The sequence below is a fragment of the Neopsephotus bourkii genome, unplaced genomic scaffold, assembly GCF_033783945.1.
Source record: "Neopsephotus bourkii isolate Nb327-2 ecotype Australia unplaced genomic scaffold, CSIRO-AGI_Nbou_v1 NB_745, whole genome shotgun sequence".
NCBI classification, from domain to species: Eukaryota; Metazoa; Chordata; class Aves; order Psittaciformes; family Psittacidae; genus Neopsephotus; species Neopsephotus bourkii.
The window spans coordinates 1,957,181-2,101,359 of NW_026901243.1; the positions used below are offsets into that span (position 1 = coordinate 1,957,181).

The following is a 144,179-nucleotide window of genomic DNA, read 5'->3' on the forward strand; positions in this document are numbered from 1 at the left end:
CATCTTTACAGTTATGTATGTGTTAAAGGACATAAAACCTGTGCAAGACTTTTGATGATTGTGGACCACTGCCCACACTGATGATCTCTGAGAATTAGATAATTCTGTAGGTCAAGAGTAAAGCAAAATATTAAACACAGTTATCATTGTAATATTATTATAAAATAAAACAAAGAAGCCCTCTGCATCAGTCATTGTGAGGTAATCCCATTTTAAGTGGACATGGGGATAGAAAATACTGGTGGATTAGCAGGTTTATATCAGGAGTTCACTGCACTGAAACTTTATATTGTCCAATGAATTTAGACAGCATAATAAGTGGACTCTGGGGAGTCAGTCAGCTCACCAGTATATGGTGTAATTACTTCTGCCTAAACATAAATATTTGGCACCACTTTATGCATTGCAGCCTCTTGTCTGGCCTCTGGTAGCTATGCTGTCAGCTATCCTTGTGCTGCCTCTCTGTCATATTTGCCAGCCTTATGTGAATATCTCAGGTAGCCAATGGTACAGAGTTTTTTATCTGTAATTAATGATATGTGGGAATTTAAAATCAATGCTCAGGTGTACAAAAGTTGTGTGGGCCTTCTTTATTGTCAATAGATAAAGATCAACATGGTCAGATGGTAATGCACCCTGTCCTACTACAGTGCCCAAAAGAGGTGACGCAAACCGTTCCCTGGAAGTACCAGCTTCTCCCTAGAGAAACCTGCTCCTTCATTTTCAGATGGCTAAAGGTGACATGGTTCCCAAGCTTTACATCACACTCAGTGAACATTTGTCCAATAATGTTTCTCTTACCAGGAGAGGATTAAATGTAACTCACCCATAAAGAATCACGTCAGTCTCTCCTAATTCCCTTTGGAAGCTTCTCTGACACACATGCAGGCTTGTGCTAGCACTTTTCCACCTTGACAAATATACAGGACTGACACAGTCTCATTCCAGGGTTGGAAACATAATTAATGGTGTGTCAAAATGACTCACATCACCACTTACCTCATCTTTCCCCTTCTACATCTTAACTCTGCATTTTCCAACTGCCACCCCTATGAAGGTGGCATACAGACCTGTCCAGTCTGAATTGTCATCCTGATCAGTATGGCTTCTTCTCTTCACCTCTCTCTGAAGAACTAGAGATAAGGTGCAAAGTTGCAGAGTTTTCAAAGTTTTCATGTTATTGAGAAAGACTCATGTCATTAGCCATCCTATCTTACTCCAACTGATGCATTATTGGAAATTACTTTTTCTGTCAATCCACAGAAGGGCAGATCTCATTTTGGCTCTTATCACCTTGTATCTTTGCCTCAGATCTTAACCTTACCTTGCTAAATTTTTCTCCACCTTTCCTTAACTGTGAATTATTGATAAGTCATCTTTCCCTTCTGATATCTTGTCTCTCTCTTTTTCTATCATATGAAACAAACTGTTTGCTTTAAATCTCAAAGCCTTTCACAGAGGATATTTAACTTCTTTTCATTCAGTTTTAACAATCTAATACAAGCTTCTAAGAAGGCAGTGAAGACAAACCTCTTTATCTATTTGTTTCATTTTTACATGATTTCAGACCTCTTTGTAGGTCATGTTTTACACACCAAAATATTTCTATGTGTGCTCAGAATACTTTTGTTGTTCTTTACTCAGCTTTTCACATAATCTTAGAATTGTTGAGGTTTGTATGGACCTCTGAAGTTCATGTGGTCGAACCCCCTGCTCAAATGGGGCCACCAAGAGCTGGTAGCTCAGGACCATCTCCAGATGGCTTGAATATCTCCAAAGACAGAGACTCTACAAAATCTCTTCTCTCTCCTGATGGCATTCAAAAAAAGTCAGAAATCTCAGTGTTCACATCCACACGTAAACGAGATGCCTCGTATCCTCTTATATTTAGTTGAGATATGGGATTTAATTCAGCTATCTTAATATAAGCATCAAAGTGTCATAATTTTGTGTCAAGGGCATTTGAGATTCCTTCTTCCATCTGATAACCTGTAGCTAGTCCATAAATCTGCAGGTCCTCTGTAATGGCTACCATTTCTGTGTAGATTTATCCCAAATTCCTATCTTCAGGCAACTGAATTAATTGGTAAAACCAATGGACTCCAGGGAATTTCGAAGCCTACATTGTAGAAAATATGTACATTTGACTATGCAACTAGTTGAATTATTCTCTAGAATACAGTGATTCTACTTACTGGATATCCACCAATTGCAATGGGGGATGAGACAGCTCCATGTAAATGTCTAAACATAAACATCTAAATATGTGTCTTAATCACAGAGGGGAAACACAGAACACATTCCTAAACAACCTGCTTTCACAGTTTGCTGTCTGCATCCCACTGTATTTCTTGAGAAGGCACAGTTTTAAGTAATAGTGAGAAAAATGTACGTAGAAGGAAAATAACAAATATTTGTCGTGTATTCACTTCTTTTTTTCTGGAGGGATTTTTTTTTTTTTTTTTAAGCAGAAGGTTTGGAGACCTTCCAAGGAAATTGTAAGCAGTATTTATTAGATTTTATTCAACAGCCAAATGTTATGAACAATTCCAATTATATATGGAACTGAAAGAGTCATATTTAAAAGGTCAGATTATTTCTTATTCCAAGAAAATTCTCAAAAATAAATGAGTGCAAATATTGAGAAGCATTCACTTCAGACCATTATGAGTCTCTTTTAATTGTAATGTTTATTTACCAATCAATTGTATGCTTGCTTACTACAGTATTTTTAAACTTCTCTATCCAACCTGAATTTAGATCTTTTAATTGTGAAAAGTTATTTACTACACTTGGGGAACCATTCCAGGACTTGATAGATCTCACATTATAAAGTGGTTTATTGCATTACATTATATTACTTTTTTGTTCCATTTTGGTCCATGTCCCGGTTATATTCCACTTCATTAAAAGCTCTGAGTCCATTTTTGTCTGTTGCTTTTATCCTTATTATTTTAAGATTGCTTTTAGACCCCTCAATCATTGTTGGATTAGGTTATTCATAAAATTTTATTTTATTATTTTTTTAAATCTCAGCCCTTTCTTGTTTTTCTAAATTAATTCCATTTTTTCTCCATATAGATGTTTTACATTCAGAATAATGTACTTCCCAACAGTTTTTCCAGCCACAGTAAGTCATATGCAAGTATTAAATATAAAAATAAAATTAAAAAAAATAATCTTTCTGTGGATTGTCATCTGCATTTTAGGATTATGATGTTGCTATTTCCTGCACACTTAGCATCTTTCATTATTGGACTACTATGGCAAGTCTAAGTGCCTAAGTTTTGTGTTGCATCAGTTTTAAATCAAGTGCTCTCTTCCTTAAGGAGCTGTATCTATTCTGAAGAGAAATGAGAGGTTCTGTATAACGTTTTCCATAATGGATTTACAGTGCCATTTGGCAAAGTAATATGCCAGTTATTCATAAGAACAAAAACAAAGTGAACTCAAAATACCCAGTCTATTTTTTTTTTCTTACCACAGGTTAAAATTAGAATAAAATAATCGGCTAGATATAAACTTGGTGAACTTGCAGTTTCCAGCTGCATTTTTCCTTTACCATCTTAAAATGTGAAGCTAACTGTCCTGACTCCAATTTTGAACCTGTTTACCCAAATGTAAATAAGCAATGTTCTCTGTTGAAACAGAGAACACACAGAATGTAAGAATAGTAATTTAGGACCCCTATGTGATGTTATTTGCCAAAACAGATTTTCCCAGTACAATAAATGGAAATGATCCAAGAGAAGAAAACAATTAAGCTATCTATGGTGGTGTACTGTGAAAGAATAACAGAGAAAAAGCATTGTTGTCGTAGAAAGCAGCTGGAATTGTAAGGCTGCCCTTCTTGCAATGTATTTGTGATACCATAACCAATTCTCTAAAAACAAGAACATTAATGAATGGGCTATTATACAATGACTTACTCCAAGGCCTGGTTCTTTTCCAAGTGATTGTCAGCTTCACCCTGCCTGCAGTGTGGATATGTTGGCCCTAAGCCTTTGGCTCAAGCCTAATAGTATTATTGAAAGATGCTCCTTCCCAATGCAATTCCCCCATTCAGTGCAAACTGCAGATTCATGTTTAGTTATGCTGCCACTAACTGCAGCAGGTCATGCTCTACAACACAGCCTATATTCAGAGAGATTAAACATATAACTTTCTTCAGGGCAACACTACACCATGCAGATAAAATACTGAAAACTTCCTTTCTATTTGGCAAGCCCACCCTCTGCTTTATGTCCTAGCATAGCAGAACTCCTGTTTTCTAGGGTAACGAGAAAATGGGCTTAGGAAGACAAACTTTGATTTTCAGGCCACATAATTTTTTAAGATCATTACTATAACAACCGTGACACAGGTTGAAAAACAATCTTTGATTTTACTGTAGTTTTTGCAAAGTACCCATAAAAGGTTAAGTTACACCAAAATAATCTCAGCAGCAATTTCTATAATGACAATGCATGGATACAGATTATGAGATAGGCAGGGAAAAAGCTCTAGAAAATGAGAAACAGAAATTAATCTGTGATATATGGCCCTGTTGAGTACACAGAGTGAAGGCAGATTTCTTGTTTTTTTTATTTTTTGAGGTTTCAAAGAAAGAAAAAACAATATTTCAGGCTGGGATTTAACTGGAATTTGGAGGACTTGCAGTGGTCACTGACTGATTGAGCCTTGTGCTTTAAAATAAAATACAAATGGCTTGACAAGCCACTGGGAATTTGTGTGGCCAAGGAAAAGAAGGGCAGTGGGCAGAGGCACATTCCTCACACTCATCTGGAAGGGATGTTAGAGTGTACCAGTACTTGTTTTGTGCCAAGAATTCCTTGTAAAAGCAAGTCTGGGTATATAAAGGACATAGGGACCACAGAGCTCTTAGAGCATGTCCTGGGTGATCCAACAGCCATGGCCTCAGCGTTTGCTGCTCTGCATACCCTCTTTCTCTGTAAAAAAACATTCAGAAATTCTGCCTACATTTTGAGCATGTTAAGTAATGAATATAAGAGACAGATCTGCTTAAATAAGAATTCAAGCACTGTTTTCTAAGATTCCTAAAGGCATATATTTTGCATAGAAAATTAACTCCTGAAAATTGCTCCTAAAAAGAAAACCACTTAAAGTAACTTATTTAAAAACCTGATGCAGATACTGATCATTGGTTATCAGTGCCAACGGACAGATGGTATGCAACGGTACATGCTAGCACTCATACAGATCAGCTTTTAATAGACTAATTGTCAGCACATAAAGACAAACAGATAATCTATTGTTATTTTATATTATTTTCATTCACTGCTGCTGGTAAACATATTAGTGGGGCTGTGCTACATGACAGCAGCTATGAGTGTTCAACTGAGTATGACCCAATGTGATGACAGAAAGTACATTTTTAGATTTCTGCTTCATACTTTTCTTTATTCTCTTCCATATTCAAAAGTGACTTTGAGTCTATAGGGCCACACTGAAATCAAGTGTCTATACAAGCATCCACAGCACTTGAAGACTGCGTGGCGTTCAACTTCCCTTTACATTCAGTGGGGAAAACAAGACCAAGATATCAATAGAAATATAGGTAGATGCCTTCCACAAACACAGGTGAGAAACCAGTGAATTACAACATCCCATTCTCACAGCTATGGAGTGTCTGCAATGGTTTCAGCATTTGAGCCAAGAAGTTTGGTGGGTTGAAATCCTTCTCTGGTGTTTCTCAACAGTTGTTAGGCTATATCTCCCAGCAGAAACTCTGGAGAGCCAGATACAGCATGTTAGAGATTATATTAACTGGTATAAATGGTATAAATGGTTGTCTGCTGGAGATATACCCCAGGCCCTGCAAGACATTCAGTTTGCTAGTACAAACACAGGCAACCTTGGTCACTTGGATCCACAAGGTATTGATATAGGCCATGAGGTACTGTGATCTGTAGCTTCAGCTTCTCTGTGGACTTTCAACAGGAACACTTTCAGTTCATCTGGTCAGGCATTGGGATGGCAGGTAATATTCCCCATTGTGCCACAGCAAGACCAAGATGCAGCAAAAGAAATTATGGATGAACATCTTGAGGACAGACATTTAATTTGGAAGATTCTTGTTACTTCTGCAGTTGAGGGTAGATTTTATAGTTCCTGCCTCAAAGGCTTGCTCCTAACTACTCCAGGGAAGAGGCTATGTTGTACTGCACGGTAATAATCTCTTATCTTTCTAAGTAGGCTGCCGTGGTTTTCCACTTCCATTAGCTGGCTTGGCCACAGGGGTTCTGCATATTTTTCATTTACTTTTATGTAATAAGAATATCAGGTAGTAAGACCAAGTGGCTTGATGTCTGGCTGATTCATCCCTTAGGTTTAAAAACCAAGATAGTAGGGAGCATTACAGGGAGATGGGTAAAGAGGAAGTGGGATGGGCATAAGGTATGATTTCCAGATTCTTTATTTTCCTATTGTGTTCAGTGTTCAAAAGCAACAAACATCGGAGTCTCTCTGCAAAATGCAGAAAAAATTTCTCTACTTTTGACTTTTTTTAATATAGCAGTAGTAGTATACTAGCAATACACTAGTAGTATCCTACTAGCAAAAGATAGAAATATAATCAGCAAGAACTAGAAAGAGTTTGCACAGCACAGCAGATAGGGATAAATGAACTTCAGGTCTTTTCTGGCTTTGAAAGCCAATGAAGTTTAATGCAGCTTGAAATCCCTCAAGCACACCAAAGAAAGGACCTAAGAAGAACAGCTTATTAAATTGAATGTAAAAGCCCCATCCTTGGCACTGGCCAGTAGACTATGCGTAATGTGATTTTCCAATGGGATAAATTATAACCTGCTTCCAGTTTTGATTCCTCTATTTCAAATTCAGGAGCTGATTGAAAATAAGAACTCTGATATTGCGCAATGCAATAAATTGGGCCATGAAGGAACAGACTTAGGCATGCATCCCCATAAATTAGACTGATATAGCTACAGAATTTTATTGAACGTAAACCAGCCTCTTCATTTGCCAAGAACTGAAATCTCTTGCCTCTGCTGAAATCCTCCATATCCTGTCCCTAATCTCCTAAACCATCTCAACCCTGGAGCATAAATATTAAAGAAAAACAGGGAGATAGATTTTCATTCCCTGTGATTCCTCTGCTTGGATGAGAACAGCATTTACAATATCTTAGCTAGCCCTTGTCGAAGAGGACAGCTGGTTTTGTCAGCATCTGTTTCTTGGGAGTGAAGTGAGCTGCGTGACTTGCTTCATCATCAAATTCAATTCAATTCAAATTCAATAATAGCATATTATTGCCTCATTAGATACATAAAACTCCGTCCTACAAGCACTTAGCTCTTTCTCTCCTTCCACTGTTTCTCCTGTTACAACACTGTTCCCAAACTTCAGTGGAAGCATAACTAGGAAAGTTTACTTTCGAAATACGCACATATTACATTTCAGATAATCTCCTCAGTTCCTGTTTCATGCTTTGCCCTAAACAATTCTTCTCTTTCTCTCCTTCATCTTCCCTCAAAATGATTACAGAGAAGAGCCAAACCCTTTCTCAGTCATTGCTTTTAGCCAGCTTCTTATACTCTCTGCTCTGAAGCCAAAATGACCAATTTAAAACAGACATAGAAACACTCCAAAGAGGAGTCTTCTAAATTTCCAAGATTTTGAAAGTTTGCGATGGTGAGTTTTGACTCAGATTAAATTGTATTTCTATTAAAGTTCATCCTGTCTGCTCACATATCTATTCAAACTGTCTATAAATTCTAGGGTCCTATGGCTACCAAGTATTTCAGTACAGAACTTAAGCAGCCAGTCTGGTTTCTCAGGCTTGTCCGGACTGCTTTCACATGGAGCATCTTTTGGTATTGTGAGAGAAGCCTGACAATATGTTATGCAGTTTGGATTACACTTTATATGAAATAAAATTATACTCCAGGGAAAATCAAAATATCTTTCCTTGGTTAATATGCTTATCAGAAAATACTTTCTTCTTTTTTTCCATACTTCTGGTTACATTAGGAGGCAACTGTTTCAGTCAATCCCCTTTTTGCTGGCTGATTAATGACATATTTCTGATGTATTTCTCTCTCTTGCTTTTTAGGCAATTGAACTAAATTATAAAAAATGCCTTTTCTGGCCCCAGACTGAGAAAACTAGATTGTCTGCATCAGGTCTAACCATGTGCTGCTTATTGAGATGAATTTCATTTGTCTAATATGCATGAGACAGGTGGATGCAGGACCAGATTTCCCCTGGCTGGTTTGAGCCAGCTGTAAGTTTTGGTGCCTGCACCATCTAGGCCAGGATATCCCATTTCAGTGTGGTTTAGATAGCTGAAAAGTGCAAAACCTCTGCAGCTACAACTTTCAGACCTTTCTCTTCTTGGCTTTCAGATGTAGAATGCAAAATTTAGATAGACTCTGGGCACCGTGCTTGGATGCTAACCAGGACTGTCAAGCACTTTGCTGCTCTCAGAGACTTTTAACTGGAGCAAGTGTTTTCCACTGAGCAGAGAAGCAGAGCATTGCAGTCAAGATTAAGTTCCCCCCATCTGCAATCACTGAATCAAATAAAACCTTCTTCCACCCACGTATTGCTATCTCAGCTTAACAACAAAAACAACCTGCCAATCTCTCCCCACACAGAAACCTTCAGAGTTTTCATCAAAAATAATGGAAAGGTACTGCAAAATTTCTCTAGCACAGCAGGCAGAAATTGCCATAATTCCTTCCAAATTATTTGCTGTTGTTTTCTTTGAAACCACTGTATGAATCAGATCAGGAGCAAACAAGTGGGGTATTTCCTGTACCAAAAACATGCTACAAATAAAGAAAGTTTTGCTCCCCTCTAGAGGAGCACTTGTTGGCCAGAAATGTCAATGTTTGCTGAGCAAAACCTTCCATCCAGAAAGCCAAAAAGGCAAAAGCAGATAGGAATCTAAATTCAATTGTAGGTATGGGAGAGATTAATTGTAAAAAAAAAAATAAATTGAAGAAGGACCTACTCCAAACAGGGATAAGAAAAGAGACAGGGAAATAACATAGATTCAGTCTTGAAAATTTGAGACAGCTCACGAAAAGAAAAACATCCACAACATTTGCACTGACAAGGAACGAAAAGAACTAAAGATGAATAGTCAGAATCTGATTGAACGACTATGGCAGAGCAAGGCACTGAATTTAGGTCTTTCCTGACCTGGTTATTACTGCAGCCATGGGGCTGTGGTGACTTACTTGAAGCAAGATGGAGAAGTTAATGAATATTAATGAGGGACTCATAAGAGTCAATTTTTTATCCAAGCTGGGTTTGGGGTATCATATTGCTTAATGATGTATTAAAAAACACAATCAAGAACTTATTAACTCAGATACATAAACAGAGAGACAGAGAGACAGATGAAAGATAGATGATAGATAGATGATAGGTAGGTAAATAGATAGATAGGTAGATAGATAGGTAGATAGATAGATAGATGATAGATAGATAGATAGATAACCTTGGGAAGAGAAAAACCAGGAAAAATTATCAAGGTGGAGGGGAAATCTTCCCAGCAACTGATGAGCACATAATTTCTTGAAATACTGAATGTGAACTTTTTCAAAACCAAGTGTGCACTGGAGATAAAACCCCTACTGGGAAGGAACTGGATCATTTAGCAGTCCTTTCCTGTCTCTACAGCTTGTGATTCTGTGAAGTTCTCTAGGGTCTAGATGAGCCACAGAGATTTCAACAATGTTTTCTAGTAGTTTGTTTGTTATCAGTCACAAGTAAGAAAACAGCCAGGGAGTTACTAGAGCAATTAATTCAATTTCCCAAACCAGGTCAGACTAAACAAACTGCCACCTTGGTACATGATGGATTTATTATAGCCAGATATTACTATGCAACATCTGACTATGCCATTCATAGTGGTCTGCTGTAAAGACCTATGCCTTATCATTAGCCAAGACAGTGTTCATTAATTCCTTGTTAGTTTCATGAGGAAAATTCAGAAAAACAAGGATGAGTACAATCAAAACTGATGAGGGAGGTCCTTTTTTTCCAAGCTTTCTTTCCAGTGAACCCCTGTTGACCCACCTATTTCCAGGCCCTGGTCTGCAACCAGATAGCCAAGGGCAGTGGCTTTGTTCAGCACATAAGCTTGTGCACCTACTGCATATGGGTTTTGCCTATGAATCAATCACTTTCTGATGTTGTTCCAGTCCTTTTCTGTATTTATTAAAAACCATTCCAAGAGTGGGACAGACATCAGACAAAAGATGGCTCAGTAGAAGGAACTGCAATTTCATATGGAATTGCTTCAGGATTTATCAGTATGAGGAAACTGCACAGATGTTGCATTTCTAAGCATTAACTTATCACTGAATAGGCAGTGTTTCAACATAAATTATATTTCAGTCTTGGGATTTCCCTGACAACCTCCTCCAAATCATTTCTAGCTGTTAATGTCCTGTCAAATTTAATGATTCTTTCTTCTCTGACAGTTTTATCTTTAATGTGAAACAAATGCTTTCCTGATGCTTAACTCCGTGTTGCTAGCAATGTGGTAGTTTAGCATTCTTATTCACGTTTGTCTTCTAGTCTTCGGAGGCTAATCAAAGCTAGCTGCTGAAGGCCAAGAAATGGATCCTGCTGGCTTCACTTAAGGTTAGACGAGACTCCTGGCCAGGTGTGACTGCAACGGTCACTGAGGCAGATGTGGAGAGGGATAAATCTCAAAGGAAGCCACTCCTACTTGATAACTGAAGACAAGCAAGTTACTTGAGGGACAAAATGTTTTTGCCAGAGGAAAGAAAAAGAAGGGAAAATATTGAGGCTCTTAGGACATCATCACAGACACAGGATCAGCTGCATTAAGCACAGGCCAGAGGAAGGAAAGCTTTTGCTCACTAAAATTTCTTTAATTCTGTACAACCAAATATCCAGGTTTCACAGTGCACACAGTATAGTCACAGCAGCACAATCTGAATAATCAGTACTCATTTATCAACCACAAGGATTTACTCCTTGTGCAGAGAGGCCTGTCATTTCCTTACTCAGCCCTGGTAAGTAAGAAGTAACATCCTTGACAGAGGTCAGAAATCCTCCATAAGACTGTACCGATTCCCTCTGCTCCTGTAAAGTAGGAGAAAACGAGATGTTTGTTCAAACCCACCTTTGAACTACAGTTCCCTGTTTTAATAAATGCTTGATCCAGTGAGACTGGGTCCAGTCTAACATGAGCAGGATAAACGGTCCTTCCTGAGAAGTTATCTTCTTTGCAAAGACTAAATCTGTTCCTCAGGATTTGCCTTTGTTCTGCTGCAAAACTCTATGCCATAAACCCTAGGGAATCATTACTACTAGAAGAAGATAATAGTTATGTGATTTGTCTCCTAGAAAGTTGTAAAGAGAGACTCCTTCCAAGGCTGTCAACAAACACTCATCCTTCTCTGAACAGGAAGTAGTACGTGGAGCCTAAACTGCTTTTTGACAAGCTTTGATGCTTGAAGTTAGGTGATGTGAGTATCTCCCTCCTCATAGTGTCTCTGCTACAATCAACTTTCATAAGGATCCAGGAAATATGATGTCCTTGGCCACAGAAGTGAAAGAGTGTGTTTCCATCAAGAAAATGCTGATCCAGACGACACAGCTGTATGGAATACTTGAAACACTGGCAACACATTCTAATACTGCTAAAAGATAAAAATTTCCAACCCAGACTTCAAGGAATACAAATTTTCTTCACCTGTATCGTACAGAATACTGAGAGGTGCACATTGTTCTACAAACATGATGACAGAAAAGCAAGACACTCAAAGAAACATTTTCCCCATGGCAAGACATGATTCTGCCTTATTTGGGTGATTTTTCCATCGGCTTAATGTGACTGAGGTGTCTTCAGAACAAGACAATGCAAGAAAACAACCTGGCCCAGAAGCACAAAAGGAGAGATGGAGAAGGGACTCTTGTCTCTGATAGTAAATATTTAACAGAACCTCATTTTTCATACTTTCCGTTTCCTTCTCTAATTGTTTAATGGCTTTTTTTTTTTTTTTCACGGTACAAGCCAGATCAAAAGAAAAAAAACAAACCAAAACAAAACAAACTCCCAAAAACCAACCCTTCGCAAAAGGTCAGAATGAAGAATAATATTTCATACTGCAGGTTGTGGAGCCATCACTGCATTCCTTTTCAACAACACCAGAACCACATGAGAAAGTTTGCAAATACCATTTAAGATAGCAGGGAATGAGTTGCCTTATATGGGAACTCACTGTTCTATTTAGGTAATACTTGGCCTAGCTAAAATTGTAATTACTAGTACCAGCTATCACTGTTAGTAAAAATTACTCTATAGGCAAATTATATCTTAATCTTCCACCATTTAATTGATATGCTTAAAAGCCTGATGCTGTCTCAGTAGGATAAAGGAATGTTTTGCCATTTATGTAGAGCTAAAACTGAGCCCAATTGCCATTTTTAGCCATTTGAACACTGATTTTCCAAATGGTTGAAACATCATTCGTTTCAACAGCACAGCTGCTAGATGATTTCTAAACAGATCTAGAAGCCTAATTTCTGAGCTATCTTTTTTCTAATATCTGTAATGTTTAAATACCTGGTACTCCAATGATCTTTGGACATCATTATTTTCCTTCATCCTGTAAATGAATATTCATTAAATTCAGCACAACAACAGAGGGATAAACCACTTGCGTTTCGCATGCAGTTCATGTATGTGAGAAACTCCAGGTTTACAAGTTTCCCTTCCACTTCTTTTCCAATTCAAACAACCTACTGGAAGGGACATTTGTTCCAGAAATCAGTCTGGTATGAAACCTATTCAACTCATAAGCTGTGAATGGAAAAATGCTTTCATCTATATGAAGTGCTCATATGGTGTGTCCTTATGTGTTGGCCCATTTAATCTTCAAATGTAAAAGACACCACTGAATGTGTAGTGACTGTTTTGTAATAGAAATAACTTTTTTTGTTTGTTTGTGGTATCACCAGCACTTTCAACAATCATTTTTACAAAGTAAATTATGGCCACATACACATGCTTTCTCCAATTAATTTCTGAATGTTAAAAATTTCTTTCACCAACAACAAAAGTTATTATATTCTTGGGATTCTCCAACAATCAGTAATGCAATGACACAGGAAATAATAACAAAATTGCTTTTTAAAAAGCACATAAACTTGAGAACTCCCCCCGTTGACCAATGACCACACGCAGCACAACCTGGAGTTCACCCTGTATTCATTTGTTGAAACAACTCAAGAACAATGAAACATTTCTGGACATTCCTGCAATTGCCTTCTATCCATCAGCTCTTGTCAGCCCCTTGGCAACTTTTACTTGGCCTCCAAAGTAGACCCACCCTCTATGAACCTCTACAGCCAGCCTGTTTGCCTGCAAAGTGATTAATTTGGAGCGTCTTGAAACCAAAGCTAGTGTGCTAACATGAAGCAAGCAGAGGAAGCAGTGTGCGGAACAGCTTGGAACAAACTGTTCCTGCTTTGCAAGCCAGGCTGATACGCTCACTACGCACTAAGTTTTTCGAGGGATGGAGTGCCTTGGGCAAGTTCGAAAAGCTTGAGTGGAGATCTTCCTCATTATCCATCCCCTCATCTCTGTGATTGTGGAGAAACCCTTTGATAAACATACCTTAAAGATCTTCATGTTGCTCAGGTCTGAGATCAATCTCCTGGCTGAAAATCAGGGATTCCTGCTTTGAGACATCCCTGAAAATTCCTTCCACTATTCTATTGATAAAAAAGAAATATTTCATATAATAACATATACTGATAAGACAAGAAGGATGAGATGAAAAGGCCTCTTACGAAAACCAGTGAAGAAACACTTCGGTTATCTCAACCAGATGTTACTGAACTCAGGAATTACTGGCTTAAGAAATGCTAGCCTGAGTTGAGATTCAATCCAGCCACATGATTAAAACAGTCTCTTCTAGCTTTAAAATCTACATATCCTTGAAGCTATTGAACTTGCTAACTCCTCTGGCATTCATGGGACAACATCAGTTTATACTGTCTTTTCAGAAAATTGTTTGCAAAGAAAAGCTTAAAAGCACCAAGAGAATAAAAGATTCCCTTTTCCTTTCAAGTCAGTATTATGAACTGAAGGGATCTACCTCAGGATTTATGAGTTACAAGAAAATGTAGCCTACTTGCCTACCGTCTACACATTTATCTCATACTCATCCCATAGTTTCTGGACATGCCCAGTTGTAGCCAAGGAAAACTTAATTAATTTTGACCTAAGTCAAAATAAACAAGTTAAAGCATTTTAAAATGCTCTCTGGGGCTCAAAAAAAACCCACCAAAAAACAAAACGCAAAGAAGACTCCCTAATGGAATACATTATTTCATTTCACATTCAGCAATAGCTCTTCTCTAGGTTGAGCAACTATCATGATTTTCCAAAAAGAATACAATAACTATTGTTTGCAGCTAGAGGCCTTGATTTCATCTGATTTTTCATGACAGTCCTTGAGATGGTCCTAGGAATGCCTTGGCCTTTTTTATTTTTTTTCTCACCCACCCTTTCATTCATGTAAGGCAAAGCATCCTGAGAAATCATGACAGACTGGGAATGGAGGTATTGCCCATTTGTTCACTTTAACAAAGAGTGCACTCACAGCATGTTATACGTGACATCAGAAGCACACATGAAGATGGTATATTTAGGGTCCCTCTAAAGCGCTGAGTTCCTCTCACCTAAGAATTTTTGGAAGGAAACCAAGATGCTGTATTGTTGCAACCACCTTCCAGCATGCACCTGTGTTTTCTTAACTTTAAGTCTGTGCTGGACATGGCTGGATAAGGTGTTACCCTCTAAAAGGTGGTTAAACTCTTTATTGTCCTTAGAAAAACACTGACACTAAGTTATTAAAGCCAAATCCTGAATACATTTCAGAGTATACTGAAGGTAATCTAAGTGGGTGGCTTGCAGTTCGCTGAACATCAAGCATTCACTGTTCCCATAGCCTAGAATGATTTCCAAGAGATACAAACCAGGGAGGGAGGACCAGGTAAGAAGATCTCAGAAAGCCCAAGAGGACTGCTCACATTGCTGCCAAGACCCAGGCATGACTAAAGACAAGACAGTGACCCAAGAAAGGCATTCATATTAAGATTAATGAGCTAGGGCCAGAGACCAGCTATGAAAAGCAACTTTAAAAGCCTCCAAGGACATTTGGAAACATTTAGTGATGCCACTGGGAATCCAGTCATGGCTCAGAACTTCATCTTTCCTATGTAGATAACAACAGCAATGTGTTTCTGTTTTGTCTTGAACCTCAGAAGCACAAGATTTACCACATTAAATTACCAGTATATGGCCATGACTCTAAGAGACCAGAAAATACAGCTTCTGAGGGACTTTTAGGAAAAAGTATTGCCTGCTGGTCTGTCTTGGGCCTTGGCATCCTGAAAGGAAAAAGGTAATGGAAACTGTACCCTCAGCAAAATTTGAAATAAGAGTTGATTTTCATTTGTTTATTTGCTTGTTTGCTTGTTTCCAAATATGAAATTAAAGGAACTCCCTGTTATACAGAGCTGTACAGTTCTGGGCAGCAAAAGTTAGTGACACTAAATTTCAGTGCTCAGGAAACTGTATCTTTAAAAGCTGAGAAAAATTCCCTTTGAAATTCCTAAATAGTCTTAATATTTACCATGCACAAGATCATCAGAGTAATAGCTGCAAACTGCTTTGCCGTGTAAAATCTGTTGAGGGAAAAAACCCACTGAAATATGGCTTGCTCTTTTCCTACCAGATATGGGAAATAGAAGAAGAAATATTTCAGAGTAGAGTTAAATTTTCTTTTGGATAAAAAGTCTGTGTTCTCTTAGTCATCACAATGGAAATATGGTGTAAATCAGCCATAGTTAGTCAAGTTGTACATTTCTTTACTCTGCCTGAATCTGCCTTGTTATTCACACAAATATAGAAGTTTATAAAGGTCACTCAAAACCAAGCATGAGTGATATATTAGTATATCCACATCACTGGAGGGTCTCTGTCTATGAAACTTCTTGGTTTTCTTCTGTATGTTCATTCACCTGTTTGGTTACTTTATAGTGATGATCCTTTACTTCTTCATTATTCTTTCATTTCAGGCATGATTTCCTATTAATTTCTCTTCTTCATATTTGATTGATGTTCTGAAATGCTAAAGTTGTAATTTTTTATTTTTTTTTTTTAGAAGTGAAGCCATTAAAAATAAATCAGAAAATGCTGTCCTGGTGGCGAACACATGCTCCACATCTGAACACTGTTATTCATTCATTTTAATAATATTTTTATTTTAAAAAATTGCTTATCATCACAATTCTGACAAGCGACATCTACCCCTTTTTTTTTCATCTGGGGATTATATTTTTTTGTAAATTAACTTATTGATGCTTTAAAAATATATATGAAAATATAAGATGAAAACGTACTGTGAAATGTCCTGATTCTGTGCCATTGCTTTATTCTGGGCAAAGTATCAGACCTACCATTGATTTTGGGTTTCTTTTGCTTCATGTTAACTGTGTCCAGGCCATAAAAACAGTTTTAAAACATCAAGAAAATATCCATTCTTAGCTTAAGAAAATTTTCTGTTTGGTGGGGCGGGAAGCAGAGCAGAATGAGAGGTAAGATATGTCTTTTTACAGTGCCCAGCAAGACTGAAGAATTAAATACCCATTTACTCATCACAAACAAGTGTTTACTAATGTAAGGCTTGCTGTAATACAAGCTGTTTGGAAGAAAATTTAAGCAACCAACATTTCACGGCAAGTACTGAAGTACTTTGACTGCATCATTAGAAAGGTGAGGTTTGGGGTTTCTAAAATCTGAAGTCTGATCTACATCTAAGTGGAAAGTAGGAAAAGAAAGGAATGGGAGAAAAGTTTATCTTCCAAGCTGCCTTCGTGTCACCCCGTCTTATTCACTGATGCAGGTTTTTTTTCCTCTGCTCTCAAAGAAATGTCAGAATCATAGAATAGTTAGGGTTGGAAAGGACCTTAAGATCATCAAGTTCTAATCCCCCTGCCATGGGCAGGGGCACCTCGCTCTAAACCATATCATCCAAGGCCTTGTTCAGCCTGGCCTTGAACACTGCCAGGGACAGAGTAATCACAACCTCCCTGGGCAATCTATTCCAGTGCCTCACCACCCTCACAATAAAGAATTTCCTCCTTATATCCAACCTAAACTTCCCCTGTTTAAATTTTAACCCATTACCCCTTGTCCTGTCACTACAGTCCCTAATGGAGAGTCCATCACCAGCATCCCTACAGGCCCCCTTCAGATACTGGAAGGCTGCTATGAGGTCTCCACGCAGCCTTCTCTTCTCCAGGCTGAACAGCCCCAACTTTCTCAGCCTATCTTCATATGCGAGATGCTCCAGTCCCCTGATCATTCTCATGGCCCTCCTCTGGACTTGTTCCAAAAGTTCCATATCCTTTTTATGTTGAGGACACCAGAACTGCACACAATACTCCAAGTGACGTCTCACGAGAGCAGAATAAAGGGGCAGGATCATCTCCTTCAATCTGCTGGTCACGCTCCTTTTTATGCAGCCCAGGGTACGGTTGGCTTTCTGGGCTGCAAGCGCACACTGAAGATGGCTCATGTTCATTTTCTCATCGACCAGCACCCCCAAGTCCTTCCCCACAAGGCTGCTCTGAATCTCTTCTCTGCCCAGCCTCTAGCTGTGCCTGGGATTGCTCCCACCCAGGTGCAGGACCTTGCACTTGGCATGGTTAAACTTCATGAGGTTGGCATCAGCTCACCTCACAAGCGTGTCAAGGTCCCTCTGGATGGCATTCCTTCCCTCCAGCGTATCAACCGAACCACACAGCTTGGTGTCATCGGCAAACTTGCTGAGGGCGCACTCAATCCCACTGTCCATGTCAGCGATGAAGATGTTAAACAAGACCGGTCCCAACACTGATCGCTGAGGGACACCACTTGTTACTGGTCTCCAGCCGGACACTGAGCCATTGACCACAATTCTTTGTGTGCGGCCATCCAGCCAGTTCTTTATCCACAGTGTGGTCCATTCATCAAATTGATGTCTCTCCAATTTAGAGACAAGAATGTCCTGTGGTACAGTGTCGAACGCTTTACAAAAATCCAGGTAGATGATATCAAGTGCTCTACCCGTGTCCATCAGTTCTGTAGCCCCATCATAGAAGGCCACCAAATTGGTCAGGCAGGATTTCCCCTTAGTGAAGCCATGCTGGTTGTCACCAAGCACCTTGTTGTTTTTCATGTGCCTTAGCATGCCTTCCAGGAGAATCTGCTCCAAGAAGCTGCTATAAACCTTCCACTTGGCAGAACCCTTGAAACAGGCTGCTATCATTTGTCATCCTCCTCCTCGTGCAAAACAAACCCTCCATCCGTGTGTTCCACTGTACATCAACAAAACAGATAATAAAGATGCCAAGAAATTTTGTTTTCAGGTTTGGGGATTTTTTTTTTCTTTCTGTTTCACACAGCTTCTGTGAAAAAGCATGGCAGGTGCTTTGAATAAAACATCCTACATGCTTTCTTATTTTCATCAAAAAGCTGACAAAGAATGGCATGTCTGCCACATCCCTTCTGCAATGGATTTACAGGGACAGGCTGAGACAGAGGCATTTTTGGAAGCAACATTGCTCCCAGGCATTTCTGGGTGGCTGGGGTGAACAGTATGTGTGTGCAGACAGATGTATCAGACTGTTCTGATGCAAGCCGATACCTTCTGTACAAGCCAACCAGGGCTACCAACGATGTATTACTGTTGAACCTTGGCCAGTTGGTGTCACTAAAAATTAGCTGTGAGGGAAATTTAAAAAAAAAAAAAAAAAAGGCAAGGCATTAGGGCAAGAGAACCTGAATATTTAAAACGCATTTCAGAACTTATTTTTGGCCTCAAGCCTTGCTTTGAATCCTTCCTTTGGTCAAACAATGGCAATGAGATCAGAGCCAGGCATCTAGTGCCCACTAATTACTATCTCTATCTGGACTGACGCTTGCAGTGAATGGCTGGTAGGTGGCCCGGATAGGATGGGAAATGCTAAAGTATCCCGTATGGATTCCCTGATGGTGGTGGCATGTTTCTGTATGGACTTCCTATGCTGCTCTCCCTCATGCAGTAGAGAAACATCAGCCAGGTGACTCACTGAGATTCTGCCCAGTGTTTACCGCAACAGACTTCTCCACAGGGACTTACTCACTGTGTGGAGCCCGATTTTCCCAAGAACATCTCAAAGGGCTAATTTTAAATTAACAAAAGCTTTGGAAGGCAGGGAGAAGGGAAGGGGGAGGGAGATTTCTTGCAGGAGGAAAGAGATGGCAGAAATAGACTTCTTCCTTTTTCCTTTCTCTTGTCCAAGATAAGGAAACATCACACACTAACGGCAATTTAAAAACAACTTAAAAGGCAGATAAATTTAGTCATAAGTGTTCCACTGGGTGGACAATTGAGATATAGAACAAGTCTTCAGTCAGAATGTTTTTATTAAAAACTACAAGTGGTCAAGGCAAAGTGGCAAAAATGAAGGAAATACTGATGTATCAAAACTACCATAGGACCAGGTCAGAAACAGCTTTATAGGAAAGGTGGTCCTGTAGTTACCACAATGAGCTTTAACCTGTGCATTCCACCCAGCTCTCCTGGTCCAGTTTAGACTTCCTCTGTAACTTCAACAAAGTCACTACAGCTTTTCTGTGTCTGGTTTTTTCACTCATAATAACATGATGATGACTAGAACCAGTGTGAACAGCTATAAGCTCTGCTAAAATTATCATTATATTAAGGAAAAGTTGCACCCAGCTCTAAAAATGCCTATTTCACCCTGTGAAAAACAAGGCTGGAGGATTTCATTGTGGAACTCAGATACTCCTGTTAAGTTCCAGCTCATGGTCCAAGTTTCTAACTGATTGATAAAGACTAAAGCATGTGAGGCCTGCAAACTGGTCCTGTAGATTATGTGATTTGCTCCCTGAGCACGTGAAGCCAATGGCATACTTTCATTGTATATATCCTGGAAAGGTGGAAGCCAATTTATCCGCACACAGAAAGGGAAGCTGAATTTGGATGCCTCAATATACTCTGGTTGGATGTGACCCTCTATAGAAGGGACAGAAGACTGGCACATGACAAACATAAACATGCAATCTTCAGAAATCCTAAAAGGAAGTGTCTTCTATGATATTAGAATTCATGTTTCAGTTCTGTGAGGGCTCAGACTCTTTCAAATCTTTGTAAGGGTGAAGAAACTCACAGTTCGGTGAACTAAAAACTGAAGGCGATGAATGGATCTTGCTGGCACTGCAACAGCCTGATGATCCTTTTGTCAAAAATTGAAGGGACTTTTAGCAGGGGGATGCCATCAGAAAATGCTATTGGCAACTACTTAGTAGAAGCCAAGGTTTTGCATGGAACCAGACTTAATATTTAGCCATTTAACCAGACCCAGATTTAACAAAAGGATTATAGTAGGGCCCCCTCCTTTTGTGTCCCCCCTCCTTTTGTGTCTCCTGTCAACTGCTTTTTTGCAACTCACTGGCTTTTCTCAGTGATTTTTGGATTATATGGAATTTGAACAAACTTCTAAAGCTTGACTGACCAACAAAGATATACTATCCGTTATTGTGGTGAACATGGATCAGCCAGAGGTCAGCACTAGCTTGAGGATGTCTGTATAATGCTCTGTTGCACTAAGTAAACATGCCTTTAATCTCTCTGTACCATCTGGAAAATAATATTTGATTTTTCCCTTTTGATTTTATTTTCTGTTGAGATTACAAGTATTAAAAGGCAAACCCTTTCTCTTATTACAAAAAGATACATCAACACAAGTATGACAAACAGGCCAGGACCTTTTCCTTGGCTCTGAAGGCAAGTGGTATGATTCATCTTATGGCCATATGGCTAAACTTTCATGTGAAAAAAAGTGTGGCCTCACCCATACTGACTACTGGGAGCCGTCTCAGACCTGTGATATTACTTGAACCATCTCTGAACATTGCCTGGGAAAGTGAAAAATGACATGGAGCAAAACTGTTTCAGGGAGGGTGCTAAGAGTTGATCGCTATGAAAGACTGCAACTCCAGCCATGGTCACTTCTAATTTAATAGACCCAGTTTAAGTGTACAGTGCCCAAGACAAAAGGTTTCAAGGTTGACTGAGACCTGTAGGTATTGCCATAAAACAAACAAACTCCTCCCTCCCCCGTATTTTTCCAATTCACTTTTTGATTTGGCTTCTATTATTTCAAATTGCTAGTCATGAGCACAACCCTGAAGAAAAACACTGACTCAAAGGCAGCATGCAGCCTCTACACAACCACTTCTCCAGCAGATGCTCTTGTGCACTCCCAGCCATTCTTTCCTGGTTTTCCAGCTCTGGAAAATCAGCACAATATGTTACACTAGTACAGAGAGGAAAATGCCACTAAAGAACATGACTGTCTTGACAGAGCAGTGGAAGTGTATATTGCTTGCCTTGGCTATTGTGCACTTCACTGACATCTTCTTTGAAACATGCAACAGTGAAAGCAACATTACTCTGATAATCCTTCCCAAGTGTAGTGAGAAGGAACTGCTGATGCCACAGAGCAAAAAAGATTTCCAAAGCTTGATTCTAATTTCCTGAGTTTTAATAACAAATCGTTCATCTGCAGCTAATCAAGTTTGTGCCTTTAATTGTCTCCAAGAGAAACATTTTCCAAGGTGCTTTTGATGAACTGAACTGATTCTTAAAAGTTCATGAGAGACAGAGTGTCAGAAACAAATTACTTTATTTGATTATGCTTCAGAAGATCTTGGTGCATTCTTAGTGGAAAAGCACACAACAAAGATTGAGCCTCCTCCCACTTAAATCAGTTGGACTTTTTCTCTAAGGTAGGACCATATCCAGAACGTATTAATTAGAAATGTGTTTTGATGAAATGTTGTTATGCACCGTGAGGTGTGTCACAGGAAAAGCAGTTTAAGTTACAGGAGACACATATCTGGAGGTGCCTTCCAAAGGCAAAAAGGCCAGGGTAGGTCAAGGTGGTAGGTTTGGCAATGGAGGCCTCACCAAGGTACAAGAAAGGGCATCCACACAACCTCAGCCTTACATCTTGCGGGGGCTCGTACCCTTCTTGTAGGACATAGTGCTGTAACTCCACCTACATTCTCAATAGCTTTGCCAATAGATAAAGACATTTATTTATAATGAACTATTCCATGTACCTTGGCAGAAAAGCACATAGTTGCTGAACAGTTGGGAAAGTGTTTTGTCAGAGGCAGTCTGGCTGAAGGCTTGCTTATAACACTGTTTTGATAGAGTTCTGTTGGGCTACATCTCTCGTTTACAATCTGCTCTGGTTTTGCTATTTTATTTTTTTAATTATTATCTCTGATCTGTCTAAAAGAGCTCTTGTCCCCAATCTCATATGAAATTTTCAAAAATCCTTAATTTAGTAATTCAGCAGCAAATTCTTGCAATTACCCACAAGTAAATAGCAGGAAATTTCATTAACTCCTTTGACAGAAATCACAAGATGAAATCTTCCACACCATAGGTGCAGTCTATGGTTTGTCTGTCAACATATCTCCCAATTTCACTCTTTCTTTCTAGAAGCCAAATATTACATAGAATTTGAGTATAGAATATGAATCACTTTAACACAAACTGAAATACTGTCAACGGCTTTTTCACAAAGTATAGATCCAGTCCCAGAGAAAAAAAGCCTTTCCTTTCTGCTCTGTTGTTTTGATGATAAAATGTTTTTGAACAAATGAAAACCCATTTAAGTCTTCATCTGTACCTTTCCTGTCAAGTGAAAAATTGGTGTACTCCATAAAATAATGTTTTTTCTTACATGCTTTCTTTCTTTGGTACAACTGAGATTTGGCTAGGACAGAACATCAATCTGCCAGAATTATGCGGAAGGCGTAGGATTCATGGTATTTCAGACCCAGTCAACACAATTAAGCAAGCTTTGTTCTATTTTAAATTCACAGAACATGTCAATCACCTTAGAAGTAACTTCCAGAAAGTTCTGTTTTGTTTGTTTTTGTTCTTAAACCATGCAAGTTCCAGGCTGATTTCCAGAACACTGAAGTTTCAAACCTTAGTAAGAGCTTGTGAGAAATCATCTGAGGTGAACCTCCAGGTCCTTGACAAGACTTACCAGTTGAGAATAGACAGATGTTCTCCAGACATAGAGTTCTGTTTAGCTTCAGGTGTCCCCGTAAGTTCTTCTGTCACTGCAAAACAAATATTTTCAGCAGTATCTAGCTTTTCCATGAATAAAAACCAGAGCTAAAAGCTTCAAAAGTGACCAAGCTTGTTAGGCAAATGAAAATATAAAATAATCTAAAAAGCCCTCGATGTTCCAACAGTGCTGATCTAAGCTGATGCAAAAATATCTCAGATGCCTACATTAAAAAAAGTGAGCCATTACACTATCTTTGGTTTTGTGTTTGATTCTAAACTCATTCAAACAATACCAGGTTAAATCTAACTTAGCCCTTTCAGAGCTATAATAACCCCAAAGCAAATTACAACTTCAGTTTGCTGACAGGAGTCTTAAGGGTCAGAACTCTAAATTCCATCCCTTTCGTGTAGTGCCAGGGATTTTTGAAAGAAAAAAAGAAAACCCAAAACAATAAAAAAACAAGTAAATTTCATATACATCTTAAGAGATTCAAATAATTTCAATAAAACTAAACTGTTGCCTGGGCCTATGTGCACCCTAGAGTCTCATCCACATTTTATTCTGACACGTAAAATGAAACCTAATAAGAAGTTACCAGTCATGAGAATAGAAAGGAGAATATTATTTTTATTTCATTTCCAAACTGTTGTGAAGCCAGTAAGGGACAAGAGTGATTTGTGCCAGATACTGTGATATACATTTTAGACTGTGGTTTCTGAGTATAGGCTATTATATAGTATCAGCAGAAAGACATGGAAAAGGAACAATTGCAAGATATCTTCTGGACCTGTTGCACCCTGAGTTACCAGAAATTTTTCTGTATCCATTATGAATTTAACCATTATTTGTCTACTAACCCTTAATGCTTCAAAATTACAAAGCAGGGTTCCGTATTTTCAGTACCGTACATCTCAAGTGATATGCTTGTATATACATGGATAAATGTGCAAGAGGAAAAACTTCTGAAAATCAGATTACTCTTCTTGAAATGTTTGAGCTTGCAATAAAGCATTAAACTCAAAAAGTCCAATTTTAGTTTTTTTTCTTGCTGGTGATTTAACCCTGCCATGAACTCTTCTATGATATTTGTCATGCAGCAGAAACATGCTTTCCCTTACAGCCTGGAACTGAATGTTTACAATTTATCTTGCAAGATTCCCTCAGATATTAGTGATCTTTAAGGAAGTTGTTTAGGCAGCACCGGCACAATTTGCTGAAACAACTGAATCTGTGAATCATTTTGCTCACCTAGGTTGTTAGTAGAGGAAAACCTGGAACATCAGGTTTCAACTAGCTGGCAGCAAGCTATTATTGCATACATGACCCAATCATTAGAGAAGAATGTGAAATCTGAGTAATTTCTTGGAAATAATATCTCTCTGGATATTACTGAAAGTATAAGGCAATTACACAATAACTTGGATATCTTAATCAGATGTTTAAATGGAAATGAAATCAACCCGGTCTACTGCTTTTAAGCACAAAGGTAGAAAGCAAGGGAGTCCTGTCAGTATAGAAACATTCCCTATAGCTCTCACTGTCTTGACAGCTCAAAATTTGTGAAATCCATTTTAAAATGTTATTAATTTTCAAGAAATGTCTTTAAAATGGGACGAGCTGAGTTGTCTTGGAGATTCTAGTATTAAAGTGAAGTGTGTGTGACAGATTTCTGTTGTCTTCTTACTTCTCATTCTTACAGAATAAGCCTAAGGAGAGGTTGATTAAATACAGCAGAGACAGAGTAATGATTCTTTTTGCTCCTTGGCAGGAGAAGGCTCCAGGATTATTCACTCCACACAGCTTCCCTAAAAGGAGAGGAGGAGAGCATGCACTGTTCTCTATAAATTGCTTCTTAGGGAATGTTAAGTGAGTGCTTAGACAGTAATGATTCTCTTGTGCCTCCTTGGGCAGGGAAAGGTCCTGTTCGTTCTGGCCCAGACTCATTTTTCAGCACGTTTGCCGTGGTAGCAACACTGCTTTTCTCACATCGCTATTTTCTGTTGAATCAGTGATTTGGTTGTTTTGGTTCCAAGTTTTCTTAATGTTTTCTTTTTTCCTACAAACGATGGTAAACAGTCCTTCATCTGTCAGGTCCTGATTATTTTCATCTGTCTGATAACTGCATTTTTCCTTCTTTAGTAAAAACTGCATGGATGCATTAATTTATTCCCTATTGCAAATGTTTTCACTCTAACCAACTGATAAAAAGAATACCTTGGTCTAGCTTATTTTTTAGTCAAATGGGCAAAGTTTTTCTTACAGCAAATGAACATGATTTTTCTGTTTAAATCCAGGCTATATTTTATCTAAGAATATGTAACTATTCATTCAATTAATCCTTCTGAAAGTGGCCGTATGATCATTTTTTGTGGGGAACCATGCATCATGGACCATGGTCCTCTACATAGCACTGGCAGTACACCATGGCTATAAAACTGAATGGATCTGAACTAGGCTAGCCCAATGGACAGATCTTTCTTTGACTTCCATTGGTTTATACACTATTTTATTTATTTTAAACTTTGGGAGCTACACAATTAAGTATCTATTGTCAGCTATAGAGTTTTATTTGATTTCATATTCCTCAAGGCAGATTTTTTGGTGTGTGAAATCCTATTCATTTTGAAATTAAGTCATATTGATTTCAACAGAAACAGAATTTCACCTTTAAAGCTTTTTAATTGAATACTGAACTTTTAAATGGAGTTAGTTTCCTTCATTCCTTGTCACAATTGGTTTTTTTTTCTCAAAGAAGCATATGGGTAGAGATGCAGTCAGCCTTTTTACTTGGTTATCAGAAAGGTATAGGACTGTAAGTCTCTACTATGAACTTCTCTATGTAGCTTATACCCATATTAACAGGGGATATTTATGACACCATAATACTGATGAATAGTGAGAAGTATTTAAAGGCAAGTCAGATGTTCTGAGATTAAATTTTCATAGAAATGTTCATATTTCTAATTTTACAACATCTACACAGAAAAAACCCATGGGAAATTTTTTTGTTTGTGTACAAAGGTGTCAATTTTATTCTTAAACTCCATGTTGTTGAGAAATAGGAAAGGAAAAATAAAACTCAGTCAACAAAGATTTTCCCAAATATCCTTATGTATATGAGGACAGAAATACACATAAGACAATTGTACTCTACATGTCCTTGATATGAAGTTATGTTCTTTCTTCTCTTAATTTCCCTCTACCTTTCTGCAATCAAGTTGTAATGACATTTTTTCTTTCATTTTCAAATTACAGAAGTGCAAACAAGAAGTTTTGATTATTCAGTTCAAATTAAGGTTGGTTGGAGCTGCTCTGCTTTGTAACTTTCTGTGCTCAGGGATGATTGATTAAGAGAGTTCGTCCTTCCTGAGCTTCTGAGACACAGAAGGCCAGATGAGTAAAATTATTATTTTTGTGTGCTGTGACTCTATCCTAGTACAACTGCTTGCTGCTTTCTACTTATGTCTTAATATTGGGACTCTATTAATTTCAGATATATTTTATTTCTCGCTTCCCCAAGCTTAAAAGACTGCGCCTTTCCAACAAATATCAACAATTACTAATAAATTGTATGTCCTTTACAACATGGGTGCATTCACAAAAATATGCATAATCTTAAGTGGGATGCTGCATGTTGTTGATTTTAGATAAAACAGTTTTCTACTTTAGCTTTGGAGAATGGCAGAGGCATTCACAGCTCTCACTCCTAATTTACACAAAGGGCTACTGCAGCATGGCTTACTTTATTTGCTATAGTAGCAATCATTTTGGCACAGACTGGCACTGGCACTGAGAGCAGAATAATGTCACCAGAGGCCGTTTCCTACACACTGCACTGGAGTTGCTCAAAAATCTCATCTGGAAAACAGCCTGCTGAGGCTTGAGATCGTAAAGGGCTTCTCGTGCTTAAACAACACTGATCCTGATGCTAGAACAAGTACTTAAACCCTTTGCAAGCTCAGAAAGAGCATGGAGAAAAAGCCCACAAAAATTAGAATTTATTTTGTAATTTATTTTTCCACCAGCCTATGGTCTCCACAATATGCCACTGGCTATGATTCATGTACAGACAGCAACTAAAAAAACCCCTCTGTACCATTACAGCTGCCAGCAAAGGGTCCCTTGAAGCATTCTCTGAAGCCATGATTTGTCTTTTATGCTGTGCTCTGTTTTCAGAAGTGTATCTGTGTTTTCCTAAAGTAGCTGTAGAAGATAGGCTAGGAGAAGGTATCTGATCATCTGTCCTTAGAAGGTGGGTTAATGATGAGTTCAGACAAAACATTTAAATAGAATAAAGAATAAAATTTAAATTGACAGATTCCATTTCAAGAAGAAAATAGCATTTAACAAAACTATGTTACTGAGATATCAGTTCATGTTGGAGGTGCTTCAGACCTGACCACCACTTCACACACACACTCACAGCCAGGATAACCTCCATGTCTTTCATAAGGAGATGAAAAAGCGAAGCTCTTCCCCTCATTTTGCTCCAGTTTTGGTGCAAAATGAACACAGACTAGAGCTTAAGTAAACAAAATGCAATTTTACTTTAATCTGAAGAGACACTTGTTTTTAAACATAGCAGTGATTACAAAGAAACCTGATAGCCATGTTTTTGACACAGAAAGTGATAAAATCTGCTGGATAGCTATCACTTTCCCTATTTGTATGGTTTGTTTCTCCAGTTGTTCTCTGTTTTCACACAGAAAATGTTGTGTGATTTGCAGACATACATAGCACAACAATTGGCCATGAGTATAGAGCTTTCCTAGGAAACCGTGATCGAGATGTGATTATTAGCTTATTCATTCAAATAAAAAAGTTTTTATTTTCAAAATCCTTAGCAATAAACAGAAACTCACAGACCACAGGTGAAACTAAAGGTCATGTAACAGTAAACAAGAGGTAAGCACATCTAAGCCTTAAATATTTCTGAACAGGAAGAAGAGCGAGTAGATGTGCGTTTTCTGTAAGACTGTGGGTGGTGGCTTGACTTTGGATTTTGATCACAGACTAAATGTATCAATCATATAAATTCTTCGCTTGAATTTGTGTAGACTTGGAATGTTTTATGATAGGGATAATCCTTTTATATTATATGCCATTAAAAAGCACAGCAAAAGGAACTGGGTATTAGTCAGAGTTTCACTGCGGTGCCATGGAGTTAAGAATCAATAATACAACTCTGGTTCAGGCACTTGACATTTAATTTTGGATCTGTGATTAATATTGGATGTGAGGCCCAACATACTGGTGTGGCATTTCATACCCGTCCACCTTTATTACAGAAAAGATGCTAGGAAATATTAAATCATAAACCCATTGGTCTATTGCACACAAGTCAGATCTGTAGAGAGATGGAGAAAAAAATCATCTGAATCATTTAGCAAGCAAGAAGTCAGAGAGATGACCTTATGAAGGGAGAAATTTGAAAACTCCTCAGACCAAGAGTGGTGGTGATGTGACTTTCATGTATGGCTACAGTGGAAGGAAGGACAGAACTGGATGTCCCCAGTTGCTGAACTCAACACACTATGTCCTATGACCCCTTTCAGGAGCTGTTGTTGATGGAGGAACAAGTTCCCATCCCACAGATTCAGAGAACAGAAAGGCCCCAGAGTTTTCATTTATCCAGTACTGCTGGACAAGTGCAAGCCCCCAGAAGTATTAACATCAGAATTATTACTTTTTTTGATAGCTTAAAATACTTATCCAAAAGTTTGCTCTCTTCCTTAGTGGCTTACATTGCATTGTGTGATTAAAAGCTAGTCACTGTAAACAAGGTTCAGTGAGGGTGAGATGAGCGATGACTGGGGAGACTCAAGAGAGTGGATGTTAGGGACAGCTGGATCCAAGAACTCAGTGGATGTGAGGCCGCCACAATTTCACATCCTTTGCCAGTGTTTGCAGCAGGCGTGCACAAACACAATCTCTCCAATAGATGATACAGACCTACAGGCCCCCTAACTTGCTGACTCTGGTCTCCCTGCTGTTTGGCCCCAGGGGCATGATCTCTTTCCTACCCAGCTCCCAGACCTCTTGCCCTTCTTGCCAGCTAGTCTGGCTTGAAGTTCACTAACAAATCATGTAATACGCACGTGCACACACACAGAGGACTGCAGTTCCTTAGGAAAAAACTCACATACCCTGGTCTCCTTGGTTCTTGTCAGTGCAGACACATGATCTCGGTAAGCCATGGCCCCTTCTCCAGCTGCTGGCACTCAGACCATGTGCATGCAGCATAGGGAGCCCCTTGACTGGGACAATATTTGGAAATGGATTTTAATATAGATACAGGACAGACTGAGCTGAGCAACCACAGTGCATGGCCAGCCCTTGTTTGCACATGTTCAACTGCTTTTACCTCCTTATCTCTCAGTTTTCCCACACTAGCTCCTCCCCAAGACACACTGATTCATCCTTCCCCCAAATATCCTAAAATAAGTTTCACACACTCTCACAATTTCAGTAAAAACATTCCACAATAAGTTTTACACAATCCAATGTTTCTCTCTTGCATCCCACTATGAGTCCTCTTTCTGAGGTTTCAAGGCAGCCTGGGAATGGTTTCTTCAACCAAGCCAAGCCAAGCCAGGCCAAGCCAAGCCATCTCAGTGAGTCTCAGTCCTGACCATGGTCTGATCACCCTTCCTGAGTAGCCCCAGGAGCGGCTGAGTTGGAGTGCTCAGCACTAATTATGTTATGGGGGTGCCCTCTTGACCAACATTTGTGTTTATGGTGATTAGCTCTTCATCACATATTGAAATGGATTAGGGAAGCCTCCTGCCTTCTGCCTGGTTTATTACTCTTCTTCACAGCCCTTATGTGACACTTAGCATGATTTGCAGATATGAAAATATCATGCTCCTCTGCTTCCCATTGCCCAGGTTGCATTAAGCTCCCAAGATCTGGAGAACTGTCTGGCCAACATCTCATTGTACTTTCTTGCTTTCACTCACCCTACGTCAATCACCAGCATATCTTCACCCATATCTGTGAAGGTTTTGAGATCCTATAAAACTCTTCCTGATAATAGAGCTTCTGTCTCGCTTATTATGTGTCTTTCACTTTGGCTTCTTCCCTCCAATTAAGACACCAGCTTTTCCTCCGGGTTTCCTTCTCTTTCACAGTCTGAGTCAAATATACATGATGCCTGCAACACTGCCCCGTTCATGTCCCTTCTCACAACTTCTTTTTCCTGGAAGACTCACCAAATCAGATAGTGAAACATCTTCCCCACCCCACTGTGAGATGCAAGGGCAAGAACAAAGTGATCAGTGAAAACCAGCAGTAATTCTGCTTTATCAAGCAAATTCTAGATTTTGCAGACTGCTTTTAAAGCAAAGAAATCAACATTGAAGCAATTTCCCTTCCTCAAACCTAATAACAAATGTGAGGGTTCATAATCTTTTCCTTCAAGACTCATTCCAGCAGCCACAGAAGCTGCACAACCCCTTCTGCTGCCCCCAAAACTGACTACCATTGAGGAAAGCCAAAAAAAAAAAAAAAGCTCTGCCTACCAGAGCTTTGTATCATGAAATTTAACAGCACCCCAACATACATTCTCCAAAGCTAATACTTTGAAGACACCAATTTCGAACAGATTATTCAGTTTCTAGCCATTTTAGGGCATAGTTTTTCTATACTCGTTGGTGCTTACTAACACCGGGACTATGCTCTGAAGATGTGGCCATGGTACAACTCAACTGAAGTCAGAGGATTTACGCAGTCTGAAGACCTGGCCCTACATTTCACCTTGGCCTTTCCAGCGTGCTGATTTAATTTAACCCAAGGCCAGGAATTAATATAAAAAACAACAATTCATGCCTGCTTACATTTGTGCTTGTGACCTACGCCTGCCCGAACAGGAGTTGGACAGGACAAAGCACAATGCACTTCCTTGCTTTTATTGCTTTCATTCACTTCATGTCATGCCAAAGAAGGTTGATTTAGGAAATTCTAGTAATTAACTGCTGATGTTTTTGACTGCTGTTCCCAAGAGACTTACAATGACTTGTAATTGTTGTTCTGTAGGAAACTCTTTCTGGAGTGATTGTAGATAACATATATTCTCCGTATGGCTTTACTTTTACTTGATTATTTTTTTAAGCAAGGAACATAATTGTTCCTTTAAGCAAATGTCACCAGCTTCTGGCATCCTGGAAACCTCATATATCACCCTTCTCTCAGAGCACACTGACATTTTGCTGTCAGAGTCCATCAAAGAAAGAGGCTTCTTGATTACGTTAGATATAGGATATGTAAAGTGGACAAAACAAGGACAGAATAAAATTTAATGCTGTCTTTATACTGTAAGTTACAGAGTGCCTTTCATTATTCTTAGCAGCTGAGAAAACTCAAAAGGAGAAAGCACAGGAGCAATGTGCATTTGGGGAGCACAAGCTGTTAGAATTTAAATCCAGGCTGATGCACTTAAAGGAGACTCTATCAGCTCCTAACATGGGTCTCACAGCTGCTTAGTCTTCAGGATTCTTCCTTGTATCTGTAAGTCACTGTTCTGTTAAAAATTAGCGAACTCCTTATTGCTGTTGCATAAAGCCTAACAAAATCCACCCAAAATTAGAATAAATGTAATAATTATAATTCTAATTCCTCTTTCTGTGTCCTCTGCTACTCACGCATGTATGCATTTCTCAACGCACATGGCATGCAGCCATTAGGCACTTGTTTTCTCTCTTAGATGACTAAGCAGTTGGGCATCTATAACTATACTTCATAACGTAAAAAAAAAAAGTCCAATTTTCAGATTTTCATCTACAATGTTCATCTACTACTCACTTTGAAAACTCCTATAAAAGTACTACCAATAAAAGCAGAGCAGATTCTAATGCGGGTGTTGTAGTTGTCAGGTTTGCAAATTGGAATCATAACTTTAATAAAACTGGATTGTTTCTTACAGAACAAACTTGACCAAGGGGGACTCAGGAAGGATATTGTGCGTGATAGGAATTCAGGCCTGAGAAGGATGTCACTCATAATAAAACTGTTCTGTGTTGAAGTGCTCGTAAAAGACCGGTTTTCTTCACACGCCACTGCAAAGCATTACTCATTTGTCACATTATCTAGGACTGACATTTACTATCGCAATTTGCTATTGTGATATTTTTCCCCTTTACTTCTATTATCCAAACACAAAGAACATATGACAGCAGAATGTGAAATCATATCAACAACGTATTATAGCCATTTAAAAACAGGATTATGGATACGTATCAGAGACATGAAGACACAAATCATGAACCTTTTCCTCAACCAAAATGTAATAGCATACCAGACAGCTACCTTTCACTAGAGATAAATAAAAATATGGAAAAATACTGAAAATAGGATTTTTTCAGCGAAACAATGATAAAACAGATTTGCATTTGGCATGAGTTTGGCCTTTAGTATGAGTTTCTCCTGAATTTAATGGTCAATCAAATAAGTGAAGTATAAGCCTGAAACTGTACCACAAATAGAAAAAAATCTAAGTGACCTCTAAGGTAAAATAATTTATAGCCTTTTCCATGTTCAGTGTTTCAGGTGGACCTTTTCTTTTTACTTTGATTATTAAAATTTACTGTTGCACCTTCTGCCCCTGCTTATGATAACACCATTTTTATGTTTAAGATTTATTCCTTATCAAAACTTCAGTAATGTGACCCCTGTCATATGCACCAGCTGACTGAGTGGCTCCTCAGTAACTTTCATCTTCAGCTGAGGTTTTTACTTCTTTTTGGAAATAACCTTGCAGAAGCCCAGACATCCTCAGGGGAATTGTGCTGCTCAGATCTGCACAGGTGGAGATCAGTGGACCACTCCCTTCCCTTAGTCACAAAGCTATATTTTTCCATGCTCCCTGCAACAATGATCCAGAACTCAAGGTCTGGAGACTTTGGCTCATATCCACAACACTTAGCAAACCAAGTACGTCTCAGCAAAAGGTATGTTTGTGGAACGTAACTTTTAACCTCATGTTCTTAGCATGTCATACAGAGAGGAGGTGAAGAGTTTTATTCTTTTTTTTGGTTACACATTCTTTGCTAGTGTTTTGTCAATTAATAAATGTTTGCTGAATTCCAGTGTGCAGAATATTTTTAAAAATGCCCAGAATATTTCTTAGATTAATTTGGAAGTCCTTGCCAAATGATAAGATGATGATAAGAAAATAAGCGGAACACCCACACAAGGGCATTTTATCAGGATTTAGGATTGTGACACAGTCCTAGTGCTGTTATACAAGCAATCAACACTTACTTACAAAATCTCATGTCCAGGACACCTTCCAGGTCTCAACTCTGATATGCCTTCTTTTGTGCCCACATGAGCACTTAAATTTTATCAGCAGCTCCTTCTCCAAACACTGGCAAATTTCTGCTGCTCAATACTATGAGTTCTTTCACAAAGGGGGAAATAGGGAAGTAGAAATAGAAAGAGAGAAATGTAGATGTTTCTCTATGTTACAGCTGACAGCTGTTTGTGGAAGACAGTGGTAAGAACGATACAAGAGCCAGGAAGACTCTCTAATCCTTTATCTCATTCACATCTTTTGTCAAGTATATGGGTCTATAAATACATTCTTCTTTTCCCGCTTCATCATTCACACAAAGTAGGATTCATCTGAACTATTCATCCTAGCCTCCTGATAGTATAATCATGGGAGATCCACACAGCAGCAGACAGGGGAGTGAAAAATGTAATTGACTTAGCAGGCATCTAAAACAGATTAGAAGGCTCATGCCCACATGACTTAAAGATAGAGCTGGGTCACTGATTTACATGGAGATATCTACCCTATAGATACCTCTGACTAGATCAGATGGATCCTGTCTAAGAGTCACAGATGAGACTGAACTTCCTACAGCGGGAAGCCAAATGAGCAGAATAACTATTGCCAAAACTACTCGACAATGTGAGAAGCTTTTGATTTGGGATGATCACTTTCAGACACATGAAAGGCCTTTATTTTGGGATTGTGAATGCTCACTACTTTCGAGTGCCTTTATAGGCATTGATACATTAAGCAAACAGATTGTGTTGCAAACATCTCCTAGCAAGCAACACATGAAGCAGCTGCAAAATCAAAATGTCTTGTTGCATCTCAATTAAACTCCATAAAATAATGAGGGTTTATAAGTTCAGCTACAGAGCCGCATTAATGTCACAGTGCTGCTTCAATTTACCACCTCTGAGTATCTGAATCTAGCATTTGCAGATGATCACCTCATCTCAAACTGCATACAGCCATCTCATTATTCTCTGTTTTTTCACAAATGATCTCAGGTTTCTCAAATAGGCTTTGAATAGCATGTAATGTGTACAGCATCATGGAAATCACACAGAACTTCCATGAAGTGTCAGCTGTTGCAGTTCCTTCAAGAAAAAGAAAAATTAAAAAAACACATAAAAAATGAAACTTGAAATCTTAGACTACTGGTACTTATCCTAGAAAAAGTCACTGCATACTTGAGAGTTTTTCTTTTTAAAATCGCTGTTTGTTTCCATGTTGATACAGTCAACAAGCCTTGTTAGTGAGGTATATCACAAAAGGTGATTGCTTTCCACTGTAGCAACAATCTCTCCCCACCCTGGTTGAAATGTCAAATAAAATATCCAATTGAAAATGCCCTTTTTCCTTCTCTAGCTTTATAAACAAAGCTGCTAAAGAGAAAATGCTTCCTTATTTCAGGGCTAATGTTAGGTTTATTATCTTCTAGCCAATGAAAACAAATGAAAAGCACTAGTGTATACAAAGTGTTCTTAATGGAATGAGTTTTCCTTAGGTTATGCTGTAGACTGAGTCCTGGATCATACAGACATGCAGGAGCAATTGTTTGCTTTCCATGAAGAAACCTTTCTGTTTCCTATGTGATTTTAACTAACAAACAGAAAATAAAATAATGAACATCATAGAATCATAGAATCATAGAATAGTTAGGGTTGGAAAGAACCTTAAGATCATCAAGTTCCAAACCACCTGCCATGAGCAGGGACACCTCACTAAACCACGTCACCCAAGTCTCTGTCCAACTTGGCCTTGAGCACCACCAGTGATGGAGCATTCACAACCTCCCTGGGCAACCCATTCCAGTGCCTCACTACCCTAACAGCAAAGAATTTCTTCCTTATATCCAGTCTAAACTTCCCCTGCTTAAGTTTTAACCCATTACCTCTTGTCCTGTCACTATAGTGATATCAGCCATGAAGACTTTGGTGCTTGATTCTTAAGTTTTACATTTCTGCAAACACAAACTGAAAAGACAAATTATTACAAGACAAACTTTAATATGGTTTAACTATTTATCACCTACCCAACAATGACTGTCCCTATGCAAGGTATGGTCAATTTCAGTCCTGAATTATTACTTAGTAATTACTCCATAGTAAACTTACCCTGGGACTGGAAAATGAGACAGGGTTACCAAAATAATATAAGCCTATAATTTGTATCACGTTATGTTTTTGTAATCTACCCAAAATCATGTAGCACACTGAAGAACTATTTTACTCCTTCAAAAAAAGGGTATCATAATTTTCAGAAACAACCAGTGATTTGAGGTGCTTGTGGTTTAATGGAGCCACCACCAGAACATAGTGCCTCCTTCAAGTACTTCAGTTTCAGCAATTGGAGCTTTAGTGCCCCTAAGTAACTTATCAGTTCTGAAGGATCTGTTTTATGGCTCTGTCATTTTCCCAAGCTCTTCAGCTTTCCTCTGATTTCTAAAGTGACCATTTCCTGTCACTTTAGATTAGTCCATTAGATACATCAGGAGCAAAACCTAAAAAGAAATCTGCCTCAGAAAAGTGAAGACTTGGAAACAACAGACTAACTGGCAACAAAACACATGGTGACAGAAGAGATTCACTCATGACAACAGTCATCCTACCTCAAAGTTTTCTCAGATTGGACAAGTATAAGGGCAGATACGTAGAAAAACAACCACCAGCAGGTTCATCAAATTAAGCCTGAGTTTTACCCACAATGATGTTTTTTTACTAGTGTTTGATGGTATAATGTTAAATATTTTTTTTTTTTCTGCTGTCGATAAGACCTGCAGATGGGTAAGAAACCTACTCAGTGTATGTACTCACAGCCATCCTGCCCAGACTCCCAGTAAAATTCTGCAGTATGGCTTCCTCTGCTCTGATTTTGACCAGGATGATGCAAGTCAGAGACCAAAGAAGAAATAAGATCTTTACAGTTTTCACTACTGTTTGGGTAGGCTTCAGTCAGAACACATTAGACTTGTGCACATAAGAGTCAAATAGTACCTCGCAGTTTAAACTAGCTTCAGATTAGTTGGTTTAAGCATCTGTAGTCACCTAGGTGTAACACCACCAAGGTCAGTATGGGCTACTTTATCCCACTCCAACTGCATTATGGCTCCTTTCACAGAAAAAGAGACCTAACTTATTATTCCACTGACCTGATGAGGGCCATCAAACATTTATATCTAATCTACCTGATTATTTTCTACTAGCAAATGAACTATAAAAAAAAAAGAAAAGGAAAAAAAGAGGAGGAAATTGAGCTTTTACTATTACTGTTGCTTTAACTGTTTTATTTGTATGGGACATTCTGTACAAGACAACATTAAATATACATTTTGTACATGACACCTTATCAAAATAGTACCTCTGTTCACATATTCATCTACATACACAATATGTCATGTCTGTTGTTAGCTAAGGGGTCAATTTTCAGCAAAGGGTGTATTTCTTTATGCAACAGAAAAAAAAAAAAAAAGAGAATGAAATTAAGACATCGTGCAGATCAAGTGTCAATGTCATAGGTGTCTTTTAATGCTCAGTTGTCAAACAGTTGCTGTTTTGTTCATTTCAGGAAGTCACATTCATTGGTCAATGAAAAAGAAAATGAGAAACAATGCAGAGGAAAACATAATTAAAGAAAATAGATGCATACTGCATACTACTTTAGAAAGAGGGACAGAGCTCAGGGCTTCCTCTCATCTTCATTTACCCTCTAGGATTAGCCAGAAACCACAGTTTATTTCCAAGCTCTATTCACTAATCTATACTCTTTCTGTACTCCAAAAAATCCTTACGTCTTCATGGGTGAAATCCATTTGGAGCAGTCTTCTTGGGCTCTCTTTATACTCATCATCCTACAGTCTGGACTATAGTTCTTCTCATCCTAAAGCAAAGATACATCACACCCTGATATCTCCCCTCCTCTGAATAAAGAACAGCTACTCTGAACACAACTGCACTGTAGACATATTTCAGTCAGATGAAATCTGGCCTGTCACAAGGCAGCTCCCTCCTTCCTCAGATGAATATTTATCTTCTATCAGGGAGTGGAATATTATCTCCAAACTGACATAGTTTAAAGCAATGTTTTAAATTAAATGGTGTAGGTTTACAAGACTGGAAAATTCAGAAAGGAATTTTTTGTTAAAGCTGGTTCCAAAAATTTTCCATTATTCATGTCTACACTATTTCCTGTCCAAATGCACTCTTTAAAAGATCTTATTTTACATTATAGATGCCCTGTGAGGTAGGTGAGAAAATCATACTGAAGTGTGGACTACAGTTCATAGAAATTTCAAGAGCAACAAAGGCTTTGGATTTGGGATCTTCGACTGTTTGGGATTTCCGCTCCCAGAAACATTGAAGCTTGCACTGAGGCAAGCTCTTTCTGATAAAAGACAGCTTTAAGTATGGATGATGAGTGTATCTTAAAGGCAGTATTGAGTCTACCTATAGCTGACAGTACAAACATATCCCTATATATACAAAGATGAAAGGGTTTACTAAATGCAAAGTAACACCCATATAGTACAGTCAGGAATGAGCTCACATCCAATGCTGCCTATGCTGCAAAGGCTGAATGGCAGATCTTAATTCCACAAAATTTAAAATTTGCCTATCTGACCTAAACCAATTACATTACACTGAATTAAATACAACTAAAATAACTGAAAGTCTGAGGTGCTTTACTGCATATAGGCAGTTTGGTATAAATGGTAAGCCAAAGGGAAGACCAGTATTCTTTCAAAGGCTACCTAAACCTCTTTGGTATTCTGTTACGTCTTATATTCATGTTGGTTTCCAAATCTAGCTCAAATGCTAATTCTCCAAGATCTGTATTTGCAAAGTCAGTTTGGTATTTCCATACTGCACACAGTAGGACATTGCATTTTTGTTGGAAATTGATTTTAGGAAGAGCAACTAGTTTATCAGGTCTCAGAGAAGTCTGAATGCTTACTAGGAAAAAGGTGCTATCATAAATATCTGAAAGCAAAAGTTCTTTATTAAACTGTCATGAAATACTGACTCTCAAGAGAAAGGAATAATTCTAGAAAAATCATCTATCTGCCTGTTTTTCCAAGGCATTTTTTCCAGTCTTCAGTTCAGTAACTTGTTCCAATTTTGGCAAAGTGTTGTCAAAATATGTTGCTTAAAGAATTCAAGTCAGAATACAAACTGCTGATTCAGTACCTCATGATACATCTCCACAGTACATCAGTTCAGTACATGCACTTTAGTTAATCATGAAAACTGGTATCTATCACAGGTAGGCACCATTTAAGTTTCAAACCTAACAGCTCTTCTGGGGTTTTTTGTACTTATGAAGAAACAAACCACAGATCTTTTCTATTTGGTGTTAATAAAGCCTGGTGTATAATTACAATGGTATAAATATAAAGACACTGATACAGCTGTCTCTCATCCAGAAAGAAAAATAAGCTACATCAGTGTGAGGCACTGTTACACACCGATTCCACACAGTGTAAGCAACGTAATAGTGTTACTATTCTGGAAACACAAAACCGTAATCCTCACTGCAAATTTTATGACACAACAAGAACTTTGTATACGTCAGGCTTTATCTGAAAAGCCCACACGGTTATCAATGTGTTTAGTGCAAAAGGAAGTTTACTATTATCAGGTAAAGAAGCAAGTACATGTTTCTTGGATACTTTATACTTGCACTGGAGTTTTGTAGGTGAGAAGGCATGTAGACTGACAGAAATCTGGGTTCAGCATCTTCCATCAGATGCTTTGAAACAATTGCAGGATACAGAGTGGATCCAGAAAGAGACCTCAAGGGGACATTGACTTCACTGCTTCATCTGTAACCTTGACTTTGTGGTGGAAACAGTCTACTCTCAGAAGCTGTACGTTAAAAAGACAGTGACAAGGAATTTACGTAAGTGTTGTTTATATTATAAGAAAATATCTGAAGCATGAGGTGACTGAGGTGAAACTCTTCCAGCCTTCAAACCATGTCATTCTTCCTCATCATAAACTGCACAAGTCTTGTCCTATTTCCTGTAGGTAGGTGCTAATTCAGTCATTTCCTTTCTGTCTTTACAAATACAGTGCAGGTCAGGTCAGTCACAAGATTGGTTCTGTGCCATTCCAGTCAATAACAGCTCCTTGCCACCTAGAAATGAAAGCAGTAATTTTACATCTGTCAGTTAATGAGATCATTACAATACCCAACACCCCTCTAACACCCAACGAACCTTAGAGAGATTAGGATAGACTCATTTGGAATAACTAATCACATCTTCTCAATGGGAAATGAAGAGAAGTGAGGTGCTTGTGCCCACGTTTGGAGGTAAGTCTCCTAACCCTTCCTCCATTTTTTTTTCTGTGCAATAGAGTGCTCAGCAGTGAGTCAAAATGTGTACCTTTGTGTTGAAAAGACTGTAGAGAATCCCCAAGATGGGTACAAGAGTTAACCCTATATAACCAGAATGCTCAGCTCAGTTGTTACTAAGTAATCTGCACAGGTAATTTGCACACTCCCATACAGGCAGGCCTCTAGTTAGGAACTTCATGACTCTGAGACCCTGAGACCAGATCATTTCATTTAGCAGCTTTTTTTTTTTTTTTAATATTTTACCTGTATCAGCTGCTGCTGTTCAGCTGCCTACTCCAGGACTATGACCAACACTGAATACAAAGCAGGTATCAATCCTGCATTTGTCACCAAATGTGTCTTCATATCATGGCAGAAGACAAAGATCTGAACATAGGTGAAGGCAGGATGATGCTCCAATGACCTCACTGGGTTAAAGCGAGTCAACCTACTGTACACTCAGAGTCACTCGTTGCATGAATTGCACCTTGTCTGTGTCAGTTCTCATGTTTGCAAGTTTCTGATCCACATCTGAGAACTAAACTATTGCATCCAAAGTGTCAAGTATTTACATTTGGTTTTAGTATCTGTCTCAGAGTGCATGTGCACAGTAGTAAGACACTGGTGAGGGGGTGGAGAGAGCACTGAGTTGCCAGAGTGCTACATTCTTTTTGTCACTGAAGAAAGGATGTGTCAGTAAGGGTATGGCAGCTCAGTCCTTTCATTGATCAAGGTCAATTAAATGTAAAACAAAACCAAAAGCTGAATTAATGCAGTATTCAGTGCAAAGTCTCAAAGGAAGTGTCCAACTGAGTACTGTTGTGAAATTCTTCCACTTTTTTTATTTTGCTGAGAAAATAAAAATTGAAAAATTGCAGAAAGACTGTCCTTATCCCAGGATTTGGTAGGAACACACGATGGTGATGCCTCACATCTTAAGCTAACAGAGTATGTTCTAGCTAGGGATACTTGGCTTAGTCTGGCATTCACCAGTGGTGAGACCTGTCCCTGTCAGAATATTAGCCGTCAGAACAACCAAATGCAAGTGGGAAGTACAATCACCACCTCCTCTCCTCACTGAATTTTTCAGGTAATGCCATCAGATCATCCCTTATCTTCGTTTACAATCTTCCCAAAGCTCCGCCTTATATCCAGGGTGATTAAAGCTTTGAGAAGGATCCCCACAGATCCCACAAAGGCCATTCCCACACTGAATGAAATCTGCTCTGAGACTATACCGTCCTTGGAAAATACTAATGTGCTGATACCATTTTTGTTGTTATGGATTGAGATGTTGCTAATTGCTATGCAGTAAGGAACTGACTTTTTTAAAGATCTTAACCAGAAAACTGTATTCGAAGCAGGACTCAAGGTAAGTTTCATAACAAGCCTCATCTCCTGTGCTTGTTTTCAAACCATTTTTGATGAGCCATCTGTAGACTGAAAAGCAGTCTTTCTTTGCTTCTGTGGAGACAGATTCAAAACCTTTTTCACCTATTGAATCTGCATAAGAAAAGGTGTCAAATAGTGACAGTGATGGTACTGAACAACTCTTTTCTTTACAGACAGAAACAGAGCTGTCTACGCAATACAGTGTTCATTTCTCCAAACTATCCTGCCACAATATAATTCAAATGGAGACAGATTCTACTGCTGATTCAATCATAATTTATCAGATTAACAACCTGAAAACTGTATTTGACACATCTGGTTCAACTACCACCTCACTCAAGGGTCATGGAGTTAACGGGAACACAAATGGAACTGGTTCAGGCCTGGAACAATGCTCAGTCTGAAATAACATTCAGATAATACCTCCTGTATTAATAATTTGGTATTGTTTTAGAGAACACCAATAATTCAGGATGAAATGCCTATGCTCTTCTCATATCCACTAAGTTTCCATTGGATATCTCACTTCAAAGCCAAACAGATGAACTAATGTATCACACAACCTCACTATCACAGAGGAAAACTGATGCTAGAGGGTTAACAAAATATACCACAGAATTCAGATTATAATATCAGATCAAAGTTTTACTCCCCTCAGGCAGAGCTAACAGATGTTATTTCCGTCAGCGCAGAGATGCCAAGGATCATGTCTGTAATATAAGTGTATACTTCAGGGAAGAATGGGATAAGATGTCTGCACGGCATCTCCCAAACAACCCAAGGATGCACATTCCAGACGTCTCTTGGTCAAAATCTAACTGCTTCTACAGATGTCTAGGGCTGAAAGCCACAATAAAAGCACATGTACTGGCTCTGGTTGGGAACCTGCAGGTTAAAGTGACGACTGCCAGAGACTAGTGATTCTAGCCATCTGATGAGTTACCTCCTTTCAACTAAAATCTTGCTCTTTTGACATTTTGTAGAATAATGACTAAAAACATGAGTCTCCGCTTTCTGCAGAATCAAACCAACCTTTCTCCTCTAATAATAATAACAATAACTTCAATCTATTAAATATGCATTTTCCCTTTGGGATATGATAAGAGAACAAACAGCAGGCAGATGTTAGGCATATAACTCAATGCATTACAGGATGATGGTGCTGATTACAGCAGGGTGGTGATGTTCAAGTATTGGGGTAAACAATGGGAAGGCTTTTCATGGATTAAAACATAAATGAGTCCTTGAATGAAAGGAAACCCCCAGTAAATATTTCAAAACAACAGTTAATCTCCTCAGCTGATTGTTCAGACTGTGAAATTCTCCACACTGCCTGAGAAATTATCCTGCATTTTTTTATGAGAAAGGTTTGATAAGAAGCTACATCAAAAATGCTTAATGAAAATAAATAACAGCTCTTTGCTTCCTTGCTTGCCTGACTAAAAATTAGTTAAGGAGTGTTTTCCATGGTTGCATAATATAAAACATTCCTTACTTCTCTTCCAATTTGTTAAAATATTGGTTAGTTGGGTTTGGTTTTGCTTTTCCTTATATATTGTTTCATAGTTGGAATAAAAAGTTCTTAAAACAAAGAGGGAAAATATAACATGAAAAACCTTTAGCAGCAAGGCCATGCTTAAATAAATACTCTCAAAGCAAAAGGAGAACACTGAAAACAAGGAGCCAGGCTCATCAGGGTAAATCAGACAGTCCTGAGAATGGTACAAACAAAATAAATTTACACTGGAATTTGCTGGTAATTTACTCCTCCAGTAGATTAAAGCAGGGAACTTAAAATAAACAAATACCACCATTACAAAAACTGTGTAACTTTGATGGAATGCCAAGAATGAAAGATGTTCTAACAGCAACTTCAAGTAGTTGAATGTATTATTCACCCCACTGTGTGGATTTCTGAGGCTATATATTATTTATTTTAGTTTTTAGTCATGCTTATGTGTCACTGGAACAGAGTAATCAATACAATACAGTGCAGGGAGCCTCGACTAATACCAGTGCTGTCATGTTACAGGATGCCTCTTCTACTTTTCTGTAACTTTATAATGGCAGCCCTGCATGAACACACTCTTTGGCAGCCACTGTCCTTATTTTTTTTGGTGTTTTTTGACAGGACAAATTGTGGCAAGGAGAAGAGGGAAATTACAAGAGAAATCTGAAGCTGTCTGGCTTGCTGATTTAGCAAATGTGATGGTCTTTGACAATGAGGCTTTTACTTCTTGCTCCAAAGATATTCAGATAGCAGTTTTCAAAGTCATGCTGCTGGTGTTGATATAAAGCTGATTTTTATAGCCAGCTAAATTTCTCCATTTTGCTTCTTTCATGTCTCATTAAACTGAAAATATTCTCATCAACTTGAGTATGTCTTGGATAAATTACTTCAAAATCTGTAATTTAATATCATATAGACCTCACTATGGCCATGAAAATCCTAACATGACAGGAACTAGCTTTGTATTTAAGAAAATATGACCTAAGAACTGTCAAGAATGACTTCACAAAATACAGTGCCCTGTGATCTTGAGAAACTCTGTGCTGCCCAGAGACATATGGAAACTAACAAAACTGAGATCACTGAGCACACGGCTTTGTGCATCAATAATCATACCCAGGTCCTCCAGTGCAATTATATTTTTCAGAAAAGACTGATGAAGATTGAAGAAATTTTCTCCTTTTCTCATTATACTCGTATAACGGGAATCAATCACTTTCAGGAATATAAATTTAGATCTATTGAAATAAAATTGTGCTCCCAAACTGAATTTGGCTCAGTCAGTTCTTGGTGATGTATGAATTGTACATCCTAGCCAGCTTGATGTTAACTACAACAATACTCAATTAAATGTGTAGTGCATATTAACATAGCCTGGCCTATCAGATCTTTTCTGATTTTTTTAAGCAGTAATTTTGCAAGGTTACTTTCTGCAATGTTTTTTATCACACTCGAGCCTTACATCTATTATTTATCTCAATAACTGAATATATATGTATTAAAACCTTAGTTTCACTTACTTTGTCCTAATGCAGTGCTCAAGTGGAGGAGTAAGATCATTTTCTTTATCTTCAGCACACATCTGAGTTGTGTCTGCAGAGACATATCAGACATTATTAGTGCCTGGAGCATATTTCTGTTCATATAGAATACCACAGTAGCTTCTAGGACTCCACCCATGGAAGTGATAAAATACCACTCACACTGTATATTTCCTAGTGCACAACAGGCATGTATCCGCTTTGGATTGAAATACCCTGGAAAGTGAGCACTGCTGGCACTGAAATAACACCTCATGTTCACAACACTTGAACAGAGAGGACACAGACAGGGCCAGGAATGCTCAAGAGTGTGAACCATGATTCTGGAACTTTGCAAATAGCAGGGGCTTTATAGCTGACCTTACAGTGAATGTTCTGGCAGTCACTGCTTTGCTTCTGGAACCCTTTCAGCTAATGGTCTACTGCATGTTCAAGTGGTGGAAGTCTAAAGGCTGAAAGGGGGAGACTGAATGCCAACATTGTTAGGAATGATCCCAGATTGTGCCCAGTATTACTTGTTTGGGGCTAGAAACATACCCAGAACTGCGCTGACAACTTAACAATAAGGATGATCATGGGACAGTGCTCAGACTGATGCCCTGACCAAAGTTAGTTTACTAACACAGAGACAATTCCAAGGAAAATCTCAGATTAGAAACTGAAAAAACATGGTGGAGGGCTGTAATGAGTTTTTTATTTTGCAGCTGATGTCATAATTACAAAGAAAGCAATTTTTATTACTCTAATACTAAAGACAGCGGAAGTCCTACACTTGAATAGGAAATCCTAAGTCCAGTTGAAACCAGGTTAAGATTCTTTCACCTTGGAAAAAAAGACTGTCCCTTGACTGTTGAGAAAGCAATGCACAGATGGGAGAAGATGATTTTGGGTTGGACGTAAGAGAGCTACCACAGGCTGTGAGCATTCTTTTGGGACAGAGAGGCAATTGCAGTGTTTCGGGGAAAACAGAGAGGTCAGTGTCTCAGACACTGGATCTGTCAGCAGTGAAAGTAGTTGCTGAACTTCCCAGGGAGAAAACATCCTGCGACCAGCTTGGATGTCAGTCTGCTCAGCTGTTTCCTGTTTTGGAGTAAAACATTTTAAATTGAAGCAGACAACATATTTTTCTTTTTTTTCTTTTCTGTCTGTCACCCAGCCAATGGGTGGTTTGTGCGCAACAAACACTGCCAAGACGGGGTGTAGGATATGGGTCTGCTTCTGTGAGACTGATCTAGACAGGATGGGAGGCAATTGCTCTTATATTCACAGCTGCCAATCTCAGATATATCTGGCTTCCTCATGTCAAAGACAGAACCTGGCTCTCCCTTGCTTGTTGATTTTGTTGATATAAATACATGCAGAAAAATCTGATTGACTGTAAGGGCAGGAGTAGTAGGAAATGGACAATATTCAAAAGTACATAAAGTTCTGGCAGTTTTCTCCTAGATCCTCAGAAACTTAGAGATACACAGGAATCTGTAAAGTTTCAAAGGGCTGAAGAGTTGAAGAGTTTAAAAAGGTTCGTTAAATGTCTCCAAAAGTATTTGGACCCCTCTAGGAATTCCTGATACTAATATTCTGGATCTTCTCATAGTGAGAAGCAACAGCCACTGTCCTGACTACAGTATTGGTAGCAGGATAGGCAAATGGCATGGCTGCCTTTTCCTGTCATTGTCAACTTGCTGATTTTTGTCATTTTTATACTTGAGTTTTTCCAACCAAGAGATCTGAATGGAGGTTTCTCATGCAAAGGAATAAGGAAAAAAGTATCACTAAAGGTGTATCTTACAGGAGTAGGCAAAGAACATTTAGCTAAGTTAATTAGCTTACAAATTGTGATAAAGTGTTTCAGACAACTCATTTACAGCAAGCAATACTTAAGTTACACTGTTCCATCTTGGAGTCAACAAGAAGGATACAAATATGATCTATTATATTTTCACTTATATCCTAAACTAAGGATAGTGAGAAATTAAGTGCAAGCACAGTTACAGACAAACTTGCTGTTCAGGACATATAATGAGCACAGGTTCAGAAAAGTGGAAACTGAACAGAGAAGAAACCTAGAGAAGAAACATTGCTCATAATTTTAACGGCAAACCTAGGAAGTTACGGTTTATTAACTACCTTTCCAGAAGACTTTTTTTGCACATTGGAGCAATTTTACCTTAACTTGCAAAAAAGGTATTCTGAAAGAAAGTGTCATATTTAATATACCAGTGTTCCCTAGAAGCTGCCTCCAGTATCTGAACATGGGCTAATTTCCCTGCTTGTTCTACCTTCCGTGCGATCTGCAAAGGGGCTGAGGATGGTGTCTATGACTCTGGAAGTATCTTCTGAGAAACTCAGCTATATACATTTTAGCAATTGTTCAGCTCCTTTTTGAAAACACCTTTAAAAGGATACCCAGTCGAAAATATGCACCAGTGAGATATAAGAATGATTTATTAAAACCAATTGTATAAAAATTCCCTATGTCTTTAATTGGAGACACCATATTGTAAATGTTAACATAGGTAGGGGCTATGTGTATATATTAGAAAGGAAGATCAGTATCTCTCTGAAGTGTACAACACTGTTTGTTATGTTATCATAAATGTTAACGTAGGTAGAAGCTATGTGTATATATTAGAAAGGAAGATCAGTATCTCTCTGAACAGTATAACACACTTTTATACAAGTGGTCTCTGTGACATAGAAAAAATCCCAGAATCTCTACTCAGTCCCTAAACAGCCAACAAAAGAAGATGAACAAAATGCAGAGGGTTATTGATTTTGATACACTGGCATGTTGTCCTTCCCTGCCTGTCAGAAATAATAAAGAACCTTCACCTATTTAGGGTATTATGTCGAATTCACTAGCAGGCATTGCCTGCTTTTAGGAAGAAACTTCATATTTCTCATCTTCACAGATTATGAGAAACAGGGCAAATTCTCAGTATTAAGTGGCAATTGCCATTACCTGTAAAATGTAATCTTACTCTTTCTTGATTTCTTGCCCAGTGTAATTTCTTCAAGGTTTTCTGAAATGTGACCTTGATTGTAATCTTCCTAATTATAAAAAAATATTCCCATTTCAAGGAATTTACCTTCTTGCTAGTGAAAAGCAAATGACTTTGCTAACCTGCACCAGTGAGATGCGGCTGTGCAGCACCCAGGACCTCCAGTTAGGTAACACTGCCTAACCATCACAGCTTGCTGATATTTCCACAATGGAAATACCAGTAATACTTAGCATTTTGAGATATCCATCTGGTACTGGATGCATGGTTTAAATGTATAATCAATGCTACCTTTGGATGTAAAGTAGTTTCAGTATATCTCCAGACCTAGCAAAGGATTACTGTACAGCCAGGAAAGCATTTCCCTGGAATGATGAAACTATTTGCATTTTACAGCCTTTTGCAGAATTTCATAGATAGCAAAAGATTTACTAAGATACGTTCCTGGAAGAGCTAACAGCCACAACAGAAAGATATCTACCTCTCAATACAAGTTTTTGTGGAGAAATGTACAAATATGCCGTGACAGGTTGAACAGTAACGAAAAATTTTCACATACTCTGAGTACTTGCTTATCCAGGGATCTCAGAGTGCTTGGTAGATCTGGATTTTGGAAACATTCCTTACTTACTAATGACGTGAAGACAGATAAGGGCATTCTTTTTGGACCATATGTTACATTGTACAACACAATAGAAAAAATGTTAATCTCTGTATTCTTATGCTGAACTGTATCATCTGTGTCACAAAAAAATCTTTTATCTCGGACAGACCATGTGGGAACCAATTGGCAACTCTAGATGTGTAAAAGTTAAGCATTTTTTGCGATAATATATAATGTGAACACTGCAATAGAATGACAGGGATTTTAATTAAAATAAGATGATAAATAACAGGCAGAAAGACAAGTAAGTTTACTACTGAATCTTATGAGATGCTAAAGCCCCCAGCACTCCCACCATGCAAACAACTTTGCCACTTGGACTCAATTAGAACATACAACACCCATGTATAAGTCATTCTGTCCAAGAACCAGAATGTAGGTGCAAACAAGCAATACAACTTATTTTTAAAGAGTGGACTACAACAGAGTGGCTCCTTAAGATTGAGAAGGAATTTGATTAGATTGTGTAAATATATTGAAGGAAAGAAAACAAAAGATAAGTAGGATATTATTAGCAAATAGAAATGTAGTGGTCAAGAATGTCTTAATATGGCAATAAGTAGGAGCTTTCTAAGCATCAGAATACTTCTTGTCCAAATGCCTTCCAGGTGGAGAAACACACAATTACTATAAAAGCAGCTGCATAATTTGGCATGGTTTCCTGAAAGAATGAGTGTAACAAGTCAGAAGATCTTTTGCATGTTTCCAGGTATGCTTACAAGCAGGTAAGAGGCTAGGCTTTCTTAGCAGATTACTGTCATATTCTGAAGTAGCTGTTGTTGGAGGCAAGGATTTCATGCTTCCTCACCATTTCTGCTCATTTTATTACAGGCGTGTAGGGCTGAGGAACAGAAGACTTGCACTTTCTGCCTACAGAAATTATGTGAGAAGATGTGAGGAAGAATGGGAATAGCTAAATATGGCTTATAGCTGAATAGACCAGACCACAATCTTCTTCTTGGAAATCAGTGTCACTGAAAGATTTACCAGTCTCTATAAGGTAGCACATGCTCACATTTAACCATTTGAGGAGCTTATCCTCAAAATTTCCTTGTGAAATCTAATTTCCAATTAATCATCAAAACTACTTATTAAAATTATGAAGCAGGCATACAACTAATCTTTAATGCCTGAAACCATAATTTGTATTAGTGGATTCTTCTGTTGCCACCATCAGAGATTAAATGCAGATTTACCGAGTTGTACATACCAACTGTTAACCGTATTTCTTCTTCCTGGTTGGCCAAACCATCATAATAATATAGATCAAATTTCCGCTCTGTTTTCCAGTCACCTAGTAAATCCTTTTCCAAACAAAAAAGCACACTGAAGTGGCTTTCACTGCACACCAACCAAATTGGGTATTTAGGGGTCTTCAAGTAACAACCAACCTAAAGGGAAGATACAAAACATTAGAAAATCATGGGGAGCAGGGGGGGAAACAATTCATTTATTACCATACACAAACACTAATGAATACTCATTATACACTGCTGATGAAACAGATCAGGATAGGTCTGGTAAATCATGGAACATAGGAAGCAAGCATCTAGCCCTGAGTTGTAGGCAGTTAATGAAATCCAGCTGTAGTAACCTTACAGTGAAAAGATCATATCCCTGATTATCAGAACCAAAAGGAATCCTGTCCTCTGCAATAGCTATAAAACCACAGGGAGTTTAGGTCAGGAATATTACATGAGATCAATGGTGGACCATGTTTTTATGCAACAGTACCTGGAAGCCAGGCAGGAGACTTCATAGGATCTCAGATGACATGAGACACCCCTGTGTGAGCAACTGAACTGAACTCAGAATCTTTTATTGGATTAAGAATGTCACTGAAGATGTATAAGTTCAAAATAATACTGTTTTTTTTTCTCCTGTTTGCTTTCAGTGGAATGTTTCTGCTTATTATTCATATAATAGACAGAATCACTAATGTGCAGGATGCTGTGTATAACCATCTTTATCATCAGTTCTGCATATCCTTTGCTAAACAGATATTGCACTGCTGGTATGCTACTAATCTGAAAAACAACGAATGGCAGCCAAGTGTGCAAATATAAGCACAGAGAAATATGAGATCAGTTTCTGCCTCCATAATACAGACACATGGATCAAAGAAACTTTGCTAGTTTAGAGGCTCAGGTAGTTTTGAAGGGGTTTGCATAGTAATATGGTGATATAATCTACAGGAATCATCTACTCTATTGCAACTTCTGCCTTTACCACAATGGGATTTAAATAATGTCTCAGCATATGCCACGGGTACTAGTGGAAACTGGAAGATTTTTAACGGAAAAAATCTTGTACATGCTTTCTAGATATAGATCACAGATACAGCTTCCGCAGTCCATTCCTCAGTTCTTCATTTTGGGCACACAAGTGAATCAAATATATTGCTAAAATGCAAGAAGCCAACACATATGCTATTTTAATTAAAAATCTAAACAGCATCAAAACTAAGTGATAAGTAGTGTGTGGGATTTTTATTCTTGAGATTTAGAATTTATATCTGAAGTGTTACATAAGTACAAATTCAATTATATTCCCCAATGAGAATTTCTGCTTATATAACAAGTCTCTAGCTAATTAAGTAACTGTTCCCTGACTCATTACTTCACTAATATCTATTTATAACAGCCTTTTATAAAACAGTTTTGGGTTTTTATGTAAATTCTTGTCTTAGGAGTAAAGAATTTTTTTAGAAGCTCACAAAAATACTCATAACAGGAGTTATCACAAAGGGAAACACACAGATGCAATAAAAGATGGCAAATTAGAGGGATATGGATGAAAAGATTCAGTCTCACAAACATGCATATTTTAATATGCAGATATATCAAAGCCAGAAAGGAACATCCAGTCTTCTAAAAATGTGTTCTTCCTACGTATGTCTGCTAAAGTAATTTTCAAGCTTCATCAAACAATGTTTGACAAAACAAGATTAGAGAGATATAACTGTGTTTCAAAGCACACATCCACTCCAGTTCTTACACACATGAACAGTCTCATTGAAGTCAGGACAAACAGTTCAGATGAGTAAGGTCTGCAGGAACTTCTCTAAACATACACAGTTTTCAACTACAATGCTTGTAGAAGAAGGTGAGGACATGAACTTTAAGACAATAATGAGAATCTAAAAACATTTCAGTTCAAATCTTCATATTCTATAAAAAGCGGGAAGTCTTTGTTTCAGTTACATCAATTATTATAGTTGAGGATTGGCTGCTGCGTTTAACATCAAGTTGTGCTCCAGCTTTTGGCTGGTCACTGCAGGTCTGCTTCTCAAAACAACTGGCCACTCTGTCCTATTACCATCACCTTTCAGAGGCTTGTGGCTTTCCAGAAACCTCAGATTATTCCTGCACTCTTGGTGGGAATAGAATGGAATGGGAAACGGTCAAGCAGCATGGAATGGGGTTTATCCATAAGGTTAAAATGCATATCTCCATATTTCTTTGTCTAGACTTCCTATAAGGAAATTCTCCCATTGCATTTCCCAAATCATGTCTAAATTTTTTCTACAAAATAGAATATGGAACCATGCTACTGCAAAGTAAGAATAATCCTCATTGTGAGGATTCGTTTGCCACCTTCTTGAAGCATTGGTTATTGATAGACTGAAAGCACGCTCTCATTTAACTGGTCCAGCTGGTGAGTGGTGAGCGCTTCTTCAGTTGACGGGCCAGGTTGGCTAGTGTTAGTGATCCTGGAATATAACACGACCTTGAAGCAGAACAGGGAAGAACAAGTACGAACACCAGTTCTGACTTCTCATGAAACCCTTCAAACTCAGAGTGTGTGTTATCCAGCAAGTGTTTGGCAGAGAATGGGGCCCTTCCTTCCAGCTGTTGTATGCTGCCCTGTGAGTGTAATGCTGTCTCCGACTTCCAAAAGCAAATCAGGGATATGTAACTTGAATCTATTCTATTAAATATTATTTTTGTAAAGGGCTCAACAGCTGTATTTCTTCTTTGCAAACCAAAAATAGAAAGCGTTTTGTTTTTTGAGGGTTTGTAACACAATGCATTAAAAAGTAATAATGCATTGCTATTCAAATATTTGTTTTCAAACATAATCATTAACCTTCAGAAAAAAAAAGTAAGGAGGGGGAGAATGAATTAGGTGTCTTTTGTACTGCATGTTTTTAATTCCTATGGAGACTTCACTAACCCTGATTCTCTCCCTTACAAATCTCTTAAGAATGCTCACAAATATCAGGGTGACAATTCTCAACTTCGGAAAATGTCAACCTTTCAAAAGCAAGCACCTTTAAATGGCTCATTTTCAACATTCCGGGTGGTCTTTTTCCACATCTGACTTCACTGTGTATTTCCACAATAGTGAAATTAAATCTACAGACAAATATTTATTACTGGAGAATTATTCTAACGTATCTGCCAGAACGAGTTTATGGTACTTCACCATTTGGCTTTTATTTTGTCATTCAACAGGCTATTTTTTTGCCTTGTGTATACCAAAGGAAACAAAAAAGAAATATAATGTAGATACTGTGTTTCTTCGTCTCCATTACCTTGAACAGAAACAAACATCAGATTATCACTTCTATACAGTGGCTATGATTTAAAGAAGAAAAGATTATATCAAAGCCAGGGGGGATCACTTTATATGGCTAGTGTGATGCCATTTTTCTCCAGGAGTTTTATTATTACTTAGTGTAATTTCACTTCCTTGCTTGTTGGACTTGGATTATAAATTAGATTCAGTTATTATGTTTGCTTGCATGAATACAACAGATGCTTATTTTCCATACTAATCATACAATACAGTACTGAGACCCATGTGATTCCACAAAGGTCTGGGTTCTGCCAAACTGTGCAATTTCTAATTGTACTGAATCCAGTAGGATTGATAGACAAGAGGATAATTACAAAGCTTTCACAGTTAAAGGCCACAACCTATTGCTTATTCTGTCAATGTTTTTTCCCCATAATTGCAATGACCTTTACTGAATTAATATTAAACAATGTTCCAACAGTGAACATTGACACTGAAGTGTCAATGGTGTAAAAACAGACATACTTGGATGGTCAAGAACACCACTGACTCAGTTCACCTATTTGACCAGCAGTATTAAAATACCAGCTCAGCCACAATACTATTACATTTGCATCTAATTAAGGGACACTGTGAGGGTAAAGTTAATGCTATTGACATGTACTTGATTTCAATCGGATTAAGAAAAATAAAACTAACGTTCACAAAAGTTATTATTCAGACTATGCATAACTTAATGACTTAATGCTGTGTGACAGCCTTAGATAATTTCTCTGCAGCTTTGAATCCTTGTTGTAGAAAAGGAAATCTTTCTGATAATGAATGTGGGGGCAGGGGAAGACAGGAGAGAGAAGGGCAACGTTCATGAAGAAGAATAGAAAAAAGTGTGCGTTCAACCCTAAGACTCCGGGAAAGCACTGGCTATTGACTAACGTTCTTTTATGCTGCTGTGGCAAGGCAAAAGTAGCCTCAGGATCTTTTATTGAGCCATGTCCCATTCTGCTGCTATTGTGGTACATCCCATCAAGTTGGAGAAATGCTGAGAGAGATTCAGACCCTCATTCAGACTTCAGCACTTTGCCATTCCCCTAACAAACATGAAGGACTTTATAATTCACTTCAGTAAATTGCTTCACTGCAGTGACAAAGGTGGTCAAGATTCAGTACACTTAACTCTTCAGCACCTGTTTCTAGGCCCTCTCACTTAGGTTGGCCCCTAGGCTTTGGCTGTCTATAAATCAAACAAGGAAAAGATAGGTCTTGTAAAAAACTTAGACGCCCCCATGTTCATAAGCTATAAAGGGAGTTGGCTGGACTGAACTAAGCATTTCCAACCTATAAAAGAACTAAAATTAGATGGGATAAATCTGGATCTCCATGTAGGTATTTGTAATCTAGAGAGACGTGGAAAAATTTGACTTTTAATTTTCTATTTTGTCTGTTTGCAAAGCATGCAGAACTCTTTTAAACATGTGGGGTTTGTTATTCTTATTGTCTTGAATAAAATCTTTGTGATTCTATTTTATTTGTAAGGATGTTGACAAGAAATCAATGCCAATATTCCAGCAACAGTGGCTGGCCTCTGGGAAAATAACTGTCCACAGATGACTAGGAGGACAATAGGACTTCATTAAAATTTTGGTTTCAGGCTAGAAAGGGAGATGTAAAAACAAGGGATGAAGAACAGACTTTTTAAATGGGCAATGCTTTGCCAGCCTTGTTTCAGTCAAATTTGCATGTATCACGTATTTTTGCCCACAGTGGTGATCAAAAATGTCTTGCGTAAACAGCAGGGTCCCTTGCCGAATGCATCTACACAGCACAGTATCCACCACACACCCATTATTGAAAAATAAGTGGAAAATTAAAACCAACCATCAATTTCCATTTTGCATATGCATATTTTTGTTGTTGATTCCTTAAGCGAGTTGGTTAAAACCCTCATTCTAAACCTCTCCCTTCTGCAACCCCACCAATGACCTGGCTTGAATGCAGTCCATTTGACTGAGAAAGATGCCTGTTTAGCAGACATATTTCCCAGCAAAAAAGGTTATAGAAAAGACGTTCTACAGGGCAAATAAACAGGTGAGGTGCCAGAAGACAGAGCATGTGTGCTGCATTTAATAATTGAAGTAGGGCTTGTAATAGCACAGAGTGTGCTGGTTGCATCAAAAGGACCAAAGATAATATTTCCCATCTGTGGAATTTTAATGCATAAATTCTGCTTATTTATGTTTGTCCCTCTTTTTGAAAACAAATTGGAAAAATGAGGATAATTTCTTTGCCAATGGCACATTCTTTCTCCATCTTCAGAACTGCAAAAACTATAAAGCATCAGTCTCTTGAAATGCTGACAGCTCAGGCAGAAACTTGGACATTGTCAGGAATCAGAGTAGGCTGAGTTTGGGAGGTCAGATAATAGTAGGTTTAACTACCACAGCAGGCCAGGTTGAAAGGAGGAGAGAATCAGTGAAGACAAAGAAGAATCAGTGATAAGGTTCAAAAGTAACCACTACTTCATGTACAACAGCACGTATCTGAAGTGATTTCAAGCATTTCAGAAGGATGGCCAAATTCATCAGCTGGTACCCTACTTACTTCAGAACAACAGATTCAGAAGACCTGTATTCTCTTCCCAGTTTAGCCACTAGCTTATTGGATGACTTGCTGGGATGACACTTTGACTTTTGTTTGTCAGTTAGCCCCTTGGAAAATGCTAATGATACTTGCCTCTTTTGTGAAGCACAGATCTATTCACAGGAAATGACACACAAATGTTAGATATTATTATCATTAAAAATATATTAAAAAATAGTATCTTCTAAATTTTTTGGATGTGAATGCATATCATTTTTCTCTTTTGTCACTGTTAGTGTCTTAAGTGATCTGGTATAAATACAAGTAGCATGTGTTTCCATCTGTTTCTGTTTTTAACATCACAGTAAGTTTTGAAAATTTTCATCATTCCAGGTTTTTTCACCTGCAGTTTTAATGTGACATATAAGTCAAAGACTCTGACCCAAATGCAGGGACTTTCTTACTCGCAACTGCTATAATTGGCCCTGCCCACTTCTCTGCCTCACTCCTTTCTCTGAGGTCTTGCCTCTGCTGCAGAAATGACTCCACCACCCTGAAGCTACTGCTGAACTGCTGTATGCTGCATGCCAGCAAACAGAGTAAAACCTCTGGAAAACCAATTTTATGTGGACTGACCAGATTTTGAAAATGTTGCTATTTCTTTAGGAGCTCTAAAGAGATCCCAGGAAACATAAAATATGAATTTAAATATCTTAGTTAAATATGTAAAATCAGATGGAAATAATATAGCTTAAATATGGGCTTAGCACAAACAAAAAAAATCCAAAGATGTGTAACTTGCCTACCAAAAAGCAGCAGAATTGAAGTGCTAGGGTTTTTGCATTCAAATACAGAACTAAATGTTTCCATATGGAACAGATTGAATAAATCCATTTGTCATTGTGACAAAATTTGCAACAAGTAATTACATTACCAAAAACATACTGAGTATGGTGATATGTTAGGAGTGATGATTGGACGTAACAGTTCCAGACAAATTACATGAAACACACATTTTTCTAATCAGCAAAGATAACACATTCAGCATGATCCAGTGAAAGGGATTAATAGATCAGCAAAAGAGTTCTTCAGGCAATCACTGGAGAAAAAGGGTTGATCATATTGTTTTGACTTGTGCTACTGCCAAAGTTTCACATAAGGATTAATTCTCTCATGCCCTCATGATATTTTCAACTCAGAAGACATACCAAGGAAATTGTGGAATATATACAAATACTCCACATAATTAGACAAGAGAGATAACATGATATAGAAATCTTTCTCTATGTGGATTTACTGAATCTAGCCTGTAACCTTCCATATCTCTTCCTAAATGCATTTGTAAGTTGGAAGAAATCTAGAGCAGAGCAATAAAAATAAGCGGTGGACAGGATGTGCTGATGAAAAAGGGAGGAACTGTTACATCAGCTTGTAAATGTCTAGCGGATGGGTATGAATTGTTTAGGGGGCAAGCTGGATTAGAAGTAAGAATGATAATCAGAGGAAACTAAGTAAATGAGCAGTCAGATTTAATATTAGTATATTTAAAGCATAAATTATATAGTAGATATTAAAATCTCCATATTTGCAGGTGCCTAAAAATCTGTATTTGCACTTTCTCATATTTTAGAGATATGTAAGAAAAAAGGTAAGATCACAGTTATATGTACAACAATCACCTAATAAACGGACAGCTAAATAGAAAGGCAGGAACTTCATGGATACATATTTTTTAAAGACAGCTTGCTATATAACAGGACATAAAAATATCCTGAATTATCCCCTGAGAGGTTGGCTGGATATGACCTAAAGGGAATTTTCCAACTCTAATGTCTATGATTCACCATATATCATTCTCAGGGTTTTCTTACTCCTGGAAACAAAAAACCCAAACCAAAACACAAAAAAAAAAAAACCCCACCAACAATGACAACCCTTTTCCATTACTGGTTTCTGTTACCATCCTCAGAGCCACAATGTAACTGGATGCTGAAACAACCCACGGAAACACTGAGAGGAAGAAAAGAGTCAGTTTCAAAGACTTACAGCCAAACGCTATACTCAGTTTCGTTACCACAAACTATCGGTGACATTTATTCTAAATTGTTCTGAACTTATATCTTTGTAACAGAAAGCAGAATCTGTCCACTCATGCTAAAAAACCACTGTGGAGACTCCAATCGCTTGAGACCAAAGGCCACCAGAATCTGACTTCCACCCTATTCCTAAGGCAGCACTGCAGCAGGAGCTGAGACATACAAACTGAAATGCAGAGAACTTGCAGATGTTCTTAATAAAAAGCAAGACAATTTGCAGCAGATGCTTAACTAATGTAGACTGAGGGAAAAAAAAAAAAAGGAAACTACATCTACTGGAGTTTCTGTAACAGATCAAGTCACTGGCTTGGAAAACAGATCACTGCCTGTGAGCCCAGCTCATGCAAGAGCACAGCAGTAGAAGAAGCAGACCCCCCTCACTGTATAGTTTGCAGAATAAGTGGATGGAAGATGGTGTCTGATTCTCTGAGTAACTTTTTATTTTATTTTTAGAGGGAAAATGGGAAAGAAATAGCTCCTGCCTGCACTGACCTAACTTACCATTTTGCTACCTAGATGTCATTTTCCTCACAAGAAAATGAAAAAAATGCTATCATGGTGCAAAACCTTTTTTTTTTTTTTTAATGCTTTAAATGTTACATTGCTCATAGAAAAGAACAAGGAACTTGAACTAGACACAGAAGCTAATGTATTTTTATTCCGGTTTGTTCCAAATTAATCTGATTTGGATACACTGATACGCTGCCTTGACTGAACTTAAGCCTTATTATAATCTTGTGAATAAAGGACTGCATTAGTTAAGAATAACAAAAATCATAAATTGTCAGTAGCAGAAAAACATAACTGACTTTAGCCATATGGAAAACAGTTAAAAATCAAGCTTTCATTTCAGTCACACATTTATATTAGTTCAGCACAAACAAATTCTTTGCTAATCACTTTCAAATGTTTGTAGATGCACTGACTGCAAATCCAAATGGGACTGTTACAATTATCTAATCCAGCATCTAACACAAGCAAGAGAACTTCAAATAATACCCTTGCATCAAACACAAGATTGCTTAAGAACATGTTTTTTGGAAAGATGTCAATCTTGATGACAATGTCTATTGATGGAGAACCATTATAATCCTTATACAAGTTTTTCCAGAGGTAAATTAATGGCTGTCAATATTTAAAATGTTTAATCTACCTTTTAATTTTCATGATTACTATAATTAAAATACTAATTTCAAAAACGTTAAAAGGACTATTCCCATTATATTGACACATATTTTAATTGCCTCCCCTCCCCTTTCTTTTAACTGTTAATACAATATGACCACCATTACAGCATAGAGGATTCAATCAATCTGATCCCCCATTACACAGGAAATTGTGGAAAACCAAATACTTAGGGTGAGTTTCTGCTCCAGGTTCAGCTGCTTACATATACATGACCAAGACATGGGTGCCCAAATGTGAGCTGGGTGTCTCAACTCCACTAGATCTCTCTCAGTGGAGATCTAGTGAATACAGTCAAGGGAAAGTGTTCAGATTAGAGCACATAAGTATGTTTAGTCTGCTGAGCAGCTTTAAGCCTCACAGACTGCACTGAGCAGTTCCTAGTTCACCTGTACAGATCTCTATGGCAGCCACTTAAATACCAGTGTTAGTTTAAGCTGACTCCTTATTCAGGAGATCAGTTAAAAAATGATACAGGCATGTATGACTTGAGAAGCTATAGACCACTCAAGTCATTTACCAAGGGGTGGCAGTAGTAACACAGAACCTTCATCAAGAAGGGTGACCATGCTCTAAAACAGCACTAGATGCCTCTGAGTGAGCAACTGAATCAAGCCCAAAATTTCATAGCTGATATATTCACTCCAAGCTAATTTAAAATGTAATTGTGTCACTTTTAATTAAAATCAAAATAATAGAAAGCATACCTGACAAACATCATAGTGCTCAAAGAGCGACAGCAAACCAATATCACTGCGGCTTGTGATACCTTTCAAAATTGTGATATTGCCATTTCCAGAATCCAGCTCTATCACATTGTTGAAAACATTGGACACAGCTTTTCCAGTCAAAAGCAAGTTCACCAATTCCTGTTTGTGACATGTCAAAAAACAAACAAATAAAGCAAATCCCAGTAAACATCTTGTCTCTATCAGATATCAGTAGAAGATTAATTCAGGACTAATAGTTACACATGCACCTGACCCTTAAGTTATATGGTGGCTTTAAATTTAGGGTAAGATTAGGATTGCTTACAAATTCCCCCCCCTCCCCAAAATTTTAGGTAATGTCTACTCACAAAGTAAAACAAGAAAATATTAGCGGAGTTTTCAATGTTCATCTTTCCAGAGGCAGACTGCTTTCAAAATTCTGAGTGTTGTTTTTTTTCTTTAATTCAAACATTTTGGTGCCCCTTTTGCTCTACAATTACAGCTACAGCATGAATGATGTAAATTAATAGCCTATACAGTACTACCTGATATTTCTGCATGTGCTTAGTGATGAATTTTCTATGTTGGACAAGATGTGTTAAAAGATTTCTTTCTCACTGATTATTCCTGGATTAACTTAAGTCTCATTCAGTAAGACATTCACCCATATATATGGCTTTACATCTGCTCCTCATCCATAACAGATTGTTGATTACTTCTCCAATTGAACTAGAAATACAGGTGTGTCAGTGTCTAAATACATGTGAGAGGGTGGAGGGGTGTGCATGTGGCCTTGTGAATGTGTGTAAAGTTTAGGGAGCAGAGATACTAGACAAGTTGCTTCGTGTTAAGATCCCACAAGGGCCAGCTACGAAGTAACAGCATGTAACAACATCTAGCAGTAGAATGTGCTACAGCAATGAACAAGCTAACTACTAATAAATAAAAGTATGTCAAGAAACATGATGGAAAATAACAAGAATGTTTCCAGAAAAAATAGTCCATATTACCATACTCAAAGACACAAATAACAACGGTATTGCCAGTTTGAACTTGATGCATGATTTTAAAAACACTGCACACATTTATAGCCCCATGTTTCTCCTGAAGGACAACCCAGGTTCTTACTGGTGTTTTTAGGACACCTAATCTGCCAGTGATGTTCCACCACCTTCTTGACAAATGACTGTGTAATTACAGTTTAAAAGTCTTCTAGCAACAGTAGAAGAGAAGAATATGCACTACATGACTTTTAGACACATCTACAATAAGTCAGTGTCTCCAGTTTGAGGAGTTTCCCAGCAGTTAGCTGGGAAATGACCATTTACAGAGGAGCTATACTATCAGGCATGCAACCCCAGTCACCTTTTTGAAATGGCAGGGAGGAAACACAGTTTGCAGTCTCAGTGGCATCTCAGCACTGAAATCAACTAAGGAGTACGAAAGGTAGATGAGATGCACATGCACATATAGGTACAGACACACATGGACCAGAAAACTATGCCAAAAAGCAGAGGCTCTGAAAGCAAAGCTAACGATATGCCAAAACACAATAAAGAAAAAAGAATAAAGGATGAAGGTGCTTGACATCATGGGGAAAAATGAAAAACATTAGAAATTTAAAATAACAAATGCCATCTCTTTCCAGAGGCCAGTTCACAGTTCTGCAAGCAGAGGTGTATGACATCCCCAAAGACCACATGCTTAACCTACCTGAGTGCAATAGCCATGGCTTCCAATCAACCGGTTTGTAAGCACGTCAAAATCATTGCGCACCCTGAAAAGGAGTGGAGGATACAATTAAATTAAGAGAGGAGAACACAAATTTAAATACGATTGCTTTTTTTTTTTTTCATTCGACTTAACATTTCTAAGTCTTGAGGAAAAATCCCAAACTGGTTTCCCAACCATAAATATAGTTCTTGATTTTGGAATCCTTTCAAGGTGATTTTTGCATGGACAGTATATATCAGCTAAACCTGTGGCAAGCAAAAGTTGGTTAAAGCTAGACTGAAGAAAATAGCTGTAAAGCCACTGTTACTACTAGTTAGAATTTCAGACATTAGAACTACTGGACTACTTGTCTTACAGAGTTACAGAGTTACAGAAGGGTTGAGGTTGGAAGGGACCGCTGGAGGTCACTATGCCCAACCCTCCTGCTCAGAGCCACCTAGAGACAGTTGCCCAGGACCAAGTCTTGACGCATTCTGAATATCTCTAAAGAGGCAGACTCTGCAACCTGCCTGGGCAACCTACTCCAGTATTCAGATAAGATGTTCTCACACATTTGTGTATGTATTATTCCTATCCTTAGTACTTAGAATACACCCACCACAAACTGAAGATTATATAATATATATACTATATGGTCCATGAAAAGAAGAGAATTTAAAACCAAAACAACTCGAGGTCTACACATTCATAATACTGCTGTGTGGTCCTTTCTTCTACCTCATGATATCAAAAAGTCCATGAAACTGCATTATTGATAAATATAGAGTAGCATGTCCCCAAACTAAGTTCCTTCTTGCATGACTACTGGAGGTATTGAATTAGTGATTGGTTGATGACCTAAAAAATATAGGCTGCAACTCTGATCATTTTTATCCTGAAGATATAATGTAATTGCAAACATTATTTTACACATCAATAAATGTCTAATCCAGCGTTGAGAAAAAACAGCGTACTGTATTCTGGGACAGCTATGGCAATAGACTCCATTGGTTAATTCTATGGTTCACAAAAAATCTATTTCCCTTCAGAATAAAAATACATTAATCACAACTGTTTTGTAACTGTTTTTTTACAAAGGTAGAGAGAATGCCTGAATGATCATCAATCAAAAACTTAGCAATTCTATATACAACTGGCCTTCTCATTCTCATTTGACTTACTTGTAAAATTTTCTATGCACCCAAATATTTAAATTTCCATGCAATTGGCACAATTATTTTTTTTAAAGAAAATATTTCTTTGAGATAAACTGAGAGTTGGATTTATATGCTTAGAGTAAAGCTAGCTAGGAATTTCCCTTCAACATTGTTATAAATGGCCTGCTAAAAAATTGCTTTCCTACGTAAAAAGCTGGGACATTCCCTGTCTTCATCACAAACTTTACATAATTATTTTCACATATGATTTCTTCCCACATCAAGATCAGAATATAATATATAATTTTCAGCTCTAATGATACTTAAAACATTGAAAACATCAAGACCATTGAATAACAACACCCTTTAAAAAAAAAATTGTTTAAAGGTAATTGTAACAAAGTGCCACAATAACATCTTTTTCTAGTGCAAAATCAAAGAAAAGTCCATGGAAAGTGTGCCTGTGATATGGAAAATTCTCTCATGCAACATTGCAAGGAATGGATGAAGCGATAGTAATCTTTGGATTTTGGCCATTTTTTAGTTTTAGAAACAGTTTCATCTTGAAAACGCCATAACCTTGTTTGAAACAAGTAGACTATACAATATGCGTCAGTTAGGGACGATGGGACATACGACAAAGACAATAGGAGGAAGTTCTAATTTCTTCTGTAGGTACAAACAATATGGGAGTTTAGAGGTGTATCACAGATTTTCAAGAAGAAGAACATCTGCCTTTCAAATCATCTCTGCTAATGAGGAAACAAACATCAGGCATATAGCTACGAGCTTTACACCTATTCTAAATGGCTTTAAGATTATTATTCATACCTGCCAAAGACTAGCTTCTGCGCAGGTGTATTTATTATGTATTAACAAAAGGCAAGCATACTTTATGCATTGTAAAAACATCAGATAATGATAATAAGGTGTTTTGTTTTCTACCAAGCTGTGAATACATTCATTAATGACACACAAATATGAAGCATTTGTGCATTCTGGTGTTCTGGCTATCACACAGGACAACAAAACTGATTCATTACGACTATGTCCCTACATGGAATTTTCTACTTATAATTTTTAAATTACTTTAAAGCAGACAACCCCATTAATTTTAAGCCAGGGGACTTGTCAGTGTCCTAGTCATCATCATACAATGAGTTAAAGGCTTGACTCTACTGAATCCCTCCTTTTCAATTTACAGTCCAATGCTCTGCATGCTCCTTTGACAGAATCATAGGTCAGTAAAAATACACAACCAAAGAGAACAGTGTTAATGGCAAATATTTCTTCCTGCTGCTACATTATCAATATTTTCCAGTGTCATGGTAATACACAATTGTAACTGGGATGAGCTAAAAGTATGGTGAGTGCTGGCACAGAATGGTGGAGTTTGCCTCACCTGGTAATAGTATAAAGTTTGTGGGGAAAAAGAAACACCAACCCTCCCCCACCCCCCAAGCAACCTTTCAGTCAGAGGGCAAGATACTGATTTTTAAAATCTCTTGGACAAATACTTAATATTCAGCATGTGTTCAAACATGCTTACGCAAAATCTTCAGCAGGAATCATTTCCTGAGTTGATGCATAATCAAAAAACTGTCACTACTATCTGCTAAATTTCAAATCACTCTGTAAGATATCCCAGCTTGATTTTTATTTTCAGTTGTAATGTGGGTAATGTGGCTTATGTCTGTACTGAAACCAGGGAAGAAAGAGCTGGAATTCTCTATGCAGTAAGTGAAGCTGTGGCTTCTGCTACAGCTGAAGCACCCTGTTGGGATGATAGAAAGACAGCAACAAATACACTCAGGTTAACGCATTTGCCAGTGTGCATAAAGTTATAGTTCCAACTTTTGTCTGTTTCAGTTTTTGCCCTGGGACCCTTGAATTGCTGAATTCTCCATTCAGCAGTGCTGGGATTGCTTAGTCCAGCTTTTCTGATTTCTTGACAAAATGCAGATGTATTTTTATACACTCACAGAAACTAAGTAACTTGGCAAAACTTATCTCCGCATAGTTCATTAATTTTGTACTGTTCTTTTTAAAAATATTTATATTTAAACCTTCTTTTATCCCTCCTTAGAGGGTGATCAGGATGAGGTACCTCTATCCTAAGGCTTAACTATCTTTTGCTCAGCATGCAACAAACATTTTTTTTTTTTACATTATTACCACATAAAATGAATGTCATTATGGGAAAAATAAAAAAAAAATTATCTGCAATGTGGCTTCTGAACAAGTATCTAAAGTAATGGAGAAATCTCATCATGACAGAAATCAACAAAATACATCTGGTATGAATTATACATATTTTTTCATGGTTTTTAATGCTGCTGGTTTTAGGGCAGGAATGCCTGAAATAGCCTTTCCAAAAAAATATCATTACATATTATAAATCTCATGCTCCTCTCCATTCTCCTGTTGGTGATTCTGTGTTAATCTTCAGCTTTGTTGAAACTGTTAGTTTCAAGTTATAAATAATGCGTTCATTAAGGATGTAAGGTACTGAAGATTATAATGTTCTGAGCCCAAACTTCGACTGCTCTGAATTGTCACAGACATACTGCTGTAACTTGCTAACTTCAAGGTAGCCATTACGGTTATTATTATGAATCTGTCTCATGTTTTAAAATCATTCATCCATTCTGGGACATACAAATTATTAAAAAATAGTCTAAGAGTTTAAGACAGATGGTCAAAAATACCAGAATTAGAAAAAACTGTAATGGCAGTATAAACCTTAGCAATGATGGCAAATTAATAAAATTAATTACAGTGATCTGTATAGACTGTAAGGTTTTGAAAGCGCATAAATATAAATCAATAATATAAACATTTTGAGCACTAGATGCAACAATATAACACAATCTGTAACCATATGAATGTCTCGTTAGCAAATAATACTGAGATGATAGAAAATAAGACATTTAAAAAATGTTTCATACACATTAATTCCCAATTTATTTCCAGGAAAATTCTTGCCAAGTTTAAATGGAGAACTTCCAAGATTGGTTATTAAATACAAAAGTCACATACAAACTGTAACACTAGGAATAACTCCAGATTATCAGAATACAAGTTAGTTCATATCAGCTAGTAAATACAATAAATATTGTTTAGATTGATAGGAGAACAAAATAAAACAATATAAAGCAAGCAAAAAAAAATAATGGTGCATTCAAATAAGTGCTAGCTGTTTTACAGTCCTTAACTCTGTGGCTAAGCTGTAATAGAAAATTGGTTACCTCACTTTGCTCATGGCAACAGACAGCTCTATTAACAAACACACAATTACAAGTCTACTTCAAAAATAGAATTTGGGTTGGGAGGGAGAAAAACTTGTCTTCGAGCATAAGGATTTTAAATAATGACAATGGGGATGTGGAAAATGACAGGATGGGTGACTGGCTTATTGTGTAAATGTTCCATAATACTTTTTTTTATACTGGCACACTGCAAAGGTTTCAAATGAATGTTCAAAAAAGAAGAAAAGAGCCCCTCTGAAAAAAAAGGGATTGAAACCAGCAAAAGAAAGGAAGTGGCTTCATTCTCTATTTACCATTTTTTCACATACCTGCTAATCTCACAAAGTTCTTAGAATGTACAGATCCTGAGGCAATCATGCACATTTAATTCACATTTAATTCATCAGCTCTGCTGCTACAGGGCGCTATCATACTATAGGAAGTATTTCTATTTCAAACAGATTTGATGTGAAAAGTGATTAATCTATTGGCATACCCAACCCACTATTTCATTTTTAAAAATAGATTATCTTTCTCACTGAATGCAGCATGTCTTCCTGAGCACAGCACATTAAGATACTAAACCAGCATCTGCTTAAGAGTGCTGACGCTGTGTTTATCAAATAGCTGAAGAGTACACAGTATGACAGTACCTTGACTGAAACTTGTTTGTTACTGCTCTTTTGTAGTAGAATCATACTTATTCTTTCACATTTTTTTGAGTCTTTTTAATAAATATACTTCATATCCCTAAAATCAAAAGAGTTCATTTCTGGAATGCTTTGATTTCCTGAAGAAAATGGAAAAAAGAAGATTGGGAAGATGACAAATCTAATCAATCGCCTAGGGATTGGCTTATCACTGATTTTTTTTATATCTAAAGATAAGCAAATAAACATCAGCTAATCAATCTGGGCTTCTTTGCATTTTTGTACATGGTGAGAAACTGAATCCTGAAGGTAATATATGTGACTTCGCTTAAATAATTTCAGAGTAGAGGAAGAAACTGTACTGTAAAATGCCTTTTTTTTTATCTGATGAACATAAAGGGAGCCTGCCAGAACTTGGGCATGACCGGCTAATTGCTATTTACCAGGGATGACTGGACACATAAATCATACTCACAAATACGCTGGCACTGTAGACAGGCTGAGCTTATTTTTTTATTTTTAGATTGCAAGCTGAGAAATAAGGTTGCTATAGAAATGACAACACCCTGTAGCCAGTTTTGAAAAAAGACTCCTCAGCTGGACAAGCCAATTAAAAGCAATGCATGAACATTTGGTTTCAAATAGTCAGTTTGCTACAATTTTTATCTCAAAGGTAAGAGAATTTGAGCATCTAAAAGTAGTAGAATCAGAGGAAGTTCAGATGGTCAGAAGAAACCACTGTCAAGTTACAGAGCAGCTTTCCTATCAGAAGAGACTACATAGACAAGGATCATTTCCCTATCAAAGGAGCAATTGATGGGCTGCAGCGGAAGTTTAAAAACTCTTCAATGGTAAGGAGATGATTAAGGAACATTTACTCACTACTTTTCATAACATGAATGAGGCAATGCTCTGTAGACTTATTGGGCAAGCAGTTCAAGCAAACAAAAGGAAAAATTCTTTCACAAAACACATAACTAAGTTGGGGAACTCACTGCCACAGGATGTTGTGAAGGCCAAAAGAATTAAAGGGTTCAAAAAGGTTTTAGAAAAATTCATGGAGGATAGGTTCATCAAGGGCTAATAAACTCAATGGTCCGGATACAACGACCAGTTTAGGAAGTCTCTGAATTACAGACTATCGGAAACATGGAGAATATACCAGCAGAATAATTGCTCTATATTCACCCCATTTCTTACGCAGTTTCCTACAGCAACCACAGCTTTCAACTATCAAAGACAGGCTAGTAGGCTAGATAAACCTTTCCTTTGATCCTATATGGACAGTCTTACAGAACTAAGGGGTTAGTAATCTCAGATACTTCTGAGAACAATATTCTGTGTTTATATTAACCATGGTGTAGACTATCTCACACTGGGACAAAGCAGAGTTGTGGAGAGGGGGAAGAAAGGAAGATGATGTTCTCTGCATCTGGCAGGTAAAATCCAGCCATCCAGGTTACTCTCTTCCACAGAAAATCACATTTCTTAGCTTCTTTCTTGGCTTTCCATACTTTTCTCAGTAGCAGTGTAGCAACCTGAAATCTAGTTACACTTAATCTATTGATTCACAGTCTAAGTTTATTGATTCACTTTAATTTCGTGCTAATCTTGTTCTTTAAATAAATTAACTTTTCCCAGTCCTTCTTGTTTACTTACAACTGCTACCTTCCCACTTTCTACAAAATAGTTATGTACCCTTTTAAAATTAGTATTTTAGGCTAGAAAATATCAAAAATTTTGGGGTTTTGTAAGACAGATTTCTCATTCCCGTGGTCTTCCCTACACTTCTTCAGTTTTAATGGCTGAACTCAATTTGACATGGTATTTCAATGACACATCAGTGCTTTGCACAATCTATTAATATTTCTTCACCTCTTAAAACTTTTTATGCTGACACACCCTAACAGTAGATCCAATTATATTTTATAATGAGGGCTTAAAGTCACTATGTGCTCCACTACTGTTCTCAACTCCTCACCCTGCCATTTACTACCTGTGAAACCCCACAGTACAGTAGTGAGTACTCTCTGTTTGCATGACCTTTTGGTTTTTGTAGTCAAAATAAATTATTTTTTTATTGCCCTAATCATAAGACTGAGCCAACACTTTTTGTACAACATGATTTGTTCTCTCTACTGACAGTGCCTTTCAACTTCTGAGTCACCATTACATTTCATTAGCACACCACTCCTTTTTTCCAACTTTACTGTAGGGAACAAAAATTGAGTTTAAACCCGGACTGAGCACTGAGGAATTCCATCGGTAACCCTCCCCATGCTGACAACTCTTTTCTGAGTCCCTTTCTTTCACAGTTTTTAAAATACCTCTTATTTTCACATTAGCAAATAACTTCTCATTTGGTATTATTCAAAATACATATTGGTACTACAGCTGCATGCTTTACTGAAGTTCAGATAGAATACATCTATTTCATTTCCCACTTTAAAAAAGCAGCTCTTTCATCAAAGCAAAATATTAGTTCAGTCTTCTATAACTTCCCTTCTGTAAAGTCAGACTGCATTCTCTGCCATTTTCTATTTATCTCTGTAGTTACTTACTCTCTTTTCAGAATTTTGCCTAAAGCTTTCCAACCTGAAGAGATAAAAGCCAAGTTGCTTTGTCTGCTTTTGCACCTTTCTTAAATGTAAACATTTTTTGATATTACACACTTATATGGTGACCTCTACTGTAAAAAGGTATTAAGCATCATTGTCATTTTATCTATGACCTGAGATGCCAGTTATTTCAGTATCTGAAGATGAAGAGCACCCACTCCTCCAGACTTACTGCACCAGAGATGCAAGGTTACAGTATGTTTTAATAGGACAAGTAGTATAGTATGATCAAGAATGTAAGCTTTCAGAATCAAGTCCATTCCTAAAGTCTTACAAAGTGAGAGAGAGCTCAGAAAGTCTCACAAAATCCATGCAATATAGGCAAACAGATGCATGGTTATTTTTTTCCTTCAGATTGTGTAGCCATCACTTTTTAAGGTTCATTTCCACCTTGCACAAAATTAGTTCTATTTCTATGTATGGATCCCAATTATTTATCCCGAGTTTACACCATGCTGTTTTCCTTACTGAAATGTAAAGCAGAATAATATTTCAGATTTGGAGCATTCCTTAAATTATTTCTAATATCAGTCACATCCACTCTACACAGAAACTTCACATCTTTTCCTGCTATCTTTTTATTGATATGATAAGGAAATTACTTGTTTATTTTCCATTACTCAAGGCCTGGGTCTGACCTCATTTGAACCACATTATTTCTCTATTTTCCAACACCAAGACTCAGACCACTAGTGCTACACCTATTTGTTGCTCACCATACTTCTTTCATTCCTTTGCACTTTTTCTTTAGACGTCAGAAAATTTGCCAGAGAATTAACTAACAAGCTTCCTTCTCTTCAGGCATGTTCCTCAGCTTTATGATTTATTCTGATCTGTTCTAGAAAGATCTGGATGAGTTGGGGGAACAACATGGATAATCTTCCCCTGTTGCCATAAGAAATCTTTCTGCTGCATATCCACATCAAATTTGCTATCACTCAGTATACAGTCCACTTTCTGTTCTGTGCACCACGCTTGGTGACAGGCTTTCTTAACAAGGAAAGAAGTCACATGTCTCTCCCCATTCTCTGTGCAAATCCCAGTTCCCACACACACACCATTTTCCTTTTGTTTTTTTTTGTGGGTTTTTTTGCATTATTTCCAGATATACCAGTCTCTTACCCAGAAAGATGCCAGAATTACAACCTCTTTGTCTTCTTGATTCTTCTTTTTTGCTTAATTCAGTTTCATTTTTTTTGTTTCCTTTACCACTAATCTTTCTTCTTCAGTACAGTAAACTTCTTCAAACCTAATTCAACTGTTCCTTTTCTTTGTGTTCATGTTTTCACCTGGGTCACATTGCTCATCTAGCAGGCTACATAGCTTCCTTATCTTCCCAGCTTATTTGACAGATGCTTACATAATTGTGTTGTGTCAGACCCTAATCTCCTTTCCAGTATCTTGTCTTCAAAATCCCATTCTACCATCATCTCTGTCTTTATTCTTTTTTCTCTGAGTCCCCTCTTTCTCAAGCGTTATAAGGTAGCAACATATTCCACAGCATATTCAGTTTTGAAAGAATATAAACCTTGTAGCTTCAAACCTTGGTCTTGCATCCTCCTTCAAATTATGCTAAGACTGTCTCCCTTATTATCCCTGTTCTATTGTCTTTCTTTGAAAGAAAAACATTAACTTCTTTCAAGCAAGCTCCCTTCTTTATTGCCTCTTAGCAGCTGAAGCTGCAACCCAAGGTTCATTATGGTTCTACATCTATCAATATATTTATTAACGCAGCAAGCCATTCTTGCCCAGTGAACACTCCAAATAGAAGGGCCTCTGCCTAATTCCCACAAACAGAGCCTCAAAAATAAGGAAGATCCTGAAGATTATGACTTGCATTCATCCTATCAAGCAGGAGGTACAGAAGATCACTTACCCAAACAAAAAAGGACTCAGTTCTTGCCTACCAAGGACTGGATCCCACACAAACTCTCCTATTTGCTCTCCTCCCACTGTTCTTGGTACATCTAATCTCATGCTTCCTCCATGTTGTAAAATCACAAATGTTTCTTGGACAGATCTGAGACACTCATATATGGATTTTTCAGTTAGGTCAAGCTGCTTGTTTTTCAGCATAGTAACGTAATTGACAGCTGTTTCCCCTTAAAAATAGCTGCTTCCCTATCTTTTTCAAACACCAAAAGACTAAGCTGTAAAATACATGATGACATCTATTTATATTACATAACTGTAAACACTGAGTGAAAACTGCTCACACACGTAATTTCCCCTGGCTGTTGGTGTCTCAGGCATTCTCAGCTAGGGGTGGGGGCACTACCTCTGAAAAGGTTTTCCCAGAAAATGGGCTCAGAGAAAAACATATTTCTATCAACAACAGAGTATGCCCCACGTGACTGGATCTTTTTTGTGAAGTTGTAATTGCTTTTACCCTTGGACAAGCCTAATGATCATTTCACAGAAAGCCTTTCTTCACCAGCCAAAGAGCATAAGGAGAGCAGGTGCATTTTAGGGGAACTCTAAATTAGAGATTGTCTCTGAGACAGGAAAAGGTGTCACTTAAGGAAAGTGGATTGAGGGTGGAGAACCCATTTTTCCACCTGCAATTCATGTACCAGGAGAGCATTTCTTGCTTTTTCAATGTCCTACGTGACTAAAAGAGATTAAAAGTCAAGTAACGTATCAGAATCAGGGTTATGTCACAGTAAATGATACAGAAAAGGGTACAGAAAGGGTACAGAAAAGATGAGGAACAAAAAAGGCTTGATGCAGGTTACTACAATTATAATTGTAGCATCATAATAATATAGAATAATAGAATAGTTAGGGTTGGAAAGGACCTTAAGATCATCTAGTTCCATCCCCCCTGCCATGGGCAGGGATAGAATCATAATAATAAAATATAATAATAATTATGATCAGAGGGCAGAGCACCTCGCCTATAAAAACAGCCTGAGAGTGCTGGGGTTGTTCAGCCTGGAAAAGAGAAGGCTGCGGGGAGAACTCAAAGCAGCTTCAAGTACTTAAGAGGGCTGACAAGAAATCTGGAAAGGAACTTTTTACAAGGGCAGGTAGGATAGCATACGGGGGAATGGCTTTAAAGTGACATAGGGGACATTTGGATTAGGTATTAGGAAATACATCAGAAAACTGATCTTGAGGACACGTGGAGTGTGACCTATAGTAATTGCACATATATATATACTCTTACCATGCAGAAAATCGGAGGTAACAGTCTCCTGTGTGAAACAAGGATGAACACACCTGTCTACCCTGTAAGTTAGTGCATACATGGTCAGAGCCATTGGGGTGTACGAGGTGGAATGCCAAGGTGACTATAGATGGAGCTTTACTACTTCTGACTCTTTGCCAGGAACAGCTTCTAATCTTTATTACAGCCTGTGGGTATTACAATACTATAAATACAAAATGTACATATGTAACACTATGTCTCACAGTGAAATGCTGTCCTGTGGACATGAATATGGAACTATTATATTTAAAAGAAAATATATAGTTTGCTTGTTGACCAAAGCAGGAAGATTATTGGAATATGGCTTGCAACCAGAGAAATAATTATAGAATCTAATTCAAGATGACAATAGGATATATCTGAGCATAGTACAGGGCATAATAGTGATAACAATGCATAGTTCATCCAACATCTTCAGAGTACTTAAAACTCAAATTCCTCAGATTAGCAAGTTATTAATTAAAGATGGTATATTAGTTATGTAAATGCTGGAGCTAGATACCCTGCATAGCCAGAGAGTGATTGTAGCCGCTGGTCTTTTAGCCTGTCTGATCAGGCTTTCCTGTGACATGAAGTTCAAACAAGTAAAAAATTCTCTCCCCTATAACATGCCAAGTGCAGCTCAGCTTCACTTATAAAGGCAAGGATATTTTTTGAGATGGAATACGTATACTGGACAGCTATTAATACGATTTGATGCTTGCATGTGTTTATTTCAAGGATGGATCAGAATGACAGATGAAGGAAATTTAACTTTCCTAGTTCAGTAAAATGGTACCCAGGAATGAAAAGTAAGTGTTCAAGGGAACAGAACAACATAGTTTAATTATGATTTTCTTAGTAAAAATTGTTAACTGATAGATTTCAGAGAACTAGATAAACTGCCTATAATTAAGGGCAGACCTATTTGCTGTGAGAAGTCCTATACCAATAACAAATCAAATTGTCATTTATTCCACTTAATAAGAAGGCATTGGCTTTTGAAACCAGAATGAAACAAGACAAAACAAAGAACAAAATGTCCCAGAACTCAGAAATTGAACCAGCACAAATAATTATGAAACAGGGACGTACACATTTCTGGAGCAATAAAGACTACAGAAGGATAGTTATTAAAGTTGTGGCATTACAATAAAGAAAAAGGTGTTCATGTATATTTTCTAGGTTTATGTGGCCAGCCTTAATGAAGTGCACAGCCTCCTCTTGACTTGCAAAATTACTTTCCTTTTTTTTCTCCGTACAGATAAAGCCATTGTTTTCTTTATTCTCACACAAACAATTCAGAGAAAAATGAAAGGATACCTAAATGACCAATGCTAACTGCAGAATTACATTTGTGATCTGCTATCAGTAAGTGATAAAGAATTCCTGAGTCAACAAAAGAGATTGCAAACACTCTGGTTTTGATTCTATTCATCAGCAAACTTGTGAGAAACACAGTAAGTCTGTGTTTCAAATGTGCCTCTATTTATTGTCTCCAGGTAGCATGAAAACTGCAGAACATTGATTTTCCCCAAAGGAATTTGACCTAAAACATTTTCTCACCCAGTATGTTCTTTGTTATAGTAAGTTCTAGTAATGATGGTTTTATGCAATAACGTTAGTGCACTAAGAAAAATATGGCAATGAAAACAAACACTGTGACTCTTTGGCAAGAAGCTGAAATTTAAAGGCTTTTCAATGAATGGATCAGAATTAGCCACAACCCAGTACAGCTATGGTTTTGCATAAGTAAGCATAGTAAGGAAGGTGCTAAGTGTTAGAGGTGATCATGTTGCAGCTTCAGTAAGACTGTGGGGTTTACTGAAGCAGTGTAAGTGTAAACCACTCCTGAGTTTTCATAACCTTCCTACACGCAATGTACCAATCTCAGTGAGGCCCCATGGGGGCTTGAAGTCCACCTTTAAGCTCAGACTCTCCCAGGTACGCAGAAAATATGCTATAGCTCTTAACATGAGCATTCTGGTACACATTTTGCTCATTCAGGAAGGTTAGTTCCCTGAGCTTAGTTCCCATAGTAAAATATGCCCACTATTTTTTAATTTTTCACTGGTTGTAAGGAAAAGAAAAAAAAAAAGGGTTTACAATTGTTAGTGACTAGCACTCCTTCCTGTACCAGAAACAACACCACGTTCTCAGCAACTTCCTCAGGAATTCTCACTCCTCTTTGGCCATTTGTTATCAGTTCTGCCAGTAATGATCATTAGTGCATGGAGCATGATAAACTCATTACCAAAATCTACAAAGCAGCGCAAACCCCTGCATTTCCTGGCATGCGTTCTCATTAAATGAAAGTACGTAGGTTGTCAGTGATTTAGAACAACTGCCTGATAGACCTGGATGAAATGTGGAATTTCCATTTACAAGAATAATCAGTAATAACGTAAAAATTATGGAGCCAGACCAAAAGTCACCCTATCCCAGCATCCAGTCAGCAGCAGCAGTAGCAAACATCAGGGCAGAACACAAAAACAGGGCACATGGAGATGACATCTAGACAGGAGCATTTAAAAGTACCTAAGCATGTACATTCCAGTAATTTGCCTAAATTCATTTGACCCTCTGCATACTTTTTGCCTCCTCATCTCCCAGTAGTGAAAATTACTTATGCTGTGATAAAAAAAAAAAAAAAAGTGGTTTGTTTTTTCCATTACAATATCCAAGGTTTTGAACCCTGAGAAATAATGTATAATCATTCCTTAGTCAATGTTTTCATGGATGCCTAAATATTTATCACATCCAAGTTAGCCCTCTTTAATGCCAAAAAGGAAAGATTCCAACTGTCCTCACATCAAAGCTAGTCCACATTAAAAGGAAATTTTGTCTTCCAGTGTCTTCTAGTTCTAATGTGTTTTTACTGACCTGGGGAGATAAGACTAGATGCCAGATGAAGACATGAGAAGACCATATGTTAATACAAACACTTTACCATGTTTTTATTTTGTCTTCCTTTCGTATCACCATAACTCCCAATACATTTTTTTCTTTTTTGTCTATCATAGAAAATTGAACTGATATCCTCAGGTAATTAAAGCAGCAGGAACAGTGCCGGAATCTGTCTCCTTTTTTATAATAGTCTGTTTAAAGCCCATCACTAGGTAAGTACAGCTGAGACTGTGTTTTCATCATGTATAATAATCTACATTATTAGTAATTAATTTCATCTACCATTTTCTCAGCCAGTTCTAACCAATTCTAAGGCAGAATTAATTTCACCACTTGATGATGCACTTCACAGTGCAAAGCCTCCATAAAAGTAAGTTATTCAAATTTCCTTTTTATATAGGGGAGAGAAGTAAGCATTTCAGGAGATGATTTATATCATTCTAAGCTAAACACTCAAAATAAGTCAAATAAATCATAATCTTTGCCTCTTTTTTGAGCATAAAGGAAGCCTAGATGCAAATATTTCCACAAAAAGTAAATAAAAATAAGATAGATCATTACCCTGAAAATAGCAAACATTTAAGAAGTCTTAGCTAGTAGTTCTCCTTGCAAAATAATAATTTAAAAAAAATAAAATAGGCACTGTCCATAGCAATTCTCCTCACCTTTCTTGACATTTACTTTCATGTGAAATGACTCTCTTAGAGAAGCTTCCCTCGTTTCACTGAACACAGAGAGAGCAGAGGACTGAGACTTGGCATAATTTATAGAAGGCTAAATTTAAATGATATTACTCCATTATTAGCACAATGAGATCCTTCTGAACTGCTAGAATTTAGTCACAGATTTAAGAAGGTGCTAACAGGTCTGGATCATTCTGAACCACACCAACTACCACAGGTATCACTCCCAAGTTATGTGGCATGGTCACAACTGCATGCCATCTTCCATCTGTTATAAACATGGGAAGCATATGTACACAGATGTGACTTCTTGGAGGAAGTCTGTAAGCTTTGTGGTCTCATTATCCTGTACTCATTCTAGTTCACTTCTGGATGAGTTGAACTGCACAGGGCTTCATACAGTGACACATCCTTCTATTAATCAACCTCACCACTTAGTCCACATTCACTGCTCTGCCTTTTAACTTGTATTAATGCTTCCCCACCATATAAAATAAGGAATTATTATTTTCTTCTTATTATATCCTGAAGTGAAAGCTTCAATAAACACTGGAATTATTCATGGAACAGAAAACATTACGGAGAATATTTTTGATTGAAAGAAATATTTCAAAATTTGTTAATCAAAATGCCAGTCTTTGTTGAACCAAATGTAAATGCTTTGGTTTGGCTTCAGTGGACTAACCTCTGCATCTTACACAATGTTGTTTTAATTATAACCACGGTTCAAGACACTCCCATCCCTAGTGTTCAACTTGCTTACAAGAAATGCCAATTATTTATGGAAGAGTTATTTACAAAGGGACCTCAGTGAGGCAGCACTGTGGGCACATAGCGAAGCACTGACCAAAACAGAAGCATTTCAACATTATTTGACAAATTAAGATACGTCAGCGTCTCAACTAAAATTAACTAATCTAGCATGTTCAATAGAATATGCACACAAAAATCAGGACAATTTAAACTGCCATTAAATTTTATCTCTTTAAAAATAAAACAAAACACTAATTTTATCTTAAAAAAACATGACCAAAAAAAATAAAATTCCAGGGAGATCTATTACTGGATAAAAATTCCATTACCCAAACCAACTCTTATTTGTCTCTAACTATTCATCCAGTACTATGCCAGTTATGTAAATAATTACTTACAATGCTTCTAACACTCACTAAACGGTACATATTTCTTGGTGATATGAGCAATGAGTTATTTGACTTGATACTTGTAATATTGTAAGAGAAGCACTATGACATAGCCATTCAAATCTATTGCTGAAAATTACATAAACAAAATTTAGTTTGCACTTCTAAAAAATATTATGCGAAGGTCTAGAAACACATTCCACTGTATCTAGTGACACATAAAAACCGCTTTTTCTTATAAACAAAAGATAGGTATCAATGCAATGTATTACACAGTATCAAGTTAAAATGAAGTTGTGTGATAAACTCATGAATCTTCCTCAAAACAGAGCTACATTTTATAAACAATTTTAACACTGTGGACCAGAACTGTAAAAATATTTAGATACCTAAAAATGCGAAGAAGCACCACAAGGAATTTTCATGTTCCCTTTAGTCACTTAGGTCCCCCCAAATACAAACAAAGATGATTGATTAGCTTGTCATAACCCATCTGTCCAGAATTGAAAGGTGGTGTAAAATATAACCTCCATGCTTATATTATTAAAGTACATTTACCGTTTTACAGAAAGTAAAGAAATGCAATCAAGAGCAATTAGGAACATTGCTGCTTTTGGTGATTCTACCCAATATACCATTCTTGCTCAAATACCTTTACTTATCTGGACCTTTCTGCTGCTAACTAGACCATAAAAACAAGAATAAATGACATATGCTACAAAATTCTCATATAACTTGTGTTAGAGTGCCTATGGCCTGTAGTGTTACTGTAAGAGAAAGGAAGGAAGAAATAACAACAAAACAGCAAAAAAATCCAACCTGTAAATGCTTGTAGGAATCTCAGTAGGTGAGCAACATAATGCATATAACAAATTTGGACTATGTTGCTATTTATTTTCAAGACAATGCAGAGATGCAAACAAAAGATTACATAAACAAACCCCATGCTGCTTTCAAGTGCAGCTGCTCTCTTCATGTCAGTTGTTATTGCAAGTTGTCAGGAAACAGTTCTTTTCACTTGTAGATAACTCTAGGAGATTTTTACAAAAGTGAAATTTGACAAAATGAAGAAAGCATTTTTATTCTGACCCACTCTGCTATTCACAGTACCACTGAAATACACTTAATTTGTATAAATGAAATGAATTGCAACTGTGCTTTGGCAAATCTCAATGAGTTTTTAAAAGAGCCTGTACTGACTACTCCTTAGAGTTCTGCATATTTATTACACTCATAAACTGAGACCAATTTGTTGTACATTACTTATAACCACCTAAAAATCAGATGTCCAATCCTTTGTATATGAGCCATTCTTTATCATTATCATTGATGGAGAGATTGGGCATTACAAGCAAGTTATTCATCTCTACCTAAGACAGATACCTAAAGTATGTGAAATAAATAACCCTCTAAAACAGTCTTGTTTTCAACTGTCAAGACTGGGAGTATAGGCAGCTACCTCACACATGATGCATAATGTTTAGATTAAGTCCTTTGTATCAGGTATGGTGGAGTGATCGCTGCCATTTTAACAGCATTTATTATATATATATATATATATATATAAATATAACATGTGTCTTGTGTATAAAAAAAAGTAAATCTGTTCTACTCCCCTATATTTATCAGAGTAAACATCATGATAGATCAAAAAGGCCAGAGAGTTAAGTACATTACGGCTACTTTCTCACTTTGCACAGCTTGTTTACTTTGAAATTAATAAAACAGGGATACAAAGACACTCACAGATTGATAGATCTTGATAAGATGACAGACACAGTCAGAAGGATACACCCCCAGGGACCAGTTTCAAACTGAAAAAGAAAAAGGCTAGTTTTATTTTGTTTGTTGAGTACATTTTTTTGCTCTATTTTAAAGATATGCAAATCAAACTGAAAGCAGAAAGAATTGTTCTCATTTATCTAAAACTGAATTTGATGTTCTGTTTGTTAAAATACATGTCCCTATAGTGTTTGAAACAATGTTCAGGAGACACGAGACTGACAAATACAGAAAGACTGGCAGTTGAACTATAACAGGTTTAGTGTCTTTTCTATACAGTACCTGGTGAATATTCTGCTGAAGAAAAACAACCAGATCCTCGTATCTTGTGGCACTATGTAGTATTAGCTGGGAAGGAAAAAAAAAAAAAAAGTAACTGAAACAATTGCAACTCACTTTTATAACCTGAAAGCTGAACTACAGTAGACAAAACTTTAAATCTGAATGGAAATATTTGAGCTAACAAAATGGAGCAAAGATCTAATGAAATCTACCTTTTCCTGTTGTTATCTTGTATAATATTGTATCTCATCGCTTTGTATGTTCTGAATTTTTATACTGCTTCTTGTTGTTTTTAAGTTTTTTGAACAGACACTTTGATTCAACTTTAAGGATTGTTTATGCAATGAAAAACGATTCCTAGAACATAGGAATACTGCAGCTTTAGAAGACAGAAAGGGCAAGTAGCTCAGGAGTTGGTACCTATGTGGCGAGCCATTTATAGCAGGCACGTATCAGAACACATACTCAGAGAATACTCCCATGAATACTCCTATTTAACATGAAGTTCAGGTCAGTTCATAGATCCAGGCCCTTACTTCAATATTCTTTGTCTATTTTTCCATCTTCAGATTTGGACAGAAATTATGGTCTTGCAGATAATGTATGCGGAAAGATTGAGCAGTCTGGAATATATTGCTTTCCATCACATTTTCACTGTGGCTATGTCCACATGATATTTGATAAGCAGGACTTAAAGACAGCATAATGGTGTTAGTTGCTCTCCGGAATAGCCAGCAGCATAGAATTATGTTAACATATTAATTAAATAATTTAACTTGCCTCTTGGAAGAGCATTTTATAGCAAAGGATTTCTGCTGCATTCACCCTACTTATAAAAGACTTCACTTCCAACTGCTCCAAAATTATCCGGTTCTGACAAGGTGTTCACACATTCATTCCTCCATTTAGGAGGCCAGTAATACTTTCTTAAACCACTAAAGCCTGGCTTTTGGCATCACCATTTGCAACTCCATTTGAGAGCTTCAGATGGAAACAAGGCATAACCGGAGAGTGTTTTGCCATTTGGAGCTTCTGGAATTTAAAAAAAAAAAAAAAAAGGCAAAGGAGAATATACTGCCTTTTGATGCTCATGGCCATAGTGGTGAACTTGAAAGGATCCACACTTTTACTGCATATCAATAAAAGTAAGCAAGTTTATAAGTTTGAAAGATACAGGGTACAAAAAGGACTTCAGGGAGTCCAAACTGCCTGAAGACACTGGGACAATTCAAAGCCAGACAGACTACAGGATTTTGCTATCTCCTATTGGGTTTTGGATCTCAACTAATTTGACATAAAATATTTTAAAACACTAAGGGAGCAATGGAAATCAGATTCATTGCACTAAAATAAGAAAAAGTAGAAAGAGGATATGGAGAATATTACTCTGAGTAACACAGAGCCTTACAGTTTCTAAGATTCCATCTGCCTTGTATTTTCCTATGGGAATGAACTGCTGTCTTCCTGATGGCCTGAAGAGGATATTCAGACAAAACCAAAGTTCATATTAAAAGGAACAAAATGGTATTAAAGAGAAATCAGCATATTATTATATGAACTGAAAAATGAGCCAAAGATTTTGTATTATCATTTTAACCACTTTTTTAAAAAAGAACCTCTTACATGAGTTCATATTATATATTAAACAAACTTTTATCAATTAAGCATATTCTTTAGCAGTGCTGAGCTCTCTCAGTATATTCAATATGCTTATACAGAAAGACTAGAAATGTATGTTTAAGATGTTAATGAGTTTTTATTGGAAACAAATATTACAGCAGTGACATTAAAACAAGCACAAGAATATATGTACAATATCATCACAGAGGAAACATTTTATAAATGTGAAATATGCAAAATATCATTCGAAATGTCTTTGAATTTGCTGCTTCTATTTCAGGTTTGAGGAAGAAAAAGCTTCTCTGTTATTTTACGGCTATCTTCGTTGATTTAATAGAAGAAATCACCTAGTTTCACAAAACCTGTCTCACTTAAAAGTATTGTGCAGGATCCAGTACAGCCAAAGCTAGCAATCTAAAAGTTAGATGTCTTGTGTACTAGGAACCGAATTGCATAGCATAAACTAAGTTACCAGTAGGCATCTACAGCATAAAGAAAGTAATTCCACCCATAATAGAATATACTGCAATACAAAACTGTTGGGAGCAAAATGCTGCATCTGGAAAAATCAGGTAAAGATGTGGAGGAATCCTAAGCATCAACGAAATCCACAGGATCTTTCACAGTAATTATAAAGAATTTGACTATTCTGTTCCAGTTACTGGGACAGCAGAAATGACATTTTGCATTTCTCCCTAACCATTTTAGACTGCATAAATACAACTTACAAAACTTTCATTTTATAAACTCTGTACATATATAACAGACACAAGTGTAGGAGCATTAGTCAATAATTAAAACTGCTTTCCCTACTTACAGTGCTACAATTGCTTTCTCGTTGCCTCCTGCACGCCACAGTATGTCTGCAATTGCCATGGTGAGGCATTTGGTCCTATGAACTTCTGATGGTTGAAGACAACTATAGTCCAGAAATTACAAGAGGCAGTCAAGTACCAAAATGTGTGTTGGAAAGCTTACTCATTAGAGGGCAAACTACCCAATTACAATATACACAGATTCATAGTATACTTGTAGTTAAATGAAGAAAAGCATTATTTTAGAGACTAGGCGTTGTAATGTCTAATCATGAGGTTCCAGCAAGTTCCCCCAGAAAATAACAGTTTAGGTATGTCAGTTCCTTCTATAGTCAAGAAAGAGACAACTGGGATGGCCCACTCAATAAAACCCTGTGTGTTGAACAGTCACATAAACAAGTCACATAATGGAAAACTGGAATATTTAAGAATAAAACCCAACATCCAAGCCTGAAGAAATGAACAACAGATCTATGCCCCTGGGAGACACCGAATTGGAATGTTCTCTAGTGGCTTCAAGAATGGCAGTCTTTGAAATTCAGATAATATCAGTCTTAGAGTGTTACCAGCATGGGAGATTATGTCAAAACCTGTTCCCAGCATTTGAGTAAAAGATCTAATAATCTGAAAGACTAAACAAGGAACACCAAACATCAAAAAATTAAACAGACTTTCAAGTTCAATGTCTGCCTTGAATATAATGTTCATTTAGAGAATGTTTCCTTCTGAAGGGTGTGAGATATGGGAAATAATTGGTGAGAGTTTTCAAATACAAAAAATAAAATCACAATGTTCTCTAATCTCTGCCTGTGTTCTAATGCAGACACTCAGAAATTTATGGGAAGCATAGCAACTAATTTGTCTGAGAGACGTAGCAGAGTAAGGAGACATGGTAATTATTTCTTGACTGTTGAAGAAGCCTGAAGTCAAACACTTACTGTAAAGTTGTTCGTAATGTGAAAATTCAGGTAAGAATTAGAAAGGAATATTAATCCTCTCATTTCAAGCTCTGAGACTTCTCTTTCTGAATGCCTAAGTTTCTGCCTATGGCAAACATATCATAAGAAAAACTTTTATCTCAGGAATAAAGCAAAATCTTTTAAAACTGTGTATATAATAGCAGGGGGGGAAATAGGAGAGGCAAATATTGCCATGTAAACAGGATCAGTTGTAGCTGGCAGGAGCTGGGACACTTATAGTTTAAACAATCTGGCCTCAGGCAACTTATCTGGGTGCTGCATAATTCTATGACATTTACGATCACTGAATAATGTTGAAAGAGGTTAACATCTCTATTTTTACTAAGGATGACCTGAGACTCAAAGGGACCACAGAGCGGATGATCAAAGCTGTTCTCCATGCTGAAACAAATTCTTGGTTTTCACATCAGAAATTCATTCTTTGGTGAATTCTGTGGAGATTCCTTAGCATTAAAATCTAAATATGTGTTGATTTTCTTGCATGGAAGTTTCTGAGTTTTCTTTTATGTGGACAAGAGCCTCATTCTGCCTTGAAGTCCACTCCCATTGTAATCTGTATTAGGCTAATAAAATTTTCCTAGCTAATTTTTGCACTTTAAAAAAGTGTGCTCTCATCAGCAGGCTCTTGATATGAATTATAGACAGATGTGATGTACTGAAAGAATTGAACAGAAGAAAAAAACTAAACTGCGTAATGTTGTAGAATTAACTTCACATTACTCTCTGCACACGTATTATACCACTAACACTATCTTTTTGTCAGCCTATGGTAATTGCCTTTAGGTGAGTTCGAAGAACGGGCAATTTTCAAGTGATGAATTCAGAGCATCTTATTTAGCCTGTGTCTTGGGGTCCACAAGCCATCAGTGAAACTAATAACTAGCAACAGCAGTAACATTAAAACTTTCAATATTTATTTAATAGACTCTAAGCTTGGTTTTAAACATTCCTAATGGTTTATTAGCTGGCTTGTACCAGAACTGCCTACCCACCAGCACTCCTGGACCTGGACACGTGTTGATCCTATAGGTCCTGATAATCCTTTGGTTAGTTGTCACTTCCCATGCTGGGTGCTGAAGGCAAATAATGAAGTTCTACAGGTGCCTGTTTCTTTCCATTATTGATGAAAAACCCAAACAATTAATTTACATTAAGTGCCAGTCAGACGAAACTAAGGAAAATCAACAAAGACCCTGTCACTTTCCAAGCAGAAAAGTGTATACTTAAGGCCCAGTTTTTATACATGATGAACATTTTCACATTGCAAGGTAATGAACAATCTCAGCCTGAAAGCTTTTCTTCTGACTAAATTGGTGTCAGTGTATTATCCACAAATAATACAAGGCGGTGGCAGCATAAACCAGTAAAATACTGTTATACCCGTACAAAAAACTGTGCCTGTAAGCACAGGAAAGCTTAGAGATTTTTGTTTTGTAATGGACCTTATTTCTTACTGAGAACTAAAGGTGAATACGAGAAATCTGGCAATAAAAGTAAACTTTTTAGACATTATTTTCTAGCATTTGATTGAATGAGCCCTGCTCCTTTAGCAAAGTGACAAGTACATTAATGTTATAGCAGTCCAAGCAATTTTCCTTGATACCAGCAATATTTAATGAAGTTTCTTTAAAGTAGAAAATATATACACAGTATTTAAATTCAAATTCTATTATGGAGTTCAACTCTGAAAGATTGAACACAGTAGTAAGAAAAAAATTATAGCTGTAAGCTTCATTTTTCACCCTCCTTGACATTCTGAGTGTCAAAAAGTGCATAAATTTCATGGTCTTTCAAACCCCCAACAGATTTTCTTTGAAATTATATCTCCATGGGATCTCAAGGTTAAATAATTTTCATTGGCCTCAATTCAAGCTGTTGGATTTTTTAAGAGGTTCTTGGGTTAATCACAAGCAAGTAATTATACAAATAAAACATCAACCTCTAAATTACTGCAGTTGAAAGGGAAGTAAATAAAAGAAAATTATAAGCTACTTTCCCTCTCAAAGAGAAGTTCAACAAGTTCAAACTCAAAAGGCTCCTGAATGGCTGCAGGAGAGAAAAAAAAAGTCTACTTATGTATGGAAAATATTTCTGTTGTCAGTTGCTGACTTACCGAATGTCTTTATTCCTATTACTGTCTGCAAAAATAAGCCGTTGTAGGACACAAGCTTGAACTGCAGCCAGTACTCCACATGGGCCACCCTGAGGGGAATAATGGACACTCCATGAGCAAAACAGTTTGTGCTGTTTTATGCTGATGAAAACTTTTGTCATCCATGTCCTTCCATTCAGTCTTAAGCTATTCTTTCATCTGTCTTTTCATCCATGACTTTGCCATGCCCTCTCTTACTCTATTACATTTTTTTGCAAGCCAATGAAAATCAGTGTTACTAACTGGTATTGATTTTCCCACCTATTTTTTCCTGAAAATGCCTAAACATCTATAACATCAAAGAAAGTCTTTTTAAAATCTGTTCTGTGATTATGCAAACAAATGAAAGATCTCGTGATCCCTATTGAGGCACAGCTTATATTAACATCCCCAAGAGAAATCAAAAGATATCAAACCTGTTCTCCAAAGGGTGAAAGTATGCCTTGCTCTTTTACCTCCTCTGAGCATTGTGCCTCCTCTCAAGTTCCCACTTAAATCACTAACCAAAGATTTTGGTGTTTTGTATAGCTCTTTGCACTAGCCAGCTACCTCACTGGGGAAAAACAATGATGATAAGACAGTATGAACCAGCCAGCAAGTTTCCTGGAGAGTCTGTGGTTTGATTTTGTTTCTCGGGTTGTCGTAGGTAGAGCATCAGACCTGCAATGGGACCTGCAGATACAGGCAGTATGCACAGTATGCAACCTAGAAAATAAATGTCCTATAATAATAAAATAGCTGTTGATACCTGCCATTTTCTCATTTATATTACACACACTCTAACTCTATAATTACTTACGTAACTAAAGACTGAATCATCTGAAATACATTAAGGAAAAAAGCAAGGTTGGTTTCAGTGCACTAGGGAAAGCCTCTCGGTGAAAAAAGAGGAACCTTTCGAAACATCTTATAGCACCACAGTAACTTAATGCAGAAGAGAATCAAACAGTTGTTCAACTGAAATTAATTTAAAAGTGAAGAGGAATATATTAACTATATGAAATAAGCACATCTGAGCAAAACACACTGATTTACTATTCTTGTTGTGGAATTTATAGTAGGGAACTTAATGGCCAGTGAGTAACATTTACTATGGGCCAGTGAACATTACTACCATGGTTCCTTCTGGAGTTTAAATTAACGCTTGCTGGTTTTTTACCACTAGGTAGATAATGCCTAGAACTGATGAAAACCTTATTTCATGGAGGAGCTGGCATCTTGTGGCTGCAGTCCAGAATTACAGAAACATGGCTGCAAAAGAGGTGGTCCTACCAGCAGTTCCAGTATACTGGTCCCAGTGACACCGCAGGAGCATTTGCTCCCTTTCACTTTAGGAATGATGTGGCCCCCATCATGTGACCCCCATCTTTTGACTCCTACATCTTTAAAAAGCAAAAATATCATTGTGATTTCCCAGGAACTGCAGTCAATTCTCGCTATGTCCCCCCATTCTGAGACAGATCAAGCTCCATCTTAAGCTTGTTAAACATTACCTCCATGTATGCTTTTCCTCTTAAATTCGACCCTTGATTTATGCCCTTTTACTCTTTTACCACCACTAGCTTTCAGCTGCAGTGGCTTGTCTTTATCCCTACAAATAACTCCTCGTCATACACACACACACGCTCACTTTCTGCAGTTAATTTAAGATTCCCTCAGAAATACTCCATCCATCTCAAGTCTCCCAACAAGACTTGACAAGGTGACATCATCCAGTGATAACCAGAGAAGTCAAAGAAAGAGAAGAGTCTTTAGAAGACCTTTATTTTTTTTTTAACTGCTGAAACACACAGCCTTTGTAAACTCAGTGTAAAAAGCAAAGATCACTTTAAGGAAGTAATTTACAGTACCTTTTTTTGCACAATGCCATATTTTAACTGTGGTATGTTATTAAATGTAAAATTCTGTATTTTCCATTCTTCACTGAAGCAACAAAGACTAGAGCCAAACAAAAGATTTTTTAACTCCTAAAAAAAAAAGAAAGAAAAAAGAAAAAAGTTCTTATTTAAAAAAAAATCCAAATCACAGGTATGTTTTCTTACAGAAATTTGTAGAAAGTAAAGGAGGGGTGTGGAAGGTTAATGACTAACTCACTATAACCAGCCTTTTCTGTTTTATACGTACTGTAAATAGTAACACTCAAATGAAAAGGAGCAATTTTTTCCTTTTCCTGCACTATTCCTTCAACTCAGAATGCTGTGTGCTGCTCAGCATAGGAAATTCTTTATGCAGATTGTCTGGGGTACAGTTTCACATGGAAGCATTACAGAATATTCCCTTAAGTTTAACAGCTAGTAAAGCCACCCCTACTAATGGTTACCTTAAGGAAAAAAGGACCCTACTGGACACAGCATGGAGAAAAGGCATCCTGTTTTGCCTGTTAAAGTTGTTGGTATAAAATAAATGTTACTCAAATGCTTGACTGATGTAGTCAGATGGCACATCAGCATATGCCAAATAAAGATCTTGGCCTGAAAACCTTCAGACCACTACTACTGAGGAATAGCTAAACTGAATAAATTGCATTCATGTTAAAGTAAAGCTGAGTACATAAGCACAGACTATTCAGTGTTTGTACAGTTACTCGGGCTTCTTTGATCTAGCAAAGAAATTGGAAGGCACCCTCCTTATTTTTAATCTGAGTTTTTTTCTCTCCTCTGTCTGAACTGGAAGGAAAGTATTAAAAGTAATAACGGTTGCATCTCTGCTCAAAATAAGGAAGATAAGCAAGGGAGAAACAGTGATAGAGGAATAATAAACTTCTTCTGAACTACTGTCAGTTAAAAGGACTGGATGATAAGCACATAAATATTTGACTACGGGCATTAATAAGACAATGCAAGCTTCTTTAATTAAAGCTATTATCTGTACTTCAAGTGGGCTGATCCATTCTGGTATGCTCTTCTGGTATTTTTCTGAGTTTAAATGTCACCCCTACATTATTTTTAGTCCTGAATGCCAAATAAGGAACATAGTCAGGAATGAATACAGCACATGTTAAATGACACATGAACATGCAGCACAGAGTAATCTGTTGCAGGTTTGACTAACTCAGCTGAAATAACATTCTCACACTTCTATTTGTATTTACAATCATTATTAGTCTTACTTTTGCAAGAGAAATATCAATTGCCTTTGATACTACTTGGAGCATATACAGTGTTGAAAGATCTGGGTTTTTAATAACTTCTCCAGTTGTTTCTTCAGCCTCAACATCAACTGAAAGAAAAAAAAAATCATATAATGTGTTGGATTAGAAAAATTGCTTCCCCCAGCAGGCTCAGTGCCAGGAGGTCACAAATATGAGAATTAACACTTTCTTGTGTTTCTCTTAATCAACTAAAAGTTACAAAAGAAGCGACTTATGTATTTGGCTACAGCTGTTCTGAGGAATAAGACAGTAAAAGCCAAACTGAAGCTTGGCATAACTTACCTAATTCTAGGATATCTTTCATCTGGTCTTCTTTATAGCAAGTAGATGTTGGAGACCTCCTACAGGAAAATTAATAAAAATGACTGACTAAATGTTCACTTTTAATGAGGAAAAGCTGTTTGAATAAACAAGAAGAAACATGGAGTATGCCCACATGAAGATATAATTTTATTCATTTGTGTGATTTTGGTATATGTCAGGTCCTGCAAGCTCATACATAAGGGCAGATTTTACACTGCCCTGCATTTTAAGTATGGATATTCACATATATTTGACTGCCTCTCAGTTTGAAGAATCAGGAAATAAAATAAAATTTACATCCCTGAGGGTGAATCAGGATGAGATTCAAACTAGTCATTAAACTTACTGAAATATCCAAATAATATAAGTGGGAATTGGTGTTAGAGTGGAGTCCTTTACCAAGGCCCCTTTATAATTCACTTATATGTAGCAGTTATTTACAACTGCCCTTGTGATTTAATTATATATATTACATAAACAACAGGTTAAAAAATCATATCAACAACTACTAAAAGGACTAAGCATTTCTTGGCTGTGAAGTCAGAATTTAAATAGAATGTTAGGTTTTCAGAGATGATATGAGTTTATTCTTCCTGTTAAATTTGTACTAAAATGAATTCATAACCAAGTTAAAGTTTCAAATAACTACTGTAAAAGAAAGTCTTTCTTTTTTTTTCCCTTTTTTTTTTTTTTTTTTTGAAAGAGCAATACTGCATCATTGTTTTTTGCTTTGGGAAAAAAGGTATTACAGTGACAGTCTTTCAAAAATAGTATGTAATAATTTCCTCAGTAACATTCTTTGTATGCATGATATTATTATTATAGCAACAACTACTGTCATATCACATATTTTCCATTAACTTAATTTCCTTTTTCAGTGTGTGAAAGATTAATAAAACCAGAATACAGACATATCACACTCAGGACTTCCCCAGTCTAGAAGCATTCTGGCACCTTTGTCAGTGATAGTCTTTGATACTATCAGAAAAGAAACACTTTTTCTCTATAAAGAAGTTAAAGGATTTATGCAATGAAATGTGGATGGCCACAATTCAGAGAAGATAAAATAGAAATGAAACATCCACATTACTAGGGTGGTAAAAATAAGTATGATGCCCAGCAGGTCACTATAAATAAGAGGACTAAGAGCAAATCTGTATAGTGGCACAAGTAATATTGAGCTCTCACTGAATATAACAGTACTTTTAATGTGATACAGACCTTAATATAGCTGACTGTGTTATAGTTTAAAATGCAATCTATTTTCCCCTTGCTTTTTGTTAATATTGAATTTCAGCTGAGATTTCTTTCTGCTAGCTACTTGCTAGTATGTTCATCTCTCCTAGTCATTTGCCAATAAAGTGTTTTTCATGCCAATATTCGTGTCATTTAACTGCTCTTAGACATAACCACAATCCACATTTTTGTTTTGTCTGAGATCACACACTATTATTTCTTGTTTCCTAGAGAATAACATGTTTCTTCCTAGGTCAACCCATTTTAATCTAGTTTGAGAAAAACAGAACTCCTTAAACTTAAGAAAGCAGCACTACAGGTTTCAGGATCCTATGTGGACTCAGTTGCAGCTTCGGATGGCTTGGGTCTTCTATAGGTACTGTATCGTACCTTGTACCTTCATTAGTTATCTTGGTTACCTTACAGTCTCAAATAGTACTATATGCCTATGTTTAGACATGTAGATAACTCCCTACATCATGTTAGCACCCTTGATTTATTGTTGTCCCAAACACTTCTCCTCACTATAGATTATCTGAAAATATCTATAAATGAAAATAAAAACTACAGTACAATTCATATATAGCTCACCTGGCACCAGTTTTTGTAATATTATTGCTTTCTGGAAAGTCTAAATGATTTTGGTTCTACACCCGTTCCAGGAAGGACCAAGCCCAGAATGCAAAGTGCTCTGAATTCTCAAGGCTGAGAATTCCCATCAAGCTGAGGAAAGAGCTGACACTGAAGATTGATGTAGGGTGCTTTCTGGTTAAGTGGGTATTTTTGCAGGTGTAGGTTCCCTTCTTAAGGGGAACTCATGTTTCTCAAAACACTGTTGGAACATTTATTGCAATTTCCATTTCAGCATATGGGTACTGTTCCAGGAAAATTTATTGTACACATAAAACCCACAGAATACTTAGGAAGGGGGAAGCCATCCATCATGGCAGAAAAATGGGACAGGAAAAAGATATGTTTCATTATAAACATACTATACAGTACTTTCTCCAAATATTTGAACATTCCTATCTGGTCTTCATGCATTGCAGAATATTGAATTTATGCAGAATAGCTGAACTCACAGAGAAAGCACTTCTTGGAACAATAATGCATGTATACTCCTCAATTTCCTATTTATACTGCCATTCGCAGGAGGTCAAATAAGCAAAGTGGCTTAAAAAATAAACACTAATCATCAGTGGCTTTTACTGTTGGTAAAACTTATTTTCACTGCCTGATTATAACAGCTTTTCTACTGGACATACATCTTTTTTGCATAATAATTTTATGGTTAGAAGGATGCCTAGAAATCATAATGCAATCATCCAGTCTCATGCTGTTATGCCATACACAGATATATGTGACACTCTTGGTGTATGAGTAAGACCTGCAGAGTAGATAAGAAAACGATTAGATGCTGTTACTACTTGCAAAAGGGTAAACAAGGCTATTATACTCACTGCAGGTTGACACTGCTCTAGGGCAAGATTATAAAAACAGAATTATTAAAAGCAATTGTAAAAAAGCAATGGAAATAATCAATACCAGGCAACATATTTCTGTGGGAAAAAGACCTTGTCAAGAAGATTTTATATAAATTCTGCCATGCTCGCAGGACTGGCTGACAAAGGTAATAGAGCTCACACACTTAATTACTCCAAACTGCCTTATTAGTTAAGACCTGCATCTGACTCAACTGGCACATTATCAGTTTGAAAAATTAATTCATTAAAAGATGGCTCATTGACAGATATGAAAAAGGTAAATGAAAAACCTGCCATTGAAAGAGGCATTTCTAATAAGTTCACTTATGCATCTGCATGCGTCCTGCTGAATTTTCTTAGTTGTCACTCTCGTGACAACTCAGGAAAACTACATTTTTGCTGAGAAAGTTTGTATATGAAAAAAATATGATGATAATCACAGATTGATCTAGAAGATGGTTTGAACTGCATGATGAATTTGGCCCACCTGAACAGAATGCTCTCTCCTAGGCAATGAACGAATATTTATCTCCAGCTACAAAACCAGACCTACTATAATAAAAGTGTAGCTTCTTCATTCATACTTTTCACCAGATTTTTCGGTGTAACATCCCCACACTGGAATTTTCAAGAAACACAGTACCCGCTCATGTGAACTGACCATTCATCAATTCTAAACAGTTGACAGCAACATAAATAAGTATCAGTACAATAAAACAGGGAACTAAAATTCCATTAAAGATGATTACAAGATACCAGCTAAGAGACACTACATAAGGCACTGAGAAGGGGTCCCAGATTTCAACATTTTATCAGTTCATATTAGGTGAGGTGCTTGTCATACATGAAGTACCCACTTCTGACTTTGGGCTTCAACTTTCAGGCCATTTACTTTTAAGGATGTGAATTTTTTGTGGCCCTACATTTCCTGTCAGAAACCTCAGATTTTTAATATTTCAAACCACTGTAACCTGACATATTTTAGCAAAATAAATTCTCTTCCTGAAAGCTAATATCAAGTGTTCAATTGGAAGAAGACAAAAGCTTACACTGACGATAGTTCTCTTATTTTATTGTACAAAAAAGATGAATACAGGTAACAGCCTATTGGTGAGCACATGTACTGTAGAGAGGTTTTACCTCCTCGTAAAATAATCTTAGGGAGAGTAACACACTAGGGGACAATACTTCTTTGTGCTACCTGCAAACAACTGATTGTTTTTTAAATGGAAGGTAATTTCTTATGCTGCTTCCTACCATACTCCCCCCAATGCTAGTATGTAGACACAGTGAAAGGAAATGGTGTGAAGCTCTACCAGCGAAACAGGATGGCCACTGTCCTTGCTTTACATTTGAGAAGATCTAGAGCCCCTCTGTGTTTGCATGAACAAGGCAAATTCTCAGCTGACTGAATGCATTTTAGGCAATGGGCTGGACCTCTCCAGTTTTACATCCTTTCCAAAAATAAAGGATGCCATTTGTCATTTCCAGTAATTGCAAAGTGCCTCTTCCTATGGGGTGCTGGAAAAATACTAAAAGGGCAAATGGCAGCACACACAGATGTTATGTTGAAGGCTACGATGCCATAAATCCATTGGCACAAAACAAAAGTCACAATAGTTTATTACTTTTATTTTAGATTCTTTTTTCCGGTCCAAGCATTATGTTATAAAAGGTTGTTATGCAACTCGAGATACTTAAAGGTTTTCACTACTGTATGATTTGGCAGCTTCAAACTCTCTCGCTTTGCACATGGGCTAGTTAAATCCATATTCCCCAAAGATAATCCCATTTTGTTTGACAGCCATTCTTCTGACTGCCAACTGCAAGAGTCAAATAAAGACTTACTCCCCAGCTGGCAGCTGGGGACTGCACAACTCAGGAGGGTTTGGGTAGTCTCTCAGGGAAGGTGCCGACTGCACTGTTCTTACCGGGCTTCCTGCCTATAAAGCCACACCACAGCATTGACAAAAGCTTGAGATGACGCCACATGCTTCTTCATGTGGCTAAGGACAATGCCTGGTGCTACGCACAGATCACAGACAAAGATGGAAGGAAACATGCAAAGGTAATTTACTACTAGGCTGCTCCAACTCTGCATTCCTTTCCATTCTTTTATCTGAAATCTCACACTCTGACTAAACTCCTATTTCCTAGAAATGCCACCATTGCCCAATACATCCTCTTCCTCTCATAGTGGGAAAAATGTAATGAATTCCTCAGACATTGCTCATACACACTGCATGTCACTGAGCGTGCCTGCATACACTGAAATCAGTTGGGGTTTTCTGACTGATTTTAAACAGGCTCCAGTTTATAACAATGTGGCTATCTGAGCTCAGACTTCATTTCACAGAATAAGCTATCAAGGTGATGAGTACTTCTGGGAAATGCTCAACATCTCACAGGATAAAACTTTATTACTACCAAAATGACAGATATAATTTTAGACAAAGCAATATCATCTGACACACTGATTTTGTATATAACAGTGAAATATTACAGCCCACTGGTCAAACAATAAAGAATTCGCTATTCCTAGAAAACCTGTTTTTATACCAAAATGCACAGTAGAAAAGACTGGAGCCAATCATAACTGTTGGGTAAATAATGTACATTACATAACTTTGTTGGAACTCTTTTTGCTTTGAGTTAGAAATTCAATTTTATTTAAAAAAAATCACAGTTAAAACTGCAATGTTGCTTAGTATTCTTTATGAAATCCAACGTTCACATATTAACCTTCATTAGGCACTGTATTTTCCTGTTTCAATGACAGCCCATATTCAAAAGAGGGAAGCTGCTTTGGCTTTCTTATTTCTGTCATGAGTTCAGACTCACAAAATAACAGGTTGGAAGGGACCTCTGGAGCTCACCTAGTCCAACCTTCTGTTCCGAGCAGGTTACACTGCAGTAAGTTGCTCAAGGCCATGCCATGTTTTGACTGTCTCCAGGATGGAGACACCACAGACTCCTTAAGCAACCTGTTCCAGCATTTCCACCCTCACAGGAAAACAGTCCTTGATCACCTGTGTCAGGAAGTTACCATCAGTGCAGTCCAGAAACCTCCTGGATTGCTTGTGCTCTGCTTTGTTGGTTATACTGGTGGAAGGAAGTTTAAATCCTGCTCTGAATTTGCTCAGAAACTCATGGCCAACATTCTCTGCTAATATTCTAATGTAAATGAGCATAGCTTGAGGCCAGGAATGATTCAGGATAAAAACATGTGAGAGTATCTTAGCAGTTTTAGGCAGTCAGTCATGTGCAAGTGACAGGTATAGGTTTGATCCTCACATACAAAATAAGCTTTTTTATTCCTGTTAATAACAGAAAGCATAAATAGTAATACTTTAAGGACCACAGCACTTTCAAAATATTATTTTGAAAGTCTCAGGTATCTAAAAGAATACAAAAAAAAAAAAAAAGAAAACAAACCCTGCAAATATTTTTAAAGGCTTTAAAGGATTTCTTTTAAGAAATTAATATTTTGTTTTCCTCTGAGGATCCCCCAGCTCCATAAAAGTGAATTTTCAGAGACTTTTTGGTGGAACATATGAACGGGGAAAGGCAGGAATTTTCAGTAATACAATGGGTTCACCTGTACCGGTCTCCATTCAGGGTGAAGACACAGATAGTTCAGAAAGCAAAGTAAAGCCATTCACTCCTTGTCAGTCTTACGTAGAAATGCAGGGAGTTGAAGGGAGACACCTTTTCTATAGGAACACATATTGCCTTATCACAGAAGATTAGACTGGCTTCAGAATGATACTACAAAGACCATTTTGGAGGAAGAGACACTGTAACACTGAAGAGAGATTTTGCATTCAATGTGCTTGAGACTGTAGGTAAGAAGGCATATACTTGTGATAAACTGCAGTGACAAATGTGCTAATATGATTTTATAAAACTGGGAATCATGTCATGAGCAGAAAGTGTTCTTACCCTGTATTTGTGAGAATCACAGTGTGACAAAGTTAGACAAGCCCTTAAACACATGGAAGAAAACCAAATCAATACAACCTAACAGAAAAACAACAGCAACATTTCAGAGCAGGAAAGATAAAAATACAAGCAGATGATACAGGCTTTAGACAAAAAATGCCTAAAGGAACATGAAAAGTAATTATAATAATTAGAATTAGAATAATAATTAGAATTAGAATAAGAAGAAGAACTAGAATAAAAAGAACATAGGCAAACGTGTAGCAAGGAACAGAAAGATCAGTCAAAAATTAATGTCATCTATGGATAATACGGCAGAAAAAAAAGCAAATGTAACATTTGTATGTATATGTATGTATATGTAAATAAGGGAGAATTTCCTCAGGCTAAGGACTGCTAGATGCTGGAATATATTCTCAGGGGGGAGGTGTCACTTGAGTCATTTAAGACTGGACAAGACAAACCCTTGGAAAAAGTATTACAGCAAATATATAGAGAGAGTAATGAGTAATCTGCTATAGAAACAAATGACCTTAAATGGTCTTTTCCATCTGTAACTTCTAAGATTCTATGAAATATGAGTAATGTTCCACTCAGGAACTTGGTATCTATGGCAATTCACTAACCCTACCCTTATTTGTGTTAGAATGCAGAGCATTGCTACAAAAAAGGCTTATTACCAAATAATGAGTGATATTTTGAGAACCACTAAAGAGTGCTCAGCAAAGGCGAACTCAGTTGAGAGACTACTGTAGGAAGAGAAATTCTCTGAACTCACTGGCAGTTACTTTCCTGGTGGTGGAGATGAAGTGCATCAGGAATACTTAGGTTTTGGTTGGAAAAAGCATCTGAAGCCAAGCTACACAGTCATAAAACTGTCCCTCCTGTCTGAAATACCCGTCTGTACTGGCAGGCTTCTGAAGGGAAACCACTAGCTCACATTCAGTTTTGTAGCCAAGACTGATGGCAAGCCAAAGGAGGGTATGGCAGATGCAATTAGAAGAACTGTGTAAGCAGGGTGGTTGTTCACAACGAAAGCATGAGTGAAGAATCAATTACCTTCCTTGCTCCTGAAACTGTATTATAGATCTCTGCCTTTGGACAATGGGATTCATGGCAGCATGCTTTTGCTTACTAATGGCAGGAGGAAATTTTTGTTCTGATGTAACAATATTCACATTTCTTTTTGCCTTTATGATAGCCATTCCCTTTTAATTTCTATGAAATTGGCAAGATAACCTTAACTTCAGGTCTTGATTGCTAAGGCCTCTTGTTCCCTTGGATCTTTGATTCCAATTTTATACCTTTTTATTCTTTCAGTGCTCTGATTCTAACTTCTATGCTATTTTTCTTGGAACTGGGAAGGGAAACTAAAAGCTCAAACATGGCGATATGTTCATTTTCTTAACTACCAGAAGTGAAACTGAGGTCTCCAGATAATATTTATCTAACTCAGCGTAATGTGGTTCCACTACACTGCAGAACTGCCCAGTCAAAATGCAGCTGGCCAGCCCAGATTTACTCACTAGACAGCTGAGAACTGGAGGCTTTCCACATCACTAGTACACATTGATAGAATTAAGGGACATGGAAAACTCATAGAGCTCTTCTACTTTAAAGGCTGCGTAAGCAACAACTGTAGTATGCCTCTGTAGCTGAGACAAAAGAACCCTTTCTCAACTGCTGTGAAGTGGTTTTGCCTGCCTTTCCCCAATTTTGTTTGTTCAAGCTAGGGAACATGGGGAAATCTTGACCTTCTAACACCATTTAGCCATCCCAAATAACTCACTATTCCCCATGGTTTTTCTGGAAAAGCAATAGAAAGATCTTAACCCAAGGTCTGGCATCAACTTTAACAACTGTTTATTTTTTTACAGTTCCCAAAGATCATTAATTCCATTTCAATATAGACCCTCACTCTTTATTCTGTGTACTCAGCTAATGATAAATACTTCCTCCTTATAGGGGATTCAGCATTAAGGAGAATCACAGAAGGGTTGAGGTTGGAAGGCACCTCTGGATGTCATCTGGTCCAACCACCCTGCTCAAGGGAGGGTTGACCCCACCTCAAGATATTTAAGTAACAGGGAACCTTTCCCCACTTCCATTCAAGGCTCTGCCCAGGTTAAAAGACCCTCTTTGCGGGTAAACATTTAATTTGGGTCATCACAGAAATCCAAGTCAAGAAATCAAAATTATATCTATTTGAAGAAAGACAGAACCTCCAATTTGTACTGAGGACAAACTTCTATGTGAAATAAGGTATTCAGAGGCCTAGCTTCATGTTGATACGATAAGACTGAAATATCAAGTCACAAATCTGGCCTCTCAGCCATGCACACTTCATGCAGTAGCTAAGAATCTGATAGTTGATGAAAAGAAAGCACGATCATTTCTTTCATTAAAACATGTAAGTCAAAGTACTGTGGATCTGTATTTCCCCAGGACATACTTAGAGACAGGTATTTCTGCCCACTCAGCTACTTAGCATTTATTCAATAACATAGTCTTTGGAAGCGTGGCAGTGGTTTTGTTTTATCTTTTTTCTCATGTGGAGACAATGAATACCTCCTGCCTCTGTGCATTTTTCTTTTTTTTTTTTTTTTTTTTTTGCATATGAGAAAAGAGATTGAAAAGTACAGCAAATGGAAGGAAAATAACATTTGTATACTTTCAGTTTTCTATAGGAAACAAACATAGAATTGCAGGTGCCTCGGAATGAACTAGCTGTGGCTAACCCTATAAAGATTTTCAGCTACTCATCTAAATACTTAGATTAGCATTTATGTCAGAGGTGTCAGGTAGTAACAGGGAATGGAAAAGGATCCAGAAAAATATCCACGTAATTTTTAAAATTAAATTTGAAATTTAATTTAAAAATACATTATAATTTTTCATGCCTCGAAATGCTCAAGCACTCTGGCGAAATCCTGAAAGGCTCTCAAACACTGCAGGATTTGGCCAAACGGATATAAAATCTTGCAAGAGCCAGGCCTTGTATTGTAATGGTCAGTGTTTATTTGGAGGCTCACTTCCACTCTCTGTACTTCCACTTAACTTCGGAGGTATCAGCAGCCCTGCTGATTTCAGTGAGTTTTCAGGAGCTCAGAGCTCAGCATGAATTCAAATGCTCTACTGGCTTTAACTCAAATCGTCTGGCAGGAATGTCCTCATTATACGCTGAACACAGATTTGGTGGACTCTGCTTAGGAAATAGCTCCCTCTTCTGTTCTTGCTGAAAACAAACAAGTCCTCGGAAGGAAGGAAGGAAAGTATTTCAAATAGAATCAGAGAATCACAGAATCAACTAGGTTGATTTAAGATAATCAAGTCCAACCATTCCCCCAGGACTGACAAATCCACCACTATCATGTCACTAGGGTCCCTTGTCTACATGGTTTTTGAACACTCCCAGGGACAAGTCATTTATTATAGCAATGGAGCACGATACCACAGTACATTGCACAAAACAGTACACTGGGGCAGTCCCCTTTCAGTCCAGCCTCCCCTTTTCTGTGTACTCCACAATTACTGCTCCATAAGTTAGGAAGTGCCAGCATGTCCAGTTACAGCTGAGTGAAGCTAGTACAAAAGCTTTCTTGGTCAGACAGTCTTCCCAAAGAATTTTAGCCAGTCTGGTTGAAGTTTGAACTAGTAACTAGCTCCTTTTGAAGCAGTAAACAGAAAACAGCACTTCTAGGGTGCCTCCACTAACAAAGAAAGGAGTCATGAGTGGTTTGGGATGTCAAAAATTATTAAGTTAAATCAAATTCTCTGCCTTTCAGTATTTTCATCTCTTCCAGCCACTCCCCCTCAATGAAATCAGAAGGCATACTTCAGTCAATCCTAGTCCTCCATCAGACTTCCTCAACCTTTTAGTATAATAGTCTTACAAATATTCTTACCTATGGCCTGACAACCGACTCTCATTTTTCTTGAAGGATTTTTCTTTCTTCTCTCTTCCAGCCCCTGAATGTCTGTGAGGGGCACTCACTTTAAGGCTTTTCTCATTGCTGTCTGTAACAAAGCTTGGAAGTGATTTTCTTTCTTCTGTCTTGGTCCTCTCTCTTTCAGTGAGCAGACTGGCAAAAGAGTCATCTGTATCTTTGGGAACGGTTCTTAGTTTTTGAAAGGCTGAACTTGCGTGTAAACTTGACACAGCCTTTGATGTGAACCCCGCATTTTCTTGTGCTGAAGATCCTTTGCTTTCTTGAAAATCGGTACATGGGACACTCAGGTCACCTCCTTCATGTTCTTCAGCCTTGAACTGTGCTGTGCTGCTTATGCTAGTGGATCGTTTTGAAAGCCTCCTTTTTTGCAGATCCTAGAAATAAGTACCATTAAAATTTTAGCATCTTTACATAAATATGAAAACAAAAGGAAAGCTCTATCACTGATTTCTGGGTTAAGAAATTTGTTTATTGTTAGAAATCAGGTTATACAGTAAATCAGTTTTTTTAACTATAAAAAAGACAGATGTACAGTTTTACTTAAATTTGAGTACTATTAAAGGTACTACACACTGTTAAAAACTGCTTTCTTTTACCAAAGAACATCAAGAAAATAACTCCCAAAAGCTTAATATAGGGGTTGTACCCAACTCAGAAAAAAAAATGCATTTTACTAGACAGACTGCCCACCACAGGTATCTAGTCTTTATTACCAAATCAGAGATATTTATAAAAATCCAACTGATTTAATTTAACTTCCATATTCTCTTTGATATTATTTAAATGATTTATTCAAAATTGTGAAAAGAAAGGAAAAAAAAAGAACAAAAAAGTTCGTATTGTTACAATCCTAATTTTACACAGGGAAAGTTCCTGTCCAGATAAAAGCAGCATGCAGAAAACGAGGCAAGACTTTCAGAACTGTGTTTTGAAAGCACTTACTGATCGAATATGGTCTGATTGGACCAATTTAGAAACATATTTCTAACTAAAAGTAATTGTCAGTTCCAAACTGTTACTGATTAAATGTGGGATTTTGGGAAGGAAAAAAAAATAAAACCAAAAAAAAAATAGTAAAAGCGATACCCACGGCTAAGGAAACTTTGAAAGCTGCAGATATCATAAAGATAAAAAAGCAATTTTTCTAGGAAAATGGAGAATCTCATCCATCAAGAGGTACCAAGAATCAAAAAAAATTATAAAGAAATTCTGTAACCTAAGATCACAGACAGGCAGAGGGTACTTGCATGCAGTAGCTATACCTGAAACAGTCGGAATTTCTGTGTTAACTAAAAACACTTCTCTAACTTACCACATAGTTTAAGACTGCTTATTTAATGGATTAGCATGTAAAAGTAATTTTATTATCATTTGCAAATTACTTTATCACAAAAGGTTATACATAAAATCTATGGCCAAGCCAAGTATTTTATAAGTGTTGAGAATCACCTCTGGTGAAGTTGCTACTGGTCTGGCCATCATTCCTCTGACAATGAGACTAGACCTGGGCCTTGGCTTCTCCTTCACTGTGGATTTCAGCTCTTCAGAAACCGCTGATGCTTTTAAATCTTCTCGACTATCTTGTAACTTCTTATCCCCATCAGAGAGTAACTGACTGTTGTGTATTGCCCCTGTGTGGCATTTTTCACTTTTGTGTTGTTGTTTTCTGGATGGAAAGATTTTATCTACTGAATTCTCAACATTGTATCTACAAGGCAGAAGAAGGCAAAACTTCAAACAACAAAATCGTGCACAATAAAATCAATGAAAACATCTCTCAATTAAGTCACTGCTGTCAAATTAAGTTACATGTTATCTAGCAACAGTACTCAAATATAATCACTTTTCACATCTATATGTAGGCCTTCAGGACACTATTTCAATATCATTATTATGTGTCACAATGGTTTGCAGTATCTGTAACGCTTTAATCTTATGCTTCTGATATTTACCATGCCATCACAGAAAGCAAACTATATAGATCGTATCAAACATGTCCTAAGCTACCACCAGCCATTCCCATTCTTCTTCTGTCTTCAGTGTTTCAGCAGTTTGAAAATTTAGTAACACTTTTGCTAACATCTCTTTTTATCATTAACTTAAGACTGACACTACTGGCCCCTTTCACTCTTTGTTCAAATGTATAACACTTTAGTAAGAAATATACTTTTGTATTTCATTTCAAACTTAAAATGGGAAGTTTAGGTTAGATACAAGGAAAAAGTTCTTTGCTGTGAGGGTGGTGAGGCACTGGAAAAGGCTGCCCATGTGAATGCTCCATCCCTGATAGTGTTCAAAGCCAGGCTGGACGGAGTCTTGAGTGACATTGTTTAGTGTGAGGTGTCCCTGCCCATGGCAGTAGGCTGGAATTAGATGATCCTTACGTCCCTTTCCAACTCTAAGTATTTTATGATTCTATGATTTGTACTTTTCCTTGGCAATAGGTTATTATGCTGCTGTCATCGTATTCTTCAGCCTCTTCCTTCAGGCAGCAACAGAAGGTTTAGTTCACACATCTGCATGTTTTCCTACACATATAGAATGCTATAAGCAAGCTTTTCTGAAATGGAGGTGAGTTTCCCATGGAACTGAAACTCAATTTTTACAACACTATACACATTTCTTTCTTAGAAATATATTTTAACAAATCATGTTCTTACTAAGAAAAAAAAAAAAAAAAGTCATCATTTGACCCCGTAAGAAATCATGGTGAGTCCAATTTTCTTCATCAGGATCTGTTTCACTGCCTGCATAGTATTAGATTACACTTAAAATGGAAGTTCTTTGATTGAGTAGCTCCCACTTCATTGAGACCTCTTTGGGTCAGTTTGCAAATTTATATTCTGTGTAACCTGAAAATGTTAGCCTTCTTTATAATAACTGTCACTGAACTGTTTTTTTTTTTCACTTTAGGATCTTTCCCTTCATCCTATTTCATTAGTAAAGCAATTCCACGAGTTGAAGCATCTTGTACAACAAAAATATTCCTTTCATTTAACCAGCTAAAAATTGGTTTCTGTATTATGTCTCGTGTTGCTAAGGTATGGTGCATATGTAACTGAAGGCATGATAAGTCTCTGTGAGGAGTGTTTGAGGACTGTTATTCCTGACCTAAGACTGTGTAACCCTTCACTGCCAAAGGACAGTGTTTCAGCACAGAGATTGTTTAAACTGTTACAGACATTCAAAAGAGTTTAAGAGGTAACTTAAGAGGAAAGAAGACTCTTTAATAAGTAACAAGTGAAGAGTACCTGTCTGATTATACTCTCTACGCCTAAAAGCACTGTTAAAAATTATCCAGACAGTTGAAATTAACTTCAGGCACTGGCAGTTTGACCTGTTAATGCCTGACAAGAGGCAGAGAGGCCAGATCCTTGGCCAGAAGGGATGGAAATGTCTGGGAGGATCACAGAGCTGCATGCTCCCATGGTTTTTCTTTCAGTGGTCCATTTTGTGGGCTAAAATCAGACATGACCAAGCTAACCCATCACCTACCCACGACAGTTATTGTTATGGCAGCTTTGCCACCAAAATGGCTGGAATGAGACCTGATCTAAGGGAATAATGGAGCCACCTGCCCAGGAGTGTGAGGGTCAGGTTCTCAGCTGGTTTAAAAAAAAAAAAAAGCTACAGAAACTGATTTTTATCAGGACAGACCCTGAAACCCATGTTCCCTCATCACACCCACCCAACTCGTTTTTCCTCCCTTGCACCTCCAGGCAACTTTGTCATCTCCCACTTTGGGAAGACATAACCAGTTAGGTTGGTGCTGATGAAGTAACAAGAAAACACATACAAAATCACACAGGATTTATATGGAAACCTGCAAGTCAGTACAGGAGCTGACAGCTCCCAGTGTGGCTTGGTAAGCTCATACACATGAAAAGTTGGGCATTTCTGCTTTTCACTTCCTGATTTCCAATTTTCCTTAAATCTTTTTTTTTTTTTTTTTTTTTTTTTTGAGCGGGAGGGAACGCTTCGCCTCCTAAGGGACAGCACCCGCACTGTATTCCTCACAGCACCATGATATATCCCCCTTCCATCACCCACACCTGCTGCTTCTGCGTGCAGGGCTTTATAATTCTTTTCATTTGTGTACATTTATGACGGGGACGGAACTGAACAACCACACTACACAGCCTTCCCCGTCAGCGGAGGCTTAAAACCATAGAGCGGGCTGCGGTCTAAAGCAGAGCAGCCCCATAACGCACCACTTCCGGCGCAATGACCACCGCGCGGGGCAGCCACTGAACACTCGCTTTGCCACGGCCGGCAGGGGAGGAAAGCGCTCGGCTGCCAATGCGCATGCGCCAGAAGGGCTATAAGTACATGGGAGGGGCGAGCGGGCACCATATCGCTGGCAGTAAAGGGGGTGACGGAATTGGTGGGTGCTGGGTGCTGGTGTTTAACACAGGGTGTTAGTGTATTCCTCTGGCATGAAAAGTGTTTTGCTGTAGCAAGAAAAGTCTGCGGACACTGGAGAAGCTCGCAGGTGGAACAAAACAGTTGGCAGTGTCCGGGGAAGGGGAGAAAATAAGACATATGCAAGCTCGGAAGCAGCGTGATGTGGGATAGTATCAGGGAGACAGAACATCACTTGTCAATATGGTAAAAGCTCCTGTATCTGAAAAAGAGAAGCAGCTACTTCTTTTGCACTGCCTCCTTTTCAAGTGTTGCTTCTCAGTTGGTAGCATAAAGTTTAAAAAACTTGGGTTTATTTATAAGACTTGCTGGGGTTTTACAAGCACTGATGCTCAGACTTAACTAGGTGGAGCATGCTGTGTTTCATATTAGGAATAAAATCAGGTTAATTCTCTGAGAGGGGTGGGAAGATGAATTATTCCTTTTGCCCATTTTAAAAGCTTTATACTGCAGCACAATTAGGGCTGTTAATCCACTGTGAGGCACTAAGAAGTACAGTCAGAATATTTGGTTATTTGTGTTTCCAGGTGTTTTGCGAGATGAAAATAGCCTATACTGTTTGTAATGACTGAATTTCACATAGTATGCTTTGCTTTCAGCTATGTAAGGCATGAATATACCTGTAGTTTGAGTGTAGGTGGTTAACTTCTCATCAGAGTATGCATCACTTTGAACATTTCCAACATGTAAGACGTTAAAGCTTAAATTCTTACGTCTTTCAGTGACTGAAAGATGTAATTGAGATTATCAGTCTTTGCAATTGGTAGGGAATATAAATGCATTTGTAAAGGGTGGCTTGCATAGGGGATTTTAAGAATCTGGAAACTTAAAGCTTTGTGTTACTAGGATAACTATTAAGAGGTACTGTAGCCGAAGGTATAAATGATAAAACGTGTAATACTACTTACCTTCTTAATTTACAAAAAAAATAAGTGTCTGGACAAGATTAAGAGAGAGAAGACTCTACCTGTGAGCTTGAGTTCTGCTTTCATCGAGTGTAGTGGCACTCCCACACACGTGATCCTCATCTGGTAAGTTGGGTTGGTGAGATGTTGAGCTCTTACTTTGAGGGGCTGACAGAGCAGAACTTGAACTAATGCTTCGGGAAGTCCCATGGCGCTCAAGGAAGTAGTTAGTAATAATTTCAAGAAGTGTTTTCAGTGGGCTCTCCTTTGCCTGTCCAAAAGGAGAAATAAACTTCTTGGTGACTACTGAAACAGTCTTAAGGATATTCTTTTTATACCTGTGCAGTAGCTGAACATATTAACTACTTTTAGGGTCAGCTGCCTGTGGGTGTATTCCATAGGTGACTGTCCAAACAATCCAAGAAAGTAGATGTGAGCTGGGGAATATAGAGAGCTTGAAGGTGTTGCTGTGTTAAATGAAGTGTGATACAGAAAAAACAACCTGTTAACAATCATTCCTTATTTTAGTGAAACATTGCAAAGTATGGTAATTGTGCTAGGATACACCTCTTCTAATGTTACCTGGTCAACTTTAAAAGAGTGTAGAATGATCTAGAAGGACTTCTAGTGACTGACTTCAGTATTTGTCATTTATTTAATCAGAACTTGGTAAGAAGCACGGATTATAGAACTCTTAACACATGCATAAGATAGCTCTTTAATTATAGGCCAACACCCTACTTGTTACACTGCTGTTCAACAGTACTCTGGAAAATGCGTCATGCGTGCATGAGAGCTTCATTTAGAAAAAAGCTAACACAAAAATTAAAATACAATGCCTTCTATGGAGATGCAACTGAAAGAGGGGAGATGTAGATGAGATACTAGGAAGAAGTTAATCTCTGTGAGGGCAGTGAGGCACTGGCACAGGATGTCCTGAGAAGCTGTGGCTGCCCCATCTCTGGCAGTGTTCAAGGCCAGGTTGGATGGGGCTTTAAGCAACCTGGTGTAGTGGAAGGTGTCCTTGACCCATTGCAGGGGGGTTGGAACTGGATGGTCTTGGTCTTTGAGGTCCCTTCCAACCAAAACTCTTTTGTGATTTTTTTATGAACTACACTGAGAGATCTTTTTGAAGTGATCTGTTACAGAATAGCCTCATGCTGGTTACCAAAAGCATCGTGGTGCCTTAAGTCATGAGTGAACTGGAAACGGAAATCATCCATTGGTGTCCCTCTTACCAAATATTACCATCTGTATTGCATTTCAAAGAATAATAAATGTTAGAAGTATAATTTTATCTGCCAGGTCTTAAATAAAGTTGCAAATGGGCATGTAAAGGTACTTCCACAACTGAGTAATCTAGCCAAAAAGATGGAAAAAGTACTAACATGAGTAACTGCTCCTGGTTTACTGGAGGTTGCAGTTTTTAGAAGGGTTTATGATCTGCCAGGTTCTCGGCTTCATCCTATGAGCTGCAGTCTCACCTAGATGTTGAGCTCTCCATTCCTTAGAGAACTGTTGGTGGCATCCACAGCAGTGCAGAACCAGATGAAAGCTGGAGTTCTCTTCCATTTGGATATACTACAGTCTTGATATATTTGGCATAGTTTCATGGTATCTGATCCCAAATTTTGGGGAGCAGCATCTGTTTCCTTACCTTGTTGTGTTTGTACAAGGAGTGCAGATGCAGGACATTCCGAAGTTCGTTCCGGTTATTGATGCTGAGTTCAGAACGTGGAAGCTCTTCGTCCATGGTGGTGATGGTTTTCTTCAAACCCTGAGAAGGAAAAGTGTCAGAGACTTCAGAGTCCTTGCAACAGTACAACTTCACAAATCTTCTAGTCTTGACTTGCATCCCTGCCCATGGTATAGGGGTTGGCACTATATATCTTAAGGTCCTTTCCTAACTATTCTATGATCCTATGACTTTTTTGGATGTAATATTAAACTTCTGGATGGCAGTAATTAATAACAAGCTAACCCTTAGAATCTGTACTTTAGTGGTACAGTCTTGCCTTATTACAGCCCACAGTTGAGAAAATAATTAAGGTGGCTGTGTTGACTGTGAAATGGAAATTACTGAGCATGACAAAACAAGAAAGGCCTCCATGCAGGTGACTTCAACTGCTGAACAGCCTCATAAGGCTGGCTGATGAGTATGAAGGCCCCAGCAAATATGTGAGCTTCAGGTACAAGCACTTCCAGAAACTGTGTGTTTGAGTTTTTCCATCAAGATATGATACAGCTTTTCATAAATGTGATTCTGACATGGGTAATTACAAAGCCTGAACATAATGTGCTCCAGCTGTCAGTGGTTTTAGAGCCCTTATCATGAATTGAAGTTACTCTGATCAGTCTTTGGTTGGAGATCACTGAGATGTCTCTGACATCAGCTGGTCTGGAGATTTCACATGTTCTCAGTTACTTTGAATCTCTAGTCAGCATAAATGGGCACTTCAGAGACAAAATGTACAGGCATCTCCCTTTCTGGAGGGAGAGCCTGATTTATTGTGCATTAAACCAGTTTAAGTGGTACAATACCAGACAACCATTTTGAAACAGTCTGAATTTCTTCCATGAAAGGTTATTGTTACAGTAAAGGATATATATTTCTGCACATGGATCTGATGGCTTAGATTTAGGGAACGATGGATAAGTTGTGGTAAATAAAAGATCATTATCACAGTTGGCTCCAGTCTGTATTGAAGATATGGGGGAAGCAGGGGAATGCTTATGCAGAAGCATGAAGGATTATTGTTTTGACTCCAGAATCTATTGTAGAAAATAGATGTGGCAGTTCAAGTGTGTATTAGTATTGTAAGCTCTATGGCCTGTGTACCTGCAGGGCATTCCCCTTCATTTTATACTTTTATTCAGTTTTACCTTGACATTTGTCGAACTCAGAAATGTATGTCTTTCATCTGAAAAAATCTTTGCAATCTGTGAACTGACAGATTTGAGCCTCTCACTCTTCTGGCAGTAAATGGCAAATAATGAATTCTGCATCTGAAATCCTGTTGGCAAATGCGTCAGCTTTGCTCGCAAACATTGGAAATGTGCATTTGGAGACTGGATGCAAACCAGGTGAACAAAATTAAGGCTTGTGCAGTACTTAGTAAGGCAAGTGGCTGTTTAATTTCTGGTACAAGCTAATTCATTCCTGACTTGGAAGAACTGACAGGGCTGGACATCAGCAGCATTTCCTTTAGGATTCAACCTAAGTACAGGGTGGTTGGTGCTTTCACTTTGAAATGTAAAGGTGCCTTTTCTTATGCTCAGTCTCACACCCCTTTTACAGCATTAAGTTTGGGAAAAGTATAATGGTGTCTTTTTTCCTTTTCTCCCTGCCCCTTCCCCCCCTGAGAAGTTGCTGTCTGACAAGCTACTGCTGAGAACCGGGGAGGGAGAAGGAGAGAAAAACACACAGCAAGACCACCACCAACAGAAAAGTTTAAAATCAAGAGCGAAACAAAAAATGAGCCCCCACCCCCCAAAAAAAATAAAAGTCACCGGCTTCTCTAGAACCATTTGCCTTTTGCACTTTTTTTTTTTTTTTTTTAATATTTCTCCTGGGAATTTTTCTGTGCCTCTTGAAAACAACAACAGCAAGCTAGATAATTAGTGAGAAAAAATAAATAAATAAAATAAAACAACCCTGAAACTGCGTTTCTTGATTTAATCTCGGCGTTTGCAGGAGTGTTGTGTGGGAGGCTCGGGCTTTCCCAAGCAAGGCCGATGCTGGCCTCCATGTTCAGCAGTAGAAAGGCTTTGTGGGAAATGTAGTGCCGATACTTCCCGGCCCGTTGCCCTTCATGTCTGCCTGTTTTAAGGCTGAAGAAGTCCCGTGTCGTTCTCTCCCTCCCCCCCCAGCATTCCTCAGTCTACTGTTAGTACTTTAGATTTTTCATGTGCCGTTCTTATTTGAACTTGCTGTAGAAAATCGAGACAAGTTACCTTTCTACTGAGAAATTCTCTGATGAGTGATGCAGCCACTTCTTCCACAAAGGAGTTCTCCATTTTTAACTCAGAGTGTGCTTAGGGTGCGTTTTCTTCGCTCCATCTACCAAACCGTTCTCGCCTCCTGGCATTACAGCTCCCGGTGCGGGCAGAACGGCCGCGGTCCCACGGCGCAGCGGGGTGGGGGGCGTTGCTGTGGAGACCGTGTCATCGGCAACACGGAGAACTCCTCCCCCTGGAAGGGTGCCGAGGAGCGGCTTCTAACTGGAAGAGACCGTGATGTAGCTCTGCGGCATGCGTCCCAGTAATTGCTTTAAATGATACATTTCGGGAAAGGAATGTTTAAGTGAAGAATCAAGCACTGTTTTCTTTTTTTTTTTCTTTTTTCTTTTTCTTTTTTTTTTTTTTTTTTTTTTTTTTTTTTAGTGAAGCAGACACATTGTTAATTTGCAACCTATTACTCCTGTGCTAATGTAGTTTTTAACCATATCATAGAGCCACAGAATAGTTTGGGGTGGAAGGGACCCTAGTGATCATCTGGTTCCAACTGCCCTGCTACAAGGGACACCTTCCACTAGACCAGGCTCTTCAAAGCCCCATCCTGTCCGGTCTGGCCTTGAACACTGCCAGGGATGGGGCAGCCACAGCTTCTCTGGGCAACCTGTGCCAGGGCTTCACCACCCTCACAGGCAAAATTTTTTCCTCAGATCTTACTAAATCTCCACTCTGTCAGTTTAAAGTCATTCTCCCTTGTCCTGTCTCCTCATACCCTTTTTAAAAAGATCCTTTCCATATTTCTTGATGGGCCCTTTAGGCATTGGAAGCTGTGCTGAAGTCTCCCTGGAGCCTTCTTTCTTCAGGGTGATCAATATATATTCTTTAGTAAAATTGAGCTCTTGTATAAAACAAACAAATGAAAAATGCAGGTGCTAGATTACGTGTGATCTCTCACAGTGGCAAAGTCACTGGAGCATTCAGCAATTGAATGTTTGGGGAAACATTCCCCCCCCCGAAAAGTGGGAGCATTCAGCAATTGAATGTTTCCATTCAGATTGCACCTGCATCAGCCAGCAATACAGTATATGGTAACAGGAACGGTTGTGGTGAATAACACTTCAGGCTTGGGGATCTGATTTAGTTTTGAGAGGTCTTGTAGCTGGGTACCCTGCTCAAAGCAAGATGTTGTTCCAGGATGTAGATTCTGCAGCCTAGGCAACCTTATCAAATATTTGACCACTCTTCATATAATGTTTTCCTTATCTGGTTAAAAGTTTCCTTGCTTCAGCTTCTGTTTCATCTTGCGCTTTAACTCTCCCTTATGAAACAAGTCTAGCTCTACCTTTTCTTCAACCAACATTCAGTAGTTGTCTATATCATCTAGACTCTTACCTGGTCTTTTTAGGCTTTGCAGATACTGCCGTCCCAAGTACTTCTTGCATCTTGTGTGTTTCAGCCGCTTAAAATTGCCTCAGTGGTGCTTTGCTGTACTTGGTCTGCTTCATTCATCTCTTAAACTGAGTAGTAGGAAAAGGAAAACACGGTGTTCCATATGTGACTTCAGCAGGTGCTTCACAGAGGGGCATTTGTGCTTTTACTAGTGCGTTATAGTATGTGGCTGGGTGTCAGTGCATCCTACCAACTCATTTTCATCTTGTTTACCTGCTTTCCAGGATCCTGTTCTGCAGAGTTGCTTTCTTGCATAACCAACACTCTGGCTGTATCTTTGAGTAGGTTTATCTCAGTCTAATTGCAGGACTTTGCGTGTGACTCTGACATTGCCCACTGGTTTTTCCATATGCATATGTAGGAGATCAGAGCACCTGTCTCCATCAGCTTGTCTATCCAGCTCAGCATCAAAACGTTATTGTCAGCATACTCCAAAAGTATTTTGGGCTGGTTGTGCCAGATGACATTTCTCTTCCGTGAAATGCTGAGGTGCTTAAAAAGTCCTCCATGAGAGGCAGGACCTGGTGATAATGATACTTCTTACAGTTCTCTAAGGAAGCTGACATTTCTTCTCAATGGAACAGGCTGTGATAGGTCCCCATAACAACAGCTGTTTTGGTGATCTTTCTTTTGGTCCTGACCCCTAAAGCCCATCATTTGTTGTGTAGTAGATCTCTGAACTCAGGCTGCTGCTTTGCATACAGCAGTTCTTCACCCTCTTCCTTGCTTCTCTTCTCCAGCAAGGTCAGCTGTTTCTAGCTGCTTCCAGACCTGGTGGTTTGATATGGGTTAGTTTTGTGTTGCAGAGGTATCAGATAGTATATATGCAAGACTAGTAACTGTTTTTTATATAATTTTACTTCGTGGGGCGTCAGCTGAAATCTCAGCCTGAACTCATGTATGTCAGCTCTGTGGCTGACAAAACATGGAATGTTGCTTAATGGGTAAACCCCTGCAATGGAAGAATAGCAGGGTGATGTCCTCATGAAGCTCAGAGAATAATGCAAATAAGCCCACTTCATCTCAACACAAAGAGGACTGGATAAACCTTTGTTTTAGATGAACGCCTGTCAAAAATTGAGTGGATCAACTGGTGGTATAATTATTTCTCCTTGAGTTCTTTAGAAGAGTGTGAGTGTCCTCCTGAGTTAGTCAGACAGCATAGGGCCAGTGTATACATGGCTCAACCCAACAAAGTGTGTAAAAACGAAACAACTCATGAAGTCATTTTGAAGAGAGCAACAGGCTTGACCTGGCTTTAACCTGCGTATTTCTTCCCAGTTACCAGGAGTGTCCAGTTTGTAACACTGGACATATTACAGAGACCAGTAATGGGGATCATACTGGTGATGTGATTGAACTGTGTATTGCAACTGATACATTTTGCAAAGGGTAACTTTTATTTGTATTGTGGTATTCGTATATTTTATATTGCTCTGCTAAATCAGAAATCCTGCGTAATATCAAATATCTGTGAATAAGTACATTTTATGTGGAACATTATACCCTCCACATCTGGAGTATTTCAAAGAACCTGGTCAGAAGGTGCTGGACTCTTGGCAGGTTCTTGGAGAGAATGATGAGATGATGTTTCACAAAAGTTTTAGTTAGTTTCTCCATATGTCTTTTGGGGACATCTGGGGAAAAGACTATTTCCTTATGATGGAACTAAACTATCGTGTGTTTTCAGGATATCAGGGGAGGTAATTTGCCATCCATTCAGTTAACTGGATAAGCAAACAGACTGTTGGCTGTCCGAGCTGTCTGCCATGCATGTGTTAACGTGCTGGCATTTTGTGTTGTTATAGTACATGATGCAGCGTGCATTTGCAAAAAGGACAGCACTGTTTATCTGTACCTAGATTTTGATACCTGTTTTCTTACAAGAGAGGTAACAGTAGCTGAGGCTGCCTTGCAGGCTTCTGGGTTTAATTAGTCATCAACCTCACAAATACGACTATCCCAGCTTCCGGATCCCAGTTGGTGAGAATCAGCAGTGGTAGACGCTTTGAGCTCACCGCCTGTTCACATAGCATCTGGGGTAGCATGGCACATAGTTTAATTTGGCTAGTTCAGCACCACTAGCTACTGAATGTATGCGGTCTGGAAACATTCTTCTGCTAAGGGACTAAGAGAAATGCTGTCAGTAATGTGAGTGATGGTTCCAGCAACAGAGCAACTGTGAGGTCTGGAAAGAATTCTTAAAATATTCTTTGAACATTTTGGTGTCTGTAAATACCATTATTTCCCAGAGTGAGTAATGCACAATGAGTGGAGTAGATCTAGCTTTCCAGAGACACCTGGAGGTGACTGACATCTTTTTGATACAGAATTTGGAATACAGTGGAGTGATTATCAATACAAAGTAATTAGAACAAGTTATGTATTGCTTGTACAATTGCACACAATTACGTATGTGCTGGAATTTGTTGTCTCCCCTTGTTCTTTGCTTTGTGCTGTGGAGAGCATAACTGCACTTATGCTTAATTTTTATATGCTGTTTAAGATTATTTTTTAAATGCAGAACATTTCATTGTATGTTAAAGGAGAAAGTGAAATGTATAAAGATTTTTTTTAACGTGAAATGCATAAACTTTTTGTGAACAAAAGGCATTTTTGTAAATAAGGGTTTTGGAGAGTGACTGATTCGTACAGGAAAGGACTGATAGGTGAGGGGCTAAACAAGAAATATGTTTGAGCTCCTTGTTGCCAGAGCATTGTTTAGGTCTGCTGCTGTTTCTTTCTGTTGCCTGTCTTTTCAGCCCTTAGTTAGGCAGAGGTGTAGGGAAATAATGAGCTGAAAGCATAAGAAAGAAACGTGACTCAGACCTCTTGTTGATGGCTCTCCTGTGACAACCCTAAGAGTAGCTGCAGCAGAGGCTCTTTTTCTCTGGGTGCATTAGTGGAGTTCTCTTGGCTGTTGTTCGTCTGTGCTGCTTCAAGCTGATGACTGTGGTGATAGCCCAGAATAGTCAGGGCAGGGTATTATTCAAGTTCTCCCATTTAGCACTGTCTCTCTGTGCTTTTTTGTGTCTATGAAAATGAATCTTTACTCAGACAGTTTAAGAGGTCTCTTCCTCCTTGAAGCTTTCTCTTACCCAGGCCTAACAAGCCGTATTCCTTCAGTCACATGTTACAGGACATGTACTTCATCCCGTGACCGTTTTCATGACTCTCTACTGAACTCAATCCAGTTGATCAGTGTCTTCATTGTACCAGGGGTGCCAAAAATGTATGTGACATTTCATGTCCACAAATGTTGTTCATATAATAAGTACAGATCCAGGGGGGTTAATAATTTCATTCAGTCACTTTTCCTCAATTAACAGGCCATCCACTTTTTAATACAGCCAAGGATGCTGTCAGCTGCCTTTGCTGCCAGGGCACACCACCTGCTGGTGTTCATGTTGCTGACTACCAAGACCACTGTGTCCATTGCCATGGACTGTTCCAAATAACCACAGCCTCCTTCGTGTACTCAGAAGTGCGTTCCAGGAGGACGTGTTTCGTCATTTCCCCACAGACTGAGGGAAGGCTGAAGGGTAGAACTTTTGGCCTTTTTCTTAGAGACAGGTGCAATATTTGTCTTTCATCAGTGATGGAGGACCATCCTGGATCACCACAACTTTTCCAGGATGATAGTGAGCAGCCTTGCTGTGATATCAGTCAGTTCTCGGCACCCATGGGTGAAGCCATGTGGTCCTATGGAACTGGATAAATCATGCTTTCACAAATCATACCTGACTTCAACCAAATTCACCACCAGTAGTTTATCTTCTTGGAGAGGATCTCAGAGACCTGAGAGACCTTGTCAGTGATAAATAAGGCAAAGAAGAAATTGGCTAACTTAACCTTATGTGTTTTTTGCCTTTTAAAAGTCACCTGCTTCACTGAGCAACAGGCCACATTTTCTTTGGTTGGCGTTTCACCACTAATGTTCAAGAAGCACTTTCTTTCAGCCCTTAAAAGTCTCCTGCAAGCATAAACTGTGGATGATCTCTGGCTTTTCTAGAACCATTTCCATGTGCCTTGGCAGTGTTTCTGAATTCCTTCAGTGTAACCTGTAATCTACCAGTCACAGAGCTTTAGTCACTCAGGCCTTTTGTTTTGAGGTGCTCATGGTCTCACTTGACTCATTGCTTTTGATGTGAATGAGCAGCAAGTGTCCAAGGGCTGGATGAGCCTGGGCACTCACTCCTCAGCATCCCTGTTCCAAACCCAGGGGATGCAGCAAATCTGCCTTGACTTGGAGGTGGTTCTTTGTGTTGTCACCTCGGTCTGGGTTTCTCTACATTAAGCTAACAGACCCCAAGGTAGGGGCTCTGAAATGGAGTCCTGCTCACAAATAATGTGGGCAGCTATACCAACAAACAAACAAAAAAAAAACCACCCAAACCAAACCAAACAAAAAACCCCACAAAACTCCAAAGGTACTGTATGTTCTGTATGTAGCTTTACCTTACAATTTAAATCTCCTTTCATTGTGTCGCCTAGTACAATGGATTGACCTTGCGTGTCTGCATTATGTAGGTACAGTTTTCTTTCTTTAGTGATTCATGTTCTCTCATTCACATGAATAATTGCCTTGCCTTGTTCTCTACATTCCTTACAAGATAAATTATTTCGGGCAATGGTACTTGAAGTGCTACATTAAATTAACCTTCTGTGTGAGCCATAGATCAGCAACACTGTAGTAGGAAAGGTTTTCTATTAAATAATTGACAGATTCTTTTAAAGCAGTGCTTAAGCTCTTGAAGGCTGTGATACCCACTTTGATTTATAGAATTGGGTTTGAGCAAAATGATACATTCAGCTTTAACTAAACTTACTGGTACAGATACTTATTAGAAATCATTTCAGTTCTACAACTGTGCATTTTATTTAAAAATGTTAAGTAGTTTGTGTTGACCTGCTCTGTTCTAGAGCTGCTGTGAAGTGGAATATAGGAAATTACTGGTGATAAGCTGCCAAAGTATTAAAATACTAGTGGGAAGAAGTGTTGCACAAGCAAACTCAAACAGCTTTTGAAACGTCCCCAGAGTAGTTGCTCTCATAAGCACAGTACTGAGTTTTGTTCATCACCTGTGATAGTGATGTTAGGTGATATTAGCATGTTCCTGAGCGTGAATGCTCTTTGATCATGTCCTGGATGTGATAATTTCTTTTCAACCCTGGGGCAAAATAGCTTATTAATGAGAAATTATTTCAAAATACAAATATATCATGCTCATGGGATTCTCCCAACTACTGACTGATAACACACAAGTCCAGCAGTCTTGGAAGGCTGAATTTCCCTTTACAAATCTGTACTGACTCTTTCCATATATGTTTGTGCATGTGCTCAAAATTCATTCCTTATTATGGACTCCGTCACTGCCAAGGAGGTCACTGGTGAGCCTGTAATTCCAAGATACACCTTCTGGAGCCCTTCTTGTAGATAGGAATTGCATTAGCATTGTTTCAGGGCTCTGGGAGAGGATCTGTTTGTAAGGGTGTGTAGCGTGGCTTTGCCAGCAGTTTTGCAGACTCACATTTGAGAGAATGCTACCCAGTTTTGGTGTTGTATTAGCATTATTTGTTTGGTTCAGTATTCTTGTGTATGAAAGTTGATTAACTATAAAGGATGTTGGAGATGTGGGAATCTCCCCAAGGTCTTCATCAGAAGAGACCAGCACAAGAGTACTTTTGCGTACCCCTAAATATTCCTGTTATACTTTGTTCATCAAGTAGTTGTGGTGATTTCCTAGCTGGACTCCTGCCTTGAATGTTATTGAAGAAGTTTTTACCTTTTACTATGATGTTGAGTATCAGTTGTAAGGTGCTGTTTGAATTAATTTTCATCCTCTTGATTTCTTGTTTACATTTGGCCTGCCATCTCATACGGCTTTTCTGTTCTCTGCATGTGGGCAAGGTTTCCGTTTCTTTGAATTCTGACCGTTTCCTTCTGACAGCCTTCTTAACTCCTGATTTAGCCAAGTAAGATTAATTATTTTTTTGTTGGTTGGTTTGTTGGTGGTTTGTTGTTTTTTTTTTCCTTTTTTCCCTTTTGGTGCCAGTTTTATGTAGGCTTTTAATCCAGCATTCTGTATAGGTTTTAGATTTTGTAGATGGGATTGTTCCTGCTTTTGGGACTGTTCTTTTCATCTTTTTTCTTGACAATAGCCTTCTTTTTACATTGTTCCATTTCTTTCCATTTTTTATCTAGTGCTTTCTTCACTCATCTGCCCTTTTCTATAGTAACCTAATTGTGTTCTGACCACTTGTAGTGGTTTAAGCCCACCTGTAAATCAGAGCCACGCAGCTGCTCTCTCACTGCCTCCCTTCCTCCCCCTCACTCCCAGAGGGATTGCAAGAAGTGAAAGAATGCAACTCTCATGGGTTGAGACAAGAACAGCCCAGTAACTCAGGTATAACACAAATCACTACTGCTACCACCAATAATAATAATGATAAGGGAAATAACAAGGGAAGAGAATACAGCTGCTCACCACCTGGTGACCGATACCCAGCCCTGCCAAGCAGTGATCTAGCCTTTCTGGGTAACTGCCCCCAGTTTATATAGTGGGAATGATGTGCTGTGGTATGGAATACCTCTTTGGTTAGTTTGCGTCAGGTGTACTGTCTGTGCTTCCTCCCAGCTTCCCCTCCTCCCTGGCAGATCATGAGACTCAGAAAATACTTGGTCAGCCTAAACATCATTAAGCAGCAACTAAAAACATCGGTGTTATTGGTGCTGTTCCCAGGCTGAAAGTCAAAAACACAGCACTGCACCAGCTACTAAGAAGGAGAAAAATGACTGCTACTACTGAACACAGGACACCACTGCTAAAGAACAGTTCTTCAAGTGATTCTGCTTGAGCTGGTTCCCAAGCAGCAATTGAGTCTAAATGCGAAAGAGCATATCATGTGGATTCCTATACAGGCTCTTTTAGGAGTTCTATTTCTGCATCTCACCCAGATGAATTGCCAGACCACTCTATATGTAGGTGATTTAATGCTCCTATTGCTACCAGTCCAAACCTGACAGTTTCTGAGCTCAGCATTTCATGATCAATGTCACTTTCCTGATGGGAGTAAATAGTGTGCAGTTCCAGTACTAAACTGCAATTAGATTATGGGATTCCTAATCTCAGGGTTTCTTCCATGCTTCTCTTTTCCTATCTTTATACTGTTAGACTGCAAAAGTACAAAATTCTTTAAATGTATTGGAACATACCCACTCATACATGTGGCTCTGTTACTCTTGCAAAATTGATAACTTGGCATTAGTCACCCCATTGTTGAAAGACCCTGTTTTCAGTCCATCTTTAGTATGTCTGTTGCTATTAGGGTGGTCATTAGATGTCAAGCATTTCATGTGACTCCCTCTCTGGGTCTCCAGATTCAGTAATTTGACCAGAGCACACTTGATTTATTGAGGCTGCTGCAGTCTCAGCCCTAGATTCAGGAAGAGAGACCCAACATTCCACACAGCCACATCTTTCCTCATGGGCTCTCCTCTAGGTCAAGACCTCTTCCATTCATGTAGTACAGACTTACTTCCTGGGCTGCACCTCTGGGCTGCCTGCTATGCTAAACAGCTAATTCCTGCTTGCACACGCTGGCCATTTTGTATTTGTGGGGGTAAGTTAAGGTCTGATGGAGGCCTGCTGTATCATCTCCCTCCAGACAACTGAGTATCTGTCATTTAAAGAGAAAACTTGAAGCAAGTGTCATTTTGTCTGTTTTTAACAGAACTTTAACAGAACTTCTAAGTGCTTGTGTTTATCAGAACATTTAACTATTACAAATCAAAGGTAGAAAGACTGAAGAATTAATAACAGCAAGAAATTTTGAAAATATTTTCAAGGATGAGATGCTAAATTCTGATGGTTAAAAACTGTTGAACAGTTTTTCTGCTCAGGACTACAACTGTAAATCCATGATGCAAAACTTAGCCTGTCAAAATGATACATGAAGATACACACAAGAAAAAAAACCCACTAGAATATCATCTTCTGAACACTTGAGGTACCTTTCTGCTGTTCGACTGGAACCAACAGAATCTGCCTGGTCCTGAAGTAGATGCTATTTACCTTACTATATATTGTTTAACAAGTATACTAAATCTAAATATTTGTTTTAATAGCTGTCTTGTTGAAGATAATTTGTATTCCTCCAATAGGGTTTGGCTGATACTTTCTTAAGAACTTTTTTGATGTGGGATTGAAAAGCTGTTTCATTTTGTAAAAAGAAAAGGCGTGGCACCATGCCTCTTTTTCATCATTCTTCACTTCCCATTTATTTAAGGAGGACTAGGAGCAAAGAACAGGGCCTCAAGAAAGCTCTTATTTCTGTACTGTGTGGTAGCCTTGGCTGTTTCTCTAAAGGTTTGTGCAGTTCTGTGTACTTCAGAGTTACAAACAGAGCAAGTAATCACAGAGATGCCAGACACAGTTTGAAATACAGCAATGTAATCCTTTGTATAACTCATAAAGTGTGAGTTATGGTATTGTTTCAGTCTGGAACTCCATTCATCTATCTTGCTGCTGTGAAAAAGGAGTACTGGTTTAATGGGGACCTCAGCTTTCTGTTATAAAAAGGGTATGAAACACAGGCAAGAATTTAATTTCATAGAAGTACACAAATGAAAACAAACAATATGTACTTTTCTACCACTGAGTTTTATTATTGCATCTGAGGCCTTGAGAGTAAGCAGTTGTGTAATTTTTGATACTGTAATATTTCATAGAGGAGTGTGATGAATGCCTTGTTCTTTATCAGCCCTGTTGTTCAGAGACTGTAGGATATCTTGAAGCATACTTCACTGTTAACAATATGTGTGTGTGTAATGACATTTGTATCTTTTGAGTACAATGTTGCTATTAGTTTCCTATATCAGGTTGCCATACTTCTGTGAATATTGCATTTTAAATAGTTAAAAACTAATTAGTAAAAATCTCTGGGACTATTTGCTAATGCAAGATTAAGCATTAGTAGCAAGATTAAGCAGCAGTAGTCAGAGGCAGTAGTCTTACCTTAATGCTTGGAAAATAAATGTAAAAAAATGTTTGCAATTATCCTGTTGGAAATTTGGAAGCAATAGAACTTAACAGTGGGACTGTACTTGGAGCATTCATACAGTATCTGATAGCAGTAGCCTTTGTTGCTCATTCTTTGTGCAACTATTGAATGGTAGCTGATAGCCTCTTTGTCTTGTATTCTTCATATTTCATCCTGTCTTACTGGATAGCTGTCCTCATGTCTGCTGAGATTCTTACAAAACTTTGTTGCCCTACAGTTTCTGAAGCAGGAGAAGAGAGAACACAGAGGCTGTGGATGGATGTGTTTCATATCAGCCAACCTCTTCTCACTACAGACTATTTTAGATGGCCATACTTCAACCAAACTTATTTTTCCCTTTTCTGATACACATTCTTTGTTTGCTGGGCCAGTTGTTTGATCATAGAGGTCATCCTGAGCTGATACTACCATGGAAATAAGCTCCATTGGCTTGATACTGTGGTGATTTGAGATGGCTTGCTTAAGGATCCTGAAAGTATGAAGCTCTTGTGCAGTGTTTGCAAGTGCCCATTACAGCATACATCAGATTAAAACTAATTTTTCTTGTTTTTCTTGGCTATGTAAACAACACATGAAGATATAATTCCTCTGGTCCAAATGAGGGGATATTCATCTAGGTGGTTGCTGCACTCCCAGTAAATGCATCTTTCCTACCCCTCTGCAAGCCTCTCTGTGCTCTCTCTAGCCTTCATAGGAACTTGCTACTCTTGCATAAAAATACTTTGGTAATGACCATTATTTCTTTGCTGAGTCCACTTGCCACCATCCCAAAAGTCAAATAATCAAAATAGGACTACTCTTCGTGTCTGAAAGGAACAGGCATCTCACCTACTTCTACTAGCTGTTCATGCAGTGCAGTAAGTGAAGCTGTTGATACCTCTTTCTGGACAAGAATTAAGGGGCTGCTGTGACTGATGTGCCATTATGAAGTCAAATTGCTCCGCTATAGTGAGGGCAGCAGATCTGCTGAACAAATCATACGTTTTCCAGGGATTAAGCAACGAGGAGTAGTGAGGGTGCTTGCTCTTCCTGCCAAGACATATTCAGGTATTCATTAGGGATTTCCTTTTCTGCTATTCCATCAAGAGAAGAATGACAGTTGAAAAGGGCAGCTGATAAAAATTAATGAGCACATAGCATCTTAGGGTGAGCTCCTAACAGCACCCACAGGAGCACCGACAGCGCTCATATAAATGTGAACATAGATGTACTAGTGCTTTTACCTGCTTTATCAGATCTGGATTGAAGTTTTCACTAATGAAAAGACATTTATATGCCTTGCCTGTCTAGATTCACAAGCACACCATGTTGACTGATCTCTAAAATATTATCACAGGCTCTTTCATCTAGTCTCCATGCCTGGGCTTTGCCCAAGGGTCTTAACAGGTTGTCAGCTGAAACCTTGGGCTTTACCAGATGTGGATCTTCTACTCACCAGCTAGTCCAGCTTGAAGTTTTTATCAGATCTCACTCAACATACACACAGAATTGACATCCCTTGTGAAGCACCCACAACCCTGGTGCCTTCAGCTGCTTCCACAAAGACCTACAGACCCCTGTGGCTGACAGGCTGCTCTTCAGTTGCTGACACTTAGATCACCCTCAGACATGGAGAGTATAGTGAGATCTCGCACAGAATAGTTAAGATTAGGATTTAATGAGGAGATAGTGTAAACAGTGGTGGTCAGGCCCAGGGCCAGTCAGACAAGGGTAGCGACCTGCTTAGACACAGCTAAAAACATTTATACCCCATTCTGTCTATTTTTTCATACTTTTCCTCATGCACTTTGATCTCTTCCTTTCTCCACTCCTATGTCCTCCTAAATCAACAACCCATCCTTAATTACCTTCTCCCCATTGGTCATGGTTTTATTATATCTGCATCCAGATTTTGGTATTTCTCATACTGTCATCTGGGTCATCTGGGTGATGTGACATTACGTGGGTCCTGTTGTCTTTGTAAGATCCCAGTCCCCAAATGGTCCCTCTCATTAATTCTGGAATGTGGTCATTTCTCGCATAACTCTCCTTCATCATGTGTGAAATATTGCCATCCTGCACGTCACTGTGTATAATTTTCTTCAGCCTCTCACTCTGTTCAGCAGTTTCTAGTGTTGTGTCCGCTATTTTTTTCATGGTTTGTGGGTCTGTTAACTAAACCTCAAGCCAGTGCCCAGCCCTGTGCTTGCAGACCTCAACAGAAGCACTGGAAGTTTGGTAGTTTATACTTAAATTTTTTTTTTATGCAATGTTCTGCCTGTCAAATATCCAGAGAAACTGATGAACTTTGTGGAAAGATGTCACTGCTTCTGAATTGTCTCTAGTAAAAGCAATATGACTGTGGAAAATCAGTAGTATATTTTATTATTTAAATAAGAATTGGCACTGTTAGAAAAATAATTAACTCAAGTCCAATAGTAAACAATAATATGCTTAGGCACATAGACTGAAAATAAAATGTAGCATAAAATTACAGGAACAAAATATGTGCTCTGACTGTCAGGTCAGTTTTCAAACAACTTTCTTCTCTTTCAAGATTTTTTTCCCTTCAGATGAAAGATATGTTTGATGCAAGAATATGAATCAACAGAATACAGGAGATAACTACCTTTTTCTGTGCATATAATTGTCAGCAAAATAATTTGTTGCCTTGAGTCTCACACTTTTGCTTGCTTTGATGGATTCTGTAGAGCTTCCCCTCCAGCCTAGCCTTGCTCTTGTATCTTCTGTCTAAACGCTTTATTCTCAAGCAGTTACTCCTTGCAGAATCCAGCAGATCCATCCCCCCCTTTTTTTTTTTCCTTGGGAGGGAATTTTAGGAAGGGGTAAGAAGAAGATGGAGCAACCAGAAGGCCTTGCCTTAGCATCCTTTCAGACACTTAAAGCTGTTAAGAATAAACAGAAATGCTCTGCTTCTAGTTTTGACATCAGATTTCTCAGTTCATCTCAAGCTTTTCCTGCTGTGTGTTTGCAGTGGTTTTGGATATCAGATATGAGTTGATCACCATCATCTCATACCAAATCATTACTATTTTTTTTCTCTTATGCAGGTAACACTGATGCATTGGCAGAGTCAAGCAGTTTTCTTCTGGTGTCATTTTATTGTCCCTTTTTCTAAGGAAAAATATTGTAAAGATCTGCATGTCTTTGGAGCACAGTTGTGTCTCAGGTAAATGACACTCTTCCTCCCCCCCACCACATCTCTGCAGTATGGCTGTTTGAAAGCAATACTCTGCATGCTGCAAAACACTCCTTTCTCTCCTAAAATGAGCAACAAGCATCTAACTATTAAGGAATTCACCTGCTGTGGGCAACGTGCTTGCTGTTGTGGTGGTTTTTTTTTCAGCACTGAGCAAATGGCAGACGGTTTTGCATATGTCCTTGAAAAGCCTTTCCTACTGTACTTTTCAAAGGCTTGACATCGCCTTCCTTTCCTTTTCTCCCACAATTTTCAGTCCACTGCACACATCTGTTGAAATTGAAGTGTAGACCATCCCACACCTCCTGATACCTTCTGTCCACCTCCTCATAGGCAAACTGAAGAGGACCATTTTGCCAATTGTGATAGATATTGCTTTGCAAAAACACGGTGTCTCTCTTTTTCTCCTCTAAGGTGGAGTGCGTCATCATTAATGGCATCAAACTGTATGCTTGAAATGTATTGTTTTATTGGGAATTAAAAAAGGCAGGAAGAGGAGGAAAATCAGGAAGACAGCATGTAGCTGCATGCAGACAGTATTTATGTAAATGGGGAAGTTTCTGAAAACCAGGTCAGAATGAACTGGGAATTTCTTATAAATCCCACATGAAATGCTTCAGATTTTTAGCTATTGCTTCTTTCCCCCCTCTCCTTTCTTCTGTCTTACACTGAAGGTATAGAGTGGAATCTTAATTAGGAATTTGGTCGGGTTTCTCCATGATAAATACTGTGATGCTTATGGTCTGCAAAATAAACAGTAGTTTACTGCTTTGATCTTAACTGATTAACTGACTTCAAAATGCACATCAAAACATTTGAGTATGTTCAGTTTGTTGTAAAATGGGAGACCCAGATGAGTAAGCATTTGTTAAATACTAACAAATTGGAGTTTAGGCAAGTAATTTTTGGCTTTAATATGGAAAAGGTAGACAAGTAAAATGATTTATAAAAATGCAAAGTGGAACATGTAGGATTTTCTAATTCCTCGTTGCAGTCTTACTTTACAACAGTAGGGTGAGCTCATGACTCGTGATTCGTTTTTTTTCCACATGCTTGTTTGGAGAGCTACTCCTCCTCTTGTTCTCCTAACCATAAATAAAAGAGAAACTTTAAACAAAATTTTACCTTTTACTTCATATTGTAGCAATTTGGGGTAGGGAGGTGGTGTTAATTGAAGTTGAAGTGTAATTTAATACAAGACCTAAATGATCTTCTCAATCATGAGTTAGTAAAACTATTTGTTACAGAGCCTCATCCACTACTTATCCAAACACTTTTTCGCCAGTAACAATTCCAGGTGTTTTGGAACCCATTTAACACAAGCATTTTTATTTTTTTATATTTTCTTTCCTCCTCTGAAAGCAGCACAGGATTTTTAGTGTAATGTTAGAATTTTTGTCATGCATTTCTTGAATATTTTCACCGTCACAGTGGTCTGAACTATTCTAAATTTCCAATGCTGTATTCAGGAGCACTTGAGTAAATGAACCACAAACAGTAGCAGCGTTTCCGTTCCTTGATTGGATGCACAGTTCTGGCATGAATAACATACTTGTGTGTGTACTGTATAGTTGACTCTTTGGAGCCTCAACTATGCACCCATGAGATCTTTAAACGAATTTCTTACCAGTATTCCTGCTAACAAAAGGAATGCTTGGCTATTTGCTAAGAGCTAATGTCTGTCCTAAGCTCCTGCAGGAATTCAGGCCTAGTTGCATTTGTTACACTGTAATTCGAATCACTTCCAGTCCAGCACTTGCAAAGTTGTTTGGGTGTTGTACCCACACTGTCCAAAATCTGCCGAAACTACATAATAATTGAAAATGGTTAATGTTTGGATTGAAAAATGTGGCTGAAATTAGCCATAGGCTTGCAGGCATTTAAAGTCATGTATGCGCATATGTTAGGAACAATCATATTGTTTCTGTGGCTTCTATCCTGGCCAGTTTTTCAGTCCTCAGCACTGCTGCCATCAAATACAAGACAACTGTACTGCATATTTGCACCACAATCCTAAATTATGGCAAGATCCTGAGTAATCTTAAGTACGTTTGAATCAGAATCGGATTAACTGATCTAGACCCTGCTTGCAGGATTTGGAGTCTAACTTTCGGAGACAATTCGTAATTTGGATAACCAACAGGATCAAATAATGTTTTTTTTTCATAGAATCACAGAATGGAGATCATCTAGTTCCAACCACATGCCACAGGCAGGAACGCCTTCCACTAGACCATGTTGCTCAAAGAGCCCCATCCAACCTGGCCTTGAACACTGCCAGGGATGAGGCAGCCACAGGTTTGCTGGGCAGTTTGTGGTAGGACCTCACTACCGTCACAGGGAAAAACTTCTGCCTAATGTCTAATCTAAATTTCCCCGCTTTCGGTTTAAGGCCATTGCCCCTTGTCCTGTCAGTACAAGCCATTGTCAAGAGTCCTCTCCAGATTTCTTGTCAGCTCCTTTATGTGCTGGAAGCTGCTGTAAGGTCTCCCCAGAGCCTTCTCTTCTCCAGGCTGAACAAGCCTGGCTCTCTCAGCCTGTGTCCATAGGAGAGGTGCTCCAACCTTTGGTTCATCTTCATGGACCTTCTCTGGACTTGCTCCATCACCTCTACGTCCTTCTTATGTTGGGGGTCCCAGAGCTGGATGCAGGACTGGGGGGGGGGGAGGAGGTTGTCCTCAAAAGAGCAGAGCAGAGGGGGAGAACCGCCTCCCTTGACCTCCTGGTCACACTGCTGGAGATGCAGCTCAGGACACTGTTGGCTTTCTAGGCTGCAAGTGCACACTGCCAGGTCATGTTTTTTTAGGCTAGACCTATCCAGGCCATACTGGATATTTCAAAAGAAAGTGCAAGAAAATCTACAGAAATTCGTATCTGGGAACACCTGAATGGTACCCAGCAGTCTTCACTTTGATTGGATTCTTTGTTACATTAACAACAGTTTTGATGGTGGGGAAATCCATCCATGCCTAAAAGGGTTTAAAAACAAAGATTCACAGCAGTTGAGTAAGGAGTAAGTCTAGTAAAGTCTACAAATGAGGGGGGTTTTGTATTGGAGAAGAAGGAAGTTACACCTCATCTACATTTCACATGCATCAGCCTGGGTCACACAGGTTTTGCTGTGCAAGTGAGCCTCAAGAAGAGATGATTTGTTTGGATGTTACCATTTTACCAGTTACTTTCCGCATGTTTTAAATCAGACTGAGGGAGAAAGGGTTAGTGGATCTTCAGCTTTCAATCGTGATACAGGCTTCACAGAGCCAGTGTGTAAGTGCAGGAGGTCAGAGCGTAATGCTGCATACTTGCTTCCAAAAGAGGTGTCTGTTGTCTTTGTATTTTATCCTATTGTTTGTGGATGTTTTCAAAGTTTAATCCTTTATTTATTGAGGCCTAAGCCCTTGTGTTTATGCATGAGCAATTATCTATTTACTTTAGGGTGGATAAGGGGCTATAAGGTTATAGCTGTTTGCTGACATATCTTTGAATGTGAGTTCGATTGCTCTGTTTTTCAGAGCATTTGTTTCCTTTTAACAATGATGTTCCTTTTTTAAACAACTCATTAGTGTTGTTGCTAAAAAGCTCTAATTGTTAGAGCCTCTGCTTCCCCAGCATTCATCCAGGTGTGTGTGGAGGTTTTGTTTGTGTTTCATGGTTGTTTAGTGAAAACCTTCATAGATGTAGTGTTGGATTGGAAAGTGGGGTAGGGATTAAATAATTCGTCACACCAAGAACATTCAACTGAAATTAGGCACAGTGGAGTTCAGGAGAATGTGGGGGAAGTAAAAAATATTTTTAATGGAAATTCTGTAGAAAAAGTAAGGCCAAATCTTTCTACTTCAGACAGTCTGTAATTTACAGTTAACCTACAATTAAAACTTTCAGATGTTAAAAGTGTTCATCTTCTATAATATCAAACTGGTATTTTGACTCCAATGTCAGTTTTGTTCTTCCCTCCTGTACCAGACAGACCCTGAACCTTGAATCTCTTTCAAAATTCAGAGGTATTTAAAGTTTGGATTTAAAATGTTTTGTGCTTGAGGGCTGTTCCTACTTCACATGTTCATCTAATTTGAATAAAGATCTTGAGGTCTGTCCATCCATCAAAGGTACTGGAATTTGCTGTTCTGAGGAAACATTAAAATTTTTCACTGGGGGAAGGGAAGGATAAAATTCCAAGAGAAATGGTATCCTGCCTCTACAGCTGCCCTAGCAAGCATTTGTCATTCTGTTTCCGTTCTGAAAACATGCCTTTAATACTAAAAGCTTGTTATAAATTACAAAGGTCCATAAGGTAGCTTTGAAACATTTGTGGCTCTGAAATACTCTCGTGCTCTCTTTAGGATCATCACTCAAATCAAAAACATCTACAGTCTTATGTTCATGTTTTTTTGATAGAAGCTAATTATAGATACTAAAACTAGCTGAAGTGGAGGAACTTTTTTTTTTTAATTTTTTTTTTTTTATTTTTGTGGAGGCATAAAGCCAAGATCATCATTACAAGGTTGCACAGTTTGTTGCCTGCGTAGGCCTGGGGAGCAGATGGAGGGAGGTGTAGGGACTCTCTCAAGTAGAACTGGCTGGGAAACAGGACATCTGCTTTGTGAAAAATAGAGACGCTTTGAAATATGTGTGGATGCTAGTGTGGAGCTAGGCATGGTGCTTCCATGATAGATTTGGAGAGAAAGCAGTCTTCCTGCAATGGCAGTCTTCACTGTTGAAGACAAGCTCTGTGATGTCAGATGCTGTATTCACAATGAAATTTGATCCCTGGTGTTGTATTTAAAAGATATAACACAGAGAGGAGAGGGAATAAAGGGAAGTATGTTTGTGTCTGTAGCTTGTTTTAAAGCTTTTTTAGTCACTTTTCCTCATTTTCTAGCAATTTAGGACAATGGACTATGACTTTAAGCCTAAAATATCACTGGAGAGCTGCTCTACCCAGGTAATTTATGAATTACCCAGGTAAATTTAATGAATTTTGATTCACATTAGTTTCATCTCAGTTACACTCACTTGATGCTGAAGGAGCTTCTATGATTCCAGCACTAGAGCACCTCTTCATGTGGTTTCAACTTGACAGGGTGAAGTGATCTTGCATGACTGAAACTTGACTCTACTTAGCAATCTTGTTAGAAATACAGATTTGCAGAATTGTGTCTCTGCTTATTAGAATTAGAGATCCATTTATGTTGGAAGGGATCTCTGGAGGTCTCCAGTCCAACCTCTGCCCCATGTAGGATTCACTTCAAAGTCAGATCATGGGGCTTGACATTTTCATCAGCTGAGCACTGAAAATCCCCAAAGACAGAGATTCCACAAATGCTTCAGGTACCTGTTCCAGTGTTGTACCAGTCTTACGTTGGAAAAAGCTGTTCCTCCATGTCCTCCTAAAATTTCCCTTGCAGCAGTTTGTGTCTGCTGCCTTTTGTCATTTCAGTCTGCACCTCTGAGGATAGCCTGGCTTTGTCTTCTCTATAACCTCCCACTAGACAGCTGAAGGTAGAAATTTTATTTCCTTGCAATAATCTTTCTTACTAGGTGCAATTGGAGCAGAAAAGGAGGATGAATGCAGCCAAAGGAAGACTCATTTTAAGATGATCACATATTCGTGGATGTTTTTGTTTGCTGACCCTACTCATCCAAAAAAATAAACTTCATCAGCATGCCCATATCCCCCAGGCTAATTCCCCTAAGCAACACATATGAGGGAGTGGAATTTTCCTGCCTTTTATTTTAAGTGCTCTAAATTAGATAATTACTTACAGCCCTGACAGATTTACAAGTGTAATTGCCTAATTTTATGATGCAGCACTACTGAAAACAAAGAATACTTGATATAAATCATGCCTTGAAAAGGAAAGTCTTGAGGAATGTGTTTGAATAACAGCTGAGAAATACACTATCGAAGGTCCAGCTTCTTACTGGGGGAAAGCTAGCTTAGTGTCTGGCCAACGCAGCTCCTGGGAAGCAGCACATAGAAACTAGAGATGCATGAAGCATGAGACCTCCTGATACACAGAGAAGGAAATGGGGGAAGCAAAAGACTACTGGGGGTACACAAGTAAGGGGATCCAGAGGAATGATTTAAAGGCCTTGATGAATCCTTCATGCCAGTCATGAAGCTGAGCTCAATTTAAATCAGTCTTCTTTTCTTTTTTCTTCACTTCCATTCATTCAAAACAGCTCTGCTTGTTCCAGCAGTTTCCCCCCTGAGATGAATTTGATTTACTGTAGCAAGTAAAGGGCACTTCATCCTCTCTCATGTTGACTGGCAGCACATTTCAACTATTAAAGTGCTAGGGTCCTGTAGAAGAAGCACCTGGAAGGGGGAAAAAGAATACAAAATTGTAGGAAATTTGTCTCAAACATTTTTCTGACTCTCCTCCCAACCGTACAATGTTATAATGGTTGTAAATCAAGCAGCAGGTTTTGGGCCTATACGTCTCTTCCTGGGAAACTGGATATACAAGTGAGAAGTCCCAGTTACTCCTTATATGTGGCATTTTGTCCCCTTGCAATGATACCAAGCCAGAATAGAACTCAGCCAAATTTCTTACTCTGTTTAGTACTCCTTTCAACACATTGAAATGGATTATGTACCCAGGTTGCTTTAGCTATGAGTCACTGTTATTATAGTTTTATTGTATTTAATGACTTCAGAAGCACTTTTTCCTGTTCTCTGGAGAACGGAGATGCAGGAGAACTGCTGGGCTGTTCTGCACGTCCACTAAATCTGCACTAAATGCAGCCTGCCTTCAAAATAAGAGGGCTTTCATACTAAGAGCTTCTACCCTGAGGGAAAGATCATGTAATAACTGTACGAGTGCTGGAGTTTCTCTGCAGATTGAATCCCAATGGATTTAGTACACCACAATACATGAGATAAGGAGCTGGATGGATCTCTTCTGGTATCAGGCATCATCTGACTTTTGAACTGAGTGCTGATCTTCTGAGTGGCTGCGCTAGATTGCTGTGATAGTGCATGAGGAAGTGAACTATTTGTGCCATCTGTTTCAGAGGCATATCTCAGATAGGTGAAATGTCATCTCCTGGAGGTGCCTGTCTCTTCCTGAACTGATAATGGCAGTCTAGAATAATAGCTGGGACCCACTAGCTGGATTCATTGTACCAGCTGAGCACCTGCAGCTTACTGTCTACCTTAAAGAGAAGTGAAATGTAATGAAATTACTCCTTCTTGGCTCCCATTTTAGTTTACTTAGCAAACTCTGGTTGGACCAAACAAACAAGTAAGCAAACAGGATATTCCACTGTGGATTAAGGAAAGAATGTACGCTTGATGCAGAAAAAAGTCTTCTGCCTTACTCAAAAAAGAGATTGATTTGTGTTGGAAGTAATGATTAATAGCACTTAGTGACAAAACTCTCAGAAATACAGAGGTCTCTCAGAAGTCTGCAGTATCTGTATCATATTTTTACTGTTTACCAGTGAATTCGAAGTGACAGCCTCCTTTAAAGAGAACTGTATGTTGGTTAGGGTTTTTTTGTCCTACTGCAGCTCTCTAATACTGGTCTTTCTTTGTCTGTTGCTGCCACATGACAAGTCTAACAACTCCTGCAATTTTCAGAACTGTGAAAGCAAGAGAGCCTGAGCTCTGTTCAGTCCTGGCTCTGGAAGTTGAGGACAGCTGAGGAAGATTGGCAGAATCCCCTCTTTGTGAGGAAAAGCGAGGAGACAAGCAGAAATTAACAGCTTTGATTTAACAATTCTGATTTACTAACTCATATGTCTTCATGATATTGCTCTGATACAGGGTGCTGTTATGTCTAGATATGAGGATACTGACATTGCTGCTTTTTTAATACTGCTTACTGTTGCAGTTCCTTTTCTGAACCAGTGTTTTTTCAGTACCAGCCATCCCACTGCAAATCACTATGGCAATAGAAATCAAGCACAGAAACAATCCTTCCCAAAAGTTTAAAGGTTTATTTACCCACATTATTGCAACTGCATACTTTCTCATGAATATTTTTGGGGTACCAGTCTCATAACAAAATGAACTGAAAAATTTGCATTAATTATGAAAAACATGGATGACAAGATGGTAGATCCTAGATGCCCAGCTATACCCTGAGAAGACTGATTTGCAGAAACCCAGTATTCTACATCTTTCAGAAACCAAGGTTCCTTCCAATGACAACAGGCCACTCAGTCCCTGAGCTAGCTTAGTGGTTTGGAAAACAGATCACTCCAGAGTCTGATGTACTAATACAGGACATGTCTACACTGTCAACTAACTTGGCTCACTGCTTTCTGGGGCCCGTGATTTACCATGTTAGTTAATTCCCAGGCCATTTATGGAAGTCAAAATTCAGCTTCTTCTGGAATGAAGCTTGGGTTTGGATCATTCCAGGATTTCCGTGATCAGCAGAAACAGCCCAAGTTCCTCCTATTCTCCAGTGCTGCCCCAGCAAGCTCAGCATCCTCCAGTTTACATCTTAAAAACATCTGGTCTGCTGCTGCATAGTTTGTTACCATTAATATCTGGAGTGGCGAAAAGATGTTCACTACAGCAGGAGTTGTCTAACAGCCTGAGTAGTGCCACATAGTTGTCAAATGCTCCTGAAGTGAACCCATCCATTTGGTAGGATTTTTTCTGAGAGCTTGTGGTTGCTTCCTAGTGTATGTGCATTTAGCTGTATAGAAGTAGCAATATGGGGGGAGAGAAAGACAAAAACCTACCAAAAATACCTTTTGGTGTATTCTAACTGCAAATGTTTAAACAGAAGACTTGCTTTGTATAAATTTTGTGCTCTTACTAAAATTATAATCCTTCAAAATATGCTGCTGTATTTTAGATGTGCTTTCTCAGCACTACTTTAAGGCCTTTTAAGTCACCCCACATTGTCTGAATGCCACTACTGAGTCACAGACTGAGGCTTCTCTTTCCTTAAATCATTTTAACAGAGGTATATTTAAAGTGCTTTAAGTATACAAATTCTGTGTGAAAATACATAGAACTGAACTAAGCGTGGTAGAGTGCTTTCTCACCAGTTAAATCCACCATGTAATTTATCATTGTTCTATTAATAAGCTCATATCTCAACAAGTTATTTTTAATTTCTTTTAATTAGAGCTGGTTTGTTCCCCCATGGAAACTCTTTAAGATGAGCAACAAATATTGTAAGTTATAATCAATCACTTGTAGCATTTGAACAGGCCAGTAACTGCAGATTGTTTTTCTCTGAACTGATCAGGCAGTTGGATTAAATGATCACTGTAGGTCTCTTCCAATGGAAATTATTCTAGTCTAGTCTATAATTTCTATGATAATTTGTTTTTTCTTGTTTTCAGTTTCCTGTCTGTTAATAACCCAATATCCTTAACAGGATTACATGATTTGGAACATGATGCAGAAAAGAGATAGGAAAACCATAGCATTCCTACAAGTTCTGTGAAAACCAGTGGTGAGGACCTAGCCCACATCAGTAGCTATCCTCAGTGCTTGTGTGGGAGATCAGCTTCATCACTAGCTTCCAGAAAGCCTGTGTGAGAGAGGAATCCTAAGATTGCTCTGACAGTGGAAGAGCTTTTGACAGAGCTGAGCCTTCTTGCAGCAGGATGGACAACCTGAACAGAAGATACAAAAATTGCATTGGATGAGGCATCCTCAAAATGCAAATAAAGCAGAGAGCAGCATCTACCCAAGGACTAAAATACTTGCAGTTTCTCAACTGTTGTAGAAATGTGCCAAAAAGATGCAGTGCAGCCTAATTGAACGGCAATTAATTTCAAATGAGTAAATAGACCTCTCCATATAGTTGGCTGTGTGAGTTTAGAGGGTTGTAGTTGGACAGAAACCAACATCTGTGTTGCAGCTTTCTTTGGCCGCTCTTATAATCTAATGAATGAAATAATGTAGTCGAAGTCTGTGTAAGCTGTTGAGTGATGGTTTCCCAGGCATACTGTAATGGTAATTAGGCACAAAAGGTAGTAAAAATGTGGATAATTGCATCATGTGCAATGTGTTCTCTGCAAGAGCCAGAGGAAATTTCTTCCCCTATGAAGTGTTATTTTCTTGGATTAGAGGTCTAGTCAGATATTCTGTTTTTCTTCAACCTGCCATATTCTGGCCCCTTAAAGAGGTGATGTATCAGAGAGATGAATCTCTCTGTCAAATCATATTTTTGACATGCATTTCTGCGTGCTTATGAACACAGAGGGTGTGACGCAGTATGAAAAAGATGGCTGGCCTCTGTTCTGGAGCCTGTGTGTGAAACATCCATTTCCAGATATTGTAATAGGGTCAGTCATTGGGAAGTCTTGCTTTGATTGAGGGCGAAAACACCAGAAAATCTTTTTACCTCCTGAACCATGTTCTTCCTCTGTGTGATGTTTTTACTGCACTCTGGATTAGGTTCACCTTGGTAGTTTGAAGACAAACAGCAACTTTGTTCTGCTACTACAAATCCTATAGTTGATCTTGCCAGTAAAAGCTGTGTAAGTAGTTGGTTTATTATCCAGATAACACAATAAAAGAATGGCTAATAGAGAGTCCAGGAGTTAAGCACTTAACTGCCATGGGGCAGTAAGCAGAGGAAGGTGCTTATTTCTTGTGGCTACTTCCTGAGCCCTTGTTTTGCAGTGAGTGAGAGAAGAACATGAATATCTAACTTCTGACAATTGAGAGAGATATGATCCTGCTCAATGCTCTGCAAGGAAGAGAGATGCTTGGCTTTTAAAACCCTTTCCAGAATTAAGCCTATGGCTCCAAGTTACTATCTTCTTACTATTATTATTCTAACAAGCAGCTTCATATGCATCCCAAATGTCAGAGGAAGATTTATGACTGTACAGAGTTTTTTTATTCAGACCAAATGCTGGAGCTGGTCACTAGAACTTGACCTCAGACTATGTGTATGCTAATAATGATATATTCATATTTCTGCTGGTGCCAAACAAAAAAATTAGTGGACACAAGCCAGAACATCACTTCTTTACAAATGAGATAATATAATTCCAAGTAAAGCTGTGTGTGAAGTGCAACAGCTTTTTCCCAAACACTGCTTTCTCCCAGGCAACTGGACATTAACAGGGAGGGGCAGGTGAAACAGAGTGGGAGAGATTAGGATACTCAGTACTGTAATCCAGTCTTGCTTTACTCAGAATCAACTGGTGTGCTAGAGGGCTACCAACCAAGTATGTTATGGCATTACATCGGTAGCAAACCTGGCAACTTTTCTTACAGTGTGGTCATTTTTACAGCAGGATTTAGTAAGTTGTAGTACTTGGAACTGCAAGTGATCAACTCAGAAGAGAGAATAATTTTTAATTAGCTGTAATTGAATTTGGAAAGGATTACATCGCAGTGGTTTGAGATGATGAATCACTCAGAACAGCTAATTTTTCTGCTTGCTTGACTCAGTTATTGGAATTGGCCTCCCTTTTTCACACTTCCTTATAATAATTGGGACTGGGATGATGCAGAATTTCCAATCTCTGCCCAGGTGAGAAGCTCCATGAGGGTCTGACACAGAAAACAGTCGCTGCCTCAAGAGCCATGTTCTCATTCTTGATGTGTTGTTATTTGGTGTGAAAACTGCGCAGACAGATCTGTGTGCCCCATGGAGCTGACAGCTGAGCATGGCGATCGCAACAGGAGCTGGGAGAGGTGGAAGCAAGTGAATTGAAAAGAATAAATAAAGGCAAGAATAATCCAGCCTCAGATGCACTAAGTTAAACACAAAGTCTCTCTCCTTGAGACCTGCACTTATTTGTCACTCTCTCAAACTGTGATACAGCACAGCAGACTAGAAATTACAGGTTTAGGATTCCCTGGTGGAGCAGTTCTCAAGCCTGTATGAGAAAGTCATACTGTGGATTATATTCCCTTGTCCTTCCTATGACTTTTCAGTGGGAACAAAAAAGAAAAGGCAGCTGTGGAAAGAAAAATCTATTAAATAAAGTTTCTGCTAACATGCAACTTGCTGGAGAAGGGTAGAATGGATGCTGCTCTGTTGCTTTCCCTGGAGCTTGGCCTCGATGCGGAAAGATGCTCCTCAGTCCTTTTAAGGAGCTGCAAGGAGCACAGGGTATCAGAATTCAGTCTGTTGGTCTCTTTCTCCACTTGGCCATCCCACCCTGGCAGAGGGATTGTCTGCCCCCTTCCACACTGCTTTTCTCTCAGCCAAGGTGAGGGTGGTTTTGTCACTCGGGTGATTTGTGCTTCCATTTCCCCCAAGCCCAACAGTGCTCTTCACTGTGCAGAATCTCTGAGAGGCTTTGCAGGCCACAGGGTGCTTCAGAGATGTAACTGTTCATCCCAAGTGGCAGTGCAATGGTGAGGAAGTTTGTTGGTTTTCACACTAACTGGAGTGTGAATGCATCCATGTGCATGGGAAATGGGGGAGAATATTCAGTCACCTCAGCTGGCCTCTGTGTGCCTCCTGTTCAAAATAAACAGTCTTCATGTTGCACTTGTCACTCCTGGCTATGGGGCAGGTATAGGGCCTGGATGTTTTTGTGGCTGGAGCAATTATCTCCCTGGGTTCTGCTCTTCTTTTGGATGTGCTTACAATGAGGGTGTGCTTGGGATGGCTATGACATGCTGAATGAGGTGCCAAGACTGAGCTGTACCCTTGGAGGGGTGGATGATCTCTAATGTAGGTGTTCATCTCCTAGTGTCCCATGAGAGTTATTTTGAAGCTTGTACCTGTCCTTTTGTTCACAGCATCCCTGTTCAGCCCTGTTCTCCCTGTAGAAATCTGTTGCATATTCCAACCTATCACATATGCAAAAAAGCAGCGTGTTAACCCATGCATTGGGAAAGGGAGTCTCTGACCAGGGATGCTGTTGCAGTGTAGCAATCCTTTCACTCTGAATTTATTTTTTTCATTCTGTTATTAGTATTGAAGGGGTTTTTTAATACTAGATAACCACTTAGGTACACTTTCATTGCTGTGCAATGATTTTACTTTTTTTGTCTCTATCGATCTCATCTAATTTTCAAACACTCCACTGAAAGCAACAACTTGGATTAAAGCCATTTCATCGTATCAATTATTTCTTTTGTGAAGCAAAACTACCACCAGTTTCATCGTAAACACTAAAACTTGTTCCTTGGAACTTATGAATTACTGGAATTACATTTTTAATGTTTCAAAACATCAGGGTTCATCACATTTGTAGCAATTTTCTTTGGTTGTAAAGTTTTTCTGTAGATACTATTTATGCACAACAGTGGATGCCTTTTTCTGAGAGGCAGAAAGGCTTTTGTAGATAAGGGAGAGGTTTTCTGGATTTTTGATGTGTCCTGAGTCATAGTCTTATACGCTTAGTGAACAAAAGTGTTGGTGAAAATCTAATTTGGTATAGGTATAAGTGACTGAAAAGCTACCCACAGCGACAGTCAGTGGAGAGCTGTTGGAGCTGGGGAGACACTGGGAAATACTGAGAGCTAAACGCAGAACTCTAGATGTGTCTGACCAGTACTGAGTGAAGGAGGATTACCTCCTTCGACCCATTAATGATGTTCCTCCTAACGCAGCCCATGATGCTGGCTGCCTTCTTTCCTGCAAGGGCACATTACTGGTACATGTTGAGGTTGATGTCCTCCAGGACCTCCAAAGCATGTTCTGTAAAGTTGATTTCTAGCTGGTCAGTCCTCAGCCCATCCTGGTACATGGCGCTGTTCTTCCCCATGTGCAGGACTTCGCATTTGCCTTGGCTGAAGTTCATGAGATTCCTCACTGACCTTTTCTGCAGTTTGTGGACAGCCCTTTGAATGGCAGCACAACCGACCACCTGGTGTATCAGGTGCTCCTCCCAGTTCTGTATTGCCTGTGGATCTGCTGGAGGTGCACGCTGTCTCAACAGGCAAGTCACTAATGAGTAGATGAAACAGTATTGACCCCAGTATCAGTCTCTTGGGTTATAACACTAGTGACTGGCCAATAGATGAACTTCATGCCACTGTTGATAAGCATTTGAGTTTGTCAGTTCAGATAGTTTTCAGTCCACTGGCCTGAGGTTCCTGTCATCCTGCTAGAGACCTCCTTTTATGCATATGGGGAAGTTATTTGGCCTGATTCTATGATACTTGACATAGGCACCTAAGCTAGGGACCTAAGCTGGGTCTGTGTGGTCAACAGAAGGATACAGTAGAACTCAGGAGATGCCAGCATCCCTATATTGCTTAGAAGAAAAGAAGACGATGTTTCTATTTAAGTGTCTGATGTCATATTGTGTCAGTCTGGTCTGTGCTTTCTCTGGTTTTCCATTTTATCATCCATCTTTTGTCATGTCCCCCACTTAAAATGTAAGCTTTGACAGAAATGCTTTCTATTATGTTCTATGCCTTCTCCAGGCTGGGGACAGGCTCACAAGAGTTTTGTGATAAAAATAACAATTACTGTTTCTGCTTTTCTCTTACCTTGTTGCCGGTTTGACCCCATTGACTCTAATGGGGTTATTCCTAATGTACTTCTGTAAGGGAGGGATTTGTGGCTCAAAAATAAGGTATAATTCTTAAAATATCCTGCAAGTTTTCAAAAGCCCAGAGCTTGCCTGTCTGTTACCAAGGGCATGACTCTCTTGTAAAACAAAGCACATCCTCAGGATTCAGTTATAGCAGTGTTAGTAGAGGAGACTTAATGACATTTTCATTAAGAAGTGACTCTCTTTAGCTGCCAGCAGTAAATTGTTTCCTTCCCAAGCATGGCATTTCTGTTTATGAAATACGTGTTTCCTGCATATTTTGCTTCTTGATTTAATGTGAATAGAGAGGGTTACAATACATACATACTACTTGTAGTATTAGTTTAAAACGAAAAGGACACTTTAATTATGTTGGGATCTCGTCAAGTGAGATGTTGATGTTTGGTCAAGCACAGTCTTCTTGATACCATGTAGACCTTCTGTAGGGCTAGTTTATAACTTCTAAGTAGATGTAGGAAGTGTAGGTGTGAAAATGAATGACTGGATTTGCACAAAGGGACGAATCAGATATTCTCCTGAGTATAGTTGCTTAAAGCATTCTTATAAGGGAGAGAAGAATCAGATTTTTAGTATGGTTCTGTGGAAATGGGTTATAACTCAAATTTTGTGAAATTTTACAGCTGTGAAATGTGATAAATCCCAGGTCATATTAAAAGAAAAGAACAAGGGGAAAAAAAAAAATCAGTAATTCTTGCAAAGATCAGTCACCAATTTATGATCAAATTTGGAAGATCAAATTTCAGGCTGTCCTGAAAACAGTGACTATAAAAAGGAGACAAAATTACCGGTACTAACTCTATTGAAGTTCACATTTACTGGCAGGGTTAACATCACATGAGGTACAAACCTTTGCTTTGCTATTCCACTCCTCCTGGATGGTCACTCAGTGTGTGGGTAGCCATTCCTTTCTGCAGAAGGCTTTTAAATGAGCCCGCAGCTGGTGTGTAAGTAGGGCTGACGTAGTAATGGTGACATGACTGTGGTGGTTGGTAGTTTGTATGTTGTGGCTGAAGCAGTGTTGTCAGGCACTTCCATATATTGCATGGAGGCTTCAGGCTGTAGTTGCTGAGATAAGAGAGGGAATTTTCTGTCTGACTTGAGCAAAAATACTCTGAAAAGCTTTATCAGATTGGTATCAAGGGCAAATAGCCTGCAGCTGTGCTCAAGAGACCAAAGACATCTGGACCCTTCTCTCAGCTTGAAGATAGATTTTTTTTGCAACCCTTTGTGGAAGCCTTTTTATCATTTTGCCCCTCAAGTCTCCAAGTGTAAAACAAGAATAGCTGTCATTTTCTCGTTCTCCTTGACTCTTTTCTACTTTGTAAACTTTTGGCACCACACTGTTCTTCAAAGGATGCTACACCAGCTAGCATATCAAAGCCCCATCTCACTAAGACCCCTGATGCTGATATAATTAACAGAAATAATTGATATAATGAGGAATCATCACAGCCTTCCCTGGAAGTTTGATTTTGCAGGGTAGTTTGGAAAGAACCTTCAGACTGTGGCAGTAGCAGAGGTGTTTCCTTTTTCAGACATTTTTGTTAACTGTTTTAGTTGTCACCAAATTTTTTGCTTTGTAAAAGGTTTTGTCAAGCTATGTAACTTGGGGGACCAGTTGCTTGGGTGAAAAACTTTCAGTTTTCTGTTGAATGAGCACAGAAATGGGGAATCTTTGGGTCTTGGGGAAAATGTGCTACTTACTGCACAAAAATTTCAAAGTAGCTGTAACAACACACGTTGAAGCACTTTGTGAAGGACTAATGTTACCTCTCTACTCTTGGTGCTGATAAATGAGTACTTTTACCAATAACTGTACTAGGCAAGCACAGAAAAAGTAATGCAAATTCTTTGCAAATGCAAAGATAACGTCATCTTGGCAAGGAAGGTTGAATACCTGCTAAATATCTAGAGACTATGATATGCCTTCAACAGATGCATGTATTTTTCTAATAGTAGCAAGAATACTTGTTGATACAATGCTTCTTTGAATTTCATTCCTATGCTCTCCCAAGAAGATACTAATAAAGATTACAAAAATTGCTTATTCTGTGGGAATGAACACATTTATTGCTCTAACATTAACATGTGGGTCCAGTATAATTTCTCGTCCTTATTTCAAAATTACTCAGAAAGAAAATTAACTCCCTACCAGAAAAACAAACAAACAAAACCAAAACATCTGCCCCTCCCCACACATACACACACACAAAAAACAGAAAACATCCAATAAAACAAAACAACAGCAGGGAAGCAGTCATTAATTAAAAAGCCAAGCCAGATTGGTTCTGTAAATATTCCTAGGGAAGTACACTAGTACTGAAGCATATGATGAGAAAGATGTGGGCTACTGGGGCCATTCTTCCAGGAGCAGCCAGCTGCAGGTACAAAATTAGCAGCTTTTGAGTAGAAACCAGAAATTAAGCTTCCTCATGGTTAAGATTTGTCACAGTCTTTAACAGCAATCTCACTGTACACTGCTTGTGGCTGGCTGGTGATTTTTAGCAATATCTCCAAAAGATTATTTTTTTCTTTTGGATGGAATTGAACTGATAGACGTCTGCCCAGAACAGCACAGCTTACTTATACTTTGGAGATTTGTCATCCTCCTGGCTTACGCTTCCTTGGCAGGAAGGAACAAAGCTTATTCTAAGTATTTAAGTACTTTTCCATGTCATAACCATGGTTGTCAGTATTTTTGGGTCATCTTGAGTCCATATCCGGATGTTCACTTAAAGTTATCCTAATTATGTGCACAAATGTAAGCCCATGTACACCTCCAGGTGGTTTTTTGCAATGCAGCATTTGTGTCGGATATAGGACCTCAGATATCCATTGTGTATTATTATTTTACTTTTCACGTGTTTATCATCCATTTCTGATTTTAAAAAGTAATACTGTGCACTTACAGATGAAAGCATATGTAAAGTCAGAGTTTGTGAACTTAAGCTGATACAAAAAGTAGAAAGCGAAGTTAAGAATCTGGGTGATGATGATGGAGAAGTTGCTGAAGACTTGGTCCAGTGAGTCCAGTGACACAGGTTGTTAAAAGCATTACAGCATCTGACATATGAGAAAAGGCTGAGAGAGCTGAGAGTGTTTCGTCTAGAGAAGGTGCAGAGGTTCTTCTTAAATAACTGATGGGAAGGTGCATAGAAGACGCAGGCAGGTTCGTCTCAGTGGTGGCCACTGACAGAGCAAGAAGCAATGAACACAAACATGAAATTCCATCTGAATGTAAGAAAAATGGCTTTTACTGTGAGATTGAACATTAAATGGGGTTGATGAAAATTGTTCAACAGTGTTGTTGAACATTGAAACAGTCTGCTACAAGAGGTTGTGGAACTATTCAATGGACATGGTCCTGGCAACCTGCTGTCACTGACCCTCCTTGAGCAAGGCAGTTGGACTACAGATCTTTAGAAGTCACTGCCAACCTCAGCAATTCTGTGATTCTGTGAGATGGTGCAGCCTCTAAAAGCCCCATTTCCATGATTCAACACTGTCATGGGAAAATCAGTTTTAATTTTTCAGATGGGAGTTTTCCTTGCTTCAGCTTATAACTGCTGTTTCTTGTCTTTCTACTGTGCACTCTTCAGCAACTTGGCTCTTCAACTCTATTGCCTCCAATTTGATGGTTAAAAGAAATCAGTTAGAATCTCTTTAGCCTTCTCCAGACAGAACAAGCCCTTTCAGAATCCCCTCATGCATCATGTTTTCTAGTTTGGTAAACCCCAACAACCTTCATGGCCCTCCACTGGCCTGACTAAATTTGTCAACATCTCTCATTTATAGGAGACCCTGAATTGGACACAGTATTGCAGATGTGTCCTCAAAAGTGACACATGGAGAGGAATAATAACTTCCCACAGCCTTCCCATAGCAGCCAGTATTTTACCTGAACATGGTTTTGCTGTCAGTATACCTGTCAAATCTTAGCCAATAGTCTAAGATGCAGGCACAAAGGTGGAATTAATCTCTACCTACATCTCAAAAGGTCCAGTTCCTCCTTAATCTCTTTATCATCTTTCTGGATGTATAGTGTTTAAGTAACCCGCGTGTTCAGCCAAAAGGAAAATCCTGCCACTGTCCTGTGACAGCTGCTAAAAGTCTGATATATCCAGAAAACCTGGGAATGATATCTGCATAAGAAACCAAAGGAGACTAGCAGATAGAAATTGCCTCGAGTTACGATTCAAGGTCACTTGTAAAATATCTAGAGGAGAAGAAAGGGGTATTTATTTAGTTATTATTATTGCTCTCATCACTTATTTGAATGTGTCACTGTTGTTATTTATACTCTGCATGCCTGAACCACTTGTTTTTTAACTGCAGCTCACAGTTGTTCATACAGCCCACTTTGCCACTGCTTCCTGGGTTAAGCTTTCTTGACCTGCTGCAAAAGGGGGGATTATGTATGAGAGAGAGAGAGGGAAGAACTGCAGAAGGGAAATAGCTATATTTGAGAAAGCAAAGCTTGCCGGACAAAGAAAGCTCTTTATATCAGTTCTGGTATTTCAGGAGGGAAAATGTTTAGAAACAGTTCAGATTTTTCCAGCTGGAAATAATAGCTGCTGAACTCTTGCAGGAGTGATTTAGCAAGCATAGGCTTCCTCCAGCTACTTGCTACACAGTGCATTGACTAAAAGAGTCTGATGAGTGATGAGCACCAACCTGAAGAGAAAACAGAATGATAAAAGTCCAGCAGATCATGGTACACTTTCATTAGCTAGAGTGGATTTCTGTGCCTTCTTGCCACCTAGGACTGCTCTGTAACTCAGGGGCTTTATCTGCAGGTGTTGTACGTGGCTTGCTGGCTCCATCACTCAGACACAGAAGTTAGTTATCATCATCCAGAGCTGGAAATGAAGAATTAAATTAATTCTGTGGTTTTCCTCCTGAAATCACAGCAATGAGGAGAAAGTCCACTGTTTAAACATAGTGGCATTCAATGTTGCATTACTTAACCATATGCAGTGATAATGGGGACTACATGCCCATTTGTTTAAGGCAAAAGAATGTAGGAAATTACAAGCATAAGCAGTTATTTCCCCTCCACACCTGCTGTCTCAGCTTCCTAAACTCATTTCAGGATCTGCTACCTCTACACATCAGTTTTAGACTTAGAGCTTGTGAGAGAAAGATCATCCAAGTTACATGTCTGAACACCTTAACTTCCGAGTCACTTGAGTATTCTAGAGTTTTCACCTCTTTGTGCTTCAGGACTGAAAAGTTCCAGTCTCAAACGCCCCAGATTCCAAGGGGATTTATTTTCTGCTGACTGCTAACATGAAAACAGGCTCCCATGGATTATTCGGCTGAATTCATTTGTCATTAACTCTAGATCATGCCGAGCCTTCTATGTGCTTAGTGTTGCAGAGCTGATTTTTATCACAGTTTAATTATTCAGAAATTGTCCCTGAAAGTAAGGCTTACTGATTAGGTATGTGTTTATATACTTAACCATTAGAAAGAGATATTAAAATGGAACGTTATGGTGTTCTCAGAAGTCTAAATTGTGTAAAGCTAGCAAATTCTGCAATGCTTAATGTAGAAATAATAAAAGATTAAGAAACATTTAGAATATATGTAGTATATTGCAGGGATAAATTAATATGAAATAAAGTGGATCCAATATTCATCTGACAAGTCTAGCTCTGTTGGGTTTGGGGGAACTATTCACTTCCATCAGCTAGGAACCAAATCAGGTTTGACATAGGCTGGCATAACAGTTTTCATAGCCAGTATGTGTATGAGAGGCAACACTGGTTGACAGTTAAAGCAGTAGACTCCATCCTACAGTCATCCATTCTGTTCATGGCTCTACCAAGAGCTAGACAGGGCATCCTGCACAAAGCAATTGTTTTGTAGTTTCTTATCTGTGTAAATCAAAAGATGATGCTGTTTGCTTGAGAGTTATCTTTGAGCTCTTCTGATAGAAAGATAGCATATAAAAGTAAATGGCATTATAATCTATTTTCCATATCATGTGTACTCCTACAAAACTTCACACTGCTTTTCATCAATATTATATGTGTACCATAACACTTGCTTTGATTCGAAAATATATAGTAAAGATGGAGAAAGATTCGACAGTTTTGGGACTAGAACTCTTGTAATTAAGAAAGCTCCAAAAGATTAAACATCTCTGACTTCATCAGGCTCTCTTCTCGCATCAGACTGCCTGTATTTTGTGCAGTTCTGTATTTCCTGACAGTGCAAAACTGAGATGCTATTTAAAAGATCAAATGAGGGATAGATTTTATGTTTGCTTGGGGTTTTTGTTTGTCCAGAGAGCCTGTAGCTGCTCTTACCATGTCATTTCTAAATGCACTTCAGCAAAATAATCCTGAAAACAGCATGTTCCCCATGCTGATTTAAAGTCAACCTCAGGTACTCCTAAACCTTTTATCAGAATCTGTAAAACATGTCCCGTTTGTGACTGAGCCCCATTTTTTTCTTTATAGAAGCTTCAAGTTAGCTGTCAAGAGTAACTTCAGTTCCCATCTATCAAAGGTGAAATAGTAGCCCTCTGCCCTTGGCTATTTGGCTCTTCAGCAGTGCGTGGAATACAGCCAAATGTAAGAAATGGAAAGACTTGAGCCAGGAAATAAAATAGACCCTGCCATTGCTACAGGGGGAATGGCTGGGGAAAGAGATGTTCAACTATCCCAAATATGCATGATGCAACAGCACTGTCAGTGACAACATTCAAGCTGCCTGGGAAGTATTTTGAACTAGGATGTCTGTCTGGAGGAGCAAGGTTTATGGGAGTGGACAGTGGTCATCAACTTTGAAGGACAGCCATGAACCATCCCCTGTGCCAACAGTATCATGTTGTCATCAATGGGATATGTGCTATTTTTGAATTGACAGCTACTCTGATATTAGCCAGCTGTCAGAAGGGAATGAAATTTGCTGTCAGCTGCTGGGAGGATTTTGCCTGTGGTTGGTGGTGGCTGATCTGAAAATTACAGCTGGCAGGAGGAAGCTGTTGGACTCTGGGAATGGGTGGAAACAGTGCTGGGAGGAGGGTGTCAGTGTTGGTACTGAAATGGGCTCAAAGTGAAACAAGTTCCAATTCCAGCTGGATCTGGCATGATGTGGGCAGGCGGCTCTGTCCATGGTGTTGATACATACTGTTTGTTAAGCAGAAGGTTTTTGCCATTATGGAAAGAAAAAGTGACATGAAAACCACCCTGCTGATGGGAATAGACAGATCAAAACCCAACAGATGCCCTTTTTTGTTTGTGATAGAAAGTGATATTTAATGCTGACACACTGTCTTGTGGCATGACTCCAGTTGGTCTCCTTTCCTGAGCTGCTCTGACTTCCTGTCCTCATATTATTCCTGTTTTCTGTGGGTATTTCGTCTGAACTTGTTCTTGCAGTGTACCTGCATTTTTAATAGCCCACTTTTAATTTTTTTACTCTGTATAATTCTCTTATATTGCCATTATTCCACATCATTATGGCCCTTTGTAGAGCTCTTTTTAGTGCAGTAGCATATTGTAACAATAGGTAATTATAGGATCACGATAAAATCACAGAAAAGCTTGTGTTGGAGGGAATCTTAGAGGTCACCTCTTTCCAACCCCACTGCTATGGACAGGGACACCTTCCACTAGACCAGGTTGCTCCAAGCCCCGTCCAACCTGGCCTTGAACGCTGCCAGGTATGGGGCAGCCACAGCTTCTCTGGGCAGCCTGTGCCAGGCCTTCACCACCCTCACAGTGTGAGGAACTTCTTCGTAATATGTAATCTAAATCTCTCCTCTTTGAGTTGAAAGGCTTCCCCGTTCTCCTATCCTTGCTTCACCTTGTCAAAAGCCCCTCTCCAGCTTTCTTGTCAGCCCCTCTAGATACTGGAAGCTGCTCTAGGGTCTCCCCAGGTTATGACAGTGTATGACACCCTTGGAGTAGTGACCATGAAATAGTAGAATTCAGGACCCTAAGAGCAGAACAATACAAACCTTGGATTTAAGAAGAACAGAATTCAGGTTTAGTGGTGTAACCCTGTGTTTGACTGTCTCTAGATCTGGACCTTATCCAGAGACCTGAAACTTTTTCTGGAAAAAAAAAACAACCCACAAACCAATCAAAACACAAAACAAAACAAACAAAACTCACAAATAAAAAAAAACCCCAACCAACAGCAACAACAGAATAATACAGAGAAAGGAGGCCACCAGTACTTTTAACTTCCCAAGAAGTGTTTCTGCTCTCATGAGAGTGTGAAAATCTTGAGTTGCAAGCAGAGCTCCCTAAAGCTGTGAGACAAAACTGTTCACAGTGAAAGAAGCAGGCTAACTCATCCATAAATTCAAGCGCTAAGCTTCAGATATTTCTTGAGATCTCCTTCGTGATTATGAGTTCACACATTTGTGCTTACTTGAGCTTGCAACTTCAGTGTGAAGTGAATAGCTGTGGGGATTAATGCAGAGCTAAGCAGAGACATTTATAGATGAAAGATTGATTCCAAATTCACTTCCTGAAGTTATAATGTTATAGTATTTTGGTCACTGTAGTGATGAGCAGGCTATATAATTATCTATATTATCTATAATTATATCGATAGCTAAACAAAGCTAGGTTTGTGTTATGGTGCTTTTAAGTGGCTGAGGAGCCAAGAGAACCCTTTATCCAACCTCACCAGTTTCACTGGTGCAGTTAAATCTTCTGGAGCCCCTGTATTGGAGCCTTACATTGTGTCTATGCAAGTGGATTAAGCCAAA

The 144,179-nt window shown here is 38.4% G+C and overlaps 1 protein-coding gene across 3 annotated transcripts; it reads right to left on the reverse strand.

Annotated features, from left to right (window-relative positions):
* Positions 1-38,440: 38,440 nt before the first annotated feature.
* Positions 38,441-107,464, reverse strand: MINDY4 (MINDY lysine 48 deubiquitinase 4). Of its 3 annotated transcripts, none has more exons than XM_061354767.1 (18): positions 107,281-107,464; positions 104,984-105,103; positions 103,389-103,597; positions 99,449-99,665; positions 97,955-98,373; positions 87,367-87,425; positions 87,043-87,152; positions 85,784-85,900; positions 83,895-83,983; positions 80,804-80,905; positions 79,775-79,838; positions 78,367-78,432; positions 78,049-78,116; positions 60,708-60,771; positions 58,992-59,153; positions 49,116-49,296; positions 44,219-44,291; positions 38,441-39,595 (listed from the first exon to the last, which is right to left on the reverse strand). In XM_061354767.1, the coding sequence occupies exons 1-18, from the start codon at positions 107,341-107,343 to the stop codon at positions 39,547-39,549; spliced, it is 2,232 nt and encodes a 743-aa protein (XP_061210751.1). In that variant the 5' UTR covers positions 107,344-107,464; the 3' UTR covers positions 38,441-39,546. The 3 variants fall into 3 exon arrangements, with proteins under 3 accessions (XP_061210751.1, XP_061210750.1, XP_061210752.1); XM_061354766.1 differs by having other exon boundaries at positions 99,449-99,707; XM_061354768.1 differs by lacking the exons at positions 97,955-98,373; positions 99,449-99,665.
* Positions 107,465-144,179: the final 36,715 nt, after the last annotated feature.

Excerpts from the sequence above, each read along its gene's own strand:
- MINDY4 (XM_061354766.1), bottom strand. The coding sequence starts at position 107,343 with ATGGAGAACTCCTTTGTGGAAGAAGTGGCTGCATCACTCATCAGAGAA. Across the intron at positions 80,906-83,894 it reads AATAGGAATAAAGACATTCG|TTGTCTTCAACCATCAGAAG; the intron begins GTAAGTCAGCAA and ends TCTGGACTATAG. Across the intron at positions 39,596-44,218 it reads GAGCACTGCATTAGGACAAA|GTGGCAAGGAGCTGTTATTG; the intron begins GTAAGTGAAACT and ends TTTCATTTCTAG.